The 144179-nt window shown below is 34.7% G+C and overlaps 3 protein-coding genes across 7 annotated transcripts; all 3 read right to left on the reverse strand.

The window, feature by feature from the left end:
- Positions 1-52036: 52036 nt before the first annotated feature.
- LOC110644138 (aspartate aminotransferase, cytoplasmic) lies at positions 52037-56503 on the reverse strand. 2 transcript variants are annotated; one of them, XM_058145795.1, is made up of 12 exons: positions 56332-56497; positions 56062-56133; positions 55766-55827; positions 55604-55687; positions 55320-55419; positions 55093-55213; positions 54298-54461; positions 54045-54182; positions 53704-53825; positions 53154-53248; positions 52454-52574; positions 52037-52297 (listed from the first exon to the last, which is right to left on the reverse strand). In XM_058145795.1, the coding sequence occupies exons 1-12, from the start codon at positions 56404-56406 to the stop codon at positions 52213-52215; spliced, it is 1239 nt and encodes a 412-aa protein (XP_058001778.1). In that variant the 5' UTR covers positions 56407-56497; the 3' UTR covers positions 52037-52212. The 2 variants fall into 2 exon arrangements, 1 of the variants encoding a protein (XP_058001778.1); XR_009148286.1 differs by lacking the exon at positions 52037-52297 and adding an exon at positions 52952-53065 and having other exon boundaries at positions 56332-56503.
- A 15537-nt stretch (positions 56504-72040) lies between these two features.
- Positions 72041-77474, reverse strand: LOC110644139 (tetraspanin-18). Of its 4 annotated transcripts, none has more exons than XM_058145797.1 (8): positions 77333-77474; positions 76243-76314; positions 75148-76145; positions 74818-74999; positions 73916-74015; positions 73521-73601; positions 73086-73145; positions 72041-72416 (listed from the first exon to the last, which is right to left on the reverse strand). In XM_058145797.1, exons 3-8 carry the CDS (start codon positions 75241-75243, stop codon positions 72171-72173), a joined length of 765 nt encoding a protein of 254 aa, XP_058001780.1. In that variant the 5' UTR covers positions 75244-76145; positions 76243-76314; positions 77333-77474; the 3' UTR covers positions 72041-72170. The 4 variants fall into 4 exon arrangements, with proteins under 4 accessions (XP_058001780.1, XP_058001779.1, XP_058001782.1 ...); XM_058145796.1 differs by having other exon boundaries at positions 73041-73145; XM_058145799.1 differs by having other exon boundaries at positions 73041-73145; positions 75095-76145.
- Positions 77475-94897: 17423 nt separating this feature from the next.
- Positions 94898-111385, reverse strand: LOC110644143 (uncharacterized). The gene is made up of 3 exons (XM_021796786.2): positions 110471-111385; positions 109561-109641; positions 94898-95646 (listed from the first exon to the last, which is right to left on the reverse strand). The coding sequence occupies exons 1-3, from the start codon at positions 110844-110846 to the stop codon at positions 95228-95230; spliced, it is 876 nt and encodes a 291-aa protein (XP_021652478.1). The 5' UTR covers positions 110847-111385; the 3' UTR covers positions 94898-95227.
- Positions 111386-144179: the final 32794 nt, after the last annotated feature.

Raw genomic sequence — 144179 nt, forward strand, 5'->3', positions numbered from 1 at the left:
GCAATATCACTATGTTCCTCCTCCATTTATGGGATGAGTATGACTATATTCCTCCCTTTTTGGCTTCCCAGTCAGGAGGTGGGTTTGGATGAGTATTCATTAGCTAGCTAGCCACCTCCCTCATTGATTTCGATTAGTGGGGTGAGTTTGCCTTGTCGTGGTGTACAACACGGCATGTTTGGAAATTTTTTATCATGGCCTAAGTTGTGTTATTGATTGGCAACACTATGATTATTAAATTGTTTGATCAAAGTTGTGTTATATTAAGTTTTGAAATTTGTGAAATGTTTAAATTGTTATTTGTTATAAATGTGATTTGAAACAAAAATTTGTGAAATGTGATTGTGAAATATTTGAACTATGAATTAATAACAAATGTTTTATATTTTATATTTTATATTTATTGTGCACCATTGAGTATTTTTATACTCAGTGATAGCTTTCTTTACTGTCGCAGATAGAGAAAAGGACATAGCAGCAGAGTGCGCTGCTACAATCAGAGATGAGCACAGTTTGGAGATTTTGTACAGGTATTTAGTTATACCCTTATAGCTTATTTTGATGTAATAGTTTAATGTCATATGTATTAATGTAAAGTTGAGCAGTTGTACAGTAAATTGTAATAATGTTATTTTGGATTTTTCCTAATGTAAATTTTTGGAATGATGTATGTAATTTGTTTTAACTTTAATGAAGTATGAATGAAAGTATTTTGTTTTAATTTGTGATTTGTTATAAATGTGATTTGAAACAAAAATTTGTGAAATGTGATTGTGAAATATTTGAACTATGAATTAATAACAAATGTTTTATATTTTACATTTTATATTTATTGTGCACCACTGAGTATTTTTTTACTCAATGATAGCTTTCTTTACTGTCACAGATAGAGAAAAGGACATAGCAGCAGAGTGTGCTGCTACAGTCAGAGATGAGCACAGTTTGGAGATTTTGTACAGGTATTTATTTATACTCTTATAGTTTATTTTGATGTAATAGTTTAATGTCATATGTATTAATGTAAAGTTGAGCAGTTGTACAATAAATTGTAATAATATTTTTTTTTATTTTTCTTAATGTAAATTTTTGGAATGATGTATGTAATTTTTTTAACTTTAATGAAGTATGAATGAAAGTATTTTGTTTTAATTTTAATGAAATTATTTAATATTATTTTGGATGTTATTTGAATTGGAAATTACTGATTTGAATTTTTGGAATTTGAGAAATGATGTTGAGATTGGTTGTGATGGATCTTGATTTGATGAAGTTGATGAGATAAATCATTGGAAGTGTTTTTTTTTTTTTTTTTTAGGTTTTTGAAGAACTGTTTTTCCCAAATACATATGGCACTTTGCCGAAATTTTTATAAAATTTGCGAAAAAATAAAATGGGACAAAAATCTTAACTAGTTTTCAAACTTCAATTAAATGTTTTTATTTCCTACCAAAATGCTCACCACTTCCAAAATGTAAGAAAATGGTTTTAAAATCCATTGTAGGGTACTTAATGAGTTATCGGTAGGTGAAGTTCGGTAATTCATTAGGTATACTACGGGATCATGTTACATCTTACTAAGGGGTAGGGTGTGACATGTTTAGTGGTATCAGAGCAATGGTTTTAAAATGAATTTTGAACTATGAATTTGAAATATTTTTTCGATAAATACAATTGCTCAAATGTTTGATACATATGACATATTTACATCATGAATATACACTAACGGAGGTCAACCTCCTTGTGTTTGTTATCAGAGAGTGGAAAATTTCTGAAAGCGGAATGGAAGAAGGAGATCATTCTGTAGAACAATCTGTCGAGGCTGAGGCCCAAGGAGAAGCCCTAGCACTCCAGATTGTGAGTGGGTCAGCCACTCCAGTTCCTACTCCAGCACTGCAGTTTCCTGCTCAGTTTGCATAGCAGATGGCTGAGTTTTTCCAATAAATGGCAGGAAATGTGCCACCTCAAGCTCAGATGCAAGCACCTGCAACACAACCACAGCCCTTGGCTTGGTAATATGAAAAATTAATAAAATTTGGGGCCACCGAGTTTAAGGGTACTGTGGATCCACTGGAGGTAGAACAGTGGTTAGAAAGAATGGAATAGGTTTTCAGAAAGCTGCAGTGTATAGAAGAGTTGAAGTTCGAATATTCAGTATCACTTCTGCAAGGGGATGCATATGAGTGGTGGAAGACTATCCCCCACAGCCTGGTAGAGCCACCAGTCCTCACATGGGTAGACTTTTTGAGAGAATTTCGGCAAAAGTGGGTCCTCGATACTTATGTAGACATGAAGTTGCAAGAGTTTTTAAGTCTAAAGCAAGGGGACAGAATTGTAGCAGAGTATGAGTAGGATTTCTCTTGACTAAGCCACTATGCTGGAAGCTTGGTCACCACCCCCAGAGACTGGTGTAAGAAGTTTGAGGCTGGGTTGAGACCTAGCTTGAGAATGCAAGTGGTGGGATTTTGACACCAGAATTTTTCTGAATTAATTTCACAAGCCCTAGAACTGGAAAGGATAGAATCAGAATGGGCAGTGAAAAAGAGTACAAAAGAAAAAGAGAAAACTGAAAAGATTACTGGCCAAGCTATTGAGAGTGGCTTTGGGAAAAGAAAATATTTTGGAGGATCTAGTTCGCACGAATCGGGTAGAGGTAGATCTTCTGGATAGAAACCACTCCAATCTGATTAGCAAACTTAATAGACACATAGAAATACGCTGTCGGATCGACTTTGTGAGACTTGTAGTAAACCACATAGTGGAGTATGTTATAGAGCTATAGGAGCATGTTTTAATTGTGGAGGGACTGGTCATTTTGTTAAGGATTGTGTAAGTCCATGTCGTTATGGATCATTTACCACGTCAGAAGGATCAGCCCAAGTTTCTACCCCGAAGAGTTCACCAGCAGTTGGTAGAGGCAGAGGCAGAGGTAGGGGTAGTACACCTAGAAGTGAAAGTACTGTGAATTAACCAGGACAAGTTGATGCTCCAGTGAGAGTATATACTATGTGACAGAGGGACGAGGATGAGACTTCTGACATGGTTGCTGGTATTTTTTCGATTCTTAACTAAGATATATATATGTGTAAAAAAAAAAAATTTTGATATGTTAGTGACTAGTCTTTTTAAAATTAATTTTGGAAGAGTTTGTCAGTGAAAAATATTTGTTAGCATACAAGAAATTGTAAAGTTAATTAGTAAGCCTAATTAGGTAAGGCAAGAGAACCTAAAAGTAAGTTATAGTAATATAGCTACCTTAGATGCAGGTAAAGGTATTATTGCTGATAGATGTCAGTGGGTACCACAATCAAAATAAGTTTAAGATATTAGTGGATTTGAAAGAAATAAGATAAGAGAAAGTTTGATCTATTGGGATGTATCATAGTAACTATACAATATTCTTGATGTTGTGCTGTAAGCTGCAGATTATAGTATAGACTTGGGATTTATTGTGTAGAGCTACGTACTACCCAATAGTATACAAAAATAAAAATAGTTGCAAACGGCATCTGTTTTGATATAGTTATAATAAGATAAAGTTTTCTTATTGAAAATGAGTTTGAAAGTCCTAACTTGGGGTTTAAAACTCTAAAGTTAGAATATTGAAAGGTTATAGTTCAGTACAAAAGAAAGTAATAACTACACATCAGTGCAAAATAAGATATAGAATATCGATAAAAAAAAAATTTATGGAAGTAAAAATTAGAATAGTTGGTGCAAATGTAATAAAAAAATATTATGAATATTAGTTAAAGTGTTGACTAGAATGGTCTGAGGACCAAATCAAAGTAATATTGAAGCATAGCGGAGTTATTAGGGATGATAAGAAGTGCTAAATTATGACTCGACAGTCAAGTTAAGGAAGAGGATAAGATTAAAGAATAAAATAATTAAAGTTAAGTTGTGAAATGAAAAAAAAAAGAGATTATAAAGGAAATTAATTGCTAAAGCAACAGTAAGAAGAGATTATAATTGTACAAACAACTTAAACATTACATGAGATTGTTAGACATCTTACACAGACTCAAAGAAATGAAGATTATAAGATTGTGTAAAAAGGAGAAAGACTAAGTTTTTGTTATCTAAGATCGTACAAGGTCCTTGAAAGAGTGGATCCACTAGCATACAGATTTGCTTACCTCTAAAATTGAAATGAATTTAAATCTAACTTAAGACAGAAGCTCATAAGAAACTGGGCACACGAGGTAAGCAATCGATGAGTAAATAACGTTGGTTAAAGTGCTATGCACCATTATTTCGATTATGAAACTACGCAGAAATGTGAGAAAAACATGAGAAAACAATATGTATGACTATTTGAGGACAGATAGTGGACACAATTTCGAGGATGAAATTATTTTAAGGGTGGGATAATTGTAACACCCCTATTTGCATAGCCTGGTATATTTCACTATTTCGGTGACCGGTGTCGGCCCGGACAATTAAGAGAATTAAAACCATGTCTAAGACACCTAGTTAAGCCCAGAACACAAATAATTAATAATTGTCAATTAGTTAAGTATAAATAAGAAAAACAGAACATAAGAAGTTAAATGAGCCGAGAGTCACAGCGATGGGTGACCTTCTCGGGAAGGACTGCGAGGTCGATTTAAACTCAAATTTCGAACCGTAAAATGTGACGCCGCGATCCTTAGGACTATTGTGAACACAGTGAAAAAGAGAAAATCATGAAAAAGAATTGTTAAGCCGGTCAAATAATTAGGACAGAGATCCAGAAGGAATATTAAATTATTTATAAACCGAGTCGAACCGGCGAGGGGCAATTTGGTCAATTTACCCCTATAGCTGACACCTGACCTAACTGCCCAATAAAATTGGAGAAAAGAAAATTTTGGGATCAAGAGTTAAATTAAAGAACTAATAGAAAAATAAATGAAAAAGAAAATAAAAAATTCAAAAAGTAAAGGCATTATGACATCACTTAAGTGATGTATGCATAACACCAAAATTAATTTAATTTCTAATTTAATTATTTTAAGGATAATTACACTAATAAAAAGACAAAATAAAAAAGGAAATTTTATTTTTCTCTTCTTCCTTGCCGTGACTTCTCTTCCTCCTCACCCTCTCTTCTAATTTCCTCCATTAAAGCTTATTATTAAGCTTTTAAACCCCAAATTACACCATAAATCTTTTGTGAAAAATAGTAAAAACCTCAAATTAAACCTCAAGAGAAAGATTAGAAGGAGAAGAATTGAAAAAAATTGAGAGAAATTAAAGATAAAATTCTGTTCAACAAGTAAGTGCTTCTTTCTAAATTACTTTGAATAAATTGCATAGGAATAAACTTGAATAAGTAGGAATTGCATAGAGTTTAACTTAAAATCAAAAGAAAATATTTGTTGGAGGACCAAACATGAAATTCATCCAGCCTTAGTTAGGGTTTGAAATGGGTGAATTTGATGCATTTGAATGGGTGTTTAAGTTGAATTATGTATGTAAACTATGGATTGGTGATTGGAATGCATTAGATTTGAATTGCATGAAAATTTGGATTTGGCACCTAGGGTTTTGGGAGGAAAAATGTGAGAATTAGTTAAATGATGTGTTTGACCTTGCTTGAGTTGAGGAATGGTCATGTATGACCAATTGTGGTGTGTAGGAAGTGTTGGAATTGAGTTTGAATTCGGATTGGATATGGTAATTCTGCAGGCAGCATGACCAAGGTACCTTTCAAGGACCAAAACTAAAAATTTACCAACCTAATTGGTGTGAGGCCAATTGAGAATGAAACTAGACACAAAATGGCACATTTTTCATTTAGGAATCATGCCCCAAAAGTGACCATAGCATAGTGAACAAATTGATCAAATCCGGAAATAGGTGTTCTGACCTGTACAAAAATTACCAAATGATATGTTCATTTGGCCATATCTTGGGTTAAGCAGGTCCAAATGACCTGAAATTTTACCAGTGAAAATCTGAGATATAAATCTAAAACTTTCATGAAGAACACAAATCCAAATTATGCCCTTAACCAAGTCATTTAGCTACCCAAAGTTAGTGACCTAAAACTGCCAGAACCCAGAATTTGCCCAGAAAATCTGGGTTAGGCCAATCTGGCAACCATGATTCAAATGGCTATAACTTGAGCTAAAAAACTCCAAATGGAGTGATTCAAAAAGGAAAATAAAGTTAAGACAACAAGGAACAATTTCTGTGAAGAAAACTTGGCCAAATTCTGACAGCAACATGACCAATGGAACAGTATAAAATAGGACACCAAAACTGAAAATTTGCAATTTTGCCTAAAAGACTTAAGTTTTGAGAAAATGACCAAAACCAATAAGTTAGGTGACCAAAATGTGGTATGTGGGTATAATTGGATTTCCCATACCTATTAAGCATAAGAAAGTCAATAGTTTGACTTGAATAGTATCATGAATAGTAACTCCGAAATGAAAATTTTCAAAAACATTAGTTTAAGCATATTTGGGCTAGAATTAAGTATTTATGAATGAATTATTAGATTTATTGTGAGATAAGATACTGAAACACTATAAATTGCGTGTTTCAACTGAAAAAGACCTGAAAGGTCTAAAGGACTTAGTCAAGGCCTAGAGGCGACTCACGTTAGGTTTGTGCACAATAAATCTTAATTTATTATTTTCTCATAGAAAATTTGTTCAGTTATACATTGTGAAATTATTATCTTAATTATGGGTTTTGAGAACTACTGTGTTGCCACTTTATGGATGGAAATTTGACTTTGGAAATTTATTGTGTTTTGCATAAAATATTTAAATAACTTGATTTAAATTGTTTTTGATCCACACTTGGCATGGCAATATCACTATGTTCCTCCTCCATTTATGGGATGAGTTTGACTATATTCCTCCCTCTTTGGCTTCCCAGTTAGGAGGTGAGTTTGGATGAGTACTCATTAGTTAGCTAGCCACCTCCCTCATTGATTTCGATTAGTGGGGTGAGTTTGCCTTGTCGTGGTGTACAACACGGCATGTTTGGAAATTTTGTGTCATGGCCTAAGTTGTGTTATTGATTGGCAACACTATGATTATTAAATTGTTTGATCAAAATTGTATTATATTAAGTTTTGAAATTTGTGAAATGTTTAAATTGTGATTTATTATAAATGTGATTTGAAACAAAAATTTATGAAATGTGATTGTGAAATATTTGAACTATGAATTAATGACAAATATTTTATATTTTACATTTTAAATTTATTGTGCACTACTAAGTATTTTTATACTCAGCGATAGCTTTCTTTGCTATCGCAGATAGAGAAAAGGACATAGCAGCAGAGTGAGCTACTACAGTCAGAGAGGAGCACAGTTTAGAGATTTTGTACGGGTATTTAGTTATATCCTTATAGTTTATTTTGATATAAATAGTTTAATGTTATATGTATTAATGTAAAGTTTAGCAGTTGTACAGTAAATTGTAATAATGTTATTTTGGATTTTTCCTAATGTAAATTTTTGGAATGATGTATGTAATTTGTTTTAACTTTAATGAAGTATGAATGAAAGTATTTTGTTTTAATTTGAATGAAATTATTTAATATTATTTTGGATGTTATTTGAATTAGAAATTACTGATTTGAATTTTTGGAATTTGAGAAATGATGTTGAGATTGGTTGTGATGGATCTTGATTTGATGAAGTTGATGCGATAAATCATTGGAAGTGTTTTTTTTTTTTAGGTTTTTGAAGAACTGTTTTTCCCAAATACAGACGGCACTCTGCTGAAATTTTTATAAAATTTGCTGAAAAATAAAATGGGACAAAAATCTTAACTAGTTTTCAAACTTTAATTAAATGTTTTTATTTCCTACCAAAATGCTCACCACTTCCAAAATGTAAGAAAATGGTTTTAAAATCCCTTGTAGGTTACTTAATGAGTTATCGGTAGGTGAAGTTTTGTAATTTATTAGGTATACTATGGGATCATGTTACATCTTACTAAGGGGTAGGGTGTGACACAAAAGGACCTAGAATAAGATGCATAGCATGTATATAGAGTTTTTCAACTTTGAATAACTCTTCAGGGTTCGATATTTATAGGATCAGATTTGAGGAACTCGGTGAGCTAGGGATCCAAGGACAATTATCGTTCATGTTAGGTGGTTGATAGGTTATAAGAGGTGGATAAAACTAGCCCTAATTAATGGAACTTATTTAATTGAAATCATAATCATCCACATGCATCATTTCATTATTTATTAGGATGTATATATCTAGAACACAAAGATGTTGCATTTATGCATAATTACTATTGATGCCAATGGACGTTGGATGATCCACTAGTTTCCCCATATTATAGTTATGTTATATGTTTATGATCATGCATGATATGATATGATATTTTTTAGTAAGACCAGGTGAGGCCTAATAAGCCCCTGACTCATAAATTTTTTAAACAGAAGTCTTGAGGAGCCTCTATATGAGCCGGGCACATTAGATATGAAAAATCACTGGTGACAAGTCCATCTTATATGAAATGTTTGTGATGTGAAAAACTCGTGTGATTGATGCATTGTATATGTATGAAATGAATAATTTGTATTTGTTTAAGTTACTCACTAAGCTCTTTAAAGCTTACCCCATTCCTTTAACCCAGATGCAAAGTTGTAGGGATAGAGGTGCCTTTAAGAAGAGCTAGCATCAGGAGAAGCTTTAGCAAGTTTTATGTGTGTTGAGCTTATAGAATGGACATGTAAATTATAATGGTTAGATACTATACTTGGTTGTAAAGAATTGTACTATGTATTGTTTAAGTTAAGATATGCATTTATGTTTACCTTAATCTATAAGCACACTTATTAACTTTTCATGAATGTATGAAAGGAGTACACTTTAGTAGTTATATATGATATGAAAGGGTTCAAATTTTGAAACATTTTAAAAGAAAATGAATTATGTCCCAATGTAAATTTTAAAGTGTGATTGATTATGAGTTGCTTAAGTTTTAGTATATATATGGAATGAGCTTATGATTAATAGGTTTTAGGCTTATTATGGATTCCAATAGCCTTAAGCTAACCCGATCCTTAGTGCCGGTAATGGCCCCTAGTTGGGTCATCACATTATTCATGTCAAGTGATCGAACAACCATTGGGGTACTCAAAGTGTGCTTTATCCATGTAAAATAGCTTCAAAATCTTTTTTGTATAGGTAGACAACATCTTTATTTCAAATTCTTTCTTCAAATAATCTACTGCCTTTTGCAGCTTTGTTGTTCCAATGAGATTTATATCATCAACATATACAACAATAATAACAAATTCAGATATTGATTTCTTTATGAAAATGCATGGACAAATTGGGTCATTTATATAGCCTTCTTTTACTAGATATGCACTATGGCGATTGTATCACATGCGCTCGGATTGTTTCAAATAGTACAAAGATCTTTGTAACTTAATTGAATATATTTCCTGGGAATTTGACTTATTTATTTTATGTAATTTAAATCCTTCGAGGATTTTCATATAGATGTTACTATCAAGTGAGCCATATAGATAAGCTATAACCACATCTATCAAATGCATTTTAAGGCTTTCTTGTACTGCCAAACTGATGATATATTGAAATGTAATTGCATCCATAACAAGAGAATATGTTTCTTCATAATCAATACTAGGTCTTTGTGAAAAACCGTATGCCACAAGGTGTGCTTTATATCTCATAATTTCATTATGCTCATTTCATTTTTGCTCAAAAACCCATTTGTATCCAACCAGTTTCATGCACTTTGGTGATTGAACTATAGGTCCAAAAACTTCACATTTTGTAATTTAATTCAATTATGATTGAATTGCATCTTTCCATTTTGGCCATCATGTCTTTGTTGACATTCTTCAACATATCGAGGTTCAAGATCCTCATTATCTTTCATAATATCAAGTGCAACGATATAAACAAAAACATCATCAATTATTGTTGCAATTAGATTTAAATTTCTCCCTGCATTGACAAAACTTATTTATTTCTCCTTATTTTCTTGAGGTTCAGATATATGAATTCTTCAGGAATTATTTCCACAGGAGTTTCATGATTAATAAAATCTTGATCCTTTTCATTTGATTCTTCAATAGCTCTATTTATTGTTTTCTTCCTTCTAGGATTTTTATCTTTATAACCTAATGGTCTACCACACTTCAGGTGTACTTTAGAGCAATATAATAAATAGATGGTCCTACAGAGACATTAATTCAAATTGGAATATTTACAGCTAGTATATGTAATTTTCTTATTCTTTTTGAAACTGTAAATACATCTGGCATTTAATTTTCCATTCTATGCAGATGAATAATCTTTTAAACTTCTTGTTCACATATAGCTGTGCGAGGGCCAAGATGATGTAATGATGGAGCCTTTCATTTAATTTCTCTTTCGATTTCCTTCCTCTCTCCCCCTAATTTTCGAAAAATTGTTTCATCAAATTGACAATCAACAAAATGAGTTGTAAATAAATCTCTTGTCAATGGTTCAAGGTAGAGAATAATAGAGGATGATTCATATCCAATATATTTGCCTAAACTTCTTTGAGGACCCATCTTGGTGCGTTGTGGTGGTACTACTAGCACATATATAGCATATACAAAAATTTTTAGATGAGAAATATTTGGTTCATGACCAAGAAGCCAATTGTAATGGGGAGAATTTATGATAATTTGTTAGCCAGAGGTGAACCAGTGCTGTTGCATGGAGAAAAGCATGACCCCAAACAAAAATGGTTAATTTTGTTCTCATAAGTAGTGGTTTTGCTATCAATTGGAGATTTTTAATAAATGACTCTGCTAGGCCATTTTGTGTATGAATATATGCTACAGGATGTTCAACAGTTATTTCAATTGATAAACAATATTTATTAAAAGCACGGGAAAAGAATTCCATAGTATTATCAAGGCGAATAGATTTAATTGGATAATTTGGAAATTATGCCTTTAATCGAATCATCTATGTAAGCAATTTCACAAATGCCAGGTTGCAAGTTGATAATAGACACACATGTGACCATCTTGAAGATGCATATATTAGGACCATAAAATATCTAAACTATCCACTAGATGGGTGTATAGGTCCACATATATCCCCATGGATACGTTCTAAAAATGTAGGGGATTTAATCCCAACCTTTGTTAGTGATGGTCTAATAATCAAATTGCCTTGATAACAAGCAGTACAAGAAAACTCATTAGTTGTAAAAATCTTCTGGTTCTTTAAAGGATGTCCATGTGAATTTTCAATTATTCTTCTCATCATTATAGATTCAGGATGGCCTAATCAATTATGCTAAAGTGTAAAAATGTTGGATTAGTAAACTTTTGGTTTACAATAGAATGTGCTTCAATTATACTTATTTTTGTATAGTACAAGCCAAAAGACAAAGTGGGTAATTTTTCTAATACACATTTCTTCTCTGAGATATTACCAGTAATACAAATATATTCTTTTCATTTTGTGTCTCAATATGGTATCCATTTTGGAGGATATCTTTAAAACTTAATAAATTTTTTTGAGACTTGGAAGAAAACAATGCATTATCTATAATGAATTTTGTTCCCTCAGGTAAAAATATGGTATCTATAATGAGTTTTGTTCTCTCAGGTAGAAATATGGTAGCTCTTCCGGAGCCTTAATTAAATTTACACCAACAGAAAACATTTGCCCTTTTCATTACCAAATGAGAAAAGTATTTTTGAATTTTAAATATGGTATATGTAGTTGCATTGTTAATTAGACACATATCTTCATCATTGAGTTTTAATCCAAATAAAAACTTTGAACTATCCATATCCATATTATCTTCAAAAGAAAAAAAAAATACAATATGAGAAATAAACAAAATAAGACTTTTTAAAAACATCATTACCAAAATAAAGATGACAATATTATTAATATGATATGACAAAAAATACCTTAAACAAAATATGAAAAATAACATATCATGACAATATTAACTAAGATGATCAAGCAAAAATAAAAGCATTTAAATGACTTAACAAATAGTTCTATCACTAATCAAATGATCAATTTTTTTCTTCAGGATGCTTAAAGAAATCTGCTATATTCAGGTGTGTTATATCTGTAACATTCCGAACTTTTGAGCTCTGAATAGTATTATTTTCAGTTAGTGAATAGTACTATTCAAAGCCGATTTGAGGACTAAAAATAAGATGAAAATAAATTGAGATAAACAGAATAAAAATTGAAGTGACCATCGGGTTATGAACTTAATCGGTATTACCGAAAAAGATTGACTATAACCCGATGAGGGGCATTTTGGTCAATTCACTCTAAGAGTTGACTTTTGACCTAAATGTCAATTAAAATGTGTGAGATTAAAATATTGAAAATGAATTAAAAATATGAAGTGTGTATGGAAATCTTAAAAAGGACATGAAGGGAATTAAGGTAATTGTTATAATTATAATTAAAATTTAATTACTATATATATATAAGACATTCTAAACAAGAGACAAAAATTATTAAATGCATAGTTATCATCTTCCTTTCTTCCCTCACCAGCCGAACCACCTTGCTTTTCTTCCTTCCACTATTTTTTATTTTCTAAGCTCCATTTACCTTAATTTCTCTCCATATTTTCCATATTCCCAAACACAAAAACTTGATATTTAACCTTGTTAGAGTGATTGGAAGTAAGAGGATCAAGAAATCTTGAAGTTTTGGCAAGTTAGAAAATTTGTCAAGAGAGGTAAGTGCACACCTAAGCTTAGATTCTTGCAAATTACTTGAGTTTAAGTTTAATTGTGATGGAATTGGATTGAGAAATGAAGAAAAGGATGTATGAAATGATAAAGTGAAATTCGGTCAGCCAAGGGTAGGATAGGGTTTGATGTGTTTGATGAAATTAAATATGCCAACTAGTGTTGATTAATGTGTATATGTGATTTGTATGTTGAATTTGTATGAAATGGTATGATTTTGGAAGATGTGCAATTAGGGTTTTTGGAAGATTTGGGGATTTTGTGCTATGATGTGCAACTAATGTGTTTCAGGTCACATAATGAACTCAAGAAGAAGTATATCAGTCACGTCTATTTGGAGGCCAGACGGAGAGAGTTCCTAGCCCTAAGGCAGAGACAACTGATTGTATCTAAGTACGAGAGAGAGTTTGTATGGCTAAGTAGATATGCCTAGGAGATGATGCCTACAGAGGCAGATAGGTGCCAACGGTTTGAGGATGGGCTCAATGATAATATCAGACTTCTAGTTACAGCACATAGGATTACTGACTTCTCCCAGTTAGTGATAGTAGCTCTGAATGTGGAGAGAGTGAGAGATAGTGAGCAGTCTTGGAGAGATAGGCAGCATAAGAGAAGATCTAGACTGGGGCAGTCTAGTATGTTGGCCTCTCCTAGTAAGAAGCCCAAGAGTTCACAGGGCCAGACACAGGGCCAGAGAGGCTAGTCTGGGGTATCTGTGGCCAAGTCTCCGGGCACAGTAGCAAGGGGATCAGCCCCAGTGCTAGAATGTACACACTGTGGTAGGAGACACAGAGGGGGGTATCGACTGTTGACTGGGGGATGTTTCCATTGTGGAGCTACAGATCATTATCTATGGGATTGTCCACAGAGGAGTGTTCCCACTGCTCCACCACAGACAAAGAGATCTGCTCCAGTAGCCCAAAGGGGTCGAAGACCTGCTAGGACAGAAGCGGCTAATACTTCACAGAAAGTTACTTCTGAGACAGTCGAGAGGCCCGAAGCTACAGTAGCACCACGTGCATACGCCATGAAGGCTCGGGAGGAGCCGAATCTAGACACTGAAGAGGCGACATGGGAGAGCGAAGAAACGATGAGGCAGCAGTTTCCTCGGCTATTTACATCAGGTAAATTTCGAGGATGAAATTTCTATTTAGAGGGGAAGAGTTGTAACATCCTGAACTTTGGAACTCTGAATAGTACCATTTTTAATCAGTGAATAGCACTATTCAAAGCTGATTTGAGGACTAAACATAAGATGAAAATAAATTGAAATAAGTAGAATAAAAATCGAAGTGATCATCGGTTTAAGGACTTAATCGGTATTATTGAAAAAGATTGACTATAACCCGATGAGGGGCATTTTGGTCAATTCACTCTAAGAGTTAACTTTTGACCTAAATGTTAATTAAAATGTGTGAGATTAAAATATTAAAATCAATTAAAAAAATGAAGTGTGTATGGAAATCTTAAAAAGGACATGAAGGGAATTAAGGTAATTGTTATAATTATAATAATTACAATTAAAATTTAATTACTATATATATAAGACATTCTAAACAAGAGACAAAAATTATTAAATGCGTAGTTATCGTCTTCCTTTCTTCCCTCACCAGCCGAACCACCTTGTTTGTCTTCCTTCCACCATTTTTTATTTTCTAAGCTCCATTTACCTTAGTTTCTCTCCATATTTTCCATAGTCCCAAACATAAAAACTTGATATTTAACCTTGTTAGAGTGATTGGAAGAAAGAGGATCAAGAAATCTTGAAGTTTTGGCAAGCTAGAAAATTTGTCAAGAGAGGTAAGTGCACACCTAAGCTTAGATTCTTGCAAATCACTTGAATTTAAGTTTAATTGTGATGGAATTGGATTGAGAAATGAAGAAAAGGATGTATGAAATGATGAAGTGAAATTCAATCAGCCAAGGGTAGGATAAGGTTTGATGTGTTTGATGAAATTAAATATGCCAACTAGTGTTGATTAATGTGTATATGTGATTTGTATGTTGAATTTTTATGAAATGGTATGAATTTGAAAGATGTGCAATTAGGATTTTTGGAAGATTTGGGGATTTTATACTATGATGTGCAATTCACATAATGACCAATTGATGAGTATTGAATGAGAAGTGATGTGATTTAGTGGAAGTACTAATATGAATGACAATGAGGGTTGAGTGGTGAATCTGAATAGCATGGTTCCAGTGTGTTTGAATGCTTATAAGTTGAGCTACATAGCTCCAATTGGTGTGAAACCTGTTAGTAGTATGCCCTAGAGCATATCATTTAGTATGTATCTTGTACATATTTTTATTAATAAAAGGCTTTTCCATTTTTCCGTTTACATAATATATTTATGTGTAATAGAAAAGGTCCATTGATATTTTGTTAGAAATATTATTCTTAAGTTGTTAAGAATATGAGTGACATTATTTCTAGCACAAAGTATTATAAATAGGTTCACAATCGAGGATACTTCATAATAAGGACATGACTTATCCAGAAAGATTGTATTCATGTTTGTTCCCAAGTTATTTATATGAGATATAAATAAGATGGAATGGTGAGTCTCATGCCATATGACAAACATGATAGGTACTTAAAAATGATAAGTAGGTCGAACCAGTGACACTTATGACAAGCACATGGAGTTTACTCTTGTCAATATTTTCTCATAAATCATATCAGTGCATATAATCTTTAGACCTGAGATAGCACAGTTATCTTGTATATTGGGAGTTTGAGTTTGATACTGCTTTTATACTTGTACTGTGTATGGGTATATGGGCATGTGTTAGCTTCTACTAGTTATATATGGAGGTAGGTGTTAATCAAGATGGAATCTGTTCCTCTAAGTAAATAGAGATAAAATCCTATGTTCATTTAATTGCTCTTGATGTTTCAAGTTCCTGGCCAGAACAGATAGATTTATTCAGAAAAGAGTTTCTGATGAGAAAATCTTTTTAATCAAGAACTGGAATTAAAAGAGAATATAATATTCATAGCAAATGGAGTTTGACATAAACCATGACTCCAGCTTGAGTTGGGATTTTGCAATAGAGAGATTCCAGTGCATGAAAACATATGATTATAGTTTCATTTAAGGTAAACCTTATTACTAATTAGGTGGCCATGGCATGCTTTGCTAGGTGTTAACCATGGTCTATGAGGTGCATAAAATGATTTAGAGAAATAATTTATAGTAAGAAAGAGTTCTGATGATATTAAGAGTTGATATCATATCTCATTGCCAATTAGTGATGAGCCTAGTAAGTCACACACATACACAAGTTATCATCTAATTAAATATGATTTAATTAAATTAATTAAAGAGTTTAATTGATTAATTAAATAGGTTTGGTTTGCAATTAGATTGCAAAGTCCATAACATGACTTGAAACTAAATCTAGATTATTGGATGTATAGTATAAGTTAAATTTATATTCAAAGTGTTTAAATATGAATTTAATTAATGAGAAATTAGTTAATAGAGATTAATTAATTAATTTATATTTGATATAAATTAATTAGAAAAAGAGAAATAATTATTTTGGGTTAAGAACTCAAAATTAAGACACAGGGGCATTTTGGTCATTTCGCAGTGTGACACGTGGCACCATGAGATGGTGACACATCACATTACACATAAGCTTGCCAAATGTCTTTTAATCATGTAAGATTATTAAAATTAAGATTAAATATAGGTTTAACACTTAGCATAATATGATTGGGTCACTTAAACCTAGAGCTAATCAAAGGGTGACATGTGGCAAGAGTTTAATGTGTTAACCTAGCTATATAAGTGTTGTTATGAGAAAATAAAAGACAACCAGCAGCCACACTCCTTTGTCACTCCATTTTGAAGCTCTCTCTCTCTTCCTCTTCATCTCTCATCAATTCAAAGAGATTAACCATTAATCTCTTGAATTAAAAATACTAGAAATTGTTTCTAGTGTCCTGTTTACATCTCTAATCTCTTATAAGGCAGAACTTGAATTTCTAATTAATAGAAAAAGCTTTAGAAGCTGTTCAAGGGCTTCCATAGTTGTTCTTGGTGTGGAAAAGCTAGAGGGACAACGTTTGGTGTCTTGAAGACGAATCTCAAAGGCGCAAATACGCTGCAGCGCATCAAGAGGTTAGTGTAATCGTTCTTGATTTAATCTAGGGTTCTAAAATTAATCTGATTAATTTTAAAATCTTAAATGGCAAATACAGATCCAAAAACTTATTAAAAAAGTTTTAATATGTTGTTTATCATTGAAATCAAATAGATAAAAATAAATCTTGCATGATGCATGTGACCCTAGGTGAAATTTTTGAATTTAATGGTATAAACTTGTGTTTTTCATGCTTCCGTTCCTTCAATTGGTATCAGAGCCACTATATTTGCCATTTAGATTGTTGATTATATGATTTAATTGTGTGATTTGATCATGAGATGATTGATCCATTGTTGGTTGCAATGGATGTGTGGCGACACACATGGTGAAGCCACCATAGGTAGCGACAACAAAGGTTCTTCAAGGTGGCGCAAGGTTTGCTTTTTAATTTACAATTGTTGTATGATTTAAAAGCTCATCCTATGTCTAATTAAATTGTTTAATTAAAATTTAAATTACACATTTAAATTATGATTCAAATCAGAATTTTAAAAATTATTTGAATGTGATTCAAATTTGAATTTTAAAAGTTGTTTGAATGTGATTCAAATCTAAATTTTTAAAGTTGTTTGAATAATATTCAGATCTAAATTTTTAAAAATTGTTTGAATGTGATTCAAATCTAATTTTTTAAAAATTGTTTGAATGTGATTCAAATCTGAATTTTTAAGGTTGTTTGAATGTGATTCAAATCTGAATTTTTAAATTTGTTTGAATGAGATTCAAATCTGAATTTTTAAATTTATTTGAATCATATTCAAATCTAGATTTTTAAGTTGAATATGAGATATTCAATTTAATTTAAGTATGTATATTTTATTTAATTGTTAAATAGTGATATGCATGATGGATGATCATGGACTATAAAAGACCAATGTGATTGGATTTATTTCTTTTATATTTCTTTGGGATTGTAAATTAATTAATTTATTTTAATTTATTTTGGGCATGTATTATTAAGTTTGTAATAATTTTTGAGTTGTAATTTCATTTATTTAAGTTCTTGTAAATTCGCCTTGGTATGCCAAGGATTACTATGTAATTGGATTGCAAGAAGTTCAAGGAGGCCAAGAGCATTGGTGGGACCAGTGGGAGGAATTCAAGATCAAGTGTTGATTATGTACTCCTTCAGCAACTCTTGTAAAATGAATGAATGAAATGCACCTAGGAATGCCCTGATTCAATTCTTGCTGGCTCAGAATTGAATCCCTTAGAAAGTCCATGATCATACCATATTTACTGCTTATCCATGAATGCATGAGATGTATGGGAATGTATGCAATTATATGATATATGCATGCTAAATGGATAATGTGCAAAGTGAGACCTAAATAGTAATTAGGATGACCATAAAATCTTCCAAACAAATGATTAAGTTGGAAATGCTATAATTAAAGTAATTATAACATAGGCCCTCCATTGAGGCAATTATTTTATGAAATTTTAAATACTTGCATGAGATGCAATTAATTTAAGAGATTTTCTTAAGAATAATTGTGAAGCATGAGATGTTGTAAATATGTAAATGGTTTGGTGGCCAATATTGGATGTACCTAAGGACATTAAAATTATTTGCATAATTACTGGCTCAATGGGATCAACTTAACTAATGTAAGATAAGTCAATAATAGATATACCTGAGATTTTGAGCATTAGGGGCTAGGTAAAGGATTGAACCTCACATGAGATGTGATGGGTAAGGAGTTGCTCACTTATAGTTTATTGTAATTCCAATAACGGATGTACCTAAGGATGATCAATAGAATTATAAGAATTCAATCACCCACTAGAAATCCATCCAACTAGAATTTCTGTTTTCTACTTTGGAAGTGTAGGATTCGCTAAGTTAGTGGGAGGACCAATTTGATTAAAAGACCATAATCATTTTGGTTAATTACTTAATACATTTACTAATTAATCTGGTTATTTTCTGCAATTAATTTTCTGATAATAATGAGCACAGAACAACCACACCATCCAATATACTTGCAAGCATATTTGATCGCAATAGGTTGACAGGACCTAATCTCTCTGATTGGCTAAGAAATTTGAAACTTGTCCTGAACCTTGAACATATAGGATATGTTCTAGATTCAAATGTTCCTGGTCCCTTACCTCCAGAGGCCATTCAAGAGGAACATGAAACTTTGGACAAGTGGAAGGAGCATGATATGAGAGCTAAGTGTTACATGCTTGCTTCCATAAGTAATGAGTTACAGAAGCAGCATGAGAACATGCAGAGTGCGAGTGAGATCCTCCTTCACCTACAAGAGTTGTATGGTGAGCACAGTAGGAATGCTAGGTATGAGATATCTAGGCAGTTGTTCCTGTAACATCCCAGTTTGCATAGCCTGGTAGATTTCACTGTTCCGGTGACCGGTGTCGGTCCGGACAATTAAGGGATTAGAACCACACTTAAGACAACTAGAGAAGCTATAAACACAAATAATTAGTAATGTCCAATTAGTTAAGTATAAACAAGAAAAATAGAACATAAGAAGTTAAACGAGCCGAGAGTCACAGCGATGGGTGACCTTCTCGGGAATGACTGCGAAATCGTTTTAAACTCAAATTTCGAACCGTAAAAAGTGACGCTGCGGTCCTTAAGACTCTTATGGACACAGTGGAAAAGAGAAAATCATGAAAAAGAACTGTTAAGTCAGTCAAATAATTAGGTCAGGGAACCGAAAGAAATATGGAATTATTTGCAAACCGGGATGAACCGGTGATGGGCAATTTGGTCAATTGACCCCGAAAGCTGACTCCTGACCTAACTGTCAAATAAAATTGAAGAAAAGAAAATTTCGGAATCGAGAATTAAATTAAAGAACTAATAGAAAAATAGAAAAAAAAAAAAAGAAAAATCAAAAAGTAAAAAGGTGATGACATCACGCATGACCTCATGCATGATGCCATAACTAAACTAATTAATTTAATTAATTAATTAGAAATTTTGTGGTCTTCCATAACTAAAATAAATAAAGAAAAAAAAAGTAAAAATCACTTCTTCTTCCTTCCATCTTGCCACCCCATCTTCCCCATATTCCCTCCATGAAAATTTTCTATTAAAGCTTGCACTCAAGCTTTAATTTCTCCACTTGATCCTAATAACCCCCTTAAAATACTCCCTAGAGCTTGTTATTATAATTTGAGAAGAAGACTACAAGAGGAAAGAAGGGCTAAGAGAGAGATTTGAAGCTTTAAGTTGAGGTTAGTATATTAAACTCCTTATTTTTCCATTTAAATGCATAATTAGTGGTTGAAATGAGCTTAGAATTTATGAAATGAAATAAAAATATGGGGGAAGGACCATTGCTAAAATTCGACTAGCTTGAAGAGGGGACATCAATTGTATGGCTTGAGGGTTTTGAATGAGTTAAGAAACCTTACTTAGTTGAATGATTAGCATTAAAACCATTAAATGTAGTTAAATGCATGAGATGAATGAGTTAGGGTTTGGAACCAAATTTTGGAGAAATGCTTAAATGATGACTTTGGTCTATTGTGAGATGAAAAATAGTCAATAATGACCAAAAGAGATGTGTGGAAATTGTGAGAATGAAAGTTAAATTCGTAGGGTAAATGGTCATGCTGCTGGCAGCATGACCAAGCCAACTTTGAAGGACCAAAACGGAAATTTTACAAGTCCAATTGATATGGCACCAATTAGGGATGAAAATAGACATAAAATGACACAATTTTCATTTAGGAACCATGCTCAAAAATTGACCAGAACCTAGTGAACCAATTGACCAAAGTTGGTTAAGAGCAGTCTGCCACTGCACAAACTGACCAAATGAATATCTGTTCATTTGGTCATAACTCGAGTTAGGAAGGTCAAAATGACCTGAAATTTTACCAGTAATTAGATAAGATATAGATATAAAACTTTCATGAAGAACACCAACTCAAATTATGCCATTAACCTAATCAAATTATTGAGCAAAGTTAAGTTATCGAACCTGCAAAACTGCAGAATTGCCATTGAGCAGTAATGTTTGAATGGCTATAACTCTCTCTAGAAAACTCCAATTTAGGTGATTCTTGAACCGATGGAAACTTATGACATAGTAGAACATTTCATATGAAGAAAGTTAGACCAAATTATGGACTTAACTTGATCAAATTACTGAACGAAGTTGGATAAAAAATTAGCCAGAACCAAAATTGCAGCATGAACAGTGCATGTGAACAGTAATTGTATTTTGGCTATAACTTGAGCTACAAAACTCCAATTGGGGTGATTCAAAAATGAGAATACACTTAAGACAATAAAGAACATTTTATATGAAGGAAGGTTTGCCAAATTCCAACAGTAAAAGGACCAATGAAACAGTGCAACTTAGGACTCCAAAACCGAAAATTCGCAATTTTGCCTAAAAGACCTAAGTTTTGAGAAAATGACTAAAATCAACAAATTTAATGACCAAAATGTGGTATGTGGGTGAAGTTGGAGTTCCCATACCTATTAAGCCTTAGAAAGTCAACTATTTGACTTGAATAGTGTAGTGAATAGGAACCCGAAACACAAAAATTTCGAGAACGTCGAATTTAACACGTTAGAACTAGGTAAATGTGAAGCTAAATTTATTTTGGATTTTTGTTAAGTTCTAGTACTGAAACATTGTAAAATTGTGTGTTTCAGTTGAAAAGAATATCGGGAAGGAACCCGAGGAACCGAGTCGAGGCTAAGGGACGACTCGCTTGAGGTTTGTGCACAACATCTCCATGCTTTAAAATTCATTGATAAAGTGAACGAAGTATGTATTTTGCTTGTGATTTGAAATTGTTGAAAGTTTATTTGTGACATTATTTATGATGTTTTGATTTAAAATGTGAAATTTATTGTGTATATTTGAAATAGCAATGTTTAGCAAATCGTTAAGATAAGTTTTGAAACCATAGTGTCATGACCATATATTTGAACACCTCACTAGCACGACTAGTGGGGGTAATTAGTTTCGAATTTTGATTCCTTCTCTGGAGAAGTGTTGAGGTGTGCCAGTAGAAGAGGATGTGAATGGATATTCATATATTTGAGCTAGCTAGCCTTGTGATGTGATTTCTCTTTAGCCTCTGGCTATTGAGATTCTATTTGTTTCGAATGGCATGATTTAACTGTGGGTTTTATGAAATGTGTTTTGATACTTCGAAATGAACGTGGTTTGCATTAAAATCTCATAATTCATGTTTTGTGTTTAATGCTCATGTTTAGTTAGATTTTTGAATAAATGTGATTTTATTTTTGCATAAAGATTATTTTAGTATGTTGTGCACCACTGAGTCCTAGTACTCAGCGATAGCTTTTATTCTTTATGAATCTGAGAGACTAGAGGAGCAGCAGACTGAGCTGCTAAAGATTGAGGATCATTCAGCCTAAAGTCTTTGGGTATAATTTATACCCTAACTGTAAATATTTCTTTTGATGTATATATTGCACATAAATGTATGGACATGTAAAAATGGGTCTTGAGCAGTTGTATAAAATTTGTATAAAGTTGTAATATATATTGTAGTTTGAAATTCTCTTAATGTAAATTTTGTAATGATCTATTTAAATTGTTTTGTTTCTAACGAAATATGAATGGAACTATTTTATTTAATTTGAATGAAATGGATTGTTAGTATTTTGATGATCATTGGATAGTGGATTTGAAATTGAAAGTTCATAAATGTGTTGAGAACTTGATTGAGATTGCGTATGAAATTGAAGCAGTTGTTGAGAAAATTTTTAGAAGTGCTTTTTACAGGTATTTGAAGAACTGTTTTCTCAAAATACAGAGGGAACTCTGTCAAAATTTTTATAAAATTTGCGGAAAAATAAAATGGGCTAAAATTTCCAACTAGCTTTCAACTTAATTACATGTTTAAAATACTTATTAGAAATGCTCACCACTTATCAAAAATAAGAAAATTGTTTTAAAATCCCTTGTAGGGTACTTAATGAGTTATCGGTAGGTGAAGTTTGGTAGTTCATTAGGTATTCTACGGGATCATGTTATACCTTACAGAGGGGTAAGGTGTGACATGTTTTAGTGGTATCAGAGCAAATTTTTGAAGTATGTTTTAACTTATGAATTTGTGTCTTTCTTTGTTAAGTACAACTGCTCAATGTCCATTTTTGTTACATACAGTGCATTACATCATAAATATGAACTAACGGATGGAAATCTCCATGTGTTATTTGTTCAGGAGATACCCTACTTCAGATTGAGATGGAAGAAGGGGATCGCTCAGTTGAGCAGTCTTTTGAAGCTGAGGCACAAGAGGAAGCCCTAGCTTTACCGAATGTCAGTGGGTCAGTAGCACCAGCCCTGCAAATGCCACAGTTCCCTACACACTTTGCACAGCAGATGGCGGCAATGTTTCAACAAATGGCTGGGGGTATGCCTGTTCAAGCTCCACCCCAAACACCTATGGCACAACCACTGCCTCCAGCCAGACAATATGATAAATTATTGAAGTATGGGGCTGCAGAATTTAAGGGTACAGTGGACCCTTTAGAAGCAGAGCAGTGGCTTGAAAGAATGGACAGAGTGTTTAAGAAACTGCACTGCCCAGATGAGCTGAAGTTTGAATATTCTGTGTCGCTACTGCAAGGGGATGCGTATGATTGGTGGAAGACCATCCCCCACAGCTTGGCTGAACCACCAGTGTTGACCTGGGATGACTTCATCAGAGAGTTCAGCTAGAAATACATCCCGGATGCATATGTTGATAAGAAGTTACAAGAGTTTCTGAGTCTAAAACAAGGCAACAGAGCAGTAGCAGAGTATGAGAGGGAGTTCTCCCTCCTGAGTCACTATGTGGGGAGTCTCCTTACCACCAGCAAGGCAAGGTGCAAGAGATTTGAGACGGGTTTGAAGCCCAGTATAAGGATGCAAGTTGTGGGATTCCGATACAGTAACTTCTCAGAGCTTATGTCTCAAGCACTTGAACTGGAGAGAATTGAATCAGAAGCAACCCCAGTGAAAGAAAAATCAGAAAAAGCTGAGAAATCAGAAAAAGACAAGGGGGAAAAATCAGTTGAACAGAGTTCTGGTGCTACCTCTGGAAAGAGAAAGAAGTTTAGTGGACCCGGAGTCGAGGTGGAAAGATTTGGTAGGCAGATTTTCGGACAGAGACCCCTAGGTGCAGTCGTGATCGGCGAGTTCACATTACGTCCGCCTGTGAGACTTGTGGCAAGATTCATGGGGAGTGTTATTGGGCCATTGGGGCTGCTTTAGTCGGAGGCAAGGGTCATTTAGCAAGAGGCGCACTAGTGCTCGTCTTGAGATATGGTCCAGCTCCTACTCGCCGAGGATCTATTGAGTCCTGCTCCTAGAGGTTCACGATCGGTTAGCGGAAGAAGCGGTAGAGGCAGCCTTTGCCGGCGATCGAGAACGCGATTGGTCGATCGGAGACAAGGAAGTGCTTCAACCAAAATCTACACAATGAGGCAGCGAGAAGAGGCTGAGACTTCTGATGTGGTAGCTGGTACATTCTCTATCTCTAGTCAAGATGTATTTGTATTGTTTGATCCGGGTTCAACCCATTCATATGTTAGTGCTAGCATAGTCAGTTCACTGGTCGTTCCGTGTGTGCAAATGGGTTTTGAAGTGCTAGTAACTAGTCTGTTAGGACAAGAGGTCCGAGTCAACAGAATCTATAGAGACTGTCCTTTGGTGATCCAAGGACATGTTTTCCTGTCAGACTTGATTGAAATGCCCTTCAGAGAGTATGATATTATTTTGGGCATGGATTGGTTAGCCAGGCATCACGCCATGATTGACTGTAGACTAAAGACAGTCACTTTTGGTCTCCCTTTGTACAGTGATGTGCTAATACATGGGGAGAGGCATTTACTGCTATCAAACATCATTTCGGCTACACTAGCCAGAAGAATGATCAGAAAGGGGTGTGAAGCATACTTGGCACATGTAATAGACACCCAAGTGGGGAGTCCAACACTGAAAGACATCCCTACTGTATGTGACTTTCCGGATGTATAGCAGACTAAAAGAATGCAATGCCATGATGAAAATCAACTCAAAATTCAAAATATATTTGGCACTTAAGATTAAGTCATGTTGCAGAAGATGGGATTGCAAAATTGGAGAAAATGGGGATTTTATCCTCATTAGGCTCTGAGCCTACTCCAATTTGTGAATCTTGCCTTCAGGGCAAAATGACTAGATCAACCTTTGTTGGACAAGGGTTAAGGGCTAAAAATATTTTGGAGCTAATACATAGTGATGTATGTGGTCCATTTAAAGAAATGGCTAGAGGGGGCTTTCATTATTTTATTACCTTTACTGATGATAAATCAAGGTTTGGGTATTTGTATTTGATGAAATACAAACATGAATCCTTTGAAAAGTTCAAAGAATTTAAATCTGAAGTAGAAAATCAAACAAGAAAGAGTATTAAAGCTCTTCGATCAGATCGTGGAGGTAAATATTTGAGTACTGAATTTGATGAATACTTGAGAGAGCACGGCATTGTTTCCCAGCTGACTCCTCCAGGATCGCCACGACTAAATGGTATATCTGAAAGGAAAAATAGTACCTTATTGGATATGGTACGTAGTATGATGAGCTATACTGATATGCCAATCTCTTTTTGGGGATTTGCATTAGAATCAGCTTTGTATATTCTGAATAGGATTCCATCAAAATCAGTTTCTTCCACACCTTATGAGATATGGCATGGAAGAAAACCAAGTCTTAAGCATGTTAAGATTTGGGGTTGTCCAGCTTATATTAAAAAGCTGAACACTGATAAATTGGAAACCAGATCAGAGAAGGGTCGATTTGTTGGATATCCAAAAGATAGTTTTGAATATTATTTTTATTTGCCTACTTCACAAAAGGTTGTGATAAGTAGAGATGTCACATTTCTTGAACAGCAGTTTGTTCAAGAAGGTGGCAAAAGAAGGCAAATAGAGTTGGAATTGGAGAATTCTGACCAACCAACAGATCATATGGATATAGATCTATCTAGTCAACCTACACCCATTGATGAAACATCTACAACTGTTCCTCGTAGAACAACTAGGGTATCTCACCCACCAGTGAGATATGGTTTCCTTCATGAAGAAGAACAAGAATTGTCTACTCATGAAGAAGTAGATCATGGAGATGATCCACTTACCTATGAAGAAGCTATATCAGATAAAGATTCTTCAAAATGGATTGATGCTATGAAATCTGAAATTGATTCCATGTATAAGAATCAAGTTTGGGATCTTGTTGACCCATTTGAAGGTATTGTACCTATAGGAAACAAATGGGTTTTCAAGAAGAAAAGTGGTTCTAATGGAAAGATAGAAACCTATAAGGCAAGGCTAGTAGCGAAAAGGTTTCGCCAAAGGCAAGGAATCGACTATAAGGAGACATTCTCGCCCGTTGCCATGCTTAAATCAAATAGGATTCTATTAGCAATAACTGCATACTATGATTATGAGATTTGGCAAATGGATGTCAAAACAGCTTTTCTCAATGGATACATTGAAGAAAACATTTTCATGGAACAACCTAGGGGTTTTGAATCCCAAGATGGTTCTAAGGTATGCAAGCTAAAGCGATCCATTTATGGGTTGAAACAAGCTTCGAGGAGTTGGAACATCCATTTTGATGAAGCCATTAAATCCTTTGGTTTTATAAAAAATGAGGATGAGCCATGTGTATATAAGAAGGTTAGTGACAGTGCTATCACTTTCCTTGTCTTATATGTGGATGACATACTGTTGATGGGTAATGACACAAGTATGTTAACAAATGTAAAGGTATGGTTGTCAAATACATTCTCCATGAAAGACTTAGGGGAGGCAACCTATATTCTTGGGATTCGCATTTATAGAGATAGAGCGAAAAGAATAATTGGTTTATCCCAAAGTCTATACTTGGAAAAGGTGTTAAAGAGGTTTAACATGCTTGATTCCAAGAGAGGATTGTTACCAGTGGGACATGGTATCCATCTTTCTAAAGAGATGTCTCCAAAGACATCTGAAGAAAGAGATAAGATGGCCAGGATTCCATATGCTTCGGCTATTGAAAGTTTAATGTATGCAATGTTGAGTACTAGGCTGGATATCGCATATGCTGTTAGTTTGACTAGCATGTATCAATCCAATCCAGGTTTGGAACACTGGATAGCTGTCAAGAATATCCTTAAGTACTTGAGAAGAACTAAGGATTTATTCTTGATCTATGGAGGTGGAGACTTGCAATTGGATGGTTATACTGATTCTGATTTCCAATCAGATATCGATGATAGAAAGTCTACATCTGGATATGTGTTCATTTGTAATGGAGGTGCAGTCAGTTGGAAGAGTTCCAAGCGAGCACGATTGCAGATTCCACTCTGAGTGAGTATATTCTTTGAATCGGAATCTTTGCAAAGGAAGTTTGTTTGGATAAAGAAGTTTATGACTGAAATTTCAGTATTTCCTTCCATTGAGTCGATGGTTCCACTACACCTTGTGACAACAATGGAGCGATCATCTGAGCTAAGGAACCAAGGTCTCACCAAAAATCCAAACACATAGAAAGGCGCTACCACATTATCAGAGAAATAGTTGGGCAAGGCAATGTAGCCATGCAGAAAATAGCATAAGCTAAAAATCCAGCTGATCCATTCACTAAGCCTATGTCACAGACTCAGCTAGACCGACATCTTGAGAAGATAGGTCTAAGATATTGTAATGAATGGCTCTAGTGCTAGTGGGAGATTGTTAGTAGTATGCCCTAGAGCATATCATTTAGTATGTATCTTGTACATATTTTTATTAATAAAAGGCTTTTCCACTTTTCCGTTTACATAATATATTTATATGTAATAGAAAAGGTCCATTGATATTTTATTAGAAATATTATTCTTAAGTTGTTAAGAATATGAGTGACATTATTTCTAGCACAAAGTATCATAAATAGGTTCACAATCGAGGATACTTCATAATAAGGACATGACTTATCCAGAAAGATTGTATTCATATTTGTTCCCAAGTTATTTATATGAGATATAAATAAGATGGAATGGTGAGTCTCATGCCATATGACAAACATGATAGGTACTTATAAATGATAAGTAGGCCGAACCAATGACACTTATGACAAGCACATGGAGTTTACTCTTGTCAATGTTTTGTCATAAATCATATTAGTGCATATAATTTTTAGACCTGAGATAGCACAGTTATCTTGTATATTGAGAGTTTGAGTTTGATACTGCTTTCATACTTGTACTGTGTATGGGTATATGGGCATGTGTTGGCTCCTACTAGTTATATATGGAGGTAGGTGTTAATCAAGATGGAATCTATTCCTCTAAGTAAATAGAGATAAAATTCTATGTTCATTTAATTATTCTTGATGTTTCAAGTTCCTAGCCAGGACAGATAGATTTATTCAGAAAAGAGTTTCTGATGAGAAAATATTTTTAATCAAGAACTGGAATTAAAAGAGAACATAATATTCATAGCAAATGGAGTTTGACATAAACTATGACTCCAGCTTAAGTTGGGATTTTGTAACAGAGAGATTCCAATGCATGGTAACATATGATTATAGGTTCATTTAAGGTAAAACTTATTGCTAATTGGGTGGCCATAGCATGCTATGCTAGGTGTTAACCATGGTCTATGAGGTGCATAAAATGATTTAGAGAAATAATTTATGGTAAGAAAGAGTTCTGATGATATTAAGAGTTGATATCATATCTCATTGCCAATTAGTAATGAGCCTAGTAAGTCACACACATACACAAGTTATCACCTAATTAAATATGATTTAATTAAATTAATTAAAGAGTTTAATTGATTAATTAAATAGGTTTGGTTTGCAATTAGATTGCAAAGTCCCTAGCATGACTTGAAACCAAATCTAGATTATTGGATGTATAGTATAAGTTAAATTTATATTTAAAGTGTTTAAATATGAATTTAATTAATGAGAAATTAGTTAATAGAGATTAATTAATTAATTTATATTTAATATAAATTAATTAGAAGAAGAGAAATAATTATTTTGGGTTAAGAACTCAAAATTAAGACACAAGGGCATTTTGGTCATTTCGCAGTGTGACACGTGGCACCATGAGATGGTGACACATCGCATTACATATAAGCTTGCCAAATGTCTTTTAATCATATAAGATGATTAAAATTAAGATTAAATATAGGTTTGACACTTGGCACAATGTGATTGGGTCACTTAAACCTAGAGCTAATCAAAGGGTGACATGTGGCAAGGGTTTAATGTGTTAACCTAGCTATATAAGTGTTTTTATGAGAAAATAAAAGACAACCAGCAGCCACACTCCTTTGTCACGCCATTTTGAAGCTCTCCTTCTCTTCCTCTTCATCTCTCATCAATTCAAAGAGATTAGCTATCAATCTTTTGAATTAAAAATACTAGAAATTATTTCTAGTGTCCTGTTTACATCTCTAATCTCTTATAAGGCAGAACTTAAATTTCTAATTAATAGAAAAAGCTTTAGAAGCTGTTCAAGGGCTGCCATAGGTGTTCTTGGTATGGACAAGCTAGAGGGACAACGTTTGGTGTCTTGAAGATGAATTTCAAAGGCGCAAATATGCTGCAGCGCATTAAGAGGTTAGTGTAATCATTCTTGATTTAATCTAGGGTTCTAAAATTAATCTGATTAATTTTAAAATCTTAAATGGCAAATACAGATCCAAAAACATATTAAAAGAGTTTTAATATGATATTTATCATTGAAATCAAATAGATAAAAATAAATCTTGCATGATGCATGTGACCCTAGGTGAAATTTTTGAATTCAATGGTATAAACTTGTGTTTTTCATGCTTCCGTTCCTTCAAAACAAATTAGAGATGAAACCTAAGACATAATGCTACAATTTCCATGAAGAGAGCCTGCTCAGAAAATGACCATAAGTTACTCTAATTAAGCCTTGAATCCGGAATGGCAATTCTGGATCTAGGCAAAATGACCATATGAACAGTACTTAGTAAATTAGTCATAATTTACACTAAAAAACTCTAATTTAGGTGATTTTTGAACCTATGGAATTGAGACTGTCACACCTTACCCCTCTGTAAGGCATAACATGTTCCCGTAGAATACCTAATGAACTACTGAACTTCACCTACCGATAATTCATTAAATACACTACAAGGGATTTTAAAACCATTTTCTTACATTTTAGAAGTGGTGAGCATTTTGGTAGGAATTAAAATCATTTATTCAAAGCTTAAAAACTAGTTAAAACTTTTGCCCATTTTGTTTTTCTGCAAATTTTATAAAAATTTCAGCAGAGTGCCGTTTGTATTTTGAGAAAACAGTTCTTCAAAAACCTGTAAAAACACTTCCAATAATTGTTTCCACAACTCCCAACCACCAAAATTACTCAGTTCAACATAACTCAAATCAATTCCACAATTCAATCAAAGTTTGTCATCTCAAAATATTTCGTCATTTCATTTGCATTGCATTTAAAATTTAATTTATATATACAGGTTTTAATTTCCAAAAAGAAAATCTAAAACACCATTATTATAAGTTACTGTACAACTGCTCAACTTTACATTGATATATAAAACATTACAATATTTACATCAAATAATTACAAGGGTATAAATAAATACCCATACAGTGATCAAAAAAGTTCTTGCCAATCTAATAGCTCACTCTGCTGCTTTTTTCTTACCCTTATCTGCGACAGCAAAATAAGCTATCGCTAAGTATAAAAATACTCAGTGGTGCATAATAAAAATTGAAATGCAATACATAAAACATTCCTTGACAAATTCACAATTTGAATATTTCATAATCACATTTCACAATTTATAAAAACTCATTATAGCATAATTTTGGTCAAATAATTTAATAAACACAGTGTTGCCAATTCATACACAACTTAAGCCATGACACAAAATTTCCGATCAATGCTGTGTTGTACACTACGACAAAGCAATCTACGACCCCACTAATCGAAATCAATGAGGGAGGTGGTTAGCTAGCTAATGAGTACTCATTTGATCTACAACCTCAACTGGTAAACCAGAGAGGGAGGAAAATAATCGATCTCAACCCCATAAATGGGGGAATAATATGGCACTGTCATGCTAAGTGTGGATCCAAAATCAATTTAAAACAATTTATTCAAATATTGCATACAAAAATTAAATCAATTTCTGAAGTTATATTTTCATTCACAAAGTGGCAACACAAAAGTTCTTAAACTCATAATGCGTACTAAATCAATTTTTCAAGGATAAAATGCTTAAATAGGGTTTATTGTGCACAAACTTGACGTGAGTCACCTCTAGGCCTTAACTCAGTCTCTCAGACTTTCCGAGTCTTTTTCAGCTGAAACACAAAATTTATAGTGTCTCAGTATCTTTACTTCATAACAATTCCAATAACTAATTCCAATATGTTTAAACTTACCTTCTTGCAAATTTCATGTTGAGGTTACTATTCATGGTACTATTCAAGTCAAAATATTGACTTTCTTATACTTAAAAGGTATGGGAACTCTAACTATACTCACATACCACATTTTGGTCACCAATTTTGTTGGTTTTGGTTGTTTTCTCAAAACTTAGGTCTTTTAGGCAAAATTACAAATTTTCAGTTTTGGTGTCTTATGTTGTACTGTTCCATTGGTCATTTTGCCGTTAGAATTGGGCTAAGTTTTCTTCATAGAAATTGTCCCTTAATGTCTTAACTTTATTCTCCTTTTTGAATCACTCCATTTGGAGTTTTGTAACTCAAGTTATAGCCATTTGAATCATAGCTGCCGGATTGGACTTAACCCAGATTTCTGGGCACCAAACTGGTTCTGGCAGTTTTAGGTTACCAACTTTAGGTGGCTAAATGACTTGGTTAAGGGTATAATTTGGGTTGGTATTCTTCATGAAATTGTATTACTATGTCATACCTTTCTAATGCCACAAAAATCAGGTCATTTGGACTTGCCTAGCTCAAGTTATGGCTAAATGAACAAACACTGTTCATTTGGTCATTTTTGTACAGGTCAGATTACCAATTCCGGATTTGGTCAATTTTTTCACTAGGTTTTGGTCACTTTTTGGGCATGATTCCTAAATGAAAAAGGTTCCATTTTGTGTCTAGTTTCATTCCCAATTGGCCTCACACCAATTGGACTTGTAAATTTTCAGTTTTGGTCCCTGAAAGGGACCTTGGTCCTGCTGCTTGCATGCTGCCCACAACCAATCCGAATTCAAGCCTAATTCTAACACTTCCAACATACCTCAATTGGTCACAAATAATAATTTTTCATCTCAAACAAGGTTAAACATATCATTTGACCATTTCTCCAAATTTTTATCTTCCAAACCCTAGGTCCAAACCCTAATTCACCAATTTGTTACACTTAATTAATTCTAAGCATACCAACATCACTTCCACACTCATACAAACTTACCTATACTTTTAATTCAATCAAAACACATGTATACACCCATCAAACCCTAGCTGGCTGAAATTTAACTTTGTCCCCCAACACTTGTTTTCATTTCATTTTAAGTTTATTTCCAAGTTCATTCAATCATAAACACTAGAATTAAACTAAAAATACAAAGTTTAGTTTACTCACCTTTCTTTAAATTTTCACCTCTTCAAAAACCTCTTCCTTTCTTCTTCTTTTTATTGTTAAGTTCTCTATCAAAGCTTGAAATCAAGTTTTAATGATGGAAGTTTAAATTTCTATGGTGGGATTTAGGGTTTGATCAAGCTCAAAATGAGCTTCCATGGGGTTTTGGTGAGGGAGAGGGAGAGAGAGAGAGATGGACGGCTTGAAGAAGATGACTTTCTTTTTTTTATCTTTTTTTTTCTTTTTTTTTATGTCTTTAGGAAGACCACAAATTATATAAAATTTAATTTTTAATTATAATATTTATGGCATCATGCATGATGTCATGCATGATGTCATCTCTTTTCACTTTTTTCATTTTTCTTTTTTTTTTTCTATTTATTTTTTCATTAATTCTTTAATTTAATTTTCAATTCCGAAATTTTCTTTTCTCTGATTTTATTTGACAGTTAGGTCAGGAGTCAGCTCTCGGGGTCAATTGACCGAATTGCTCCTTGCCGGTTCGACCCGATTTGCAAATAATTCAATATTTCTTCCAGATCTCTAACCTAATTATTTGACTGGCTTAACAATTCCTTTTTGTGATTTTCTCTTTTCCACTGTGTTCGTAATAGTCCTAAGGATCGCAGCGTCACATTTTACGATTCAAAATTTGAGATTAAATTGACTTCGCAGTCCTTCCCGAGAAGGTCACCCATCGTTATGACTCTCGGCTCATTTAACTTCTTGTGTTATGTTTTTCTTATTTATACTTAACTAATTAAAAATTACTAAGTATTTGTGTTTAGGGCTTATCTAGTTGTCTTAAGTGTGGTCCTAATCCCCTCAATTGTCAGGACTGACACCGGTCACCGGAATAGTGAAATATACCAGGCTATGCAAATAGGAGTGTTACAGAGACATAGGAAAACAATTCATATGAAGGACATAAAGCCAAATTATGACCCTAACTCAACTAAATTGCTAGACAAATTTGGTCTAAAAAACCTGTCTTGGTTCTGGATTAAACCTGAAATCCTGAACCATTATGTATCTGACTAGTTTTGGCAAAAATGTCATAACTCAAGCTATAAAACTGTAAATATAGTAACTCCAAATCCAAAATGCTCATAAGATATAGAACTAAAACTTTTCTCTTTGGACTAAAACCCAGTTCTTAGAGCAAAGTAGGGGAATTGTTAAGATAAGTCAGGAATGCCAAATCTGGAATTCCTGCACCTGAAGCATTTTGTCTTATAATCTCTGAATGGTCATTAGGCCATAACTTTCTCTACAAAAATCCAATTAAAGTAATTCAAAATGATTTGAAAACCTAATATAAAGGCCTAAAACTTTGTTTTAGGAATCTGAAACCAACGTGCTCGGATATTAGTTGCAACATTGGGTGAAATTCTGGAAAACAAGGAAAGAGCAGGGTTTAGTACCCTAGAACAATACTTAGTAATTTGACTATAACTAGAACTCCAAAACTTCAAATTGAATGATCTAAAAAGGGAATTAAAGTTAAAACATAGGGGAACAACTTTCATGAAGAAAGTGAGGCCAAACTGATTCTACATCTTAGCCAAATTGCTAGGGAAAGTTAAAGCATCAATTCTGAAATTTATTAAACTTTCATAAAATGACTTGAAATGTGATAGATACTTAACATAAATGGTTTGATGAACACATATATCATATGAATATGTAATTGGGACTTATGTTCCCATCATGAATGGAATGAAAATGCTATGAGCATGAATGACACATGAATGAAATAATGAGACTTATGAATACATAATGATACTAAATTACCCATGTATGCCTAGACATTAGTGTATGGGTTGGATTGATTGGCATGCCAATTAGGGACCACAGATGTAGTACTGCCCATGGCTTTCAAGCCTACTTCATAGATGATTATTGATAGATAATGTATGTCTGATATGGTTACTTTTCTGGCTTTTTGCATGCCCGCTGGCTTTATGCCTAACATGTTTTACTGGCTTTTATGCCTGCCCGCTGGCTTTATGCCTGACAGATATATACTTGATAGGCACATGGGGTGTCTAACTAGTATACTCTCGTGTATCCAGTCTTAATAGTCTGTTATAGGTTACTTAGGCATTGTAATGAATTAAGAAGATTGGATGTCCAACAAATGAATGGAAAAGATCCAAATGAACTATATTGCTCCTAAAGATCAACAAAAATATTCAATGACTCATAATTAATGAAAATGCATTTCTTTTATGACACTACACACATGAAAACATGTACTTTCATTTATTTAGTTTATTTTCATTTTATTATTGTACCACTAAGCAATATGCTTAGCACGATGGATTTTCCCTCGTGTAGGTACTAGAGACAATGTCCAGTAGAGGCATTGGACTGAGAGTGGAGATCTGATATGCAGAAGTGTTGTGTCACCTCATCACTACGTTTTGGTAGGGCCCATGAGTTACAGAAATTTTGTCATTGTATATTGTACTTAATTATTAAGTATGTAATGTAAATTATGAAGTTGTATAATAAATTTTGTACATTATGTAAAGCAAAGGATTTAGTTATTTCATGTATGAAATGAGTTTGCAAATTTGATATGGAATAAGATGGAAATGTTACGAATGAAGATGATATATTATTTGAATTTATTGAAAATGATGATGGAAATTGAGGTTGATATGGAATTATTTAAACAGGTAATTGATTTTAATAGGTCAAATGTTAAATAAACAGGGGAAACTTTTGCAGTTTTCCATTTAAATATTATGATTTAATTAATAATGGAATTAAAATTACTAATGAATAAACCAAGAGAAGATAAGGTACTTTGGCATAGAATGTGGTGTTTCTTGCTCGGCTACACTATAGTTCGGGTAAGGGCTGTTACAATATCAATATCAACATCATCACTTTTTGAAATAAAATTTACTTCTGTATTTTAATCTTTCCTTTTTAGTGATGCTTGACAAAGATCAATGAGATGTTTTGGCATACGACAGGTATGTGATAGCATACTTCTTCTGAATTTTTATATTGTACTATTTTTTGTTTCTTATCATTCTTTTTCCACTTTTGGTGGTGAGATGTATTCTTATAATCTGAAGAATTACAAATATAATCACCACAATTGATATTTCTTCCTCGACCACGGCCATGACTCCTTCCACATCTAAAATATTAAGTAGAAGCCCCATTCACTTCAGGGAATGGGGTAGAACCAGTTGGTCGACTCTCATGATTTTTCATTAACAATTCATTATTTTGTTCAGTCACAAGAAGGCATAAAATTAATTCAGAATATTTTTGAAAACCCTTCTCTTGAAATTGCTATTGCGGGAGCATATTCGAGGCATGAAAGATTGAGAATGTTTTTTCTAACTTATCCTTATCAGTAGTAGTTTCTCCACGTACTTTGAATTGAGAAGTTATTCTAAACATAACAGAATTATACTCACTAATTGATTTAAAATCTTGTAACTTTAAATGCATCCATTCATTCCTTACTTTTGGAAGAACAATCATTTTCTGGTGATCATACCTTTTTTTAAGATTATTCCACAGGTGGAGAATTTTTTTTTCTAACATATCATTATTAGTAATAGTTTCTCCACATACTTTTAACTAAGAAGTTATTATGAACATGACAGAATTATACTCACTAATTGATTTAAAATCTTGTAGCCTTAAATGCATCCAATCATTCATTACTTTTGGAATAACAATCATTTTCTAGTGATCATACCTTTCTTTAAGATTATTCCACAGGACAAGAGGATCCTTCATAGTTAGATATTCAACTTTCAATCATTTATCAAGGTGACAGTGAAGGAAAATCATTGCTTTGGCACGGTCTTATTTTGATGCTTTATTTTTGTCCTTGATTATGTCCCTAAGACCTATTGCATCTAGGTGGATTTCATCATATAAAATCCATGACAGATAATTCTTGTTTGCAATATCAAGGGCCACAAATTCAAGTTTTGCAATGTTTACCATAGTGAAAAAAGAAGAAAGTACCTTCAGTCTATTTCAAAACAGGCGCTTAGAATGGTAGAATCTCATGTTGATAATGTATTATAAAAATAACATTAATAAAATATAAAAACATATGGAGAGAGAATTGGGAGAATTTTATTATATGAACAGAAGATAAGTCCAAAGAATGATTATCGTTATAGGGTTAAAAAAATCCTATTTATAGCATACAAATTACATCCGAAGAGATATAATATTAAATGAGATATTAAATAAACTTATGGAGAAAATAAATGAATTCATCAAAAATCTAAAAGAACATCCATCATAAATATAGATCTATAACAATTTAGAGTTATTATTATTATTATTATTATTATTATTATTATTATTATTATTATTATTATTATTATTATTAGTTTAAAAAATTAAATTAAATGAGTTAACTAGAGGTGGACTAAGAGTATTAGGGACCTAATTAAAAAACTTTGAAAAGTTCAAGAGTTTTAATGAAATCAAAAGTTTTTTTTAAAAAAAAAAAATTAGTTTTAATTTTTTGAAACAGAAACCCTCCTCCTTTTTCTTCCTTTCCCCTTTCCCCCATCACTCTCTTCCCCCTCCTGTTCTTGTTCCAGCTAGCAACCTAGGCATTGGGGAGACTCTAGGTAGCATCAATAATGTCTGACAACCTCTAATAACCCTGAATAGTGACAGAGTAGAAAACTAGAGAGAGAGAGAGAGAGAGAGAGTGTGTGTGTGTGTGTGTGTTTTTTTTTTTCTGGTTGTTTTGCCATTCAACTGGCCACTCACCTGCTAGGCTCGATGCCCCTTGGCCAAGTAAAGATTTTTAACCAACAGTAACTCCAGTGGCCTCTCAGTTCATGTAAAATGAGGAGAGAGAGAAATGGGTTAGGTAGTAACTTTCGGCTTGGATAGCGGATGATCTGGTTGTCAGATCGGCAATCGAATACCATTATTGAACTTAGTGCATTGAAACCTTTGAGATGGGATCAACCCAACTTCGATCAGACATCGTTTGGGAAAAGCAATCATCAGATGACCTAGATAGATTGGTGAAATTTTTGAGTGTTTTCAATTCCCATAAATTAAACATATTTATATGATAATTATTAACACATTACGAGTTTCATTTAGGCGTGATAGGATTGATGATAGCTCATTGGCACCGAGATCAAGTTTTTAACCTTATTCAATGCCTGATTTGCTGTCTTGGAAAGCAGTTTTGTTTACAATTGATTCCAATATTTTTAGACATTTCGAATGCATTCCAGGTAGCAAAGTTGACAAAGGTAAGTTTGAACTCAAGTTGTACAGTTTTTATCTGGGTTTAAGCTAACTATTAATGTGTAAAATATTTCTAGGTTAGTGAAATTAGTAAAATGGATATAATTAATACAAGGCCGATGTAAAAGGACCTCCAAGTATATTTTCATAATTTTTGGAGCACTAGGAATAACATTTAGACTGTAGAAGAATTAGAGGCCTGAGCTAGAGATTTGAGATCTAAACTTAGATTAGGGTTCTTGTAGGCCCCGATAGACATTGTAATTGTTGTTGTGGGCCTGAGGCTCTAAGTTTTGTTGTTGTTAAAGTTTTCTTGCATGGGGGTTAGGTTTTGTTACAGAGAAGACTGTATCAAAATTTTAGCAAAACCCTAGAATTAAATTTTTTGCTTCTGTAGTTTAATTTAATTATTTTATCAGTCAACCGATAGAGGGCAATGTGTCTGTACAGGTGATTGGGGCTGGCCATTTTTTTTCCTCCCAGTTGGACTAGCTACAATCGATTGTCAGCTCTATGAGTTGGTTATTAATTATTTTTATAATTTCAATATTATTTATATTTTCTGGCATATTCATGCATTCATTTACATGTATACGTAATTAGTTATTATATTAGGAGCATCCTATCTATTGCATTGAAATTTTTTGTGTTGTGTTGCATTAGAGATAAGTTAGAACTTATATGTATGTATTATGGATGTGGAATCCCTAGGTAGGTACGACATGAGTAATTCGCTAAATCTCGTGGATATGAATGCGGATATGGATGAGTAAGGTAAGTATGGTGGCTATATGGATTGTTAACTCTTGCCACTACAATGTGTCAAGGTAGGAAGTTTGGGTAGTAAAATATAATTTTTAGGGACTAAAGGGGATATTTTGTATTTATTTCTATTTATGTAATTCTAAGGGTGTAATGGCTCATGCTGTAACCCCCTTACATGCATAGTCCTATACATTCCATTGTTCCGGTGACCGGTGTTAGTTCGGATAGTTAAGGGATTTAGAACTATAATTAAGTCATCGAGAGAAGCCATAAATGAAAATAAATAGCTAGTACATGAAGATGAAATGAAAATTAAGAAAACAAGGCATAATGGGTTAAATAAGCCGAGGCCACAGCGATAGGTAACCAAAATGGGAAGTGATTGCGAGGTCAGTCGCTGTCCTATTTTTGAGTGGGACATTGTGACACCGTTGGCCTAAGAATTATTGTGAAGGTAGGGGAAATGTGAAAACCACACAAAAGAGTTGAGAATAAGGTCAAATAATTGAATCAGACTTCCGAAAGTAATCTAGCATTATTGGTAAAACGGATCAGACCGGTAAGGGGCAATTCGATCAGTTCACCCTTAGAGGTGACTTTTGACCTAAATGTTTAATAAAATGTAGGAAATTAAAGTATTGAAAATTAAATTCAAAGTGAAGAGATTATGGAAAGAAAAGAAAAAGAAAAGAGAAGAAAATGAAAATTAAAAGTTTTATGACATTAGCAATGTGTAAGCATGATGTCATAAATATAATTATAATTTAATTAAGTCATTTTGTGGATAAGTATATAAAGGATTAAAAAAAAAATGAAAAATTCCTCTTCTTCAAGAGTTGGCCGCCCCACTCTCTCTTACTTCTCTCCTTCATTTCTTCCTTTCCTCCATTAAAGCTCACTTGGAGCTTTTGTAAACCCTAAAATTAGACATAATTTCCCTAAGCCCCAATACTAAAATTTACCCTTAGAGCTTGCTTACCATTTTGGGACACAAAAGAAGTGAAGTTATGAAGGTTTTGGAAAGCCCACCAAAGAGGTTAGTAGTAGTTCTTCATCTCTCTCTTTATAATTATGCTTAGGCACCTTAAACAAGTTAGAAATTGTTGAAAAGTGAAAGAAAATAACATGTTAGGGAGCTTCATAAAATTCGGCCAGCCTTGGGATATTGGAGAAATGATGTGTTTTATTTCAATTGATCATGCATATAGGTTCAATTAAGTGAATAAATGTTATTAGAATACTTGAATTTCATGAATTAAACAATTTGCATAATTAGGATTCTTGAACCAAGGAAAAATTTGGGAAAAATTGGTAATTTGATTTAATTAGACCAAATTGAGGTTTTAAGTGACCAATTGGTATGTTTGGGAGTGCATGGGAATGCATGGAATGGAATTGAAATTGTGTAGGTGAAATAACCAATTCTAGCAGTTTGACCTTGGTCAACTCAAATGGCCACAACTGAAAATTGGTTGCTCCAATTGGTGTGAGGCCAATTGGAGATGAAAATTAAGACCCAAAATTGGAGATGAAAATTAAGACCCAAAATTACATTTTTTATGTAGAAACCGAACCCTAAAACTAAACACAAATTGGTGAAAAGTTAGGTCAAATCTGGATTTAGGCACACTACCCTGTACAAAACTGACCATATGAACAATACTTGTTCAAATGGTCATAACTTGGACTAGGAAGGTCCAAATGATCTTAATTTTATACCAATGGAAAGCTTAGATATAGCACTACAACTTTCATGAAGAACACAAATACAAATTCTGACCATAACCCATCCAAAAAGTGAGCCGCAATCAGGGTGCCAAAGCTGCCGAACTAAATTCTGCCCAGAATTTCTAGGTTTGGAACCAATCCAGCCACCTTAGAATTAATGTAACTTGAGCTACAAAACTCCAAATGGAGTGATTCGAAAAGATAATTAAATCCAAGACATTAAAAAAACAACTTTGATGAAGGAAAGTTGGCCAAATTCCCACTGTAAAAAGACCAATAGAACAGTATAAACAAGTGACCCAAAACTGAATTTTTGAAGTTTCCCTTAAGGAGATTAGAAATTCAATTGGTAATCAATGCCAACATAATTATGACCCAAAATGTGGTATGTGGGTGTAATTAGAGTTAATAAACCTATTTAGTATGAAAAAGTCAACATTTTGACCAATTAGTCAAATGAATAGTAATCATCAACATACCACATACAACGAGCTCAAAACTTAGGGGAAAATTATAAGAGAAATTTAGTATGCATGTAATTAGTGTTGAATTAATTGTGGAAAATGGTTTAGATGAGTATTGAGACGTTTCCAATTTTGTGTTTCAGTAGAAGATGAGACCAGAAAGGATAAAGAAAAAGTGAGTCAAGGTCTAGAGGTGACTCATACGAGGTTTGTGTACAATAAATTTTGATTTATTATTTTCTACTTGAAAACTTATTTAGATGTGCATTGTGAACTATTTGTGTTAATTATGGGTTTTGAGAAATATTGTGTTGCCTAATTGTGAATTGAAATTCGAAATGAAATTTTGCTTAATGTTTGAATGAAATGTTTGAATAACTTGATTTTGAATTGGTTTTGGATTCACACTTAGCATGACAGTATCATTGTATTCCTCCTCCGTTTATGGGGTTGAGATAGACTATTTTCCTCCCCCTCTAGCTTGCTAGTTGAGATTAAGATCGGATGAATACTCATATAGCTAGCTAGCCACCTCCCTCATTGATTTCAATGAGTAGGGTTGACATTGCTTTGTCATGGTGTATAACATGGCATTGAACGGAAATTTTGTGTCATGACCTAAGTTGTGTATGGATTGGCAATACTGTAATTTATAAATTATTTTGACAAAATGGTATTATAAAAGTTGACTTCAATCTCATGAATTATAATTGTGAAATGGTTTAAATATGTGCTTGTTGATATATGTTTTGATATTCAACATCTTTAAATTTTTATTGTGCATCATTGAGTAAAAGTTACTCAACGATAGCTTTTATTTGTTGTCGCAAATAAGGGAAACGACAGAGCAATAGAACGAGCTGCATTAGTAACAGGAGAACACTATTTTGGAGGTCCTTTTTTACGAGTATAATATTTTATATCCTTGTAATTTCTGTTGATGTAAATTATGTTCATATGTATTTATGGAATAAATTGAGCAATTGTAATAAAAAACTTGTAATAATATTATTTGTGATTTTCTTTTTGTAAATTGATACTTGTATATGTAAATTAAATTAAATGCCATGATGATGAGTTTTATTGAACTGTGTTGAGATTATGTTGAAATGAGAAATGTTGGAGTTGGGTTTGAGAAAAATACATTAGAAGTGTTTTCTTTTCAGGTTTTGAAGAACTGTTTTTTCAAATTACAGCTGGCACTTTGCGAAATTTTTATAAAATTTGTGAAAAATCATAATTACAAAATATTTGTTTATGACATAAACTCCAACTAAAGGCTTTTAAATAATGCTTTAACATTACTTTACAATTTTAAAATGAATTGAATTTGTTTAAAATCCCTTGTAGTGTATTTCATGAGTTATCGGTAGGTGAAATTCGGTAATTCATTAGATATACTACGGGATCATGTTGCACCTTACGGAAGGGTAAGGTGTGACATGTTTTAGTGGTATCAGAGCTGTGTTTTGAATGAGTTTTGAACTATGTATTTGAATTATTTACTTGATTAGTACAACTGCTCAATGTCATTTATTGATACATATGATGCATTTACATCATGAATATGAACTAATAGAGATAATCCTCCTTGTGTTTGTTATTAGGAAATAGATAATCTCTTTGAATTGAAATGGAATAAGGGGATCATTCGGTTGAACAGTTTGTTGAGGCTGAGGCACAGGAAGAAGCCCCAGCTTTCCAGAATATGAGTGGGTCAGTCACTTCAGCTCCTCAAATGCCACAATTTCCTACCCAGTTTGCTCAGCAGATGGCTACACTGTTTCAGCAAATGGCTAGAGATATACCCACCCAAGCCCTAATTCAAACTCCATCAGTATAACCACAGCCTCCAGCTAGGCAGTATGACAAACTAATGAAGTTTGGGGCTATTGAATTCAAAGGGATTGTGGATCCACTGGAAGCCAAGCAATGGATTGAAAGGATGGAGAGAGTATTCAAGAAGTTGCATTATACAGAAGAACTGAAATTTGAGTACTCCATTTCCTTACTGCAAGGAGATGCTTATGAATGGTGGAAAACCATCCCCCACAGCTTAGTTGAGCCTCTAATCCTCACATGGTCTGATTTTCTCAGGAATTTCGATAGAAATGGGTCCCCAACACTTATGTTGATATGAAATTGCTAGAGTTCCTAAGCTTGAAACAAGGGGATAGAATAGTAGCAGAGTATGAGAGAGACTTCTCCAGGCTGAGTCATTATGCTGGAAGCCTGCTTACCACTACCCAAGATCGGTGTAAACATTTTGAGGCCGGGTTAAGGCCTAATTTGAGAATGCACGTAGTGGGGTTCCGACACTAAAATTTCTCAGAACTAATCTCACAAGCCCTGGAATTAGAGAGGATTGAAAAGGAAGGAACAGTTAAAAAGGGTTCTGAAGAGAAAGAGAAAAGTGGAAAGGTTATTGGTTAAGCTCCTGATAGTGGATCAGGAAAAAGGAAATATTTTGGAGGATCCAGTTCACGCAAGTCGGGTAGAGGCAAATCTTTTGGACAGAGACCACCCCGATCTGGTTAGCAGACCTAGCAGACACCCAGAGGTGCACTATCGGTCCGTCTATGTGAGACATGTGGCAGAACACACGGTGGAGTATGCTATAAAGCCACAGGAGCATATTTTAACTGTGGAGGGACAGGTCATTTTGCTAAGGACTGTACAAGTGCACGCCGTTCTAGACCATCTGCTACATCTGAGGGATCAGCTCAAGTTTCTACCTCGAGGAGTTCACCATTAGTTAGTAGAGGCAGAGGCAGAGGTAAGGGTAGTACACCTAGAAGTCAGAGTACTGTGAGTCAACCAGAACAAGGTGATACTTCAGCTAGAGTGTACACAATGAAACAGAGAGAAGAGGCTGAGACATCAGATGTTGTAGCTGGTACTTTTTCTATCCTTGACCAAAATGCATATGTATTATTCGATCCCGGCTCCACACATTCCTATGTCAGTGCTAGTGTTACCTGTTCTACTGTTACGCCATGTGTAAAAATGGACTTTTATGTGCTAGTAACTAGTCCATTAGGCCAGAAAGTCAGGGTAAATAGGTTGTATAAGGATTTTCCTTTGGTGATCCAACGACATACTTTTCTATCTGATTTGATAGAAATGCCCTTCAGAGATTATGATATTATCTTGGGCATAGATTGGTTAGCCAGGCATCACGCCATTATTAACTGTAGACTGAAGACAGTCACTTTTAGTCTCCCTCAGTATAATGATGTGGTAATACATGGGGAGAGGCAGTTATTTCCATCAAACCTTATTTCTGTTGCACTTGCCAGGAAAATGATCTGAAAGGGGTGTGAAGCTTACTTGGCCCATGTGACAGACACCCAAGTAGAGAGTCCCGCAATGAGGGATATTCCTATAGTATGCGACTTTCCGAATGTGTTTCCTGAAAAATTATTAGGTTACCTTCGAAAAGGGAAGTATAGTTTGAAATAGAGGTTATGCCTAGAATGGACCCAATCTCCATTACTCCATACAGAATGGCACCTACTGAACTAAAGGAGTTGAAGATGCAGTTGCAAAACTTGCTTGATAAGGGCTTCATTCGCCCCAGTGTGCCACCATTGGAAGTACCAGTATTGTTTGTTAAGAAGATAGATGGTACTCTCCATCTATGTATTAACTACAGACAGCTAAATAAGGTGACAATAAAGAACAGATATTCGTTGCCCTGTATAGATGATTTGTTTGATATATTGAAGGGTGCAGCTGTGTTTTCTAAAATTGATTTGAGATCGGGCTATTATCAGTTAAAGGTGCAAGAGCAGAGCATTCCAAAAACAGCTTTTAGAACTCGATATGGCCATTATGAGTTTCTGTTCGGGCTAACCAATGCTCCAACTACTTTTATAGACCTAATGAACACTATCTTCAGGCCATATTTAGATCAGTTTGTGGTGGTATTCATTGATGACATTTTGGTATATTCGAGGAATGCAGAGGAGCATGATAGGCACCTGAGTATTGTGCTACAGACCCTAAGGGAAAAATAACTATATGCCAAATTGTCAAAATGTAAATTTTGGCTGAAGGAAATCTCTTTCTTAGGGCATATTGTGTCAGCTGAAGGGATTAAGGTAGATCCCAGCAATGTAAAAGCTATCCTTAATTGGAAGCCGCCCAGGAATGTTACAGAAGATCACAGTTTTTTGAGTTTAGCTGGCTACTAGTGCCGTTTTGTTAAGGGCTTTTATATGTTGGCATCTCCACTGACAAAGCTACTTCAAAAAGATGTAAAATTTCAGTGGACTGATAAATGTCAACAGAGTTTTGATGAATTGAAGAGATATTTGACTGAAGCTTCAGTCTTGACTTTACCTACTCCGAGCATAGAATATATTATTTATAGCAATGCTTTTCACGATGGGTTAGGCTGTGTACTGATGCAAGATCAAAATGTTATTACTTATGCATCACGCAAGCTGAAACCACATGAGAGAAACTACCCTACACATGACTTAGAGCTTACTACCATTGTCTTTGCTCTGAAGATCTAGAGACACTATCTATATGGGGAAAACTCTTACATCTACACATATCACAAGAGCCTGAAGTATTTAGGCACCCAGAAAGAGCTGAATTTGAGGCAGAGAAGGTGGTTAGAGTTGATTAAAGATTATGACTGCCTAATAGACTACCAGCCCAGGAAAGCAAATGTGGTAGCTGATGCCTTGAGCCGTAAAACTATGGCAAGTTTGAAGATTTCTCCTTTGTTTATGGTGCATGAATTGAGAGCACTATATGCTAGTTTGGAGATTAATGGTGAAGGACAGATGGTAGCTGCATGGTATGTACAGCCAGTGTTGATTGATCATATTAAAATGGCTGCACAAACTAATGAGAAATATCAGAAACTGATGAAGGAAGCTCGGGATGATAAGAAATCTGAGTTTTCTATAAATGATGATGGCCTACTGCTACACCAGAGTAGAATGTGTGTTCCTAATGATGTAAAATTGTGACAACTAATTATGAAGGAAGCACATGAGTCTCCTTTTGCTATGCACCCTAGTGGGACTAAAATGTACAGAACAGTAAAGGAGCACTATTGGTGGAATGGGATGAAGAAAGAAATAGCAGAGTTTGTATTCAAATGCTTAACTTGTCAGCAAGTAATGGCAGAGCACCAAGTACCAGTAGGGTTGTTACACCCATTGCCAGTACCTGAGTGGAAATGCGAAAGAATAACAGTGGACTTTGTGATAGGACTTCTGAGAACACAGAAGAATCATGATGCAGTGTGGGTTATAATGGACAGATTAACCAAGTCTACTCACTTTCTACCCGTGAGGATGCACTACAGTCTAGACAGATTGGCTAAACTGTACATTGATAAGATTGTGAGACTTCATTGAGTGCCAGTTTTAATTGTGTCACACAGAGACCCTAGGTTCACTTCTAGATTCTGGGGTAGTTTTCAAAAAGCCCTAGGAACTAGATTGAACTTCAGTACAGCATTCCATCCACAGACAGATGGCCAGTCTGAGAGGGTGATTCAGATATTGGAGGATATGCTACGGGCTTGTGTAATTGAGTTTGAAGGTAGCTGGGATACACACTTGCCTTTGATTGAGTTTGCCTACAACAACAGCTAGCAATCAAGCATTGGGATGCCTCCATATGAAGCTTTGTATGGCAGGAAGTGCATAACTCCTCTGTATTGGGATGAAGTAGGTGAAAGGAAGCTGATAGGCCCAGAGATTGTTCAGCTGACAGAGGAGAAGATTAAGCTTATCAGAGATCGACTCAAGGCTGCGTCAGACAGACAAAAGTCCTATGTTGATCTGAAGAGGAGAGATATTGAGTATACAGTGGGTGATAAGATATTCCTCAAGGTTTCTCCTTGGAAGAAAATCATGAGATTTGGCAAAAAGGGGAAACTGGGTCCTCACTTTATTGGACCATATGAGGTTCTGGAGAGAGTGGGTCCTTTGGCATATAGATTGGCACTATCTCCAAAGTTAGAAAAGATACATAATATTTTCCATGTATCTAAGTTAAGGAGGTACAAATCAAACTCCTCTCATGTGCTACCTGTTGAAGAGATTGAGGTGAATCCAAACCTCACTTATGAGGAAGAGCCTATTGAGATTCTGGCATATGAGGTGAAGCAGCTGAGGAACAAGCAGATACCACTGGTGAAATTGTTGTGGAACCATCATTCAGGCCAGGAAGCTACTTGGAAGCGCGAGGAGGATATGAGAAGACAGCACCCACAGCTGTTCAGAGACTGACACCAGATAAAATTTCGAGACGAAATTTATTTTAAGGTGGGGAGAATTGTAACACCCCTACATGCATAGTCCTATACATTCCACTGTTTCGGTAACCAGTGTCGGTTCGAACAGTCAAGGGGTTTAGAATCAAAATTAAGTCATCTAGAAAAGCCATAAATGAAAATAAATAGCCAGTACATGAAGATGAAATGAAAATTAAGAAAATAAGGCATAATAGGTTAAATGAGTCGAGGCCACGGCGATGGGTGATCAAAACGAGAAGTGATTGCGAGGTCAGTCGCTGTCCTATTTTTGAGTGGGACATTGTGACACCGTAGGCCTAAGAATTATTGCAAAGCTAGGAAAAATGTGAAAACCACGGAAAAGAGTTGAGAACAAGGTCAAATAATTGAATCAGACTTCCGGAAGCAATCTAGCATTATTGGTAATATGGATCAGACCAGTAAGGGGCAATTCGATCAATTCACTCTTAGATGTGACCTTTGACCTAAATATTTAATAAAATGTAGGAAATTAAAACATTGAAAATTAAATTCAAAGTGAAGAGATTATGGAAAGAAAAGAAAAAGAAAAGAGAAGAAAATGAAAATTAAAAGTTTTATTACATTAGCAATATGTAAGCATGATGTCATAAATATAATTATAATTTAATTAAGTCATTTTGTGGATAAGTATATAAAGGATTAAAAAAAGGAAAAAGTCTTCTTCTTCAAGAGTTGGCCGCCCTACTCTCTCTTACTTCTCTCCTTCATTTCTTCCTTTCCTCCATTAAAGCTCACTTGGAGCTTTTGTAAACCCTAAAATTAGCCATAATTTCCCTAAGCCCCAATACTAAAATTCACCCTTAGAGCTTGCTTACCATTTTGGGACATAAAATAAGTGAAGTTGTGAAGGTTTTGGAAAGCCCACCAAAGAGGTTAGTAGTAGTTCTTCATCTCTCTCTTTATAATTATGCTTAGGCACCTTAAACAAGTTAGAAATTATTGAAAAGTGAAAGAAAATAACATGTTAGGGAGCTTCATAAAATTCAGCCAGCCTTGGGATATTGGGGAAATGATATGTTTTATTTCAATTGATCATGCATATAGGTTCAATTAAGTGAATAAATGTTATTAGAATACTTGAATTTAATGAATTGAACAATTTGCGTAATTAGGATTCTTGAACAAAGGGAAAATTGGGGAAAATTCGGGGGAAATTGGTCATTTGATTTAATTAGACCTAATTGAGGTTTTAAGTGACCAATTGGTATGTTTGGGAGTGCATGGGAATGCATGGAATGGAATTGAAATTGTGTAGGTGAAATAGCCAATTCTGGTAGTTTGACCTTGGTCAACTCAAATGGCCATAACTGAAAATTGCTTGCTCCAATTAGTGTGAGGCCAATTGGAGATGAAAAGTAAGACCAAAGCTACAATTTTTATGCAGAAACCCAACCCTAAAACTGAACACAAATTGGTGAAAAGTTAGATTAAATCCAGATTTAGGCACACTGCCCTGTACAAAACTGACTATATGAATAGTACTTGTTCATATGGTCATAACTTGGTCTAGGAAGGTCCAAATGACCTGAGTTTTATACCGATGGAAAGCTTAGACATAGCACTACAGCTTTCGTGAAGAACAAAAACCCAAATTCTGATAATAACCCATCTGAAAAGTGATCCGCAGTCAGGGCACCAAAGCTGCCGAACTAAATTCTGCTCACAATTTATGGGTTTGGAACCAATCAGGCCAGCCACATTAGAATTAACATAACTTGAGCTACAAAACTCCAAATGGAGTGATTCAAAAAAGGAATTAAAGCTAATACATTAAGGAACAACTTTTATGAAGGAAAGTTGGATAAATTTTTTTTGTAAAAAGACCAATAGAACAGTAAAAGCAAGTAACTCAAAACTGAATTTTTGAAGTTTCCCTTAAGGAGATTAGAAATTCAATTGGCAATCAATGCCAACATAATTGTGACCCAAAATGTGATATGTGGGTGTAATTAGAGTTAATAAACCTATTTAGTATGAAAAAGTCAATATTTTGATCAATTAGTCAAATGAATAGTGATCATCAATATACCATATACAAAGAGCTCAAAACTTAGGGGAAAATTATAAGAGAAATTTAGTATGCATATAATTAGTGTTGAATTAATTGTGGGAAATGGTTTAGATAAGTATTAAGACGTTTCTAATTTTGTGTTTCAGTAGAAGAAGAGACCAAAAAGGATAAAGAAAAAGTGAGTCAAGGCCTAGAGGCGACTCATACGAGATTTATGCACAATAAATTTTGATTTATTGTTTTCTACTTGAAAACTTATTTAGATGTGCATTGTGAACTATTTTTGTTAATTATGGGTTTCGAGAAATGCTGTGTTGCCTAATTGTGAATTGAAATTCAAAATGAAAATTTGTTTAATGTTTGAATGAAATGTTTGAATAACTTGATTTTGAATTGGTTTTGGATTCACACTAAGCATGGCAGTATCATTGTATTCCTTCTCCATTTATGGGGTTGAGATAGATTATTTTCCTCCCTCTTTGGCTTGCCAGTTGAGGTTGAGATCGGATGAGTACTCATATAGCTAGTTAGCCACCTCCCTTATTAATTTCGATTAGTGGGGTTGAGATTGCTTTGTCGTGGTATACAATATGGCATTGATTGAAAATTTTATGTCATGACCTAAGTTGTGTATGGATTGGCAACACTGTGATTTATAAATTATTTTGACAAAATGGTATTATAAAAGTTGACTCCAATCTCATGAATTATAATTGTGAAATGGTTTAAATATGTGCTTATTGATATATGTTTTGATATTCAACATCTTTAAATTTTTATTGTGCACCACTGAGTAAAAGTTACTCAGCGATAGCTTTTATTTGCTGTCACAGATAAGGGAAAAGACAAAGCAGCAAAGTGAGCTGCATTAGTGATAGGAGAACACTATTTTTGAGGTCCTTTTTACGGGTATAATATTTTATCCCCTTGTAATTTCTGTTGATATAAATTATGTTCATATGTATTTATGGAATAAATTGAGCAGTTGTATTGAAAAACTTGTAATAATATTATTTGTGATTTTCTTTTTGTAAACTGAAACTTGTATAAGTAAATTAAATTAAATGTCATGATAATGAGTTTTATTGAATTGTGTTGAGATTGTGTTGAAATGAGAAATATTGGAGTTGGGTTTGAGAAAAATACATTGGAAGTGCTTTATTTTCAGGTTTTGAAAAACTGTTTTCTTAAATTTCGGCCGGCACTCAGCTAAAATTTTTATAAAATTTACAGAAAATCATAATTACAAAATATTTATTTATGATATAAACTCCAACTAAAGGCTTTTAAATAATGCTTTAACATTATTTTACAATTTTAAAATGAATTAAATTTGTTTAAAATCTCTTGTAGTGTATTTCATGAGTTATCGGTAAGTGAAGTTCAGTAATTCATTAGGTATACTACGGGATCATGTTGCGCCTTACGGAAGGGTAAGGTGACACAGGCATAATGATGTTTAGATAATTCTAGGGGTGTGATGGCTCAAGCATAATGATGTCTCATTCTGCCACACCTCATTGTATCTCCAATGCTCTTTAAGGAAGAGTGACTAGTTAACTACCATGGAGCGACAAGTGTAACTACCATTGACATAATGAGTCTCTGTCTTGCTATTCCTTGTAGGTTTCCTCCTTGCTTATAAGTGATGTAAGGATAGCCAATTTAATTGTATTAATTATGATATATGAATGAAAGAAATAGTTCGTTCTTGATATATTTATGCCTCGTTATTAATTATACTTGAGATGTTTGCTCATATATACTGATTGTGATGTTTTCCCAATTAGCTTGCCAAGCCAAGCTAATATACTCATCTTGTTGAACAAATTATTATTAGATTCTCTTAGTTGGCTTGTCTTGAAAGAGTTCAAGTCAAGTACTACATGATCCCAATGATATTCTTACACTAGGCTCGTGACACAAGGTAGGTACAGCGGCTATATGGATTGCTGACTTTCGCATAAAAGAATTAAGAGAACATATTGGATTTTAGAAAATCAGGACATTGAGTTAACTCCCAATATGTATTAGGTGTGCGTGTGTAACTCCAATTTATACTCCCATGTGAGGTTTGGGAGATTTAATTGTTTGGTGCATTTTCATTTATAGATTTGCATTAGAATAGATAATTATAAAAATTATAACTATAATCAATATATAAACTTTTTTTAGTCGAATGCTCATTTTTATTTAATATTTTTCTCAAGTTACAGGACGGGTATTTTTCTTTTAGAAGTCTTAACTTGCATATTTCTCTGCAAGTCGTGAAACTGTTTAATAGTTTTTATTGTGTTTAATTGTGTATTTAATTATTTGTTTATTTGTTCTAATTTTAAAACTCCGCTATAATATTAGTCTATAAATATATCATTTTAATTAATAAAAATTAGTATTAAATGAATATTGGCCATCAAAGTTAAACTTGGCAACCCAAATTATGGTGATATATATCAAACTGAGTTCTACTTCCCAATTTGTTATATAATATTTTATTTTTTTATGTTAAGTCTTGAGTTTTAGCCTAGCATTAGATTTGCGAACAATAAGACTTACTATAGATTTTGAGAGTTTTATACTAACCAAAATCCTAATTCCGATCAAACCCATATAATTGGGTTGTGAAACTTATTAAATTTATGATCATATTATTATCACTAATCACTAATAAATAGGATAGGCTTTTGATTTCCTAATACTTCTCTCTCTCTCTCTCTCTCTCTCTCTCTCTCTCTCTCTCTCTCTCTCTATATATATATATATATATATATGTGTGTGTATTATAAAATTGATTTATAAAATAAACTCACAAGAAAAATTAAAAATAATTAATAAACATAACGTGCCGTATAAAAAGTCACAAATATATAATTATGAATACCAAGCAAAACTATTATTGAAAAAATAACTCAGTGGTAGGGGAAAATAAATAACTATGCATAAATCTAAAACCATTACAAACCTCTCTCTTCACATCTTTATAATTATAGTAAAAAATATATATATATACTTCAAAATTTTAGTAAAACAAAATTCGGAAATAATTAACAAAATTTTCCATAAATATCTATAATGTATATTCTCATTATTTGTTCCATTAATAACTTAAAAAATTAAAAATATCCACAAGTAAATGTCTACTTCTTGATAATCGCATAACATAGCAGCATTACAACTCGAAATTGGCAAATATGAATGAATCACAGTTGGAAATGGTCTACCGCATGCAGGTAACAGCTGCATGTATTGCACCTGCAAGATAAGGGACTGTTTTTTCACTCAGGCCTGCCACGTTAATCCTCCTGTGCCATGGAAAGATTCCAAGTTAAAAAGATGACTAAACCTAGTCCTAAATCCTAATCCTTTTCAAGAACGCATTGCATTCTTGAAAAGTTTTCTTGTTCAACTGCTAATTGTTAAACCAAAAAAAATTCTAGCACAGGGATGGATTTAGGTACCCATCGGATGACATGTAGATGTGGTATTCTTTCATCATTAAGGCAACTTGCTCCTCATTTAATCCAGAGAAAGTGTACAATCCAACCTGCCTAGTAATGTGGCTCCAGTCCCCAGGTGTCCCTGATAAAGTTCACCTCCATGAGAATCCACAGCGAAACAGTTTATTTATATTGCTTTTCTTGAAACACATTAAGTTTCTAGTTGATTTAATAAAATCCAACAAGGTTCAACCATTAACATGCATGCCCCAATTGAGACTAATACAATATCTAACACCACCTCACATAGCATTGAAATTGAGACACAAATCAATTTGAGAACTACTTTATTTTCAGATGCAGAACAAAGCCAGCTTGTGTACAGTCTCATGCAGCAATAAAGCTCCTCAAAAATTTCTTTGAATCAAAACTCTGAACCAAATACCAATAAAAATGCTTGTTCTCAGCAGTAAGACAAAAACAGAACACATAAATGGAAGACCATATTGCTAGAATTACCATTTCTCATTTCTTACTGATTGATTGTTTTGTTCCAGGTGCCAGTAGCTCCAGCATTCCACTGCTGGTGCCCTTTGAAACGTTGATGGGCTCAAATGGCATTAAACTTGGGTTCTTAGCAATTAATAATGTCAATTCAATAACTACTAAACATTGCAACCCCGATCATCCAACACAGACATTGCAAATCTAGTAGGGTTACCTCTGTCATGTAAAGCATCATAGAGTTGCTGGCGCAGCTTAATAATGCGATCAACCATTGCCTTCAACTCAACAGTCCATTCAGTGACCATTTCCCTACAAACATAGAATTGAAAGACTTAAAAGGGGAAGAGAGATTCAAATATCAGCTTTTCATTTCTCTCTTTCTTTTTTTTTTCCCTAATTAAGTTGTATCTCACAACTCATAAGCTTTTCTTTGATTTATCCATGGCATAATGATTATTTTTCTAATTGGTTACCTTCATTTGGTTAATTTGGCATTGCCAATATTTCCTATAATGACTATTCTCTAACTCTCACAAAATGGAGAGTGGTCACACCCTTTTTTATCTATATTTCATACACAAACGTATATCACATTCTTATGCATCCTATATTACTTCTATTTAGTTGCTACAAATAAAAGTGTGCTTCTACACATTTCATTTACCTACTCTCAGCTGAGAATAAAAATAAAGCTAGTAAGTTACAATTTTAAAATATTACGGGTTAACTTGAACAAGAAGATGAATAAATGGGTATTAAAATACCTATCCTTTAGGATGGTAGCCACAATGGCTGCCCCATGGATGGGTGGGCTTGAATGCATGGGTCTGATCACAAGTTTTAGCTGGCTATTAACCCGGCTTGCCACATCTGCTGTCTTGCACACCTAGAAAATATAAACGTCTCGAACACCCAATCAAGCAATAGCCATAAAAGTGGATTATCAGTAGATATACAATACAGAAAAAAAAAAAGAAAAAAAAAAGAAAATTGCATCTGATATTGCTGATAAAAATGCCATGATTATAAGAAGATATGGAACTGTTCCGTGGACAGCATTATTTGAACACAGGCACAAACTGGTTTATAATAAATGCTGCCTTACAATGCTAAGTGCACCAACACGCTCCGCATAAATTCCCATTATTTTGGAATAAGATTGAGCTACAAGGCATTCACCACCATCTGCTACAAATATTCGAATAGATTGTGCATCCATATCCAAATTTCCACTCACAAAACCCTGGATGGAGCAGAATGCATCATTGAAATAAACAGAAAAAATAGAAAGGAGATGAAGGTTATCATGCATTCAGGGAACTGCTGAAGGTTATAACTTTATTCCAATAGTTGTCTACCTGATACGCACAATCGAAAAAAGGTAACAGTCCTTTTAACCTTATCAGCTGCCTGATCTGCTCCCATTGCTCAAAAGTTGGATCAACACCAGTAGGGTTGTGGCCACATGCTTGGAGAAGCACAATGGCTCCTGATGATGCGCAACTAAGGTCCTCCAACAGTCCTAACACCAACAGAATAATCAAATGACAACATCAATGTCACATACCAGAGAATGAGGTTCAAGAAGAAGTGAAGGAAAAGAACTGTAATAGCGCAAAGTGTTAGTAGTGCAGCTAAGGTGTACAGGAACAGTTAGATGGATGAGCTGGAGTTCTTAAAAAGAAGTGAGGTTGGCAGGAACAATTATAACTGAAACAATAAGCTGTATAAATAACAGCTCAGTAGCTGGGAGAAAGGCATTCAAGAAAATAACAAAATTCTGTTCATTCTCTCAATATTTCTCTGTTTCTCTTTTTCCTATCTCTTTTTTTTCTTCCTCTATTTCTCTCTATTTTCTTCTGCTTCTTCTTAGTTCTTCCATAAAAGAGCTAACCCTAACAATTTGAAGCCACAAAGAAGGAATGTGATAACCACATCCTACACCAATATCTTTGGAAGGGACTCAAGGCTTTGCTCCAGAATGCACCATTCTTTCTTGTAAGGCAAAAGATCATTAAATGAGAACTGGTAGCAACCAAATATGGGAAAGATATAAAATCAATCACACTTTAGATGTATATAATAGATGGCATCATTTAGAAATGACAAACTAATGGAAATCCAGTAAACAAGGTAGAATATAAATTGCAAACCTTGAAAGTCCAGCCCATGTGTTGTTGGATCATAATATCGGTAAGTCTTCAACGTATGACCTGCTGCTAAGAAAAAATTTGGATGATTTCCATATGTTGGCTGGGGAAGGTATACTATATGCTGGACAACAAAGTAAACAAAAAGGTCAAATAACATCTGATCATGACAATGTACAAATGAAATTGAAGAATAGTAAAGCAACAGGTAATTAAAGTAAATGTTTTACTTGGTGGTAATGTTTTGCTAAAAACTCAGCTCCAATCCTCAGTGAGCCACAACCAGACACACACTGGACGGTAGTCACTCTGTTCTCTGTGATAGCAGGGCTATTTCCAATAAAGAAATATGCAATCAGCAAAGAAAGGGATCTTTCTCTATAAAGCAAAGTCTTAGAGAAAACAAATTCAAGCATAAGCACAATCCAGTACGCATAATACCCAATTTAGAGACTTTCATTCCTTACTAAAGAATGTAATATATAATATCTGTATGCAGTTAAAGCCACTGTACCTATCAGCACCAAAGACAAGCTTTGCACTCAATTTATTAAATTCTGCCAACCCAGCAATGGGGAGATATTCTTTATTGGCAGACCTGGACATCAAGTAAATTAGACTTAGTTTAATAATGATAGCAAGTTAAACTTCAATGGACGCTGATAAAGCACTTTACATGTTTTCAATTAGTAGTCGCTCCGCTCGTCTAACAACATTCAAGACATGAGGCTTTCCATCCTGTTATATCATGAGTAAGCCCAGTACAAAATTAACAATGGAAAACCCATTAGTGCAAGTGAGTGAATGCATTGATAATATAAGATCCATAAAATGGGAAGCACGAAATCATAAAAACAGATAAATAGAAATCCATCCATTCTCGTATTGAAATTATAAGCTGTGGATTGTGTTTCCGTTGTACAATACTCTACTACAAGAGAGAGAGAGAGAGAGAGAGAGAGAGAGACCCACCTCTGCTCGGTAAACACCAAACACCAAATTGAGCTTTACTGGACTAGGATCTTTGCTAAAAGCAGCCATCACCTGTTCAATTACGCATTTTTAACAGCAAAATTGGTCCAAAGAACACTAATAGAAGCTAGTATCATCTATAGGAACCAGTTCTGAGCCTAGGAAAAACATATTTCATGATATACCCACCAAAAGTAACCTATCAAAGAAGTATTCACCAAGTCTTGTATTGTTAAATGAACAATGATTTTTTCTTTAGGAAGAACTCACCGCATAAACCGGAACTTCGGCAGCTCCAGGAACGTCCTCGAAAGCAGAAACCCCATTAGGATTAGAAGATGCCATTGTTACAGAGGGAGGGAGAGAGGAATGCTTGTGTGTTGTGTGTGTGCGCGTGTGATCGGTGCACTCTGCCAGTGTCTACACAAAGACAAAAAGTCTGTCGTCTCATTGACCGTTTGGATTTTTTGAATTTTTATCCCACTTTCTTCCTTAATTTGAAAAAAAATTTAAATATTTTTATAGAATTATTAAATTTTTTTGAACTTAAATTATTAATAATTTTTTTACATAAATTGTTAATTAAAATATAAAAAATTAAACGATTTTAAATTTTTTTAATAACAATAATAAGATTTGGACTTTTAATAGGATTTAGACGAGATGTTAATTTTTTTTATGTAATATTTACAAAAATAACTACTTTAAAAATAAAAATTTTAAATAAAATTATTATTATATATATAGTATTGGATTATATTGGATAGCCGATTTTTTAATATTATTAATTATGCTAAAAAATTGGTATATAATAATATTCAATAAATGTTATTTTAAATCAAATAGAAGGAAATGTAGCGGTTGCTAAAACTTTTTATAGCATTTTCTAAAAACATTATTAAAATGTCACTTTTTTATGTAACATTTACAAAAATAATTACTTTAAAAATATTACTAAAGACTTTTCTTTTGTAGTGATTATTTAGTAACCGTTAATATCAATTATAAACTCAAATTTATTTTTTTTTAAAAATCAAAAAAATTTGAAATTTAGAAATTCACATGTAATATGTATATATTAATGGTTTAATAATTATTAAACATTCATTTTTTATTTTCAGTTAAGTGTTTGTGTCAGACTTTTTTTAATATATTATTTATTCAATATTATATTTACATATATTAAAAAATGTCACAATTTGAATACTTGATAAATATAATTTTCAATCATATTAATTAATCTTATATGTAATATCTATAAAATAAATTATTAATTTTTTTCATAAAATATAAAATTCTTGAACTCTATACATATATATGATTGAAATAAACTGAAATTATATTTATATTAAATATATTCTTTTCATTTTATCTTATATTTCAAATTTAAATAATTATATATTTTAAGATAAAATTATCAAGGTAAGTATTATCTAATACCAATAATTAAATTTATAATTAAAAAAATTAATTAAAATAAAATTTAAAATTATTATTTTCTCATTATGTCAAATAATGATGGATACAAGTATCAAATTTTGGTTAATAATTTTTAATTATATCTTATATATATGTCTATAAAATAAGTTTTATATATATATATATATATATATATATATATATAAACTAAAATTATATTTATATTAAATATATTCTCTTTCATTTCTTCCTATAACCCATTTTATTTTATATTTAAATTTAAATAATTATGTATTTTAAGATAAAATTATTAAGTAAAGAATTATTTAATATCAATAATTTTACTTATAATTAGAAAAAGATAAATTGAAATAAAATATTATTTTTTTAAATGACATATATTCATTAATGATGAAGATAAATGCCGATTTTTTCTTAATTAATTTTTAGTCTTTAATTTTCATATACATATATTAGATTCACGAAGTGACTTACGTCAGAAATTATAAATCAATAACAATTTAATTTCTGAGATTGTTTTGTGATTTTTCATATTTTTTAGTATTTAGAAAACTTAAAATTAAATTAATAAAAAATATTTTTTATCAAATAAAAAATAAATTACTTTTATGAAAAATGATTTTCAAAGAGTTTTATTTTTTAAATTTTAATAATTTTATTAAAATGTAAAAATATTTACAAATATAAGAGATAAATATATAATATTAATTTAATATTATAACTAAATAATTAAAAATATTTTCATAAAAAATAATTTTTATGAAAAATATTTTTTATATATAAGTTTTTTTTTTAATGGAGCTTTTATTTCTCCAACAAACTAACTTTCGCGGTCTGAATTAATGATTAACTTTGTCCATTAACTTCTTTTCAATTTGAAATATTTTAGTCTTCAAAATTTTATTTTATTAACAAAATAATATTTATATTTAAGTAATTATTTATTTTATATTTAAACAATATATATTTTATAAAAATTAGTAAATGTTTTTTATAATTATAATAATTTAAAAATAAATTAATAAAATAATTAATTGGATATTAATATGTTTTTTAAATAATAAAAAATAGTTAATAAAAAGTAATATGTTTTACTAAATTTTATAGTATATAATTTTATAAAAAATTCTTTTATTTAAAATAGTAATTTTCAATAAATAAATTATTTTTCAAACTTTACTAATGAAATAGTAAGTTGAGTAAAGATAATAATTTCTTTTCATTAATATTTTAGAGAAAAGTGTACCTTTTATACGAAAAATACTAATTTATTAATGTATTTCAAATATATAAAAATAGCTCATTTATTAAAATTTCATAAAATAAAGTGTACTTTTAATTTAAATATTATTAATTTCCAAAGTATAATGAGGAATTTATACTCTTTATAATGACTAAAGCATTGATTTTTTAATAAATTATATCATAAAAGATAAAATTTGAGGATAATTTTGAATAATTTATGAAAAGCAAACTTCTGCTGCGATTTTTATCAATGGAATATACATATATAATTCAATTTCGAATAAGGCTTCAATTCAAATCGTATAACTTTGATAAAAATAAATAAATATTATTAAACTAAAATTTATTAATATATCAATTAATTCAACTTCAAAAAAGGCTTCATTTCATATCGTATAACTTTGGTAAAAAAAATCAAATATTATTAAACTAAAATTAATTAATATATTAATATTAATATAAGAAAGATAAATTATTATTTAATTTTTTATATTTTGACATTGATATTGCCATGACTCTCTGGGTCCTAGATGGATGTTGGGTTTCTAGGTTGCCTGAAACCATAGAGTAAAGCGAAGCTTCGTGGATATCAGATAGCCACTCCAACGCTTAAGTTGGTAATTGAGTTCTTTCTCAGAGATTATGAAATGAAAGCTTTTCGATCAATCTAAAGACATACCTGGGTCAACACTTCAAGGGTGTCAATTTTTTATTTACCATTGTATTTTACTTTGACCTTGTAATGATAACCTTATTGTCTGGAATCGTCTCTAACACCCCCCCCCCCCCTTTCTCCTATTACTCTGTTCTGATACATGGAAGCTCAGGATTAGGCTCGGTTGACCTAATCCGTAGAACCCCTCCTATTACTTGGTTCTAATCCATGAAAGCTCGAGATTAGGCTCAATTGACTTGATCAGTAGAGTTTGGTTTTTGGGGCTAGAATATATCATTAGTCCCCTCCCTCCTCTCCCCCTCAAATCTTTAGGTTTGAGTGGTGATGATGATGTCTTGAAACTTGTAACGTTATTGGCTGTAAATTTATGGTGACATTAATTGCACGCAAAGTTGTACCTTAGGAGATCAAAACGTCACTTGGTGTATTTGGTGTTCGAGGTAAAAGTGTGGCAATGATTTGAATTTTTGGCACCAAATGATACCCCTGTATATGCCTAGCTCCTGTAAGGGATTTCACTTTACTTCCCTAGACACTTTAAGCGTGTTGCCATTCCTTACAGCCGTCCACCATTATTTTCTTTTGACAAGGCTTTACTACTAAACTTCAATGTAAAACACCATATTTGATCTTCTTTTACCCTTATCTTTTTGTTTTCTGTTTTGTTCTTGCAAAATGAGTGATAGAGATAGTCAAGAGACAGCGAGTACTCTGTCTATCCAATATTCATGGAATTGTGGGTAGGAGGGAGGGGAGAAGAGCTCTAGAAATGAATCTAATGCGACAGAGACTAGAACTAGTGGTGGTCTCGGGTTGACTGAGGTGCCAATGACACAAGACAATCTAGTTAAATTGGCTAAGTCAAGCAAGAAAAAATCCAAAAGACTAACAAAGGAAGCTCTGCCAATGGAAAATGTGCCTTTTATCTTGAATCATTCGATCTCCACTACATAGGGAAAGAATTCCATCTGTCGGACGATAGATTTCAGCTAATCAGGTGCCATGGAGATTTTTGAGCCGACCACGACTTTGAAGAGGGAGACCATATTATTATGTATGAAGAGTGGTTAAAAGTCGATCTCTGATTTCCTTTATATCAGTTTTATGTGGAGGTGCTTAACTATCATTAGATCTGCGTGGCATAGCTTCATCCAAACTCTTAGAGAACATTAGTGGCCTTCCTGGGGCTGTGCCGAGATAAGGTTCTGTTACCATTGGTTAGAGTTTTTGCTACCCTTCACCATCTTGGGAGAAAAAAAAATAAAGAGTACTGGTTTTTCAAGCAAAGTCAAACTGTGGGTTCTTTACTAAGCTTCCCTCCTCACTAAAGAAGTGGGAAAACAAATTTTTCATCCTTCGGTGCAAAGATCCTCATGGCTTTGAGGGGGTTCCTAAGAGCTAGAACTACTTTGCAGATAGACGACCAATAGGGACCCCCTTGATCAGCAAGAGGACATGGTGGTGACTGGTTGAAAAACCAAGCGAACACCTGGCACTATCTGAGTGTTGATGTTGTGAATTCCAAGCTAAAGTGGTGGCTCACTAATGTAGTCGCTGGGGAGAATTTTACTTTGCAATTGGCCAATCTTAGACCCGAAAAGGGTAATATCATTAATTTTTCTTATTGATCTTATGTTTCTCACTAACTTTTTTCTTTGTGCAGAAATGGCTAGAATCGAGGCAGAGAGAGCAGAGAAGAAAAGGAAAAGAGAGCTTGCTAAATGAGTTCTCTAGAGGAAAGAAGTGGCGTCTCAAGTTATCACTGACTCACTGCTGCTAAGACTAGAGAGCAACCTCTAGCGAAAAGATCTCGAGCCGTTGACCCGATCTCTCTTCCTATTATCCAAAATAAGCTAGTAAACTTGGGATCTCCTTCATTTCTAGTTCAGTAACCTTCTCAGCCTCCTGTCTCTACTATTTCTGAAGGTGGGTCTTCTACCCAGCTAACATCGAGAGGGGCTCAAATACTGAGCTGATCTCTTTAGAGGAACTGGTTAGTTAAAGAAAACATCGATCTAGCAAAAGTCACTGTAGCTTCCCTATGTCTACCGGAAGACCACCTTTGGATGGGTCCAAAGAGTGTAGAGGACCTTCTACACCATGCAATGAGACTGCATTTAGAATTGGCTGCTATTCAGCACATGGTCAAGGAAAAGATGAACTTCCTGAGGTGAAAGATGTTAAAAGTTATAGGTGAACTTGTGACCTTGAAAGGTCACCTAGCAAACGCGGGTGCTAGAGTACATGAGCTGGAAGCAAAAGTGAAGTCTTACGAAGATCTTGTTACCCAACTACTGAAGGAGATCGAAGATGTGAAGGTGGGTCATGCCTTGGAAGTGGCGATGCTTAAAGAAGAACTCAAGGCCAAGGATGATGAAGTGATTGAAAAGAAGGCCAGTAATCTCACAGTGATCTCCTTGCTAAGATGGTTAAATGGTATCCAAATGATGACTTTACCTAGCTGGAGAAACTGGTACTTAGTGCTAGGGTTGAGAGTGACAGTGAGGGTGATGAGGCTAGGGGGAAAGTAGCAAATCAAACAGTGGAAGATCCTCTTGCCACATAAAACCTATAAAAAAATTTCTCAATGAAATTTATTTTTATTAGTGTTTTGATTTCTTATTTTTGAACTCTTATTTTCGATCTTAGAGATTAATTTTTTGAACTTAATAGATGGATTGTTTTATCACCTCCAGGCTAATCATCGATCTCTTATGATAATTGAATCATAACCGATGTTGGAAGTATTAATTGGATCAATGTTCGATCTTCGAAATAACTAAATAGAAAATGGTCCTTAAGTATAATCAAATAGATGTATGATTTAAGCAGAATCTAGTCTTAAAAAGGCCATAAGCAGATAACTATCCTATCTAAATAAATTTCAATCTTTTTCAAATAAATCTTTGATTTGAACAAAATTTTATTTTTTTAAAAGTTTTCTTTAAGTTCATGATTTTAATAATCTTGTGCTCATTATGCCTTAGGTGACCCAAGCTCTTAGTTGCCTTTGTTAGATCAGGCGCCTTAGAGAGGTCTTTGGTGCCTTTGAGAGGTTTTTGGTGCCTCAAAGAGGTCTTTAGTGCCTCATTGAGGTCTTTGGTGCCTCAATGAGCCTTAATGAGGTCTTAGTTGCCTGTCAAGTCTTTGGTGTCTCAGGGAGATCTTTAGTTCAGTCAGATCGCTAAAATGTGAACTGATGCAATTCTTATTGATAACACTTCTTGAGATTACAAATATTCCATGCTCATGGAAGATCACCACATTTAGATAAGCAATTTCATATGATTCAAGGCGGATGACTTTAGAAACAACATATGGGCCCTCCAAATTACTGCTGAGCTTACTAGCTCCGGCTACACCACCTGAGACATCGATTCTTTTTATAACTAAATCTCCCACTATGAAAGATCGGTGTTTGACATTTTGGTTATACATCCTCACCATCCTTTAGTGATTTTTATCCATTTCTGATGAAAGCATGATCTCGTAAGGTTTATGCCTGGTCCAATTTGAATATGAGATCTTCATCATTTATAATGGCCTCTGGATTTTTGGTTTGAGCACTTAATACACTGATTTTGGCTGGAATCACAGCCTCTGAACTATAGGCTAGTGAAAACGCGATTTTGCCTATTACTGATCTTAGGGTGGTTCAGAATGCCCAAAGGGCACGTGGGAGTTCATCCAACCATTTGCTTTTGGCTTTGTCCAGCCGAATCTTCAACCTGTTAAGAATAGTTTGATTTGTTACCTCAGTCATGCCATTGGTCTGAGGATGGTATGTCGACACAAATTTGAGATCGATGCCCTATTCAAGACAAAAAGCATTGAACTTATGTCTTTCGAATTGAGTACCATTATTAATTATAATAAATTTGGGTATGTTGCTCCAACAAAAAATGTTCTATTTGACAAAAGAGATCGCTTTGTTGACGTGATGAGCTGTGTGACTTCAGCTTCAAGCCATTTTGTAAAGTGATTGATAGCTAATATAACATATTGCTTGGATCCCAAAGCTTTAAGGAATGGACCTAATATGTCGATTCCCCACTGATAGAATGGCCATGGGCTTCCAATGGCTGAGAGTTTTTTTGCTGGAGTTCGGGAAATGAAACCATGTTCCTGGCACTTCTTACATTTTGCACTAAACCTTTGGTGTCATCCACTGCCGTGGGCCAAAAATAGCCTTGTCTAAAGGCTTTCTTGGCAATTATCCGAGCTCCTTCATGGCTTCCACATAGGCCTTCATGAATGTCGATTAGAATTGTCATGCCTTCCTCAGAAGAGATGCATTTAAGCTATGGTCTCATCAAAGACTTTCTGTAGAGCCACCCATTGAGAACACAATGTCTTGAAGACTTCTGCACAATTGTTTTTGCCTCAAAAAGGTCGTCAGGGAGTGTTCCATCTTCCAAGTAATAAAAGATGGGAGACATCCATGTAGAGCCGATGTCTATAGGTAAAACTTCTTCTTAATTAGCTATTGGTTGGTTGATCTCTTCTAGACGAATGGACTGAGATAGGTGTTGTTTTCTTACTATTGCCATCTTTGCCAAAGCATTAGATTACCATTCTCAACCTTAGAAATTAAAGAATTATGTTCTCTCCCAAGTTAGATATTACTCAAGTTTTGGTCTCGTACTTGGAAGTTACCCTAGCATTGATTAACCACTAATTATGAGTTAGAGTATATGGTAGCGTTCAGAGTTCTTACCTCTCTAATAATGAATAGAGCCATCATTAAAACTTCATACACAGCTATATTATTTGTGGTTCTAAAAGTCAAGCAAGCAACATACTTAGACTTGATGTTGTGAGGCCCTTCCAAAATGATGCCCACTCTAGAACCAATGGACCCTGCCGCTCCATCGACCCATACGTTCCAAGTCACCTTCAGCTCATCCTCTAACTCTAGAGTTGGGGTTAACTTAGCAATAAAATTAGCTAAGACTTAGGCCTCCAATGCTATTCTGGGAACATACCTAATGTCATAAGCTCCCAAGATAACTGAAAAAGTGGCAAGACTACCTGATGTGTCTAGCCTCTACAAGATCTTCCTTAAGGGATAGTTTGTTCATACCTTAATAGTATAAGACTCGAAATATAGCCTAAGCTTGGTTACTGAAGATAGAACCACAAAGGCTAACATCTCTAAGACTAGATAATTGATCTTGGCGGGCTTAAATACTTGGCTGGTGTAGTAAATTGGACTAAGTTTGCCCTTTTCTTCCCGTACTAAAGCTGAGCTTACTATTTCTTTAGTTATTGCAAGATAAAGAGAGAGTATCTTGCCTTATCTGAGCAATTCAAGTAAAGGTGGGTTAATTAAAAATATTTTAAGTTCATTAAATGCTACCTGGCAATCCTCTTCCCATTTGAAGCTCTTTTAAGCTTTGAGTGCTTAATAGAAGGGTCAACACTTTTGTGCCAAACAGTACATAAACTTGCCAAGAGCTGTGACTCTACCATTCAACCTTTGGATTTTCTTTATGTTTCTTGGCAATTGCATTTCTAAGATGGCACAGATTTTTTTTTTTTTGGATTAGCCTCTATTCCTCTTTCTAAGACCATGTACCCCAAAAACTTACCTGCTTTAACTCCAAAGGTGCATTTGTCCGGATTAAGCTTCATTCCCACTTTATCCAGAATGTCAAAGGCCTCTAAAATGTCTTTTGCATGATGTTTTGATCTCTTATTCTTGATGATCATATTGTGATGTATACCTCCACAGTTTTTCCCATTAAAGTTGTGAACATCTTATTGATGAGCTGCTGATAGGTGGCTCCTGCGTTCTTTAATCTGAACAGCATCACATTATAATAGTAAACCCTAGAGTCAATAATAAAATTCATTTTCTATGCATCAGCTAGATTCATTTTTATTAGATGGTATCCAGAGATAACATTGACCAGATAGCACATTGCATGACCTGCTATCGCATCAACCAATTTATCAATGGTCGGCAATGGATAGTGGTCTTCTAGATAGGCTCTATTGAGATCGATGAAATCCACATACATCCTTCATTTTCCACTTGATTTTTTTTACCAAAACTACATTTGTTAACCATGTGGGGTACCTTACTTCCCAAATAAGGCTTGCACTTAGCAATTTTTGGACTTTGTCAGTGACTATCTGCTATCTATCTACAGCGATCCTCCTTTTATTTTGTTAAATTGTCTTTATGTTCAGGTCGACATTTAAGCTGTGTACCATAAATGCTGGATCAACTCCAGTGACATACCCTGGACTCCAAGCGAAAGTAGATGATCTGTCTTTTTAGGACCTTGATTATCTTTTCTCTGTCCAATCCCTAGAGTGCCGTACTGATCTTGACTTTCTTTCCTTCAAAAAGCTCAACTTCTTCTATCTGATCTGTTGGCTCGGGAGAAATGTGGCTTTCTGGGTTCTCTAAGAGGTTGATTGGGGGTGTTACTTTGGTGACTGCTTTTATAGACTATTTATAGCATTCCTAGGCCGACTTTTGACTCCCTCTCACTATAGCAATCCCACCTGGAGTTATAAGTTTCCTACACAAAAAATCCATATTAATTAAGATGTTATTACCATTTAAGATTGGCCTTCTCAGAATTACATTGTATGATAATGGAATATCCACTATAACAAACTCTACATAGATAGATCGCTTAAACACTTCATCGCCAAGTACTACTGTCTAGTTGGTGTTTCCAGTTATGGGCATTATTTTGTCACCCAACTCGACCAAAGGAAACATCACCTTGGTTAGGCCATTTCTTTTCAATTTAAGCTTCTCATAAACTTCCAAGGTAACCAAGTTTATCGAGCTTCCAGTATTGACGAGGACCCTATGAACCATGTACCTGCTTAATAAAATGTTAACAACTAAATGGTCAAAATGTGGAATTTTAACCTTATCGTAATCTGTGGGTCCGAAGGGGATCGAATCTTTGCATAAGTTCTCTTTTTCAATGAAGAGCACATTTTCCGAACAACTCGATTTTGCTACCCTTTTGCCATTGGCTTTATGGTTATTAGGCCCTCCTGCAATAATTTTGATGATCCCAATTGGTTCTTCTAAGTCAGCTCTTCCTTGGTCCCTATTTCCTGAGCTCTCTTCTTTCTGCCTATTGTTTGGTCAATTATCTCTACTAAACCTCTCAGATTCCCATCCTAAATGTGTATCTCATTTTCATTTTTAAGCTACCTGCACTCATTCGTTGTATGACCATGATCATTATGGAATCAGTAATTCTTTTTCCTGTCTCATTAGCCAGCAATCTTTAGCTTCATCTATCTTGGCCACCTAATTTCCTGACTTTTCTTCTATATCCACATCAATACCAAAGCTCTGAACTCATTCAAGGGTGTGTAAATACTATATCGATCTCTCCTCACTGCTTCTTGATCTTGCCCATAAGGTCTCTGATCGTTATGCTTCCTTTTGGATTTCTTATTCGAATTTTGATCAATCCTTCTTTCATCTTTTAAAGCTGCCCTTTTATCATCTAGCTTGATGTACTTTTGAGCTCTCTCTATCAACTGTTCATAATGCCATGCAGGGTTTTTAATAAGAGAATCCATGAACTTAGTATTTCTAGAGCCCTTTTTCATCATCTAACACACAGTCTTATGGTTGAGATTCTCAATCTGTATGACTTATGCATTAAATTTGGACACGTAATCCTTAAGGGATTCCCCCCTCTGTTTATCAAAGTTTTCCAAGATCAGATGACAACTTCCTTAGTGGGATGCAACTGATGAACTCCTGCTTAAATGAGCTCACTAGCTGCTCAAAATTCTCTATTAAACTGACTAGTAGCATTTTTGTGCCAGTTTGGTAGTCATTGGGAAACCCCTGATAGGATGAAATTTTTAGTAGTGTAGAAATTCACTAGATGGCTCCTGGGATTGGTAGTTCCATCATATTTAACTAGGGGGATAGAATCTCATCTCCTAGTGGTGATCCATCACCTATCCTGTAGTCATCATCCCAAGGGTGCTTTTGATACTTTTTTTTTTTGCTCTAGCAATCTTTCGGCTTAATGCACTTTCTTTAGAGTTAGATTGCTTTTTACTTGGGTGTTCTCTCTTTGCTTTGCCTTTGGTACTGTTAGATTTGGCCTCCTTAAGGGTTCCCAAAATGGTGTTATAACCACTGGTGGTAGCATTACTAGGGTGGTCAGCATGCTGCTTTTAGTGCTTTATTCACACTCTTTTTTCAATGATTTCAACATGTCCTCCATTTCTTTAATCTTTAAGAACACTGGGTCTTGTGAGGGGTCAGATGTTCCTATCGGCTGGATCCCTTGGGTTGGGGTAATAATTTACAAGTCTCCTGCCCCCTTGAGTGTGCCTATATTGTTACCCGAGATATCTAAAGGGATTTTACCTATATTTGAACATGTTTCAACCATTAAAGATAATGGAAAATAAGAAATAAGAACCTAGAAAAACACAGGAACAAAAACTTTAAAAAGAGAGAAAATATCAAAGAAACAGTCGATGGTGTTTCCCACAGATGGCGCCAACTGATGTTGTTGTGACTCCTTGGGTCCTAGATAGAAGTTGGGTTCCTAGGTTGTTTGAAACCAAAGAGAAAAGTGAGGCCCGGTGGCTATCAAATAGCCACTCCAACGCTCAAGTCAATAATTGAGTTCCTTATCAGAGATTATGAAGGGAAACCTTTTCAATCAATTTAACGACATGCTTGAGTCAACCCTTGAAACTTATTTATGCAAGGATGAGGGACAATCACCATAAATTCCGGTTGAAGCTTTTTCCTTTGTCTAATTTGTATGTAATGGCATGCACCTTGATTAGAGTGCTTGATTGCAGGCACGATCTTCAGCATGATCTTTGGTCATTCCGATCTTGAATCAAGGGTGTCGATTTCCCAATTACTGTTGTATTTTACTCCAAACATATAGAGAGAACCTTCCTGCCTGGGATCTTCTCTAGCCCCTCTTGTTATTCAGTTCTGATCCATGGAAGCTTGGGACTGTGCTTGGTTGACTCAACCCGTAGAGTTCAATTTTTAAGACTAGACTAAATTAGACATTATTGCTTATTTTATTTATTTATTTATTTTTAAAAAATATATTTAATCTTTAAAATTTGATAAAATTTATATATTAAACCTTTCATTTAATTTAAATAAAATATTATGCTAGTAAAACTTTTTATATCATGTCTCTCTTTTTTTTCTCTCTCTATATATAGCTTTCTCTCTCAATTTTTTTTTCTTTGTTCCACGCTCTCTGTGTTTTTGTTTCTCCCTGCATCTCTTTATTTTTATTTAAATATTTCTAATATAAAATCAAATAAGAATAACCTTAACAACTATTAAATTAAATATTTGTATCGAGTTATATATATAAATAACAATATCTAAATACAAATATTTATTCCTACCTTTATTTAAACTTATTCTCATATAAGCTAAGTTCATAATAGCCAAACCCTTTTTATATCTCTCTCTCTCTCTTTGTTTCTCTCTCTCCCAATTTCCCTCACTCTCCTCCTTGTCTCTTATCTATCCCAAGTCTATTAAACTTTTGCAGAATCATAACCATGAGATTGAGGATGAGAGGGAAGAGATGAGTGGTTGCCATCTCAGCATCAAAATTGGAGAATTCCGTTTTGATCTCAACTCTTTTGACTTCTTCATGCTCAGTTTTGAATTCTGAAATGGATTCTTTTATTGAATTGTTGCCATTAAGGATGAAAAGAGAGTTATTGTGTTGAAGATTGAAAAAGTTACTGCTATTTTGTTCAAAAGATGATGCAAGTGCTAGGATATTTTGTTACATTTTAATGCTTGTAATTTTTCATATCTTAGTTAAGTTATTAAGTTGTTATAAAGGTATGGAGGAGCTTATTTTGAGCTGGAGTTTGGAAGACAAACTTTCTTAAATCATGGAAGTTTGGTAAACAAACTTTAGTTTAATTTATTGTATAAATATGTTAAAGCTAGTAATGAATATTAGATCTTCCTTTCAAAAAAAATTGCAAATATTCTGTTTTCTTCTCAGAAAAAAGCTCTTTTCTCCAATAAGTGGTATCAGAGCAATCTTGATCTTGAGGGACTATATGAGTGTTTGAGAGAAGACTAGTGAGAAAACCACCAAACTAACCACAAAACACTTAGTTTTTTATTATTATTCTTCACTTCCAATGGCTTCCAGTAGTACCTCTCTGTCACTACCTCACTTCAATGGTGAAAATTACCATTTTTGGGCTGTCAAAATGAGAGCTTGTGTCAAAATTCTTGGACTGTGGCAGTATGTAGAGGAAAACAGAACACCTCCTCCACTACGACAGAATCCAACTTTGAATTAGATAAGGCAAAATGAAGAAGAAGTTGCTAAAGCTCCAAAGGCCCTATCTTATATCCATGTAGCTATTGCAGATCCTATCTTTACCATGATCATGGCATGTGAGACAACACATGAAGCTTGGAAGGAGTTAAAGATAGAGTTTCAAGGATCTAACAAAACAAGACAGATGCAAGTGTTTAATTTGAGAAAAGAGTTTGAGCTATTAAGGATGAAGGACACTAAGAAGGTGAAGGATTATGTTGACAGAGTTATGAAGGTAGTAAATCAAATCAGGTTGTTGGGAGAAGAGTTGGAAGAGAAAAGGATTGTGGAAAATGTTACACTAACTCTTCCTGAAAAATATGAAGTAAAACTTTCTTCTCTTGAAGACTCTTGGAACACATCTCAAATATCCTTAACTGAGCTTTCAAATGCTTTACAAGTTGTTGAGAAGAGAAGAGCATTTAGAGAAGAAGAGAGTATTGGAGAGCAAGCACTTGTTGTGGCTCAAAAATCAAGATCACATGAAGGAGGATCAAAGAACCAATAAGCTAATAAGAAGGACAGTAACAACAAGAATGCCAGAAGGAAAGGCAAAAACTTTTCACAAGATAAATATCCACCTTGTCCTTGCTTTAAAAAAAAAAAAAAAAAAAAACACCATAGTGAGAATTATTATTGGTATAGGCATGAAGCTTAGTGTAAGACCTGCAGATAATTTGGTCACATTGAGAAGGTGTGCACAGTAAATCAAAACCTGCATCCACAAGCTCAGCCTGCACAAGCCACTGAAAACTCAGAAAGTCATGAAGAGTTGTTTGCTGCTGCAAAAATTAAAAAATATGATGTTTCAATTAAAGCTGAAGATGTGTGGCTAATTGACAGTGGCTGCACTCATCACATGACAGCAAGCTTTAAGAGTTTTGAGGGCCTGGACACTAGTTACTCTTCAAAAGTCAAAATTGGAGATGGAAGACTTGTTGATGTCAAAGGCAAAGGAGTTGTAGCTGTGTAAACTTCTTCAAGTACAAAGATTATTTCAGATGTTCTTTATGTTTCTGAGATCAATCAAAGTATACTTTCAATTGGTCAACTGTTAGATAAAAATTGGACACTAGTGTTTAAAGATAGGACCTTTGAAATCAATGATCCTACTGGTATGAAGATGTTCTCAATCAAAATAAAGAGAATAAGCTTTCCTTTAGATTGGAAAACAACTGAGATTGAAACCTATCTCATTATTAAAGAAGACAGATTGGAAAACAACTGAGATTGAAACCCATCTCAGTATTAAAGAAGACATTTGTTTGTGGCACAAGAGATTTGGTCATACAAATCTCAAATCATTGAAATCACTTCAAAGCAAAGATCTAGATGTTGGTTTGCCACTTGTAGTTGTGAACACCAGTGTTTGTGAGGCTTGTCAATTTGGTAAACTTAGTCAATCACCTTTTCCAACTTAGAGAGCGTCTGCAAAATTAGAATTCATCCATATTGATGTATGTGGTTCAATGAGCATTTGGCAGCAAATATTTTCTTCTGTTTCTTGATGACTTTACTAGATGCCATTGGATCCATTTCCTCAAGCAAAAATCAGAAGCTTTTAGCATGTTCTTGAAGTTCAAAGCCACAATTGAGACTTAATCTGACAATGGAAATGAACTCACTTGAAATCAGTTCAAGGAATATCTTCAAAGGCAGGCATTCATTAGTTTACTGTCACTTACACACCCCAGCAAATGGTGTGATTGAATGGAAAAAAAGGTCTATGAAGAATATGGCCAGATGTGTCATGTTTAAGAAGAATTTGCTAAAGATCTTGTGGGCAGAAGCTGTGAATACTGCAGTGCTGAAGATCAAGCTGCAGAAATATTTACTAAGGCACTTCAAAAACAGATATTTGAATTCTTGAGATCAAGCGTTGGTGTTTGTGGCCACACTTGCATCAAGGAGGAGTGTTGAAGATTGAAAAAGCTACTACTCCTATTTTGTTCAGAAGATGATGCAAGTGCTACGATATTTTGTTACATTTTAATGCTTGTAATCTTTCATATCTTAGTTAAGTTATGAAGTTGTTATAAAGGTATGGAGGAGCTTATTTTGAGCTGGAGTTACCTCCTTAAATCATGGAAGTTTGGTAAACAAACTTTAGTTTAATTTGTTGTATAAATATGTTAAAGCTAGTTATGAAAATCAGATCTTCCTTTCAAAAAAAAATTCAGATATTCTGCTTTCTTCTTCGAAAAAAGCTCTTTTCTCCAACATATTGTAAATAATTTAGTCATTTACTAACCACATCCTGATTGATTGCACTTGATTAGTACTTCAATTGTGCTTGTTTGAAGTAAAAAATTATTCAAGGTTTTTTCTTCAGCCTCTCAAACATCTATTCTAAGTTCTAACATTACAGACTCATTCTGCATACACACTAGAGAGAGAGAGAGAGATTAATGGGTATTGTTTCTTCTTTGAAATCGCTCTCTTATTTTACGAATATATGACAATAGAGCTCCTTGTTCAATCTGTTGTGGTAAAATTTCATATCTTGTAAAGGATTGTCTTGAGGTTTCTGATTCAGGGAAGTTAGGCACCAAAAAGGATTGAGTGAAACGAGTTGCATTTGATTGATTGAAATCTATTCTCGACTCCATTCGTGCTGCCCAAAAAATCACAGAAAGAGCAACAGCATTCATCTGCAAAATGGTTTAGCACCAAAATATAAGTTTTCTTTTTTCCTGAATAGAAAACAAACCCAGAAAACATCTTTAAAACGTTGATTAAAACCAATTTAAAATGATTCTTAAGGTAAATTTGACATGTTGGTCATAAATTTGTCATATTTTTGTGAAGATATCTGAAAGGTGTTTTATAAGTATGTCAAAAAGAATGAAAGAAAGTAAAAAGTCATCCACTAATATCTAGTGCCAAAACACAAACCATAACCAATAAGGGGTGACCCTATGCACAAAATATCTCACACCTATGGGTTCTAGAGAGGATTCATGCACTTAGCCTTATCCCTGCTTTGCAGAGAGAATGTTTCTGTAGCTCGAACTCGTGACCTCTAAGTCACAAATGTTTCTGTAGCCTTATCCCTCAAACCATAACCTATAGGGTGTCTTTATTTCTAGCAAAACTGTATACCAGCATGGCAGAAATTCCACCATGCACAGAAAATTAACCACGGGCCAAAGCATAAACAGAAAGCTAATATCAACTTCTTTATACCTTTGTTCCAATTTCTTAATAGAGAAACTGTGACAGTATTGATATATCTATGCCTTCTTATATCTTATAAGAAATTAAAATTAAATAACCTGTGCTGCTGAAATCAACAATACAATCACGCGACTTAGCCTCACATGGAATCTCAGGAAACTCTCAATCTTTTTATGGCACTCATCAATACTTGAAGCAATTTGCTGTTACAGGAGGAAACAAAATAGAGAAGCAATGGTTAAGAATTGAGGTTAAATTGAAAAGTAATTTCACAAAATAAGCAACTTACAGTGATCAGCTGGGAATCTTGAGATATAAAAATGGGTTCAGGACCCCATATAGATTATTCATAAGAAAATTTGAAAAAAGAAAGTATAATTGGACAATTCTTAACTGCTTGTGGAAGATTGGCCTAAAAGATCAAGCAAATTATATGTTTCTTTTACTGATTACTTAATTATATGAAGAAAAACTTCTGGTTATTGTAAAAGATTAATTTCAAGTTAATTTTTCTGATGATTTTTATTGCTAAAAGAATCCCAAATACCCATGCATTGGACAATGTCAAGCAAGCGTACCGCTAACAGATCCATCTTGAAGAAAACTATGACAATAACAGCCACTTCAAGGAAAAGAAGGCAGCAGCCAATGAAAATATACTGGAAAGTAAAAACTAGGTCAAGGAATATTTCATTTGATGAATGATCAAATGGTGAAACAGGTATATATATATATATATATATATATAAATTCCAAAAGAAAAGTAATTTAGGCTCCATTATACATTTCTTTTGATGTATTTTCTCGAGAAAACAATTACAAGCATATTCCTTTTATTGCAGACAAAAATGAGAAAAGCAGCTTCATTGAAAATTATAGGATTTAAAAAAGCACTCTTTTATTTTGTACTTTTCTATTAAAAAAATGTAGATATATTAATGAGATATATTAGGCTCAGTACTGGAAAGGATACAGAACAAATAGTGTAATTGCTGATAGAATTAACTGCCATATAACCACATAGGGTGCTCAAGCAGACAGCAATTCCCACACCTGAACATGTATATATAAACCTGCAATGTAAAAGAGAAGCAATAATATGCACTGATATTTAGGGTTAAGCAGATTTTGGTTTAAACCAAAAAACACCAACCAAACCTATTTAGTTCGGAAATTCGGTTTAATTAATTGTTGTTAGGTCTAAAATTAAGTCTGAAATGAGTCCAAAATAAACCAAGTTGAAGCTCAAATCGATAAATCAAACTGAACCGATTTAGTATGGTTCAATTCGATTTTTCTCTAATTCAGTTCAGTTTTGTCTGCTATAAATTTTGGTTTGTTTTGTTTTCCAGACCAGCAAGGGAACTAAATATCAATAACAAGAAAATTGCAAGGTATTAGGCTATCGAAGCATCTGTGTATGAAAATTTCATGTGCAATTTCTAATTGTACTTCTGTGAGGAAACTGAGTTATGGAAGCTATCTAACATACAAGAAAATGGACCACCAAATTCAAGAGTGGGACAAAGACATGAAGAAATAAAATAATATAATCCTATGATTGACAAAGACAGCATTTGACACCTTCATACTACACATGCGTAATACATACACTATGGTATTATTTAATCATATATTACAAGCAGAAATACCAGACTGAAACTACCACCTAAAAGAATTGTAATAAAAATGAAAACTAAAAACCATATATTAGATTATGCATACAAATAGCAGAAGAAAACATGGGACTTAGAGCAAAAGATTATATTTGCATACACAGGTTAGAAAGAGAGAAATGATCCTAGGTGATGTCATATATGCTTCAAGAAATGGGTGTGTTCAGTGAGTAATAATAAGCAGAGATGGAAAATTTACCAAGGTTTTGGCGGAGGTGAGGCAGGATGTAGCTCAGAAAAAAATTGATGCCACTTCTTGTCAAGCCAGAGGGAGTAGATGATTATTCCAATTGCAAAGAAGACCATTATCAGGTTCAATAACTTTATTGAGTTGTGCAAGCTACATCTCGGGCACCTGACCATTGCTAATCTTGGTGTAACCTGTGTTGAGGTACGGAAGTCAATGTTAGTATGCATATAAATAATCTCCCTCCAAGCTTACACTCCATTTGAAATGAAGTGCCAGTGTGCTTTACTGCTTTAGTGTGGGGTTTCGGTGGTAGGGTTGTGTGTGCTGAGAGAGAGATACCAATTCTAGTGGAGATGCTCCTGAGGTGTGCTGAGAGACAGGACGACCCCTACATGCGTTGAAAGACAGATGCAAAAAAGCAGAAAACGTGTACATAACGCCAAAAGCCTAAGAAGACCTAACATTCAAAGTACAAAACACCAAATGATTGACGTCTGATTGCCCAAGGACCATTAACATCAACATCAATAAATATTTTCTTTTTAATTAAGACTTCATTTTTCACATGATTAGTATTCTATTCAGTACAAATTAACAGTTTGACAAAATAATAAAACGGTAACATATGGATGGAAGCAGACTCTCGCAAGATTTCCTATCCAAAAATTCCAGTATTTGAAAGCCAAAATGTTAAAACCATTCATCACACAATTAGTTCCCGTAGGATGGCCTGGAGGACGTTTGCTTTTAAACCTCAGCAACAAGCTCCTGCTAACGTTCAGGGTTGGTTCTTGATGCAGACAGATAACAGCAGAATCCCAACCTCATAAGAACATTATCCATTCTATTGTTCAAAACTAGTCAAGGAGCAAAGCATAACAATCAAGAGCCAGCAAAGAATAAATGTATCCCCAACATTATCTTAGTCTCGGTTGGCACACCCCTAGTTCAGGATTAGGGCTTAATTGTTGTTGTAGTCTCGGTTGGTACACCCACCAGTCATAATGCATGCGTGCACTTGAGCACTCTGCCAAATCAATCTGCGATTTTAAAAAATACAAAAGTGGATGATTTTTTTTTAATTTATATATATTGTTACAATAACTTTTCTTTTCAGCACAAAGCCTAGCATACAGCATTCCAAATACATTACTATCTCTATCAGCAGAGTACAAGAAAATTACATTTCAAAGCTAACCAAGTTGCTCTAATTCAAAAATAATATGCAGGAAAATGATGATATAAAACAAAATTCCTGCCAAGGGGGTCAACTTCTAGAAAGTTAAAAGGCCTCAGTCCAGCTTTATCCGATCCATATCATTTATCATCCCTTCAAGCTGTACCAAAATGGGAAAAGGAAACCATGTAACATCTTTTCTACATATTTAGCAAGTGTGACAAAGTAGAAAGTCTTTTGAAAAAGAAAATGAATACCTTGACAATTTGCCACAAAAAGTAATTACCATACAGCTTCGATGGTTTTGATTCAATTACATGAATCATGTCCTGAAGAAAAAAGAAATGGTCACTACAAGACAGATCCTGCAAGGATCTAAACTAGTAAACACACTATGCCATCAATTTCTCGAAAGTAACCTATCTTATATTTTATTTGGATGTATTATTCTTAATCCGTATATTTCCAACATTAAGACCAGTATAAGTACAGAATCACACATAGCATGATCATACACCCAGAAAAAGAAAAAAAAAAAAGGAAAAAAAAAAAGGGAAAAGAAGAGGAAGAGGAAGAAGAAGAAGAAGAAGAGCAACTCACCATATTTTTGTAGCTCACTAAAATACTATCTTAAAAACACGGGCATATCATGCAAGATAAAGGACTCGGCCAATCAAACTATCAAAAACTACCATTTTCTCAGTAGATACTGCAATGCTGTGGGTTTTGTATGCTAATGTTGATTAGACACATGAACAAGTCAATCAACTTGACAGAGTCTAAAGAGTCGCAGATATATACCCATTTAACACAGACACAAGAACTGCAACTGAACCTTAAGCAAGTTTTCCAAAAACAATATGGTAAACATTAATGCATAATTGTTAGAATTAAACAATCAATGATTCTGATCACATGATTCAATTCAATTTAATTCAGACATCAAATGACACAAATCAGGTGCGTTAATCAAAATTACCAAAACTGTGGACAAATCATACAATTGACAACTTGAATGTGCAATATATGAATTTTTCAAATAGAATCTTTAAATTTAGAAAAGAAAAGAAAAGCAAAGAAACTATGCATAAATGTTTGGCATAATGTGAATTCTCAAATAAAATCTAAAGCAAGTCTTCCATAAACAAGATAGCAACTAATAACCCAGAAAATAACATACATCATGAATGTAGAAATCCACATCAGCATTAGAGAGGATCTTTCCCTCAAAATAAATAGCATGAGTCTTGTGTTTGTACACCATCAAGATAGTCCTATAATAAAACAGCACATTAAAATATCATACAGTAAACAAATTATCTAAGAGAAAAAAGTAAAAGTTCTCACCTTAGAGTGGGTTCATCTGCCTCCATGTAATTGGCAAGCTTTGCAATGGATATGGTTGAATACACCTTCAAGAAGGTCCGGACACCTGATAACAACTGTTGCTGCTTCACTTCATAGAGAAATAGCTTCAACTGTAATCGGTAAGCATCCTGTGAAAAATAAACAGCATTAGTACATCATATTCATGCATGCATATAGGGATGAAAAGGGATGGAGAAAGCTGGCCAATATCAAATAATCATGTCAGAATGGGTTAGTTTAGCACCCGCATCATTAAAGAGGAAAGGTAAAAACTAAAAAGAACAGAGGAATTTCATTCCCCTAATAAGCTCAAGAGCAAACACAAACTTGATACTGAGGATATAATGAACTTAGGGCATGCATATGAGAAAAGCTCATCATAAATAACAAATGCTTCATCATCATATCTTTGCATTCTAATCATCTTTCCCCATACTTCTCCCTCAGTTGAGAATACACAGTTTCCTCAACAAGCTTTACTTGGGGGCAAAGCGAAAGACAAAATGCTAGCAAGGCATACATCTGTTCATTCTTCTTTAGTATCTGCTCATATTGTGGATATTTCTGATGATATTGCTTAGCCTTGTTAAATATACAACAGAATTTTATTGAACTCACAAATAGCATCCGCATATTTTAAAAAAATTAAGAAGGTTTGACAAGCTCATTAGACAAGGTGAAAAGATCACGTTCTGAGATTCATAGGTTAATCCAAGACAACATTTAAAGCAAACAAAACATACAAAGAAAAAATGAGCATAGCATAAAGATTGGTCTCTTTCTTCTCAGGCTGGAAGAGGAAGGGGCAGGGGGTGGGAATAGAGTGTGGATTCATAGAGTCAAAGTGAAATAGACTTTATTATTGTCAATGATTACTCTGTATCCTCAATTTCACCTGAGCACCTTATTTATACTTTCAATAAACCTTCCAAACATAGCATGTGTCCATGGCTTTTCTAGAGAATTCAGATAACAAGATTATTAACATAAGGGAATCAACTCTTGATTGAAGAACTCTAAGACGAAAGGGAACTAGGGATGGAAAATTAAATAAGACCTTAAATAATTATTAAAAGGGGAAAGTGATAAAGGAAACATATGCCATTAAACAAATAATAGTAAAGACATGCCATTGCAACATAAGATAAGTGTTGTGCACTGCGAAAGCGTGTAAACTGCAAAGAAATAAAATAAACATACAAAACATCAATATTTACGTGGTTCACCCTATCTACAAAAAACTACATCCACGGGCAAGCCATCTTCCACTATCAACAATAATAAAGCATCAATTACAAGCTCAAAACTATACTACCTATAAACCCAATTACACCCAAGAGAACCCATACTACATAACTGCTCATAGTAAATATATTAGTTAGTCCTCTCAGTCTCCTCTAGACATAATCCAATATACTTACTATTTTAATTACTTCACTAGAAAGGGTGTTTTCAACTACATAGGCAAGAACCTTCTCAATAAAGGACTAGAATTTCATCCTCTTAAATTTTGTCCTTTCTCCACCTTAAGCCGAAGCCTCTCTCCACTGCAATGGGTAAGTATCCCTCATCAATAGGTAGAGTCAAATTCTCAACAATTGGCAAAACCCCTCTTTACAATGGGCCACAGACTCACTCCATAAGCTGAAAACCAAATAACTTTTTCCGTCATTCTCCTATTTATACTGTTAATTCCCTCAATTCTAATATGATTTGGAGTCCCACTCAAATTAGGAATAATACTAAAATAAGAGTTCTACTCTATATAGGAAATATTCATCTATCTTGTTGAGAAATATTTTTCCCACTCAAATTAAGAAAATGTCAATTTAAATTTCACTAGGATTTTGAATCATAATTCTAACAATATCCACCTTGACTCAAAATCTATAAACCATTGCATACCTCAAATTCTTGGGCGACTTCAATCATCACATCTCCATGCTTGAGCTTGAACCCTTCAAATTATCAATCTCTCCAATCTTAATCTTGGATGTAACTTGCTTCTTTCTTCAAAAGATTTTTGCGCTATCAACAATCTTGATTTCGCATCAAGGGCTCAACCTTAATTTCATCTCTCCACCATCACCATTGCTGCATGTGCGACTTTCCGCATGTCGCAGTAGCTCCACCTTCAACCAAACTCACCAAGATCATACTCATGCTTTGATACCAATTTGTTATGTACTGCGGAAACGTGTAAACTGTAAATAAATAAAGTAAACATATAAAACATCAATAATATTTACATGGTTCACCCTCTCCACATAAAGCTACATCCACGGGCAAGCCATCTTCCACTATCAACAATAATAAATCATCAATTACAAGCTCAAAATTATACTACCCATAAACCCAATTACACCCAAAAGAACCCATACTACATAACTGCTCATAATAAATATATTAATTAGTCCTCTTAGTCTCCTCCAGACATAACCCAATATACTTACTAATTTAACTACTACACCACAAAGGGTGTCTTAGAGCCCTCTCATTAATGGACAAGAATTCCTTCCTCTCGAATTCTATGTCCTTTTTGCACCTTAGGTTGAAGTCTCTCCCCACTGCAATGGGTAAGTGCCCCTCGTCAATGGGTAGAGCCAAATCTTCAACAATTGACAAAATCCCTCTCTACAATGGGCCACAGCCTCACTCCATGAGCTGAAAACAAAATAACCTTTTTTGTCATTCTCCTATTTATACTTTCTCCTATTTATACTGATAATTCCCTCAATTCTAATATGATTTAGAGTTCCACTCAATTTAGAAATAATACTAAAATAAGAGTTCTACTCTATATAGAAAATGTGCCTCTATCATGTTGAGGAATGTCTCTCACTCAAATTAGAAAAAGGTCTTTTCAATTTTCACTAAGATTTTGAGTCATAATTCTAACAATTGGCAAAACCATAATAATACATCATAGTTATATGGCTTCCAATAACACTGATGTAGACACCTTGTTGACTAATGTCAATGGGAAGTAAGCACTTTAGGCCAGTATGATAGTCGCCCAAAAGGCATTGAACTAGCAGCAACCCAGCCATGCTGAAATATGAATGATCATTGCAAGAAGTTGAGAGGATACGCTTTCCAAAACTGTCATATACCAATTCTGTAATTCTATTACCAAATTTAAAAAACCATGAATTGATAAAGAAAAGCAGGCACAAACACGAGAATACCATGTATGTATGCGATTGTCTGCATGTGCCATTTTTATCATACTACTACAACCATCTGCTAAAAGTTAACAATTTTACTTTGCTTTCCTCTCAAATACTTCCCCAACAACCATATAATGTATTCAATCAAATCAACAACATATTTATAATAATAGAAAAAAAAAATCTACTTAAAGATACCTGATCATGTTGCCTTAAAAGCACAATCTCTTGCTCGGTCTTGTTCTTCATCTTAGCTCTATACAGGAAAAAACTCTAAAACTGGTACACAACCTCAATCCACCATGTCCCACAGCCACTGGTTCGGCAACTGCATATTCAGTTAAGCCGTGCAACACCACCTACTCCGGCGAACAAACACATAAATACTACTCATACGAGATTCAGAAACCCATGGGAAACCTGAAATTAACTACAAATTAGAGAATATATCAGGAAGAGTAGGCGAGAGACAAGCGTATAAGTGAAGAAACCACATCTCACGATAGAAAACGTGATCATTGTCGACGTAGCGAGTGACGGCGTCAACAGAAGGCCAAGGAGTTTCCTTGAAGAGGCGCTCAGATAAAGGTCTGGAAGGGATCTCGTATCCTTTCTAGAGCCTAGGATTCAGAGGATGTTTGACCTACCATATCGAATATGAGAAGAAATAAAATAAAACGAAAAATAACGAGCAAGACAAAAATGCCAAATAGTAAAATAGCACTTTTACAGCTTAATTTAGAATTTAATTAGATTTTATTTAATTATAAGAATATAATTTTATTTAAGTATAAGAATATATTTAAATAATATTATTTTTATGTAAATATTAAATAAATTTAATTTAATGAAAAACAAAAAAAAGTAAAATTAAAATAATAAAAAAGCAAGTAAAAAAGATGAATCTTTTTTATGTAAATGTTGAATAATTTTAGTCCTATATAAAACATTTAAAAAAACTAAAAAGAAAGAAATTAAAAAAAAGGCAAGGTAAAAGGCTAAGAAGTAAAATAATACTTACACTGTTGAATTTATAATTTAATTAAATTTTATTTAAATTATGTCGAGATATTTAAATATGTTGAAATATACAAATGTATATATAAGTGATAAAAATTTATAAATTCATTGCTTTAAAGTTTTGAACTGGAAATTCATCAAGAAGCATTCTCTTTAAGTGCTCTCTAAATTTTTAATAAAATAATATTATTTAATAAAAAAATAAAAAAGAAATAAATAAAAAATAAAAAAGCAAAAGAAAAAAGAGCAATAAAAAAGCTATAAAAAAAATTTAAGGTCAATTTTTAATATTGAAAATTTATTAATATTATTTTATTATTAATAATATCTAAAGTGTCATTCAATTAGCCTATAGATTTTTTTTTCGGTGGACCAATTAGCCTATAGATTTTGTAGTCCTTAAGCTTACTCTCAAGCTATTTTCGAATAATAATGAATAAATTTTTGTAATAAAAAATAAATAAATTTGTAATTTATATGTATTTTTTTTGGTACATTATATGAAATCACTTTTAATGGATAAATTTTAATAATTATTCCTGAACTTATATGGTTGTAATACTACAGTCTTTTAATTTTAAAATGTAACATAAAACTCCCTAAACTTTCAAATTTTTACACAGTAAAATCTTTTTAACTTTTAATTACTGATTTTTCAGTTAGAAACTGATGTGAACACCTCTCACATGGCGCTTAGTCAACATTTCTCTCTCATCTCTTATGCAAAGTGTAAAATTATTTTCTCTATATGTGAAAATTTATTCTGTCTACAGAGAGCAAAAAAGATTCTATTTACACATGGCTTGAGAGAGAAAAGAGAAATACTGACTAAACTCCATACTGAAACTACCCAGGTCAGCGTCTAACTGAAAAATCTGTAATTAAAGGTTAGAGGGATTTTAGTGTGTAAAATTTAAAAGTTGATGGGATTTTATGTTATATTTTTATTTAAAGTACTATAATATTACAACTAGATAACTTTAGGGATAATTATCAAAATTTATCCCACTTTTAATTGTGAAAGTGGTATAGGAGTCCTTTATGCCGCCTATTCACCCACGTCAAAGCAAATAAAGCGATGTCGTCTATAGACCACCAAGTGGTGGAAATTTGCCACGTCAACTTCTTTCCCATATTTGTTCTTTTATGCCAGAAATACCCCACACGTTACCTGCTCTAGATTACCGTACTAACCAGCAATAAAGAGGACATTTTAGTAATTGAGCTTTACCTTAAGTCACTGTTTCTCTAAGCGGTGACTTGGGATTTAGTTTTAATGTATATATAATTTATATTTAAGGGAAATCATATATTTTAAAAAAATTTTAATTATTTAATTTTTATATAACATTTCTAATTTTTAAATAATTATTTTATATATAAATATTTTATTCTAAACTTGGTATTGTGAACTTCGCATATGTACTTTTGTTTCGTGAAAATTCGATTGTCGCCTAAATCTGCAATTTCGGGCCAAGCAGATAAGCTGCTGAAACCATTTCGGAAATAGGTCAAAGTTGTAGGCTACCCCACCATTTGCAGATGCCCCGGACGCGTTTCAAGCGTTAGAATTGACATAGGTAAACTCGAACCCAAACTTTCTTCAGTTATTTAGTGTCAGGTTTAGAATAAAAACCCATAAAATATTCGAGGGTTATTTTTAAATTATAATTCTTTTTGCAATAGCTTTATAATATTATTGAGGACCACAGGGCAAAGTTTTAGAATTTTTAGAGTTTATTTGAGTGATTTTTGCAAAATATCCGTTTTAGGGGCTAAAATGTACTTTTTCAAGTTTATGACTATTGCCTAGTTTGGAGGACTCAGGAGGGGCCATATGATATTGATAAGATATAGGATGAGATGTGTGATTCTAAAAGTGTTATTTGAACCATTGTGCAGGTTGGATAGGTCCTAGGTGCAGGAGAAATTCTGTCAAAATTTTGACAAGATCTTAGAAACTATTTTGATTTTATGGTTTAAGTCAATTATTTAGTTTTGTTAGTCTTTTGATAAAAGTCAGTGTATATGTTTAGATAATCAGTACCGGTTGTCTTCTCCTTTCAGCCGAACTAGCTGCAATCTAGTCGACTAATTTGTGAGTAGATATTTATTTTATTTACAATTTTAATATTATTATATTTATGCATTCTCATACATCACTTATATTTATGTAGTTAAATATTAGGCACACCCTGTTTTGCATTTATACTTAATCAAATTACTTTGGTTGTTGTGTTTTGATAATTTGAAGCTGTGTGTGTGAGTTGGTGTGTATGTGGAGTATATGGATATGGGTAGGACGAGTAGACACAGCTGGAGCTTGACTCGCTGGGACCCTATCCTTATTATAGATAAGTCGGGATAGGCATGACTTTGAGTTGATTTCGCTGGCCCCCAACTCAGCGAGTTGGTCTCGCTGATAGGCCTTGGATTAAGAGAGTTGGGTAGGAGGATCAGCTCTCCATATATGTATGTGTGAGTATGAATATATCTTGGGTGCGTGAGTGCTCTAGATTATCTTTGATGTGACATGACTTGTTTGCATGACTTGTATGAAGATGATTCATTTCATTTTTAAGGATGCATTAGAATTAGATAGTTATAGAAATTATAGGTAAAATAAATATTTACTCTCTGAGTCGAACGCTCACTCCTGTTCACTATTTTTCTAAGATACAGGAGAGCTTTGTTGTAAATGACTTGTTCCTTTCCTCACAGGTCCACTTATATTCATTTTATATAATTTATATGATCAAGTGAAGTTTTAGAACTCTGCATGTGTAGGGGTTATTTAATTTGATTTGGGCTGTAAAAGATTATGTCTCTTTTCTTTTGAAAATTTGTAAACTTCTTATGATGCATGTGATGTTGAATGGACTGGGTATATGGCTTTGTTTGAGGGAGTTGAGCTCCTATTTGATTTTATTGTGATTTGTGGATGATTGTGAAGGTGAGCTGAGCTCCCAAATGGATTGGATTTTTGTGTTTACAGGTTGGGTGAGCCAAAAACTCCCTGTTGGATGGTCCATATTATGGTCGAACTCTGTTCGGTTGTTTTCTTGAATTAGGCCAATAATGGGTTTATGCTTAGGTTGAAAGATAATTGGGCTTACTACAGACTTCAGTGGCCTTATGCTGACCCAAGTTCTAGTAGCGGTCTGGCCCTCGAGTTTGGGTCGTGACAACGTTGGTATCAAAGCTAGGCCCCCTCTAGTAGATGTGTGGTTCGGGGACGAACCAGGCAAAAGCTGGTGGGCCTATAACATCCCGTGTAGAAAGGGAAGGTCTAGGCTAGAGCGGTCCTCTGGGAGGGCAAGGCTCGCTGGTGCCCTTGTCCAAATGGAGGGCACAAATGAACCAACTCATATATTGAAATGGGGAAAACTAATCACTAGAGGCTCTTTTTAGTGGAATTGCGTGGAGAGTTGGAAGAACTCTGGGGTTAGGCATGCTCACTTAAGAGAAATCCTAGGATGGGTGACCTCCTGAAAAGTTCTCCATTTTACCTATGGGACAAAACCGTGAGGCTCAGGATAGGGTGGGCCAAAGCAAATAATACCTCTAATGTTTGGAGTCGGGTGTTACAGTTGGTATCAGAGCTTAGGCTTTAGGTTCATGGGAAAGTTTATACCTACAGTTGTCACATGCGGAGTATAGGATTTTGTTTCGTCTTCTTTTATAATTCCTTGATTCTAGATTCTGCGTTATTCCACAGTTAGTATAAGAGTGCTTCAATTTAGCACCTCGGTTTTGTGAAGTACATGGTGACGTGAAATAAAATTAGCAGACGTGTTGAGGTCTGCCATGAAAATACGTACTCCAAGAAATGCTATGTTTCTGTCAGTATGGGTCTAAGTGGTGTGCCTATCTGGTGCTAGGCACGAGTACATAAAAGTGAGTCTTGAAAATACAGTTGCTCTAGATAAGGCTGAGGATGCCACTACTGGCAATCGTCAGTGGATGACCCAGTCAGAGTAAGTTTATGATATTAGTAGATTCAAGAGAGATAAAAGATTGGGAGATCTAGTCTGTCGGGGTGTATCGTAGTAACTATACAATATTCTCAATGTTCGCTCTGTAAGCTGCAGATTATAGTACTGACATGGGATTATTGTGTAGAGCTGCGCGTGTAACACCCCTCACCCGACTACGGTGTAGCTGAGCAAGGCGTGCTACAATCGGTGCCAGAGCACCCTAACTTATCTTACTTTATTTTTTTAATAATTTTGAATTCATTTAATTTAATATCAATTATTTTTCAACGGAGAAATCAGCGGAGTTTCCCCTATTTTATTATCGTTTGGCATATTTCAATATTCACCTATTTGAAATTCAACAATATTTTCAAAATAAAATCTTATCCATGCTAATCATAATTATCTCATCAATCATTTTCATAATTTTCTCATATTTCAAATCTCATCGATACATTTCAATTTCATAATCATTTCCATACATTTGCATTCCTACTCAATTCATATGTAAACATTCTCAAATTACATAAGCAAAATTTTCAAATTTCCTTAATTTATATAATTTACAAAATAATTACAAAATTTCATAATTTACATGATATTTAAATTAATTACATATGAAAAAGCTAATTTATTAATTTACATCGCTTTCCTATTAATTACCTGTTCATAATATACATTACAATGTAATATCTAAGCATTTTATACAAAATATAAAATATGATCTATATGGGCCCTATCTACATGCATTGCTGAGGAGGTGACAACCTTGAATACTTCAGGCACTTCTACAGATCAGAACTCCAAAATCTCTGTTTAATATTTTTATCTAGGCTTTACCTTCAGTACATGCGTGAGGAAACAATTCTATCGCGCTAAGCATTGCTACTTAGTGGTGTAATAATATAACAAGGAAATAATATACAAATAAAGATAGAAATAAAACATAATTCAAATAATTAAGATTTATTTATACTTCACATGCGGTTTCTAAAATTTAATATGTTTTATCCTAATTTAGTCTTCTTTGGAAGTGTTTATTTCGCCAATGTACAGTAATAATGTACATAGAAAAATGATCTAAAAATAATAAATTTATGCTTATATTATTATGTAAGTCACATTTGCAATATTTATGTATGTTACAATTTTCTTTGCTAATCTTTTAGCATTTTTCTCAATACTTTCTAGGTTGTCTCAGATTATTTCATAATAAGTAAATTTTAATATCGGTCCAGTTCATTTCAATTCTTTCTAATAAATAACTATTCTAATTTATTTTAGGTCATCTTACTTATTTATTTAATTTTTAATATTTTTAATTACTAATATTATTAACTTATTTCAATAAATTTCACTGCCCAAGTAACCTATGACAGGTTTACTAAACTAGATAACGGGTCGTTGGCATTGGACACTGTGGTGTCTCAGGCCGTCATACTATGGGACGTAGAACGTCAACCACATATGCAGTCAGTATAGCTAAAAAGCCATGATAACACATAATCGAGCATAAAAGCCATGAATGTTGGCATAAAGCCATGAATGCGGGCATAAAGCCACGAATACAAGTATAAAGCCATGAATACAGGCATAAAGCCTTTCGCAGTACTGCTAAAATAATACCCTATTGGCATGCCAAACTATCCAATCTGACACACATGTCTAGGCAATACAAGGGCACATAATATCATTAATATTAATATATTGTGTTTTATGACTTCATTATTTCATGATAAATTTCATAATTTATACATTCATCATAATATTCATACATTCCTTACATCATTCATATTGATCACAATTCACAATAATGGTATTCATATACTATTGTACTCAAAATATTCTTCCTTTCTCTTATAAAGAGAACTAATGTTTTATTCATATTTTCATGTGATTCATTTATTCATTGCAATATTTATATGAATTCATAACTCATACAAGGTGTTATTATCTTATTTGTAATGGAAACATAAATCCTTATGTAAATCTCATCCCATTTATACTCAACAATCCATCTAGGTTAATTTCATTTCATATTTAAGTGGTATCACTCATTTTTTATTAGACCTACTAGTAATGGGAATACAAATCTTAACTATATACTCACATAACTTAAATGTTCATTAAGTCATTAGGTGAATTACTATTTCTATTCCAAGTAATCCATGAATGTTTTATAGATTCCAAATTTCATATCTTAATATCCTCTACCAATTTAGTTATTATACTTTATGTTTTTGTATTACTATTCACATTACTATTCACTCAAATTGTTGACTTTTTAATACATAATAAATTTATTGAACCTAAGTTCTCCAAGATACCACATTTTGCATTTTATTTTTGTTGGTATTGATTTCCAATACCATTTCAAAGCTTATCTTATGTTATTCAAAATTTTCAGATTTCATACCCTAGGTTTACTGTTCCATTGATCATTTGTACAGTAGGAATTTGACAAAATTGTCTTCATGAAAGTTGTTCCTTATTGTGTCTAGTTACATTTCTTTCTTTAAATCACTCCATTTGGAGTTTTTTAGCTCAAGTTATGGCCTAAAAACCATAACTGGCTGGATTGGACAGAATCCAGAATTCTGGGCAAAACTGGTTCTGGCAGATTTGGTGACTTAAGTTTAGTTGGCAATTTGAATTGGTTAGGTTCAGAATTTGAGTTTGTGTTCTTCATGAAAGTTGTATGGCTATGTCTCAGTTTTTTCTGGTAAAATTTCAGGTCAATTGGACCTTTCTACACTGAGTTATGACCAAATGAATAAACACTGTTCATTTGGTCATTTTGCTCAGGCAGAATGCAAGTCACCGTGATTAGGGCAATTTTTAGGTCAACTTAGTTTGATTTTCTGGGCAGGGTTTCTTCACTAAAGTTGTGCCATTATGTGTCTAGTTTCATGTCCAATTAGCCTTGCACTAATTGAACCTATGCAACTCCATTTATGGCTACTCAAACCTGCTAGACTCACAACTAGTCCTGGAGGTCACCAAGGGCAGCATGCCTAAGCTCAACTCCAACATCCTTACTCACTTCAATTCCTCCTCACACACATTCAAATGGTCACTAATTGACCATTATAAGGTTAATATATCATTTCATGAGCAAACCCTAATTTTTTTTCACAAACCGTAATTTCCAAGTGTCCATTTCATGCTATCATGCCATCTAACACATCCAACACACATAATCCAACATCTAACTCAAGTTTTCCCCAAATGTGAATTTGAGGTAAAGTATCTTTCCCTTATGATATGCCTAAATGGATAATGATGGATTCGAAAAGACTAAATAGTACCATATATATATATAAAAAGTAGACAGAGGGAGTAATAGAAAGGTAAAGGAATTATCTCAGATACCTACACCCGGTAAATTTCGAGGATAAAATTTTTGTTAGAGAGGAAGAAAGTAAAGTTTTTAAGCTTTGGAAAGTGCCTAAGTCAAGGTTAGTGCCAATTTATTCTAAAAATTTTGTGTATGACTGTCATTGAACATGATGTTGGTGTTGTAAACTATGGATTGTATGTGTATGAAAATTTTAGTGGTTGGAGCTCGATCATTACAGCGTGCTTTCCCGTGGTGCTCCATGATGAGGATATTTGCAGATGGCCTCTGTTTGGTATAGTTATGCCAGACTAGAGTTCTATATCTACAGAAGAGTTAGGAAAAACTCCTAGTTAGGGTTTAAGACCCTAGAGATAGAATATCAAGGTCACAGTCGGGTGATAACTAGAGTCAGTGACTCGGTCATCTGAACTTGAGCGTAGAGTTATAGCATAAGTAGCACGAGACTAGAGGTTTTTAATATGGTTGCAGTGTAATGATGACACCTACTTAGTGAGATCATCTAGTCGCCAGTATGAAATCGTTGGTAGTATTGGCATTATGGCGGACGTATTGCCTAAAGTTTAATAAAGATAACATCTTCTTTGTGTGACAATGGAGCATAAGTATGATTCTACTCCCTCAAGGAGACTGGAGATTATGAATAATATATGTAGCCTGTGAAATGGCATTCTAGGAAAGTTTATAATATAAAAGAGAGCAGATAGCCTTATACAATTGTGATAATACAGTAGATGTGGTACCTCTCTTGTAGTCAGTGATGCTGTAGAGTTTAGTGATGTCTTCTCAGGGGAAATAAAAGAGTACCACTAATATAATGATCTGTAGAATGATGTCCTAAACAAGACTAGGGAGTGTGGTAGAGAACAGTTGTCTAGGGTATATTGGACAAGGTATAAATTTCATTATAGGAAAACCATAGGTGATTAGATTTTGATGGATGAAAATCATGTGAATTGAATGACAGGTTATGGTGTTCAATATCTTAAGTTTTGACTAATTGAGTGGTCGAAGGACCAATTCTGAGTAGTATAGAGGTGAAGATGACCTAGCAGAGATACTAAAGGCATAGTTACCTAGCATAACTGTCAGGTCAAGAAGAATAAAACTAAGGAATAAAGTAATAAAGGGTTCATTTTGGGATAAGATTAAAGAGTGGTTGGTTTGAGGTATGAGTTTCACTATAAAATGATGATGATAGCTAGGATACTACAGCAAGCAAAGGAGCTATGCGGATCCTAAGCGAAAAAATGTAGAGTTAGCAGTGAGTGATTATATATTCCTAAAGGTCTCCCCAATGAAAGGAGTCATGAGGTTTGGGAAGGAAGGTAAGCTGCCACTTAGAAACATATGACCTTTTGAGGTTACTGATAGAGTTGGAACAGTAGATGACCAGTTGGGAGTTACCACCAAGCCTTTCTCATGTCCACCCAATATTCCACATCTCCATGCTGAGGAAGTATGTTCCTGACCCTTCACATGTGCTACAACAAGATGTAGTAGAGTTGAATGACAACCTGACTTTCGAGGAGCAGCCTGTAATCATAGTGGACTATCAGATGAGGCAACTAAGTTCAAAGCAGATCCTGTGGTTAAGGTTTTATGGAGGAGCCAATCAGTGAAAGAATGTACCTGGGAGTTAGAGCGGAATATGCACAGCAAGTACTCGTATTTGTTCAATATGTAATCCTGTAATTTTATTCTGCCTTGTATAAAATTCGAGAATGAATTTTCTATAAGGGGAGAAGAATGTAATATCTCTAATTTTTAAATAATTATTTTATATGTAAATATTTTATTTTAACCCTAGTATTGTAGACTTCGCGCAGGTACTTTTGTTTTATGAAAACTCAATCGTTGCCTAGATCTGCAATTTCGGGCCGAGTAGATAAGCTGCTGAAACCATTTCAGAAATAGGTCAAAGTTATAGGCTACCCCACCATTTACAGATGCCCCGAACGCATTTCAAGCGTTAGAATTGGCATAGGTAAACTCGAACCCAAACTTTCTTCAGTTATTTAGTGTCACATTTAGAATAAAAATCCATAAAATATTCGAGGGTTATTATTAAATTATAATTCTTTTTGCAATTGCTTTATAATATTGTTGAGGACCGCGGGACAAAGTTTTAAAATTTTTAGAGTTTATTTGAGTGATTTTTGCAGAATATTCGTTTTAGGGGCTAAAATGTACTTTTACAAGTTTGTGACTATTGCCTTGTTTGGAGGGTTCAAGAGGGGTCATATGATAATGATGAGATATGGGTTGAGATGTGTAATTCTAAAAGTGTTATTTGAACCATTGTGCAGGTTGGGTGGATCCTAGGTGCAGGAGAAATTCTGATGAAATTTTGGCAAGATCTTAGAAACTATTTTGATTTTATAGTTTTAATTTTGTCAGTCTTTTGATAGAAGTCAGTGTTTATATTTAGGTAATCAATACCGGCAGTCTTCTCCTTTCAGCCAAACTAGCTGCAGTCCAGTCGACTTATCCGTGAGTAGATATTTATTTTATTTACAATTTCAATATTATTATATTTCTGGCATGCTCATACATCACTTATACTTATATTTATGTAGTTAAATATTAGGCACACCCTGTTTTGCATTTATACTTGATGATATTACTTTGGTTGCTATGTTTTGATAATTTGGAGCTGAGTGTGTGAGTTGATGTGTATGTGGAGTATATGGATATGGGTATGACAGGTAGACGCGGCTGGAGTTTGACTCGCTAGGACCCGATCCTTATTATGGATAATCCGATTCGAGTTGATCTCGCTGACAGATCTTGGATTAAGAGAGCTAGGTAGGAGGATCAGCTCCCCATATATGTATGCATGAGTATGAATATATCTTGGGTGCGTGAGAGCTCCAGATTATCTTTGATGTGACATAACTTGTTTGTATGACTTGTATGAAGATTATGCATTTCATTTTTAAGGATGCATTAGAATTAGATAGTTATAAAAATTATAGGTAAAATAAATATTTACTCTCTGAGTCGAACGCTCATTCCTGTTCACTATTTTTCTAAGATACAGGAGAGCCTTATTGTAAATGACTTGCTCCTTTCCTCACAGGTCCACTTATATTCATTTTGTATAATTTAAGTAATCAAGTGAAGTTTTAGAACTCTGCATGTGCAGGGGTTATTTAATTTAATTTGGGCTGTAAAAGATTATGTCTCTTTTCTTTTAAAAATTTGTAAACTTCTTATGATGCCTGTGATGTTGAATGGACTGGGTATATGGCTTTGTTTGAGGGAGCTGAGCTCTCATTTGATCTTATTATGATTTGTGGATGATTGTGAGAGTGAGCTGAGCTCTCAAATGGATTGGATTTTTATGTTTACAGGTCGAGTGAGCAAAAAACTCTCCGTTGGATGGTCTATATTATAGCCGGACTCTGTTTGGTTGTTTCCTTGAAATTGGGCCAAATATGGGTTTATGCTTGGGTTGAAAGATAATTGGGCTTACTACGGGCTTCGGTGGCCTTATGCTGACTCAAGTCTTAGTACCGGTCCGGCCCCCGAGTTCGGGTCGTGATATTTTAAATTTTAAAAAAATATATTATTTTGTCATTATATTTTGTCTTCGTTAAATTATTTAGTCCTCTTCAAATTTTCTGTTAGTCAATGCCTATCAAACTACTATTTAGCCATTTATTTTGGTGAAAGAAATTAGTTAGTCTATATATTTTAAAATACTACTATTTATTTTTTTTTATTTTAATAAAATTAATTAATTAGTCTATATATTTTGAAAACACAATATTTTTTAAAAAAACATTTTCAGATGAAAATGAAAATTTTATTGTATTGAGACTATATTTAAATTTACATTTTTTTTTAATTATTCAAGTATTTTCATTTAATTCTCTACGCATCATTTTTATATTTTCTCTACTGAAAATAATTTTTCTAGATTATTGCCTTAATTATTAGAGATTTATAAGAATTTATTAATCTTTTTATGCATATAGCTTGTATAAGTTTCTATTAAAAGAAAAAAATAGAGAGAGAATGAAAGAGAGAAAGGAGTAGATGCAAAAGAGAGAAATATGGGAGAGAGAAATAAAAGACGTAAAAGGGAATTGCGGTAAAAAAAAAAAAGTTGAGACTAAAAAGTTAACGAAACTAAATTATAGGGACTAACTAATGTATTTTTTAAAATATAGAAATCAACTAATTAATTTCACTAAAATAAATAGACTAAATAGTAGTTTAATTAACACTAAAATTCTTTGATTAATGGAAAATTTGATAGATAGACTATATAATTTAACGAAAATAAAAATATAAGAAATAAATAATATATATTTCAAAATATAAAGATTAAATAGTTAATTTTGTTAAAATATAAAGACTAAATAATAATTTTTCCTAATTTTAATGTAATCTTTTGCTTTTGTTTTAGATTTTTTTAAAGTTTATAAACAATTATGAAAAAAAAAGCTCGAGACTTTTTTTTATTTTAGTTCTTATAAATTAATTTGATTAAGTGTTTAACTATATTACCATATTTAATTTTTATAATTAAATTATATACTTAATTGTATTTATTCTCATATTCACAATAAAAATTTATTTTTATTGTAATAATTTAAATAAATTATTTACACTAATTTTAATAAACTTAAAATGATTTTTTATTAATTTTAATAAAATATTTGTATATAAATATTTGTTTATTTAATTTAAAACTAAATTGTATTGTAATATTGTTGGAATATATTTTAAGAGTATTATAATAAAATATTGAGTTAATATAATTTATTAGTTAAAGAAAATAATATAATATTTTTTTTAATTATTTTAATAATAAATATATTTATAACTATTTTTTTACTAAATCAATTACTTATAACCCCTTATAAATATTTTAATCAAATATATAATTACTTAAAATTTTAAATAATTATAAGCTCAAATATTTATAAACTAATTTTCATATATTAAAACAAATATTCTCATAGTGAAGATAAAGCAGTTTAAGTTATGATGTAACGGGCCATTTGATTTTTTTTTTTTTATTGAACTCAAGTTTAACAATCGTAAATTAAAAATTTACCTATAGATTTGTTTCATTATACACATTTTAATCAAATTTATATATAAATATTTAATGAAAAAATTACAATTTAGTTTTATATTTTAACAAGACTAATTATTTAATCTTTTTATTTTTAATTTGTTAAATTATTTAATTTTTCATTAATTTTTTCATTAGAAATTTTAATCCTAATTAAATTACTATTTATTTTATCTATTTAGTAAAATTAATTAATCTTTATATTTGAAAAAATATTATTAATTAGTCTAGTTTTATAAAACTAATTAGTTGGTCTTATATTTTAAAAAATATATTTCTAAATAAAAAAATATAAATTTTGTTGTGGAGAATAAATCTGAAATTTTTTTAAATTGTCTAAGTATTTTAATTTAATTTTTTAAACATTTTAGAATTTTTTTTATTGAGAAACAATACTTAATTAAGTATTACTTGATTTAGATCTCTAAATAATCAAAGTGAAAATTTAGGAAAATTAATTCCTTATAAAGAAAACACAAAAATGATTTTTAGGGAATTGAATGAAATTATATTTAAATAATTTTAAATAATATAAATTCAAATATAATTTCACGCAATAAAATTTTTATTTTTCATTTAGGAATGTTTTCTAAAATTATAAATAAATAAATTAATTTCACTAAAAAATCTTTGAGAAAATAAAATTAAAAATTTAAGAGTTTTCAAAATTAGAATCAAATTGAAGTAAACTTTTAATAAAATCAAAGGTTATTTTATTTTGAAGCGAATAGTAATTACTCCTAGTTAGATTATCCTCACCCAAAAAAAAATATATATAAATATAAACAATTGTCTAACTTGTTTTCTTTTTTAATCATAAAATGATGGATTGACTATCAAACTCCGAAGTCAAATTCTTAACCTTTAGTTCCACTCAACCTATGAACCTTTCATTATTGGAACAATTACAAAACTTTAAACAGGATCTGTTAGAAGCGCAGCATACTGACAATTATCATTCACTCGAGTTATAAATGCTTTCTTTCCAGAGCCTTTGGGTTACAACACAAAAAGATATTGTTGTGAAATTATTTACACCCTATGATGATTACCTAAAGGAAGAAGTGCAGCAAAGCATTACAGTGAAATGGACATCATCCAAGTCCTAATATCAGTCGTTCATCTCACATATAGCATCAGCAAAAGCAGTAACAAATTGGGCTTTTTGATGATCCAAAATTGAGATCCATTCATTGTAGACTTTGCCCCTTACGAAACCCGAGGCTGTCTACGTACCAGAGTTGCTTGATCTCAATATCATACCTTCTGCCTGCTAGAAGTAGTTCGGCTCGGATAAGGCGTTTCCAAGTAATTGTCTGGTTCATCTTCATCGTCAGATGATAGAAGGGATGATCCCATCCATGCCTTGAAACCTTCATTAACACGTCTTTCGACCTCTGGTGTGACTTCCAAAGTGTTTGCTTCCAACATTTCCAGACCAAGATTTTGGCCACTAAAATCACTCTCATCAAGAATTACAGCAGCTTTCCTTCTCAAAAAGAAGGCAGTTCCCGCGTATAAAATGACTAGTCCCCATGTGGCAATCTCATAGCACCAAAACAAAGGTAAGGAACAACTACTCCCTAGTGTCAGGAGGCTTGAACCAAGAAAGAGTGCAAGAAGACCAAAGATGACAGCGAAGACAATATTCAAAATTGACAGACAACGTGCTCCACCTATATAATCAGAAAAAGAAAGAAGATACTTAAATTAGTACAACTAGCTTAGCAACCATTACAACAGAGCACCATCATGATTGCAATGCAAGGCAAGATCAAGATCAAGAAAGTCTATTTCCTAACTTCTCAGCAGGACAAAGAATTAACTCATAACAAAAAGACACAGAATATCAGGCCATGTACCAGGATTAGCCAACACGCACGTTGCAGAGCTAATATTCCACGATCAAAAAACAGTTAAGGAAGACCAAATGCCAAAACGTGAAACACATTCCGGCGCTTTTTTTTTCCAGCTTTTAAGGTAAAAGCAATTATAATCAAGGTGTTAATTTGTTTTTAATTTACTATGTTATTCTCACCATTTGATTAGATCTTACAGATTCATCTAATGGTAATTATTATCCTTTTATCCTTCTGCTATGATATTTTTTGCTTTCTTGTCAAGAAGCCAAAGTTGATTAGATGAGAGTTTGCTTCCGTAACTTTATCACCTCACCAACAATCTATCAACTAATAGTTCGTCACTCTTTCTCTAACCTCATCAAGATCTCTGATTGTACTGATCAGTTTAAATGCCACTTTGTCATTTTGGTTTTATATGTTGCTATTCATTTGGTTAAGATTTCATGAAAGTGAAATAGTCTACATCTCCTTACCAAGCACCCATATAAATAGGGCAAAAACAATGAGAAAGAAGAAAGAAAGAAAGAAGAAGAAAAAGAATCTCCATTCAACCCTCTCTCTTCCAAAGGACCAATGAATCAAATATCATGAACTTGGGTGAGGATGGAGAGCATGTCGGTAGATATGAGCCTCAAGAGACTACTTGGCTAAAAGAAGCACCAGGCAAAAACATTAAAAATCAGAGAAAGGATTCACTGATCCTAAGAGACACTAGTTCATTGGTTGCATCTCACCGAGTCTTAATCTTTATAACCACAAAATTTCCTAATCATCATTTGCTGCTTGTCCCCTTGACAACTCTTTGGTGCAGGACAACCAACCAGATAATAAAAGGCATAGTAAAGCCACAAAGGAAAGTAGAAACCACATCACCAATGATTCCAACAAAACATATAAACATAGCTACTAGTAATGCAAACAATACAAGTGGTAATTTCCTTAGGGTAAATGTTATGAATCAGGGACAATCTACTGCTGGAGATAATGGTCCATGTCAGCTCAGAGTCTACTACAAAAGAAAGAAAAATGAGAGGGAAAGGTCCAACCAATCAGTTGTGGATGGGAAGGCTAAGGATGATTTAAAAGGCATCCAAATCCATTAGTTAGAAAAAGATGAACTTCAGTTGGTTAGAGAGGATTGGAAAAGGGATAACAACTGATAGTTTCAAGAGATGACGGCAGACAGCAGAATGCCTGAAAATAGGACAGAGTTGGAAGCAATAGGTTATCCAAAAGGGGTTTCATTGTATTCTGGCTGGAATGCCTGGTAGCACTGACTTTGGTCTTGCTATCTTATTGTAATTGAGTTTTATGAGCTCTAGTCTCCTCTTTTATTCTTATTCTCTTTTCTGGAATTGTTTATTTGGTTTCAATTGTTTGTCATGATCTTATTCCAGTCAAAATAAAGAATGTCCGCAATTTATCTCATTTGTCTTTGATTCTTGAATTCCTAACTCTATCAACTTGGTCCAACCTGCAATTTTTCTGTGAAGGCCAAAAACTCATAGGCAATCACAGGTGGATCTGATAGAAAGGTATTTAGCTGCTGTGGAAGAAGTCCTTCTCCAACTCAAGGGAGATTGAGAGCATTAATGATAGACAAATCAATGGGTTATGGGAGGAAATGGCAGAGGCAAGGAAACATCTAGATAAATTGGAAACCATCAAAGGATTACTCAACTCTTTGGTAAAAGGTAAGTCCACTACTAACGACTTGAAAGCTGGCACTGTTGCACAACTGTTAAGGGCCCTCGCGTAGGATCGAGTTAATGGACGATGAATAGGGTAATCCTCCTCAGATCGAGAAGACATTCCCTTGCTGATGTTCCTGCCTTTCCCTGAAGAACCTATTGTGATTGAAGGGAGAGCTCATTTGAGGGAGCTCTAAACCTCTAGATAATTTGTAAATAATTCTGCTTGCCTTGATTCATGAAATTGTTCTCTTTAAATAGAGATTACATATCAGCATTTTCCAAGATAGGAACCTATAATTAAGGAGCCTATAATCAAGGATTTTTATTTGAAATAAAAGACTTCTAAAAATATACATCTTAATCAAGACACCATTGAAAAATTATTTGCTGCCATCTTTGATGTTTTCCTTATTCAGTGCCTCGCGTCTCTTATATGCCTTTCCAATGAAAGCATCTGTAACATTACTCCCCTCCTGGAGAAAGAGCGTGTCCTCAAGCTCAAAGTGTGGATAAGCTTCTTTAAAATGTGTTACTGTCTCCCAAGTGGCGTCAGTTGAAGGCAGACCACACCACTGAACTAATATTTCCCATGTGCCACGATTCAGACGTGAACGGATAATATGGCAAGGAACAAGGATGACACGACCATCTTCTAAAGGTGGTAAGGATGGAGGAGTACTTGGTAGCTCCCCTTTAAATGCTTTTAGAAGTGAGACATGGAAAATATTATGAAGTTTACAATCAGATGGCAACTCCAATTGATAGGCAACTTGGCCGACCTTACGCAACACCTTAAAGGGTCCATAGAACTTTGGCCCATGCTTGTGGCGCAACTTGCCAGCAAGTGATTTCTGGCGATATGGATGTAAACGTAACCAGACTAGGCACTCAAGTGCAAACTCCAAATCACGATGCCCTTTGTCATTGTATGTTTTCATTCAATGTTGAGCTTGTTGCAATCGATGACAAATATCTTGTAAGACCATATCTCTATCCATCAAGGCTTGATCTACTGCTTCAACACAAGAGGAACCAACATCATAGTACAATAAACGGGGAGGGTCACACCCGTATACCACCTTAAAAGGAGAGGTCAAAAGAGAGGTTTGGAAGGAGGTGTTGTAACAGTACTCAGCCCATGGAATCCATTCCACCCATTTCTTTGGTTTATCACCAACAAAACAATGCAAGTAAATTTCAATGGTTCAATTAACCACCTCTGTTTGACTGTCCGTTTGTGGATGGTAAGCGGAAGAGAAAGCAAGCTTGGTACCACATAACCAAAAGAGCTCCTTCCAAAAAATACTCGTGAAAACAGCGTCCCTATCACATACTATAGATTCTGGTAGGCCATGCAACCGAACCACTTGCTCAAAAGAAATGTGAGCCACACTAATAGCTGTATAAGGGTGAGCCATTGGAATGAAATAAACATATTTTGAAAACCGATCAACAATAACAAATAACACAGATTTTCCCCATGACTTTGGCAAGCCATCAATGAAATCCATTAGAGATGTCAGCCCAAATCTGTGTAGGAATGTCGAGAGGTTGGAGTAAACCGGCAGGACTCAAATGCTCGGTTTTATTACGCTGACATATAGGGCATGCTACAACGTAATCCCTTATCTTTGATTTCATACCCTTCCAATAAAAATCATGGCATAGTCACTGCAATGTCTTATTGACTCCTTCATGGGTGGTATCATGAAAATTAGATAATAGCGGTGCAATTAATGGAGAAGATGGTAAAAGATAAACTCTGTTTTTATAGAGGATTAAGCCATCTTGCAAGGTCCACGAAGTGCCCAATTCTCCTGCTGCCACCTTAGTTCACAAATCCTGAAGCGATTTCTGATTCAGCAATTTCCTTTCGAATCTCATCAAAAAATAGAACCTGTAGTTGAAGAATGGCACACAACATCCCTTCTTCCTCAGTTCGGCGGGATAGTCCATCTGCGGCTCTATTTAAGTGACCTGCTTTATATTCGACTCTAAAATAAAAACCCATTAGTTTGCTCACCCAATGCTGTTGGGGCGAGGTGGAGAGCCTTTGATCGAACAAATATTTTATACTATAGTGATCTGTGAAGATAAGGAATGATCTCACCCATAAATATGGACGCCAATGTTGGACTGCCTTGGCTAACCCGATTAATTCTCTTTCATAGGTTGGTAGTTTAAAATGCCTTGCTACCAATTTTCTACTAAGAAATGCAATGGGATGGCCATGTTGTTGAAGAACTACCCCAATTCCTCCACCGGAGGCTTCACATTCCACAATGAATTCATCGGCAAAATTTGATAGCTGTAAAACTCGTACAGCCGCAAGGGCGTGCTTAAGGTTGGTAAAGGAAGCCAAAGCTGATTCGGTCCAGTGGAAGGAGTTGCGTTTCAGCATACTGGTCAAGGGAGCTGCAATCTGGCCATAATTGTGAATGAATTTCTGGTAGTACCCAGCCAACCTAAGAAAACCACGAAGAGCAGTTGTGGATTGTGGTTGTGGCCATTCGATGACAGCCTAAATTTTGCTAGAATCGACTGATACACCTGTACTAGAAATAACATGTCCGAGGTATGCTACTTGCATCTCCCCAAAGGAGCATTTGGACCTTTTAAGAAATAAATAGTGAGCTCACAATAAGTCAATAACCATCCAAATGTGAATCAAGTGTTCATCCCATGTTTTACTGTAAATTAAGATATCTTCGAAGAAAACTAGAACAAATTGACGAAGGTGCTTACGGAATACCTCATTCATGAGAGCTTGAAAAGTTGAGGGGGGGCGTTAGTTAGCCCGAAGGGCATTACCAAGAACTCGAAGTGCCCATGATGAGTGCGAAAAGCTATTTTCTGAATGTCAACAGGATCCATTTGAATTTGGTGGTAGCTGGATCGAAGATCAAATTTAGTGAAATATTGCGCCCCATGAAGCTCATCAAGCAATTCTTCCACTACCGGAATGGGAAATTTGTCCTTGACCATCCAAGCATTGAGCTCTTTGTAATCCACACAAAAGCACCATGTCCCATCTTGCTTGCGAACCAACAATACAGGTGAAGAGAACGGAGATCTACTGGGACGGATGATGCCTTGTTGAAGCATTTGGTCACATTGTTTCTCGATTTCATCTTTCTGCAAGTGGGGATAGCGATAAGGCCACACCACCACAAGACCTGATCCGGGCTGTAAACAGATGCGATGGTCATAAACTCGAAGTGGCAGAAGCCCTATTGGTTCAAAAAACAAATCACTTAAGTGTTCCAGTAACTAGTCTAGCCTGTTATTGAGGTTCTTTTCCCCCTGTAACAAGTGCACTCGATGCCCCATTTTATTCTATTGATCTTCGAGAGTGATGGATTTTCCTTGAAGCTCAAAACTCATAGTGAGAGAAGTGAAATTCTAGAGAATTGGTCCCAAAATTTGGAGCCATTTGACACCTAAGACAACATCAAATCCATCCAAAGGAATAACAAAGAAGTAGGCCATAAAATGATTATTAGCAACATAAAATGATAACGATTGACAAATGCCTTTGCTGGGCACTTTTTCTCCATTAGCAACTGAGACACTTAGCTCGAGGATGGATAGTTAGGCTGAGGCGTTTGGCTGCTGAGCAACTTATGAAATTATGGGTGCTACCCGAGCCTACCAAACCCAGTAGGGAATGACCCTTCATTACGGCTTGTAGTTGCATGGTCCGCATATTTTGTATTCCTATAATTGCATGCAAGGAAATTTCCGGCTCTCCTATCTCAGCTTGATGGTGATCTAGTGCATCCTCGTCAGGGTCGGCTACTTCCAACCAAAATAATTTTTTGCATTGATGCCCGAATGTATATTGTTCATCACAATTATAGCATACGCCTTTGGCTCGCCTCTCTGCCAATTCTGCTCTGCTTAGCTTTTTAACAAAAGGGGTTGTAACACTTCCAACACTGCCGGTACCTGACGGTGCTAGTTGTGATGTGTTTTTGGAGGTGCGACCCAATGACAAAGGTGGTGATGATTGCTGGTTTGTAATTATGGTAGTCCCTCGCTTGTTGGTTTCGAACCGATCAAGTTGTTGTCGCCTCTCACATGCCCTTGCTAAATTCAATGCAGTTACCAAGTGGGTGGTGGTTGTAGTTCTACATCCATTCTAATGGTCTCAAGTAATCTAGCCGTGAAGAGGTCTACCAGTTTGATCTGATCAAACAGTGGATGCTCTGGCTAATAAAGACTAGAATTGACGTTGATACTCTTCCACGGTACCTATTTGTTTCAAATTCACGAGCTCACCTAGAGGGTTGCTTTGCAAAGGTGGTCCAAAGCGCAGGTTGTAGTAATCCTTAAAGGTGTTCCATGTTAATCCCAGCTCCTCCTGCTCTAGTTTATAGAACCATAATTGAGCTTCTCCTATCATATGAAATGCTGCTAGTCCCACCTTGTTTGCCTCCAAAGTTTGTTGATTGTAAAAAAATTGTTCACATCGATGGGGCCACACCAAGGGATCATCGGACCCATTGAAGGAAGGAAAATCTAGTTTTGCATATCAGGGTACTATCAACCCTCCTTGTCGTACTTTTGATCTTTCCCCTCTTGGCTATGGGAAGGGAACATGGTTGTTACTACCAAACATACCATCTTCTTCCTGTGTTGTTTTCTTGCTCGAAGATTTGAAGAATTCCAATAGCTGTCATGACAACTCATCAATGCGGGATTCTACTCGTGCGTGGGATTCCTGCATTTTCTGAACACAAGTACTGGTTTCCTGCATAAATGTTTCAACTTTATCATGCCACTTAGGATCACCCATTTTGTTCGACCCTGATACCAAGTTGTTAAGGGCCCTCGCGTAGGATAGAGTTAATGGACAATGAACATGGTAGTCCTCCTCACATCGAGAAGACGTTCCCTTGCTGATGTTTCTGCCTTTCCTTGAAGAACCTATTGTGATCGAAGGGAGAGCTCGTTTAAGGGAGCTTTAAACCTATAGATAATTTGTAAATAATTCTACTTGCCTTGATTCATGAAATTGTTCTCTTTAAATAGAGATTACATAACAACATTTTCCAAGATAGGAACCTATAATTAAAGAGCCTATAATCAAGGATTTTTATTTGAAATAAAATACTTCTAAAAATAAACATCTTAATCAGGAAACCATTGAAAAATTATTTGCTGCCATCTTTAATGTTTTCCTTATTCAGTGCCTCGCGTCTCTTATATGCCTTTCCAATGAAAGCATCTGTAACAACAACCTTCATTTATTCTCCAAGGTAAATCCTCTACCTATCATCCACACTTGCAGCAACCGCCAGCTGAAGCTCTAAAGTTATCTGCAAAGCATGTTGAATTGCCAAGTTTTGATGGCCAAGACCCTATTTGATGGTACTTCATAACACATCACACTCAGGACACTGCCAAAAGCACCCATGGCTATGGTTTGCATGGAGGGTGCCACATTGCATTGGATTTGGATGTGATGGCCCAATAACGGCCTCCTAAAATGACTTGGTAACAGATGTCTGTACAATTGTTGATCAAGTGACATGTTACGATACCATTGCAAGAAAACTTGTGTCCCACATTAAAAGTATGGGATTTCAATGTGAAGTACATATAGACTTAGGTTCTCCAACCTCAATAACTAGCTTTTAAGATGTGATTCTCCTAAGTTCGTATCAATGGTATCAGAGCCGACTGTCATGGATGATACAAATTCAAGAGAAGACTTGAGGGCACTATTCCAAGAAGTACAAGCATTGACTGAAGCAAGAGTAGCACAGGCTGAATCAAGGATGAAAGATCGAATCAAGCAATCAAAGTCAAAACTGGAATCTCAATTGCAAAACTTGTCTCATCAATTACAAGAGTTCATTTAGGGAACCTACAAGAGCCGAGGCAAGAAAACAGACAGCAACTCAGGTAGTAGTAACAACTATGAAGGTAGCAACAATAGGATTGATGGGAAAACAAAAGCGAGACCCAAGGCAAGGGTAGTACCAAGGTATAAGAAGTTGGATTTTCCAACATTTGATGGATCCGAAGATCCGTTGATTTGGTTACACCAATGTGGACAATTTTTTTCAAACCAATGGACGCCAGAAATAGATAAGGTAAACCTCGCAACATTCCATATGGCAGGAAAGGCACAACTTTAGTTCTACATATTAGAACAAGAAGAACCTAAACTATCATAGAACACATTCAAAGAATATTTCAATTTGAGATTCCAGCCTCCACTTAGTAGCAATCCTTCAGGCAAATTGGCAAACTTGAAGCAGATAGGAATGGTTGAAGAGTACCAACGTCAGTTCCAGAACCTTCTAGCTCATGCAAACAGTTCGAGCATATCAACAAGTTGATTTGTTTACTGCAAGATTGACAGATTCAATCCAGATTGATGTAGAGATACAAAATCCCACGAGCTAGGTGGCAACTATGAACCTAGCAAGAGCTTTTGAAAGGAAATGGCAGCTAAAAGAAAATTGGACAAATTCATGGTCCAATACAAGAACACCACCTACTTCATCAATTCTACCTGTAACCAAAGCTACTGCCAACAAGGCCATTAGCACATTACAGAATTTCAGTTTAGGAAGTGTTTTATCTCCCTTTATTAAAAGATTGAACCATCAAGAGATGCCTAAGCAAAGAACAAAGGGGCTTTGTTATAATTGTGATGAACCATATTCCTCCGGACATCAATGCAAGAAGTTATTTTGGTTGAAGATGGATAATTCAGAGGAAGCAACGGGACAAAGGGACTATGAATGATCCATAGTCTTATCCTACTGTTGAGCTTAAGGACAAACTCTTTCTCCAGAAAGGAGAGTAATTTTATGAATGCATTTGTGGATAAGACTTATGCAAAACGTGATCCACAAGAGATTCCAGTCAATGGTGATAAGAATGGCAACAAATAAATTAGCATCAAAGATGGATTCAGCAACAACAATAACTAATTATTAGTAGAAATAAATATTCCAATTAAGTTATTACTCTAATTATCAGAGCCGTCCACTATGACTCCCAGTTGCAATCGTGCGGCACAGGTGGCGACGCCGGAATTGCAGTGTTCGCCTGGGGCTAAATTAAACTAGCGCAAAGCCAACTTGTGTGGATGCTAGGGCTACAGAACGTAGTGGAATGTTATAATCCCTTTACAAGAAAACTTCTATCCCACATTAAAAGAATGGGATTTCAATATGGGGTATAAGGCTTGGGCTCTCCAACCTCGATAGCTCGCTTTTGGGGTGTAATTCTCCTAAGTTCATATCAATATGATGGCAAATCCTTAAGAACGGTTAGCCACAGTACAACAATAAGGCTCTGTCGATGATTTCATCGACATTTTTGTAGCTCAACCTGCTCAAGTTCCTAGATTGTCTAATTAAAAAAAATACTTGAGATATTTTTTAAATGGATTAAAGGATTTCTTAAATAGATTAAAGGATTAGTTTCGGACTAGGAATCGCACACAAGATTCAACGAACATCTTTCATACATGACCCTTGCCCGTGAAATTGAAAGAGAGTTGCAATTTAATTCGGGAATCAGAAGAGGAATGAAGATGACGATAGAAGGTTCCTCTAAATGGGCTTCGGTTCATGGGTTAGGCCCATGGACTTTGACTTCCACCTACCGTAAGCCTTATATTTCTCAACCCAGGCCTTTACTTCCAACTCTCGCCCTCAATGCAATAATAAAACCCAAGACAGACAACCCACAACAAACCAACACCTCACCAATCCTTCTTCCTCGCTGATTCAATCCAGACCTCTTTAAATTACACTTCGCACCAAGGGAACTAGCCAATATTCACATCAAGAATTTCTGGACCCATGTGCCAAAGGTCTTTGCTATGAATGTAAGGAACCCTTCAACCCTCTCCATGAATGTCCAAACAAAACCTTACTTGCCTTAATCCTAGGCAATGATGAACCATTGATCGTCGAGGGGGAGCATGGTTTGATAGAAATAGAGGAACTGGTGGTACTAGTAAAGATTTCGAATAAGGCTCACTTTACATAACTTAAACTTCCTTTCCACTTCGTTGGTGGTATTTCCTGTCCAAAAACTATAAAGTTGAAAGAGATAATCAAAGGAGTACCAGCGGTGTTGATGATAGATAGCAGAGTAAGTCATAATTTTGTCTTTGTTGATATGGTAAAACAATTGAATTTGCAAGTAGAACCAACACAGACCTTCTAAGTAAGATTGAGAGATGGACATTGTGCCTCATCAACGAGCATTTGCAAAACATTTCACTAGAGTTGCAATCTCTCAAATTGCATATTGAGAGCTATGTCTTTCCACTTGGAGGCAAGGATATTCTTCTAGGAGTGGTTTGGCTCAAGAATTTGGGGGATGTCAGAAGTAATGGGGCTACAATGCCTATGTCATTTTAGAATAGCGGTAATCTTATTACTTTAGATCCTTCTTTAACTAAAGCAACGGTCTTTGTATCTACCTTTCAGAAATTGACAGACTTGGTGTCATATGCATTGATGTGGGAATATACTTATACGCTAAATATGTTCCCTACAACAAAATTAAATCTTATGCAACAATATGGTATCCAACAACTCGATAAATTTTCTTTCATTTTTTGGTGATGCCACTTCTTTACCACCACACTAAACAACAGACCATGTAATAACGTAGTATCCAAGGTCTACTCCAATAAGTGTCCATCCTTATAGATTCCAATAATCCATGAGATGCTAGATGAGTTTTTTGGCTCAGCGTATTTCTCTAAACTCAATCTAAAGTCTAGTGATCACTAGATTCAGATTTCCTCTGCCGACGTGCCAAAAACAACTTTCAAAACTCACTCTAAACACTAGGAGTACTTGTTCCACCTTCATCTATGTCGCTTTGTTCTCATCTTTTTTTATGATATTCTACTCTACAACAAAAGTTGGAAAGACCACTTGAAACATATGGAATTGGTGTTGCAATTGTTAAAAGATAATCAGTTCATGATAAATAAGAAGACATGTTCTCTAGGCCGCACCACGTTCAATTATTTAGGCCAAATTATTTCATCCCATGAAGTGAGATGGATCCAAAAAAAATAGTGCAATTGTTAACTAGCCTAGGCCCAAATCACTTATAGCAGTCCATAACTTTCTTAGGCTCATAGGTTATTATCACCAGTTCATCAAAGGGTGCCTGTCGATAGCTCAACCTTTAAACCATCTAATAAAGAAAGATGTCTAGGGTAGATTGGCCAAGAATCCTCAAGCCAAACAATCTTTTGAGGCTCTTAAGATAGCTCTTACTTCCTCCCATTTTCTCATGTTGCTTGACTTCTCAAAGCTATTTGTTTTGGGATGTGACACTTCTTAAAATGGCATTGGAGCAGCCCTCATGCAAAATCGACATCCAATTGCTTATTTTAGCGAGGCCTTGTCTCCTTGCACCCTTGCTAAATCTACGTATGATAAAGAACTAATGGCATTGGTTCTAGCCGTTCATCAATGGAGACCATACTTGGACAACAATTCCTTGTCCCCACAAATCATAGGAGTCTTCGACACCTCCTACAACAACAGGTGACCACACCAACACAACAACATTGGGTTGCTAAGTTATTAGGGTGTGATCTTCAATTTCAATACAAAACAAGGGTGTCTGATAAAGTGGCAAATGCTCTTTCCCACCAAGATGAAGACATGGAATGCTATACCATTTCTAAAACTCTATGGTTGAAGTTGGATGAAATTGATATGGAAATTCAACAGGACCCTCACTGGCGAAAGGTGTTTGTTGAACTACAATAGGATCCTTCTTCACATGGCAATTTTTCCCTCGTTTACAACCGCTTGTACTACAAAAGCAGGTTAGTAATTCTAGAAAATTCTCAATGGGTTTCTAAGTTGATTACTGAGTTCCATTCTATACCAATTGTGGCCACTCTAGCGTTTATCAAACTTATAGATATTTAGCACTAAATCTTTATTGTCAAGGGATGATGAAATTAGTATGTCACTTTGTGGCTTCTTGTTAGACTTGTCAAAAGGTTAAATACGAAACTCTCCCAACCTTAGGGTTGTTGCAGCCATTGCCTATACCAAGATGATTTGGGAAGACATACAATGGATTTTATGATCGGACTACCATGGTCTCAAGGACGGGACTGTATTGTGGTTGTGATTGACAGGCTATCAAATATGGGAATTTTTTTGAGTTTGAAGCATCTTTATAATGCAAAAACTGTGGCTGAATTATTTATTAGTAATGTGGTGAAATTACATGGTATTCCAAGGTCAATAGTCAATGACAGGTACCCTCTGTTCCTTATTAATTTTTGGGTTGAATTGTTAAGATCGCAAGGCACTGAGCTCAAGATAAATAGACGGCCAAACCAATGTCCTTAATAGAGCCCTTGAAACCTACTTGAGGTGTTATTGCATTAGAACAACCAACAAGCACAAATGGCTACTGTGGGCAAAAATTTTCGTATAACACAAGTTATCATATAGCGGCTGGTATGACTTCATTTCAAGTAGTTTATGGCAAACACCCTCCTACAATTATCGATATTTACCCAATGAAACGAGGGTGGAAGAAGTAGCACAGGCTTTGGTGGACTGCGATAAGATTCAACAACAATTAAAATTTAATTTACAACAAGCATAGACTAAAATGATTCAATAAGCAAACAAGCACCGTCGAGATGTTTAATATAACATTGGGGACACTGTTTCTCAAGCGACGTCCTCACCGCTAGCACTCTCTCCATACTAGGGTCAATCAAAAGCTCTCAGCCCGCTATTATGGACCTTACAAAGTAATACAGAAAGTGGGGTCTGCCACCTACCACTTGCTGCTTCCTAAAGGGACTTGTATTCATCCCACCTTCTATGTTTCACTATTAAAACATTAGTGAATTGCCCATTGACATGGCAAGTGAATACACCTAAGGAAAATTTGCAATGAAAGGCAATGCAGCTAGATGGCAAGAAAAATGAGCATGTTTTCGTTAAGTGGAAAGGCAGGCCAATGGAGGATGTGACATGGATGGATGACGTGGATCTTCGAAACCAGTTTCTTGGCTTCAGCCTCGAGAACAAGGTGGTTGTTCAAGAGGGTGGCAAGATTTTGAATCAGGGACAAAGTACTGCTCGAGATAATGGTCCAGGTCAGCTAAGAGTCTACTACAAAAGGAAGAAAAATGATAGGGAAAGGTCCAGCCAATCAGTTGCATATGGGAAGGCTAAGGTAAGGATGATTTGACACGCATCCAAATCCATTAGTTAGAGAAGATGAACTTCAGTTGGTTAGAGAGGATTGGAAAGGGGATAAAAACTGATAGTTTCAAGAGACAAGGGCAGACAGGAGAAGCCTACAAATAGGGGAGAGTTGGAAGTAATAGGGGATCAAAAGGGTTTTCGTTGTATTCTGGCTGGAGTGCCTGGAAGCAGTGACTTTGGTCCTGCTATCTTAGTGTAATTGAGTTTTGTGAGCTGAAGTCTCCTATTTTATTCTTATTCTCTTTTCTTGAATTGTTTATTGGCATTCGATTATTTGTTTATGATCTTATTCCAGTTGAAATAAAGATTTTCTGCAATTTATCTCATTTGTCTTTGATTCTTGAAACCCTAAATCTATCATTATATCCGAGCAGCGCTTGCTAATTTTTCTTCCTGTTTCTCTCAAACTTCACAGACTATTTTGAGCTGGGGTGTCACATAATTACAGGTGTAACTAAAATGATGTATTTACCACCATAATGTGACAAATAAATGTCTCTATTTACCACCATACTGTGACAAATAAATGTCTTTATTTACCAGCATACTGTGATAAATACATGTCTGACACTGTAAAGAGCAATAGCAACAGCCAACAATTCCAACAGCAAGAAAATAGCAAAAGTGCCCACATATTTGAGATCTTTCCTTCTTTCTTTTTATTTAACAACTAATAATGCTAAAACAATGCTAAAATCTAATTTCTTTTTATTTCAGATCTAGCATGCCAAGCCTATGGTAAAATGATGTTAGCAATTTAGCATTGAGTCAAAACAGTTAGAACATACCCCTTTTTGAAGCACAGTAATTATTTTCAACCACCTTTAAGCATCCATGTCTTGCTGGAGCAGAATATGCAACAGTTATCCCTACATCATGAACATAACCATGAGATAATGAAAAATAGACAACATTAGACCAACAAGCTGCCAACCTAGATTTAAAATTCTTCCACCCCAAACGCCAAGCAAAGGGCATTCATAGATCAAGTCAAACCACAAGTGCCCTCCACTTACAGAATATGTGTGTTCATATCATTGGGATGATATAATTGGGATCTTTCATTGACATCGACAACACAACCAACAAACACCCCCCCCCCCCCCCCCCCCCAACCCCCTTTTCCGTTGTTCAACAAAAAGGAATGCATTTATGCTTCTGCATCTCAGTTATTTGCCAATTAGCTCCAAGATCAGCCATAATTAAATTATTAAAACCATATCCTACACAAAAATAACGAAGATTGAGACCTAAAACAAGCAAGAAAGTTAAGGCCACTTTTTCAACCTTTGCTTGGGTCACAAAAACGTGTCTTCATATTTGAAAAGAACATCTTGATATCACATCAGGCAACACCATGAACTACCATTTTCCTTTTGACAATTAAGACATTTTTTTAAACAACATCTGAGTTTCATGATGCATGAAAAAATCTAGAATAAGCCATTTTTGTATTTAATACAAATTTGGGAAACAAGTTACCAGATTCATCAAGGATGACAAATATTACTTGGTAATCGTTAATTTATCAACAATGGGGCGCTAACAGAAATAAAACCCTTAAAGCTATCACAAGTTTCTAATTTAGGTTCTCTTCAATTTCAACAAGGCAAACAGAAGCTAAACATAAAACCCTCAGCTTTATGAGCAGCTGAACAGAATAACTTTAAGCAAAGAAAATAAAAAAGAATCCCATACCAGCTCCAAGATAGGTAACTGATGCCAAGAAAATAATCATCGAGGGAACAAACACAACCATCCAGTAATAATCAACGGTCTCCTGATCTGTGAGATAAAACGCACCAGGAAACAGATCGGAATCACCTCCCTTCACATTTATAGGAAGAGGCTGGAGTCTCCGGTCACTGCAAAAAGGCCTCTTCCCACTGTCACCAGGAAACACAATCTTCAAGCTCACAACAGCGCATATGAGAATCATCAAGCAAATGACAGCCACAATTCCCATTAACACTGGCCTTTGAAGCTTAACCCATGCTTTGTCTTCCTCGCGAAGGCTCTCGTACTCGTGCTTAGGCATGAAAGCTTGACGCAAAGCGTCACCCAGAATCGCCATTGGATCTAGCAGGAGAGAAAATTTAATAGGATTCCAAGGTGAATGAAAACAAAAGGCAGGCACGTGATTGTATTCTGTTTATTTATAAGTTGGGTAAAAATTAAAATCCAGATAGGGTTTTTCTTGTAGTGTTGCGCACGAATATACGACACTGAAAATTGGTCGCTTCGAGAATCGAAATATGCTTCGTGGAACCAAGAACCAGCTCTAATCTGAGGAAACCCTAGGATCCATGAAGTAGCTGATCCTCGTTGAGCCGGAAATGGGTACAAATGCGAAGCCTTTGGTTTTGGAATTTGAGAAATTTGGAGGAATGGTGGAGTTTTTGTTGGAATCAGATGATTTAAGGGGGGAAAGGTGAAGTAGAGAGAGGAGTTTCGTGTGATGTTGGGCCGTTGCTTTCCCCCTTGGTTGGGTGCACTACTTTGCCAACTTATGCTGCGGTATTTGGCAGGTTTTCCTGAGCGGCGGCGCGTAGTGAAGTAATGCAGTGTTCGTGGTTTTCCGAATCGAAAAAATTTTAACAAAAATAATTAATTAAAATTAAAAAAATAGTACTATAATAATCATACTATATATTTTTAAATATATTGATTTTTGTAAACGTACATTATAAATTTTTTACACTCATTATATATTAATTATTATCATGATATTATAATAATTTTTCATTTTTGATATATATATATATATTATAATATTTATTATTTTTAGATTAAAATAAAAATAAAAGTGTATAATTGTAAATAAAAAATTTTAGCGATAAAATTTATTATTATAATATAATAAAATTCTAAGTGTTAAATATAATATAATTCTAAGTGTTCTATAAATATATAAATTAAGCTATTTATTATTTTATTGTTCATGTATTTTGATATTAAATTCTTTCAATAACAAAATATTGAGTTTATCAATATTAATTAGCTTTTAATATTTTATAATTTTTATAAAATATATATAATTAACATGAAAAATTTGAAATTTTCTAACATTATTTATGAGTTTTTACGTATAATAGTAAAATAAATTCAATATTAATCATTTTTTGTTCCTTGTTATTTTTTATTCAATTTTTTAATTTTATTTGATAAAATTAACTATGTATACTTATATCAATAAAGTATCAATATTATTATTTTTTATTTGATATATAATATTTTATATAATTTCATATTTTCTTATGATATGGAGAGAAAAACTTTAAAAATAAGATTGAAAAATATAGTAATAATAACAGTATAGCGGGCAATGGAAAAAGCATCTAAAGATCCTAAAGCATTTATTCATATATAGGTACATTTGAAGAGCATAGCAAGATAGACATAAGCTCAAGGAGGCAATAAAGTAATTGTGCTAAGACATATTTGAATGAATAAGCCACAGTTTCTTAAGATTGTTAGCATACCATACATAACATTTGCTAAAACCAGTGCATTTTACCTATAAGATTGCAAAAAAACATGTCAAAAACAACCTTACTTAGTCATATACCAGTCTCAATTATACAAGAAGCTCATAAAGGCAATTTTAACAGCTTGAAATTTAAGAGATAAAGTCCCAACTTATGTGTATATAAATATATGTATATGTGCATAAAACAGTTGAAGACCAACCATAAATTAAAGCAGGCTAAAACAATATATTGTAAAACACTAGAGAATACATTTTGCAAATTTATAGCCGTTAACAAAAAAAAAAATTAGCAAAACACTAGAGAATATATTTTGCAAATTTATAGCAGTTAACAAAAAAAAAATTTACTCAATAGAGAAATTTCAGTTGTGGATAGCCAATTCAGTGATGATTAAAATACATTGTAACCTACTAAAACATAGGCAAAAACATAGTATTAAACTTGACTTAGACAAGCATATCACCCTCAATAAGAGAATCCAACTAGCATTTCAAAAAATAATAAAAAAAATTCAATCTATATACGAAACCTACCATACACATGATTCAAAAATATATATATTTCCCAAGCATCAACTAATATCAGTTAAAAATAATGTCCAAGACTAATAACAAGCCCAAAAACTTACCAAAAAAAAAGCACGAAAAATTAGGAAAAAGAATCCAAAAACCAAAAAGCGAGCAACCCACAATCAAAAAGCAAAAGCTAGCAAATTTACATAATAAAATACGAACAATAAGTATAAAAACTAGTTAAAAATAAGTAATTTTAAAAATAAAGAGGAAGAGAAATAGAAAATATCTAATTTCACAAGAAAATCCAAATGTAAAACTCTAAAAAGTTGTAAAGGGCTTCAAAATCCGATGTGAATGTAAGATTTGGTATATAAAAGAAGGATTTTGGAGGAAATTTGGTGCAAAGAGTGATTCAGGAGAGAGAGATGAAAGACGAAATGGCGGGCAAAGAAGAAAAGAGGGATTTTGGGTTTTTAAAAACTCCATGTTCGATAGCCGAAATTAAGGTTTTCGACTGCCGCTCTTGGTTTTGCCAAATTTTAAAAAACTAAAATTTAGGATGTTCGGCTGTCGAAACTTGAAATTTTAACTGCCACTTTGCTTACTGTCCAATTTTTAAAAAGATGATTTTTGAAGGTTCGTCAGCCGAAGTACAAGTCGATTCTGCACATTTTGAATTAATTATACAACAGAAATATATAATTTCAGTTGCCGAATTTGCTATCACCTAAAATTTTAAATATACACTTTCAAGGCTAAAAAAACTTAAAAAGACTTTTAAATTTTATAATTTTCAAAAAAAAATGTGTATACTATTAAAATTATATTTCAAACTTATATTTCTACTCTCTAATTTATTTTTTAATAAATAAATTTATATTATATAGAAATAAATTGAAATAAAAAAATTTTAAAAAAAATCCCAATGGGGAAACGCACCCCATCCCGCTTTCTAGTGGGGTAATTTTTGCGCCGACCCTGATTTTCCACAGGACGAGAATGGGAAAGGTAATCCCCGACCCACTCTCTTGCCATTCCTAACCAAAGATTGGCAGCTTTGAGCCTTTGTGTGACCCATGTGACCAATTAACTAATTAGTTATCTTTTGCCTTATTAACCTTGTAATTTTCTTCTAGATAAATTAATTAATTAATTTAATTTTAATTGGATTATAAAAATTTTTATTAGAATAAAATTTGAATTTAAATAGATAGCCAATCTAATCAATTAAATTAAAATTTTTTAAATAATAATAAATTTATACATTATTTTTTAGCCAATCAAAATGGAGGATGATTTGTGATTATTAAAATTAACCATGGATATTTTTGAAAATCAATTCATTCCCACTACATATATATATATATATATATATATATATATATATATATATATATATATATATATATATATATATATGAAAATAACAAGTAGCATGAAATTGATTTTTCTTGTTCAAAAAACTCGATTAGGCTTGGGAGACCTTCTTGATATTGAAACTGAAGATAATGTTGTTCAACCAAAAGATCTCTCAAAGGTTAAAAGAACCCTTAAGAGAAAGAATATTATGTTAGAGTTCAAGTCCAATTGGAATTAGTAGAATTTAAATTATAAAGTTTAATAATTAGAGTCCTAAAAATACTAGATTTTAGTGGCTTATATATATGTATAGTTAGTTGGCCATTATATGGGATGTATTGTAGAGAGCTCATGAAGTGGAGAGGTATTTTGAATTTCATGAGTTTTATTTGAGTAATTTTGAGGGTGAGAAAAATAATTAGTGATTGTAATTATTTTTCCTTGATAGTGAATTTGTTTGGTGGAGTAAGCTTATGATGAATCGCGTTAAATTTTGTGTTTTTTATTTTGTGTAGGTATAATTTTCACAACAAGTTGTATCAGAGCTTTGGTTTAAGATACCAAAAATGGCAAGCACAAAATTTGAGGTGGAGTCGTTCGATGGGAAAAATAATTTCAGTCGGTGGTAAAGCACGGTGAAGGATATTCTTGTATAACAAGGATTAATTAAAGCATTGAATGAGAAGCAACTGGTAACCATAAAAAGATTATGATTGGGAGGAGTTTCAATAAAGGGCTATAAGTATGATTAGATTGATGTTAGCCCTATATGTGAAGTACAATATCTTGAAAAAGACTTTGCCAGTTATTTTATCGAAGAAATTGGAGAGCCTATACATATCAGAGTTACTCACAAATCACTTGTACTTGAAAAAGGAGTTGTACCAACTCAGAATGGATGAAGGTACTGATGTGAGGAATCATCTTAATATTTTAATAAATTAATTACTCAATTGGCTAGTATTAGTGTGAAAGTAGATGATGAAGATAAAGCCCTCTTGCTTTTAACTCCTCTCCCACGATCTTATAAAAACTTGGTGACAGCATTAATAGTTGGAAATGAGACTTTAAAAGTAGAGGAGGTTACTGTAGTTATCTTGGATGATGAGAAGTTCAAGAAAATAAGTAGTAGCAATGAAGGTGGAAACAATTGGAGAAGCAATAGTAGATCAAGCTTGAGACCACGAGTAGACTATCAAGATAGAGAATGCTATTACTGTCATGAGAAGGGTCACATTCAATACCATTGTATGAAGATAAAGGAAGATCTTGCAGAATTTAAATAAATCAAGAAGAGTCATGAAAAAAAAAAAAAAAAGAAAGAACGACTGCAATTACAATGGATGATGGCATTGATGGCGAATGTTTGAATGTGAATGATGATAAGAAAAAGGCAAACTGTGACACCCATTACTCGTCTACAGTGTAGCCGAGCAAGTTATGCCACTCAGTGTGCCGGAGCACCAATATATATTTCTATTTACAATTTATCCCTTTTTAATTCATTTATTTACAATTTTGATAAATCTGAATTTTTTCGCAAATTTTATAGGAAATCCGGCAAAGTGTCGGCTGTAAATTGAAAAAACAGTTCTTCTGAACCTGTTTAAAAACACTTCCAATATAATTTCTAAATCCAAACTCCATTATACACATTTCAAGTCAATATCAAAATCTCAATCTCAAATCACAATACTATTTTTAAAACTTTTCTGTTCACTTCATCACTTGAAGCATATTCATAAATATTTCTCAACATTTCATTTATCAACATACATTATGTAGAAAATTTCAATAATATAAAATTTTATATATTTACATTAATACATAATTACAAGAGTTTATAGTTACAATCCAAACTAATACAAAATGCCAAAATACAAAATGCTCCCAAAATCCTATGTCCTACCATATGCACTGCAGGTGTGAGGTGACTCGGGACTCCGGATGCAAATCTGAAGGCTCACCCTATCTAATGTCTGCTGGGCTCACCAGCTAGGTCTCTAGTACCTGCGCGTGGCAAAAGCGACGCGCTAAGCAATTCTGCTTAGTGGTAACAATATAAAATAAAATAAAATAAAATAAATATGTAGAATGTGTGTTTACATTTTTGGTAGACTTAACTTCTGATATTATTTGCAGTATTATTCAATTAAAATTTAGTAAGATTTATTATCATTGCCTGAGTAACCCATACTAGTCGACTGGACTGGATAAATGGGTAAACTGGTACTGGGTACTAAGTACCTCAGACCATTATACCATCAGTCATATTGTATCTCCCGGTGTGCAACAGAATAGCTAATAAGCTGTAATAATTGTCAGGATTAAAACCCAAGAATATCAACTCAAATAACATAGCCAAAGGCTATTATGTCACAGAATGGCATGGGAAGCCATGAAATACAGAATGACATGAAGCCATATGCAGTACTACTAACAGAACCCTATTGGCATGCCAAGCTATCCAAACTAATCTTGTTAGGTATACTAGGGCATTTTACACTTTTAAGTTTCACAATTTTTGAAATTTAAGTTTTAGTGTTACTATTCCATTCATTGGTCAACAAAAATGTTGACTTTTGTATAGGCAATAGGTACATTGATTCTAATATCATCAACATACCACATTTTCCATTCAAAATTTGTTGGTATTGGTTGCTAATACCATTTCTAAGCTTAATGTTAGTTGGGCAGAATTTTCAGTTTTTATGCTTTGTTTTTACTATTCAATTGGTCAAATTTGCAGTGGGAATTTGGCAAATTGATCAACATGAAAGTTGCTCCTTATTTTGTCTAGTTGCATTTCCTTTTTTGAATCACTCCATTTGGAGTTTTGTAGCTCAAGTTATGGTCCAAAAACCACAACTAGCTGGATTGAAATTTTGTCCAGAATTTCTGGACTGACCATATCTACAATGTAATGAACAGTGACTGCAACTTACCTTTTGAATATGTTTCTGGTCATAATTTGAGTTAGGTTTCTTCATAAAAGTTGTTGGTCTATATCTCAGCTTATTACTGGTAAAATTTTAGGTCAATTTGACCTTTCTACACTGATTTATGACCAAATGACCAAACACTGTTCATTTGGTAATTTTGCCCAGGCAGACTACAGGTCACCCGGATTAGGGCAAGCTTTTGGTCCACTTGGTTTGGTTTTATGGGCATGGTTTCTTCACCAAAGTTATGTCATTATGTGTCTAGTTTCATGTCCAATTGGCCTTGCACCAATTGAACCTCTACAATTCAAGTTATGGCTGCCCAAACCTGCTGGACTCATGTCTAATTCTGCAGGTCACCTAGGGCAGCCACACCAAACCCAAATCCCATCACTCAGCACACTTCATTTTTGGTTTAAATAGAATTAAATGGTCACTAATTGACTATTAATACCTATTTTCATCATCACATGGTCAAAGTCCCATTTCTCCACCCCAAACCCTAACTCACACATTACCATTCATGCAATTTCATTGTATTTCTTCAATCCACTTACAAGATGCACATTAAAGGCAACTATAATAACCTTTTAACTTCATTAAACTCATCACAAACAAACCCTAACCATGGCTACCAAAAATTTAGGGTTTACATACAAATGGTGCTCCATCAATATCCTTATCATTTGCACTCATTCATAAGTATTAAATATGAATTTAAAGTGAAATTTAAGTTTAAGTCACTAACCTCTTAGGGAGCTAATCCAAAGCTTGTAAGAACTCTTTCTTTTTAATTCTTTTTACTCCCAAAAGCTTCACCAAGATGAAAAAGCAAGTTTTTGTGTTGACAATTAGGGTTTTTGGTGGAAGAAATCTAGGGAAAATCAAGCTTGAAAAAGCTTGTTCATGGTGGCCATGGAGGAATGGTTGACGTCAAGGAGAAGAAGAAGGAAGATGTTCTGATTTTTTTTTTTCATTTTCAGCTCATTTAGTCTCTTTTATATAAATTTATGCCAAATGTCAAGGCAAGATTGGTTGGAAGATTTTTAATGACATCATTATGATGTCATAAGTCCATTTTCCTTCATTTACTCTTCATTTCTTGTCTATTTAATTGCAATTAAATTTTTAACAACATTTATTCATATTTATGTTATATAAATTATTTATTTAACTGAAAAAGTTGGCAAAAAATCATCTCTGAAGATGAAATGACCAAAATGCCCTCCATTTAGCTTAACGGGCCAAAATTGTCTGCAACGATTGAAAAAGTTTTTCTAAGTATTTTCTTGGCATTCTAATGCCATAAGAACCTCAATAACCCTTCTCTAGAGTCTCAAAAATTATTTTATAAATTTTCCCCCGGGTCTAGGGCTCCTAGTTGCGAGAACCGCAACTTCTCACTAGGTTACCCATTGCTAGGGCACCGGCTCATTTAACTTGGTTGTATTTTATTTCTAAAATTTTTCCTAAATTTTTCTTATTAATATTTGAGTTAATTTTGGTTCCTCACTTTAGTTTAAATATTGTTTCGGGCGTTCTAGCTGTCCGAATCGACATTGGTTACTGGAACAATAGACTTTACGGACTAGCTAAAGTGAGGATGTTACAACTCTTCCCCTCTAAGAAAAAATTTGGTCCTCGAAATTTACCTGATGCAAACAGTTGAGAGAACTGTTGCCTCATCGTCTCTTCACTTTCCCAAGTTGCCTCTTCAGTGTTGTGGTGCCTCCAAAGTACTTTCACCAATGGAATTTGTTTATTTCTCAGTTCCTTCACTTCCCGAGCTAGGATCTGTATAGGTTCTTCTGTGTATGTCAAGTCCGATTGGATTTCAATCTCTTCCATGGAAATGACATGTGAAGGATCTGAGCGATATCTTCTCAGCATAGAAACATGGAATACATTATGAATTTTATACAGTTTTGGTGGTAAAACTAGCCGATAGGCCACTAGTCCCACACGTTCAATGACTTCATATGGGCCAATGAATCTAGGGCTTAACTTACCCTTTCTTCCAAATCTCAGTACTTGCTTCCACAGTGAGACTTTGAGAAACACTTTATCACTAACTGCATACTCTATCTCTTTTCTCTTCAAGTCGGCATATGATTTTTGTCTATCTGAAGCAACCTTCAGGTTAGCTTTGATTATCTTCACTTTTTCCTCAGTCTGTTTTATCAGGTCTGGTTCTACCAGCCTATCTTCACCCATTTCAGTCTAACACACTGGGGTTCTACATTTCCTCCCATACAGTGCTTCATACGGAGCCATTTGAATTCTAGCTTGGTAGCTATTGTTGTATGCAAATTCTGCCAGTGGGAGGTATCTATCCCAACTCCCCTCAAACTCAATGACACAACTCCTTAGCATATCCTCCAGGATCTATCACATAATTCACATTATTACTATCATTTCAATTTATTAACTATGGAAATTTAATTAGTTCTTAGGTTTACCTAGATTACTCGTTCTGACTGTCCATCCATCTGATGATGAAAAGCCGTGCTAAAATGGAGTTGTGTGCCCAAGGCTCCTTGCAACTTTTTTCAGAATCTTGATGTAAACCTTGGGTCTCGATCAGATATGATGAAAAGTGGGATTCCATACAGTCTAACTATCTCACTGATATACAATTCTGCTAGCTTCTCCAGTGAGTAGTCAGTCCTAACTTGCAGAAAATGTGCTGACTCGTTAATCTATCCACTATCACCCACACTGCATCATGCTTCCTTTGGGTGAGAGGTAGACCACCAACAAAATCCATAGTGACCCGATCCCATTTTCATTCAGGTATGCTTATAAGCTGTAGCAATCCTGATGGAACTTGATGTTCTACTTTAACTTGCTGACATGTCAAACATTTAGTCACATAGTCAGCTATATCCCTCTTCATACTAGGCCACCAATAATAAGGCTTCAAATCATTATACATTTTCATGCTTCCCGGGTGCATAGCATAAACACTAGTATGTACTTCTTTCAGAATACTAGTCTTCAGTTCTCCATCATCTGGTACACACACTCTTCCTCTGTAGTACAGACACCCATCTGCTTTCACCTCATATTCAGTTTCCTTTCCCTCTGAAATGTTACCCACAATGGCTATTAATTTTTCATCTGCCCTCTGTCCATTTTGTATCTGTTGTAGCAGGGTTGGCCTCACTTGCAACTCAGCCAAAATAGCTCCATCTTGAGCTAAGGACAGACAGGTATTTAGTAATCTTAAAGCTGTGATGGACTTCCTACTTAAAGCATTAGTAACTACATTTGCCTTCCCAGGATGATAATCTATCACGCAATCATAGTCCTTTAGGAACTCAATCCATCACCTCTGTCTAAGATTGAGCTCCTTCTGGGTTGGCAAATATTTTAGACTCTTATGGTCTATATAGATGTAGCATTTTTCACCATATAAATAATGCCTCCATATCTTCAGTGCGAAGATAATTGCTGCTAACTTTAGGTCATGAGTAGGGTAATTTTGTTCATATGGCCTTAATTGCCTGGAAGCATAGGCAACCACTTTCCCCTTTCGCATCAATACACACCCTAGCCCATTATGTGAGGCATCACTGTAGACCACAAAATCTTTTCCTGACACTAGCTGTGTTAACACTGGTGCTTCTGTCAACATAGCCTTCAGCCTCTCAAAACTGGCTTGGCACTTATCGTTCTAGCCAAATTTCACATTCTTGTGCAACAACTTGGTCATTGGAGCAGCTATAAGAGAGAACCCCTTCACAAACCTTCTGTAATACCCAGCTAGCCCCAAGAAACTTCTGACCTCAGTTGTATTTCTAGGAGGCTTCCATTCCATTACTGCTTCTATCTTTTTGGGATCCACTCTAATCCCCTTAGCTGATACTATGTGTCCAAGAAAGGAGATTTCACTCATCCAGAAGTCACACTTGGACAGCTTAGCATATAGCTTCTTTTCTCGCAGGGTTTGCAGAACAATCCTCAAATGTTCATCATGTTCTTCCCTGGTCTTGGAATACACCAGAATATCATCAATAAAGACCACTACAAACCGATCTAAGTATGGATGGAAGATACAGTTCATAAGGTCCATAAATGCTACTGGTGCATTTATTAACCCAAATGACATCACTAGAGATTCATAGTGCCCATACCGGGTTCTGAATGCAGTTTTTGACACATCTGCATCCTTTACCCTTAACTGATGATACCCTGATCTGAGATCAATTTTAAAAAATACACCGGCTCCCTTCAACTGATCAAACAGATCGTCAATTCTGGGCAATGGATATTTATTCTTCACAGTTACTTTGTTCAACTGCCGGTAATCAATACACAATCTTAAGGTTCCATCCTTCTTCTTCACAAATAGCACCGGAGCTCTCCATGGTGACACACTGGGGCGTATGAGCCCCTTATCAAGCAACTCTTGCAACTGAGTTTTCAACTCCCTCAATTCAGTGGGTGCCATCCTATAAGGAGTAATAAAAATGGGTGTTGTACCCGGCATTACCTCAATAGCAAACTCGACTTCCCTTTTTGGTGGTAAACTAGGCAACTCTTCAGGAAATACATCTGGAAAATCTTTCACTGTGGGTATATCACACAGGTTCGGCTTAGCCTGCCTAGTATCAACCACATGTGCTAGGTAAGCTTCACAGCCTTTTCTCATCAATCTTCTTGCAACTGTGGCTGAGATAACATTGGACAGGAAATCTGTCCTTTCACCCACAACAGTGATCTCATTACCCTCAGAAGTTCTCAGAGAAATCGTCTTCAATTTGCAATCAACTATTGCCTGATGACGTGACAACCAGTCCATCCCCAAAATTACGTCAAACTCGTAGAAGGGCAATTCAATTAGGTCTGCCGAGAATTCATACCCTTGAATCCTTAACAGGCAACCTTTATACACCTTATTCACTACCACACTGTGGCCTAGTGGATTTGTGACCAGAATGTCTTGATCACTCTCCTCTACTGGAACTCCCCTCTCTATGGATAGTTTGATGCAAATGTACGAATGAGTGGATCCTGGATCCACCAATGCATGCACAAGAGTGTTGTAAAGGGAAAACGTACCCTTGATAACATCTGGGGCATCTTGCTCCTCCTGAGCTCTAATGGCATAGGCCCTGGCAGGTACTCTAGTATCTGGCCTCTCAGCTGACTCGAATGCAGGCCTCAGTGATGGACCAGCTGCCTTAGGTTTACCAGGTTTCCTACCCCTTTGTGGTGCAGGAGCAGGTCTGTCAGTTTGTGTTGGAGCAACTGTAGTAGTCCTCTTCGGACAATTCTTGATCTGATGTTTTGTCGATCCACACAGTAAGCATGCACCGGTTACTCGCCAACAATCCCCCTTATGCCACTTCGACAAGATCGATAAGCAAAGATGCCGGGCTGGTCCCTAAACACCGCCCCTCGAGAGCCGCCACCGATGGTGTGGGTGGCCTCTCCTAGGTGTGAACGTGGTCCGGACCCACGAGATCGACCACGACTCGTGGTGGTCTTGAACTCTGAGCAGGAGGACCCTTACTCTTCTTACTGGGAGCAAAAAATGTACTGGACTGACCCGGACCCCTCTTCTGCTGTCTTTCCCTTCTATTTTGTTCATTGATTCTGACCCTTTCCACTTTTGATGCAGCATCTACTAGCTTAGCAAAATCAGTGATCTCCAATGCTGTGATCATGACTTTGATGTTGTCATTGAGCCCTTCTTCAAACCTTCTGCACCTCTCTGCCTCTGTAGGGACTATCTCCCTCCCATATCTGCTCAGTCTGACAAACTCACGCTCATATTCTACCACTGACAATTGCCTCTGTCTCAGACTGATAAACTCTCTTCTTCGCTCTTCCAAATATACTTTGCTAACATATTTCTTCCTAAACTGTGTGAGGAAGAATTCCCAGGTGATCTATTCAGGTTGCAGCTCACTGGTTACTGTGTCCCACCACTGATTTGCATCATCCTGAAGTAGGAACATAGCACCCACTAGGTTCTGCTCGGGGGTACAGTTTAGCTGTTTCAACACTCTGATGGTTCGATCCAACCAGTTTTCTGTGGTCATGGGATCATCCTCCCTCTTCCTAAAGAAGTCTACAGCCCCATGCTTTCTCAATTTCTCCAGATGGGACTTCTGTGGTACTGGTGGAGGTTGTGGCTGTCGTTGGAGTGGTGGAATTGCCCCCATCATTTACCGATAGAATTCAGTCATTTGTTGAAATAGAGCAAACTGAGGTTTGGCAGGTGCCTCAGCTATTGGTGGAGTAGATTCTCCCCTACCCCCAGATTCAGCCCTGGGTGGAGCACGACTCTCCACCTCTTCCTCAACTGCTCTTTGTGAAGCAGGATCCATATCCTATTCAAAATAAGAAAACAAACAGATCTGCATCAGTGTCACCTCAACATTTACAAATGCAATGCAATGGTATGCACTCTATCTAGGCCTAGAAATGCCTAAATTGATGCTCTGATACCACTACATGTGACACCCCTTACCCGTCTACAGTGTAACCGAGTAAGTTATGCCACTCAGTGTGCCGAAGCACCAATTTATGTTTTTATTTACAATTTATCCCTTTTTAATTCATTTATTTATAATTTTGATAAATCTGAATTTTTCCGCAAATTTTATAGGAAATCCGGCAGAGTGCCGGCTATAAATTGGAAAAACAGTTCTTCTGAACCTGTTTAAAAACACTTCCAATATAATTTCCAAATCCAAACTCCATTATACACATTTCAAGTCAATCTCAAAATCTCAATCTCAAATCACAATACTATTATTAAAACTTTTCTGTTCACTTCATCACTTGAAGCATATTCATAAATATTTCTCAATATTTCATTTATCAACATACATTATGCAGAAAATTTTAATAATATGAAATTTCATATATTTACATTAATACATAATTACAAGAGTTTATAGTTACAATCCAAACTAATACAAAATGCCAAAATACAAAATGCTCTCAAAATCCTATGTCCTACCATATGCATTGCAGGTGTGAGGTGACTCGGGACTCCGGATGCAAATCTGAAGGCTCACCCAGTTTGATATCTGCTAGGCCCACTAGCTAGGTCTCCAGTGCCAGCGCGTGGCAAAAGCAACACGCTAAGCAATTCTGCTTAGTGGTGACAATATAAAATAAATAAAATAAAATAAAATAAAATAAAACGAATATATAGAATGTGTGTTTACATTTTTGGTAGACTTAACATCTGATATTATTTGTAGTATTATTCAATTAAAATTTAGTAAGATTTATTATCATTGCCCGAGTAACCCATACTAGTCGACTGGACTGGATAAACGGGTAAACTAGCACTGGGTACTAAGTACCTCGGACCATCACACCATCGGTCACATTGTGTCTCCCGGTGTGCAACAGAATAGCTAATAAGCTGTAATAATTGTCAGGGTTAAAACACAAGTATATCAACTCAAATAACATAGCCAAAGGCTATTATATCACAGAATAGCATAGGAAGCCATGAAATACAGAATGGTATGAGGCCATATGCAGTACTGCTAACAGAATCCTATTGGCATGCCAAGCTATCCAAACCTATCTTATTAGGTATACTAGGGCATTTTACACTTTTAAGTTTCACAATTTTTAAAATTTAAGTTTTAGTGTTACTATTCTATTCATTGGTCAACAAAAATGTTGACTTTTGCATAGGCAATAGGTACATTGGTTCTAATATCATCAACATACCACATTTTGCATTCAAAATTTGTTGGTATTGGTTGCCAATACCATTTCTAAGCTTAATGTTAGTTGGGCAGAATTTTTAGTTTTTATGCTTTGTCTTTACTGTTCCATTGGTCAATTTTGCAGTGGTCAATTTGTAGTGGGAATTTGGTAAACTGATCAACATGAAAGTTGTTCCTTATTTTGTCTAGTTGCATTTCCTTTTTTGAATCACTCCATTTGGAGTTTTGTAACTCAAGCTATGGTCCAAAAGCCATAACTGGCTGGATTGAAATTTTGTCCAGAATTTCTGGACTGATCATATCTATAGTGCAATGAACAGTGATTGCAACTCACCTTTTGAATATGTTCTAGTCATAATTTGGGTTAGGTTTCTTCATGAAAGTTGTTGGTCTATATCTCAGATTATTTTTGGTAAAATTTCAGGTCAATTGGACCTTTCTACGCTGATTTATGACCAAATGACCAAATACTATTCATTTGGTCATTTTGCCCAGGCAAACTGCAGGTCACCCGGATTAGGGCAAGCTTTTGGTCCACTTGGTTTGGTTTTATGGGCATGATTTCTTCACCAAAGTTATGCCATTATGTGTCTAGTTTCATGTCCAATTGGCCTTGCACCAATTGAACCTCTACAATTCAAGTTATGGCTGCCCAAACCTGCTGGACTCATGTCCAATTCTGTAGGTCACCTAGGGCAGCCACACCAAACCCAAATCCCATCACTCAACACACTTCATTTTTGGTTTAAACAGAATTAAATGGTTACTAATTGACCATTAATACCTATTTTCATCATCACATAGTCAAAGTCCCATTTCTCCACCCCAAACCCTAACTCACACATTACCATTCATGCATTTTCATTGCATTTCTTCAATCCACTTACAAGATGCACATTAAGGGCAGCCATAATAACCTTTTAACTTCATTAAACTCATCACAAACAAACCCTAATCATGGCTGCCAAAAATTTAGGGTTTACATACAAATGGTACTCCATCAATTTCCTTATCATTTGCACTCATTCATAAGTATTAAATATGAATTTAAAGTGAAATTTAAGTTTAAGTCACTAACCTTTTAGGGAGCTAATCCAAAGCTTGTAAGAACTCTTTCTTTTTAATTCTTTTTGCTCTCAAAAGCTTCACCAAGATGAAAGAGCAAGTTTTTGTGTTGACAATTAGGGTTTTTGGTGGAAGAAATCTAGGGAAAATCAAGCTTGAAAAAGCTTGTTCATGGTGGCCATGGAGGAATGGTTGACGTCAAGGAGAAGAAGAAGGAAGAGGTTCTGATTTTTTTTTTTTTCATTTTCAGCTCATTTAGTCTCTTTTATATAAAGTTATGCCATGTGTCAAGACAAGATTGGTTGGAAGATTTTTAATGACATCATTATGATGTCACAAGTCCATTTTCCTTCATTTACTTTTCATTTCTTGTCTATTTAATTGCAATTAAATTTTTAACAACATTTATTTATATTTTATATTATATAAATTATTTATTTAACTGGACAAATTGGCCAAAAATCATCTCTGAAGACGAAATGATCAAAATACCCTCTGTTTGGCTTAACGGGCCAAAATTATCTGTACCGATTGAAAAAAAAATTTCTAAGTATTTTCTTGGCATTCTAATGCCATAAGAACCTCAATAACCCTTATTTGGTATCCCAGAAATTATTTTATAATTTTTCCCCCGGGTCTAGAGCTCCTAGTTACGAGAACCGTAACTTCTCACTAGGTTACCCATTGCTAGGGCACTGACTCATTTAACTTGGTTGTATTTTATTTCTCAAATTTTTCCTAAATTTTTCTTATTAATATTTGAGTTAATTTTGGTTCTTTACTTTAGTTTAAATATTTTGTCGGGCGTTCTAGCTGTCCGGACCGACATTGGTCATCAGAACAGTAGACTGTACGGACTAGCTAAAGTGAGGATGTTACACAAATGATCTATTACAAGAGGAGTGATTAATAGATTCTACTTGCCATTCCATATTTACTCAAAGAATGAGTGATTTGATGTGATTGAAGAAAAGAAAGGAGAAAAAGTGAAGCTAGCCAATAGGAACAAGATGAAAGTTAAAGGTGTTAGAAGAGTGAAGATCAAACTGCATGATGATTGTGTAAAAGTGTTCGATGAAGTGAGATACGTTCCTAAATTTGAAAAGAACTTAATTTTCATAGGTAAGTCAAATTCTTTAGGTTATGGGTGTTTGATTCATGGTAGAGTCATGAGAATTAGCCGATGTGCTCTTGTGATCATAAAGGATGAGAAGATAGGTATAAAGAATCTCTATAAATTGAAAGGAAGCATATTGATTGGAAGAATGCAAGTAAAAGTAAGAGGCAACATCAACAATCAAGAGTGCAAGAAAGTACTCAAGAGAAAATTAATTTTTGTAAAAATTATGAAGGCTAATTCCATTTAACATGAAGGTGAAGATTGTTAGAGTCCAAGTCCAATTTGAATTAATAGAACTTAAATTATGAAGTTTGATAATTAGAGTCCTAAAAGGACTAAGTTTTAGTGGCCTATATATATGTGTAGTTGGTTGGCCATTATATGGGATGTGTTGTAGAGAGCTCATGAAGTGGAGATGTGTATTGAATTCATTGAGTTTTGTTTGAGTGATTCTGAGGCTGAGAAAAATAATTAGTAGTTGTAATTTTTTTTCTTGATAGTGGATTTATTTGGTAGAGTAGGCTTATGCCGAATTATGTTAAATTTTGTATTTTTTATTTTGTGTGGGTGTGATTTTCATAACATATCACTTAAAGGTTAAACTATAGTTTTTAAATATTGTAAAACTTTGACATGACCGCAAAATATTGTTATTATTTCCCGCCTAAAATATTGTTATTATTTCCGGCCTAAATATTAAATCCCCTTTTGAAAAATAAATAAATAATTCGAAAAAATAATAATTATATGTGTCCTATTAAAATAATAATAATAATGTATTATTATAATTAATATTTAATATATTTCAAAAATGTAACCAAGCATATGCTTAAAAAATAACTTCAAGTGATTAAGCATAATCAACTTTAAAAATACAAATGAGATAATAAATAGGCTTTACCCACAACATTGAGTTATTAACATTGGGGTTATTATATTGAATTCACTTAAAATCATGAGTTAACTCCCTCTTAAGTTTGAGGGAAATAGAGGGTAAAGAGAGGGAATTTGAAGGGTGTTATTTTGGAAGCGTTGTTGTTGTTTGGTTTAGAGTTTGGATGCCTAATGCTATGCTATTATTTGTTATGCCGTTATTTTTGGGGGAATTGGATGCATAGTTGCTTATTGTTTTACTCACGGGCTAATCAAGGGCTTTAAATATTGGATGGCTTTTATTAGAGCTTGATATCGCATTATCTATATTAATAGAATAAAGTTCAAATTTGCTCTAAATTTTTGAGATGCTTAAAAAAAAATTATTTTTTTTATCCAATAAAATCAAAATTTTTTTTACTTAAGTTCAAAAATACGCAATTTTTGACAGAAAATTAAAATAATGTTTTCTTTATTTTTTATTAATAAATATTAATTTTATATGTTTAATTATTAAAACCATTTAATATATCTAATAAAATTGAAATTAAAATTTATATATAATTAAAATTATAATTTAAACTTGGTACAACTTAATCTATAGTTTTTTTAGATATAATACATTTAATTAATAAGAAATTAAAAATTTATATTTATAAGTAGGTCCTATCATATTTTTTAATAGAATCGTATAATTTTAAATGATGTAATAATTTTTTATTAAATTTATGTATACACACTTGAGTAAATTTTTTAAAAAATATTTTTCTTATTTAAATTTGATCAATTTTCCATGTATACATCTAAGTAAATTTTTATAAAATATCTATATTATTTAATTTAGATTAATTAACTTTTAAACTATTATATATATTAATATTATAATTTATATATGTAGATATCATATTTTGGCCGACCTTCGAAGGCAAGGATCTTTTAAAATTGAAACTTTATTATCCGTTTTCGACCGATGTCCCAATCACAGTTAGCTTTTCCGAACATACTAATCGCTCGTCCCTGGAACAAATTGATCTCACACTCAAGTTAGATTGCTTTCCGATCTCTTGGTATTTATCAGATGAGTTCGAGTCAATATTGGGTCTCCGGACCATCCAATCCTGCATGCTGTTGTTCTCCGATCTCTCTATGTACAAATATCGCAGAATTTCATTTGACTAATGTTGTGATCGGGCTTCTCGCTCGAATTGCCTAGATATTCCTCAAAATGAAGTCAAGGTTTTTATCCGGTCTAATAATGGTTCTGACCTTAAAAGTTCAAGTCAGTGTCAAATCTTTGTAATTCTAATATTCTAAAGTCTTATTCAATATTTGGTCATGGCTCCTTTCGGTCTCATGTTTGCGTGTAACGTTTTTTCGATCTCTCAGGGTAATTTGATGTCTTTTGATTAATAGTCGCTCTCAGGTTTAATGTTCAACTGCATTCCATCAATTAAGTACTCAGACAGTTTGGTTTTGATGCTTTTCGATCTCATCAAGAAATTGAATATAAAAGACTTCAATTTATTTCAAAAATAAAATATATACAAGTCAATTAGCAAGGGGGGTCTTCTCTGCCCTATGCCCCTGTTACATTCCTCTATCCCTACTCACCCTCGTACTCCTCATCGCTATCCTCTTCGGCCTCTAGGATGAGCTTATCCATCCCGGAGAAGTCCTCCTCAAGATAACACTTCTTTAGTTTGGACAGGAGGTCGTTATGGGCGTTCACATATGCCCTAGCCTCTTTTGTAGTGCTCTCCTCCTCCTTTGGTTGGAGCTCCTCCTCCTTCGCTCGAAGTTCCTCAAAAAAACGAGCGAGATCGATAGATCGACCAGCCTGGGAGACTTTAAGTTCCCGCTCCACTTCAACTATCCTCTTTTCACAATACTTCACCCGATCTTCTAGTTTGACGATGTAATCATTGGCAGTGAAGAGCTGAGCCTTTGTAGCTAATGCATCCTGGACCGCCTTAAGAATCTCCTTCCTTAAGGCATGGGCTTTTTCTCTGATCACGTGTTGGTTTACAATAGCCTCCAAGCCCAAACTCATTGTTTGAGTTAGAATATCGTTAATACTCTCCCCAGCCAACTGATTCCTATCTTCTTGGAAGCAGATGGAAGCGCCCATGACCTTAGCTAGACCAGGATTCCCTCGGGTAGAACAATTTCTTTCCAGCGATTGGATAATGAGTTGAGCTCCTCGGGAGAGCGTTCTAACAGTAGGGCCAGAAGACTCCCCTTCTACAGTGGAAGAGATCGGTGGAGGCGGACATTCAATCTGCTGAGGTGGAGAGACGATGACCTCTACTTCTGAGACCGGCTGCTCCTAAGGTCGAGGAGGGGAGCTCGGTACTTCTACCAAGTCTCGTCGAGGTGTCTGAGCAGCGGTGGCAGTAGCCTCTTTCATTGCTCGTACCTTTTAGGAAACCTCCCTCTTTCTCTTGCAGCTCTCTTTGGAAGCGTCACCACCCGCCATACCTGCACATAGAAAAAGGTAGTGAGTTTGCTAAGATTGAGAAACTAGAGATCTAGATTGTACCGGTAGCAGGACCGATGTCAGAAAGCTAAAGCTCGTAATCTTCGTGGGAGATCAGCCGCATCATCTACTATTGCAATTTGGCCATGACCGCATCTAAGCATGAATATTTATGGGTGATCGCCTGAGTTTTTAATTCCTTCACCATGGTGTCTTCGTCTTTATTTAAAGTAAGCCTCTTAAGGACTTGGGGGACTAAATAATTCTAATTACGTGGAATGGCCTCAAAGCCGTTTCGATCCTTGCTCCTAAGAATGAAAAACTGATCCTTCCAATTCTTTAGCGAAGAAGGGAGATTGGTGAAAAGCACGCAGTTCGACTTTGCTTGAAAGAACTAGAATTAGTCATCCTTTCTTCGGGTAAGCCTATGCAGCTTGACAAAGACCTTAACCATGGGCTCTAGCCTCTTAGCTCGGTAGAGGCCTCTGAAGGCTACTAAAGTCTGCCAGGAGTTCGGATGCACTTGAGCTACCGAGACGTGGTGGAATTTTAGGACGGCCTTGTAAAATCCATCCAAGGGAAAACAGAGACCGGACTTCAGCTGCTCCTCATACACTATGATAAGATCGCCTTCTTCAAAAAAGTGATCGGCCTGAAGATCGCTATGGCATCTGATCAGTTCAAAAGAGTTGATCCACAGATTGTGTTCTTGACTTATGGATTAGAGATCAATTTCTCTAAGGACTGACGATAGTTCATCAACTGGCAGGTTCTCCTTTCTCGAAGACATTCCTCGCTTCAGTCTGGTAGCCGGACCAGTAACCGAAATGATGGCTGTGCTGGATCGTCTACCTGGCCTAATCACGTTGCCTTCTTCCAAGGTCCATGAAATATGGACAAAAGGCCGGCTCGCAGCTCTTTGACCCTTGGTACCACTCATTTTCACAAAATAAAAAGGAAAATTAACCGAGAAAAGATCAAAACTCTTATCGGAGTGTGAATCGGTGCCTGAAAACTTTAGAAAGCGAGAGGAAGTGTTGAAATCGCTAGGGGAATGTCTGAAAATGAACTACATTTCGAGATTCATCTCCAATCTCACTGCTAAATCTAAGCCCATTTTTAAACTACTCAAGAAGAATAACACCGTCCAATGGGTTCAAGTTTATCAAGAGGCTTTTAAAAAGATTAAACAGTACCTGTCAAATCCGTCAATATTGGTTCCTCCAGTGACGGGAAGGCCGTTGATTTTATATATAGCAGTTTAACAAAGTTCGATGGGATGTGTGCTCGGACAGCATGATGACAAGGGGAGAAAGTAAAGAGCCATTTACTATTTAAGCAAAAAATTCAATGAATGCGAGTCAAGATACTCATTCCTAGAGAAAACTTGTTGCGCATTGGCATGGATGGCAAATCGACTCAAGCACGATATGTTGAATCATAAAACATGGCTCATCTCCAGAATGGACCCAATCAAGTATGTATTTGAAAGCCCGTTCGTGCCAGGGAGGATAGCAAAATGACAGGTCATACTTTCTCAATATGACATTGTCTACATGACCAGAAAGGCAGTGAAAGGAAGTGTGATTGCTGATCTCCTAGCAAAAAACCCGATCCAGGATTATGAAGCCCTGGATTTCGAATTCCACGATGAGTATGTTAATGAAGTCAGCAGCGATGATAAAGAATCGAATGACGTATGGGAAATATATTTCGACGGAGCGTTCAATTTGTCCGGTAATGGGATTGGAATAGTTTTGATATCCCCAGATGGAAAACACTTCCCAATAGCTATCAAGCTAAGGTTTGATTGCACCAACAACGTTGCAGAGTATGAAGCCTGTGTGATGGGTTTACAGGCTGCCATCAAAATGAAGATCAAGAAATTAGAGGTGTACGGAGATTCAGCCTTGATCATTTACCAAGTCAAAGGGGAATGGCAAACTAAAGACCCGAAATTGATCCCGTATCAAAAGTATCTCCTAGAATTGATCAAGAAATTTGAAGAGATTTACTTCACTCACCTTAACCGTGACAAGAACCAATTCGCCAATGCTTTAGCCACTCTAGCTATCATGACTCAGATGGAAGAGGGACAGACAACACAGGTGTTACAAATCAAAGTAAGGAGTGAGCCGGCATACTGCTTCATGATCAAAGAAGAAACAGATGGTAAACCTGGTATCATGACATCCAGGTCTATATCAAAAACTAGGGAATACCCTCCCAGGGCAAGCAGAAATGAAAGAAGAATGATTAGAAGATTAGCACTTGGATACTTTCCCAGTGGTGAAATTTTGTACAAAAGGAGCTCCAATGGCAAATTGTTGAGGTGCGTGGATGCAAAAGAAGCAAGGAGGATCCTTTTTAAAACTCATGAGGAGAATTGAGCTACTCACGCCAATGGGCATATGATGGCCAAGCAAATCATGAGACGGGGATACTTCTGGACTACTTTAAAAAAAGACTGCATTGAGTACTTTTGGAAGGGTCATAAATGTCAAATTTATGCTGATCTGATAAATGTCTTGCCTCATCAGCTTTTTAATCTTTTCTCACCTTGGCCTTTTGTAATGTGGGGCATCGATGTAATCGGTCCTATTAATCCCAAAGCATCCAATGGGCACAGGTTCATCTTGGTGGCTATTGATTACTTTTCCAAATGGGTTGAGGCAACGTCATACACTCATATCACGCAAAATACATTCCTCAAAATTTTCAAGAATAATGTTATCTGTCGATATGGCCTTCCTAACAAAATTGTCACAGACAATGCTAAGAATTTGAATGGCCCAAAGATCCGAAATTTATGTAACCAGTACAAAATCTGGCATCTCAATTCATCACCATACCATCCCCAAATGAACGGAGCGGTGGAAGCCGCTAACAAAAATCTTAAGAGAATAATCAGGAAAATGGCCGTCACTTATAAAGATTGGCATGACATGCTTCCCTTTGCCTTTCATGCTTATCGAACCTCCATAAAGACATTAACTGGGGCAACTCCATATTCATTGGTCAACGGAATGGAAGCTGTTTTACCTATAGAGGTGGAAATTCCCTCCCTAAGAATTCTAAAAGAGTCAGGAATCGACGAGTCGGAATGGATTCAATCAAGGTTAGATCAGCTGAATCTAATAGATGAGAAAAGACTAGCAGCAGTGTGTCATGGTCAATTATACCAAAGGAGAATGGCTAAAGCATTTAATAAAGACGTTCGCCCGTGCGAATTCCAATTGGAAGATCTGGTTTTTAAAAAGATCCTCCCAAATCAAAATGATCCTCGGGGCAAATGGTCACCAACTTACGAGGGACCCTATGTGGTTAAAAAGACATTTTTTCTGACGGTGCACTGATCTTAACTCATATGGACGGCAAAGAATTTCCAAAACTCGTGAATGCAGATGCTGTAAAAAGATATTATGCCTGAGCAAAAAAAAAAAAAAATGTAGGAGTGAAAACCCGAAAGGGCACTTCTAGCAAAATGTATGAAAAAGGGCGAAAACCCACAAGGGCGCTTTCTGCAAAATGAGTAAGGGGTGAAAACCTGAAAGGGCATCCTAAAAAAGGTGAGCAAAGAAAAAAAGGGTGAAAACCAGAAAGGGCGCTTCTAAGACTAGAAAATGGAGAAATAAGGAAGGGGGCCCAAGACCAGAAGAGGCAATAACTCACCACGGCACGAACGTTCGCTGGAAGATTACTTGAAATAGTGGTAGTTAAGGGAGTTCAAAGTTAGCTACCAGGAATTTGTGAGATCTATTCTTGTACCCTTTTCCTTTGAAATTGTACCTTTGTTTTTAAGCCATAATAAAATTATTCCTTCCCTCTAATTTATTTTTCTTATATACATTGATTTATGCACTATTAATTCGTTAAAACTTTATTATAAGATTACGATTCGAATATTGGTAACCTCATATACTTTGCTATGAGATTTGCAGGGGATAAACGATGGCGGGGCGATTGGTGTAAAAAAAAAAAAATGTAAGAGTGAAAACCCAAAAGGGTGCTCCTAGCAAAATGTATGAAAGATGGTGAAAACCCGAAGAGGCGCTCTTAGCAAAATGTGTGAAAGAGGGCGAAAACTCACAAGGGTGCTTTCTGCAAAATGAGTAAGGAGCAAAAACCAGAAAGGGCATCCTGGAAAAAAAACGAGTAAAAGGAGGAAATTGTAGGCTAAGCCTTAGGACTAGTTCTGACCCTCTCCATTAATCATTTATCTTTGGGACCTTGTTAAGTACACTTTGATCAGAGGAACATCTTGTGTCAAGTTTGCTTTATGATCATTAAAGGTACAAACACAACATTTCATACCCTCAACCTCTTAGTTGATTTATTTTCCTGTTATCAACCTCTAGATTCTAGATCTAAGTTGATTTTAATTTTCAGCATTTATTTTCCTGCCATCAACCTCTGGATTCAAGATCTAAGTTGATTTTAACTTTTAGCTTTTATTTTCCTGCCATCAACCTCTGGATTCAAGATCTAAGTTAATTTTAACTTTCAGTATTTAATTTCCCATTATCAACCTCTGGGTTCAAGATCCAAGTTGATTTTAATTTTTAGCATTTAATTTCCTGTTATCAACCTCTGCGTTCAAGATCCAAATTGATTTTAATTTTCAGCATTTAATTTCCTAGTATTAACCTCTGGATTCAAGATCTAAGTTAATTTTAATTTTCAGCATTTATTTTCCTGCCATCAACCTCTGGATTCAATATCCAAGTTGATTTTAATTTTCAACATTTATTTTCCTGCCATCAACCTCTGGATTCAAGATCCAAGTTGATTTTAACTTTCGGCATTTAATTTCCCGTTATCAATCTCTGGGTTCAAGATCCAAGTTGATTTTAATTTTTAGCATTTAATTTCCTGTTATCAACCTCTAGGTTTAAGATCCAAGTTAATTTTAATTTTCAGCATTTTAATTTTTTGTCATCAACCTCTGAATTCAAGATTCAAGTTGATTTTAACTTTCAGGATTTATTTTCCTACCATCAACCTCTAGATTCAAGATCCAAGTTGATTTTAATTTTCAGCATTTAATTTCCCTTTATCAACCTCTGGGTTCAAGATCCAAGTTGATTTTAATTTTTAGCATTTAATTTCCCGTTATCAACCTCTGGATTCAAGATCCAAGTTGATTTTAATTTTCAGTATTTATTTTCCTGCCATCAATCTCTGGATTCAAGATCCAAGTTGAATTTAATTTTCAGCATTCATTTTCCTGTCATCAACCTTTGGATTCAAGATCCAAGTTGATTTTAACTTTCAGCATTTAATTTCCCATTATCAACCTCTGGGTTCAAGATCCAAGTTGATTTTAATTTTCAGCATTTAATTTCCTGTTATTAACCTCTGGGTTCAAGATCCAAGTTGATTTTAATTTTCAGCCTTTTAATTTCCTGTCATCAACCTCTGGGTTCAAGATCCAAGTTGATTTTAATTTTCAGCATTTTAATTTTCTGTCATCAACATCTGGATTCAAGATCCAAGTTGATTTCTAATTTTCAGCATTTTAATTTCTTACCATCAACCTCTGGGTTCAAGATCCAAGTTGATTTTAATTTTTAAGCATTTAATTTTCTGTTATCAACCTCTGGATTCAAGCTCCAAGTTGATTTTAATTTTCAGCATTTAATTTCTTGTTGATCTTTGGTTCTAATATCCCAGCCGCTAAAAATATGGTTTCGAATCTTTACATGATTTCTATACAAGAGAATTTCATTCTCTTTAATAGAAATTATGTAAAGAGAGGCAGCTGTAGACACCATATTTTGGCCGACCTTCAAAGGCAAGGATCTTTTAAAATTAAAACTTTATTATCCGTTCTCGATTGATGTCCCAATCACAGTTAGCTTTTCCAAACTTACTGATCGCTCGTCCCTGGAACAAATTGATCTCACACTCAAGTTAGATTGCTTTCCAATCTCATGGTCTTAATCAGATGAGTTCGAGTCAATATTGGGTCTTCGGACCATCCAATCCTACCTGCTGTTGTTCTCTGATCTCTGTATGTACAAATATCATAGAATTTCATTTGACTAATGTTGTGACCAGGCTTATCGCTCGAATTGCCCAGATATTCCTCAAAATGAAGTTAAGGTTTTTATCCGGTCTAATAATGGTTCCGACCTTAAAAGTTCAAGTCAATATCAAATCTTTGCAATTCTAATATTCTAAAGTTCCATTCGATATTTGGTCATGGCTCCTTTTGGTCTCATGTTTGTGTGTAACATTTTTTCGATCTCTTGGGGTAATTTGATGTCTTTTGATTAATAGTCGCTCTCAGGTTTAATGTTCAACTGCATTCAATCAATTAAGTACTCAGACCATTTGGTTTGGATGCTTTCCAATCTCATCAAGAAATTGAATATAAAAGACTTCAATTCATTTCAAAAATAAAATATATACAAGTCAATTAGCAAGGGGATCTTCTCCGCCCTGTGCCCCTGTTACATTCCTCTCTCCCTCCTCACCCTCGTGCTCCTCATTGCTATACTCTTCGGCCTCTAAGATGAGCTTATCCATCCAGGAGAAGTCCTCCTCAGGATAACGCTTCTTTAGTTCAGACAGGAGGTCATTATGGGCATTCACATATGCCCCAGCCTCTTTTGTAGTGCTCTCCTTCTCTTTTGCTTGGAGCTCCTCCTCCTTCACCCGAAGTTCCTCAGAAAAACGAGCGAGATTGGCAGATCGACCAGCCAAGGAGACTTTAAGTTCCCACTCCACTTTAGCTATCCTCTCTTCGTAATACTTCACCTGATCTTCCAGTTTGACGATGTAATAATTGGCAGTGGAGAGCTGAGCCTTTGCAGCTGATGCATCTTGGACTGCCTTAATAATGTCCTTCCTTAAGGCATAGGCTTTTTTTCTGATCACGTGTTGGTTTGCAATAGCCTCCAAGCCCAAACTCATTGTTTGAGTTAGAATATCGTCAATACTCTCCTCAGCCAACCGGTTCTAATCTTCTTAGAAGCAGATGGAAGCACTCATGACCTTAGCTAAACCAGGATTCCCTCGGGTGGAACGATTTCTTTCCGGCGATTGGATAAAGAGTTGAGCTCCTCGGGAGAGCGTTCTAATAGTAGGGACAAAAGACTCCCCTTCTACATTGGAAGAGATCGGTAGAGGCGGACATTCAATCTGCTGAGGTGGAGAGACGATGACCTCTATTTTCGAGACCAGCTGTTCCTGAGGTCGAAGAGGGGAGCTCGGTATTTCTACCAAGTCTCATCAAGGTGTTTGAGCAGCGGTGGTAGTAGCCTCTTTCATTGCTCGTACCTTTTGAGAAACGTCCCTCTTTCGCTTGCGGCTCTCTTTGGAAGCGTCACCACCCGCCATACCTGCACAGAGAAGAAGTCAGTGAGTTCACTAAGATTGAGAGACTAGAGATCTAGATTGTGCCAGTAGCAGGACTGAGGTCAGAAAGTTGAAGCTCGTAATCTTTATGGGAGATCAGCTGCATCATCCACAATTTCTGTTCAGCCATGACCGCATCTAAGCATGAATATTTATGGGTGGCCGCTTGAGTTTTTAATTCCTTTACCATGGTGTTTTCGTCTTTATTTGAAGTAAGCCTCTTAGGGACTGAGGGGACCAAATAATTCCAATTATGTGGGATCCCCTCAAAGCCGTTTCGATCCTTGCTCCTAAGGATGAAAAACCGATCCTTCCAGTTCTTCAGCGAAGAAGGGAGATCGGTGAAAAGCTTGTAGTTCAGCTTTGCTTGAAAGAACCAGAATTTGTCATCCTTTCTTCGGGCAAGCCTATGCAGCTCGGCAAAGACCTTAACCATGGGCTCCAGCCTCTTGGCTCGAAAGAGGCCTCTGAAGGTTACTAAAGTCCGCTAGGAGTTCGGATGCACTTGAGCTACCGAGACATGCTAGAATTGTGACACTCCTCACCCGTCTACAGTGTAGCCGAGCAAGATATGCAACACAGTGTGCCGGAGCACCAAATCATATTTCCATTACAATTTACCCTTTTTAATTCATTTATTTATAATTTTGATTAATTTGAATTTTTCACAAATTTTATAGAAAATTCGGTAGAGTGCCGGCTGTAAATTGGAAAAACAGTTCTTCTGAATCTGTTAAAAACACTTCCAATATAATCATAATATCAATCTCAATCAACCACCAACATATTTTCAACAATTTCTCAAATGACTTCATTATCTCAAATTTCAATTCATTTCATATCATAAGAAATACTCAAATTTATTACTGAACATGGTTCACAAATAATTACATTAAAAAAATAATTACATGAGTTTATAATATACATTACAAAAGTTTACAAAATACAAAAGATCAAAAGTAGCCTAATGTCCTACCAATGCACTGGAAATGTGAGGTGACTCTGGACTCTGTGTGTAGATCTAAAAGTTCACCCGGTATGAGGTCTGCTAGACTCCCCAGCTATGTCTCTAGTACCTGCGCGTGGCAAAAGAGACGCGATAAGCAATTCTGCTTAGTGGTGACAATATAAAATAAAATAACTAAAATAAAGTAAATATGCAGAATGTATGTTTACATCTTTGGTAGACTTAATTTCGGGCATTTATTGCAGTATTATTCGATTAAAATTTGGTAAGATTTATTATCATTGCCCGAGTAACCCATACTAGTCTATTGGACTGGATAAATGGGTAAACTGGCACTGGGTACTAAGTACCTCGGACCATCATGCCATTGGTCACATTGTGTCTCCCGGTGTGCAACAGAACAGCTAATAAGCTGTAATAATCATCAGGGATAAAATTTAAGTATAATAACTCAATTAACATAGCCAAAGGCTATTTTATCACAGAATGGCACGTGAGGCCATAAAACACAAAATGACATGAAGCCATATGCAGTACTGCTAACAGAACCCTATTGGCATGCCAACCTATCCAAACCAATCTTTTTAGGTGTACTAGGGCATGTTACACTCTTAAATTGTACAATTCTTGAAATTTAAGTTTAGGTATTGCTATTCATTCCATTAGTTAACAAAAATGTTGACTTTTGCATAGACAATAGGTACATTGATTTTAATACTCCCAACATACCACATTTTGCATTCTAAACTTGTTGGTATTGGTTGCTAATACCATTTCTAAGCTTAATGTTAATTGTTCAAAATTTTCAAATTTCAAGCTTTGTATTTACTATTCCATTAATCATTTTTGCAGTGGGAATTTGGCAAAGTTGTCAACATGAAAGTTGTTCCTTATTGTGTCTAGTTGCATTTCTTTTTTTGAATCACTCTATTTGGAGTTTTGTAACTCAAGTTATGGCCTAAATACCATGATTGGCCGGATTGCCAACTTTCCAGATTTTCTGGACTGACCAAATCTATAGTGTTTTGTGCAGTGATTATAGGTCACCTTTTGAACATGTTATGGTCAAAATTTGAGTTAGGTTTCTGCATGAAATTTGTAGCTCTATGTCTCAGCTATTTTCTGGTAAAGTTTTAGGTCAATTGGACCTTTCTACACTAATTTATGACCAAATGAATAAACACTATTCATTTGGTCATTTTGCCCAGGCAGAATGCAAGTCACCCGGATTAGGGCAATCTTTAGGTCAACTTGGTTTGGTTTTCTGGGCATGGTTTCTTCACCAAAGTTGTGCCATTATGTTTCTAGTTTCATTTCCAATTGGCCTTGCACAAATAGAACCTCTATAACTCCAGTTATTACTGCTCAAACCTGCTGGACTCATGCCCAGTCCTGCAGGTCACCAAGGGCAGCAATACTAACTTCAATTCCCACTAAACAAACCACTTCAATTCTCATTCACACATAACCAAATGGTCACTAATTGACCATTAAAACTTACTTTCACCATTGCATGATTAAAGTCTTAATTTCATACCCAAACCCTAGCTCAACCATCTCAAAACTTGCATTCACTTACCTTTCACTATCCTAAATAATAGATTAATGTTAAGGGCAGCCACAATACCATTTTAATTCTAAGAAATCTTCAAAACCCTACTAAATTCAAGGCTGCTGGAATTTTAAGACATACACATGATATTTACTCAATTTTCTTGCTAATTTGCATTAAATACCACTTCTTCAACATGAATTGAAAGAGATAAAACAAGTTTGGTCACTAACCTTTAATGGAGCTAATCTCAAACTTATAAGAACTCTTCTTTTACACTTCCTTTTGCTCCCAAGAGCTTCACCAAGATGAAATATCAAGGTTTTGTGTTGACACTTAGGGTTTGTGTTGAAAGAAAACTGGGGAAATGAAGGTTTAGAAAGTTTGTTAATGGAGGAGTGAGGGAGAAGGTGTGGGACGTTTTGAAGAAGAAGAGAATGGCTACTGATTTTTTCTAGAATTCTGCCCCCTTTTCTCTATTTTTAATGTATTTTAATTATGCTTCTTTATTTTGATTGGCCATAAACTTTAATTACCTCATGCTTACATAAGCATTAGGTAATAAATCCCATTTATTTCCATTTTCTTTCCTCTCTCTTGCTATTCATTTTTAAATAATTTTTCATCAATATTTATTCATATTTTATGTCATATAATTCACTTACATAAATGAACAAGTTGGTCAAAAATCATCTCTGGAGACGAAATGACCAAAATGCCCTCCGTTTGGCTTAACGAGCTAAAATTATGTGTACCGATAGAAAAATTTGTCTAAGCCTTTTCTTGGCATTCTAATGCTATAGAATCCTCAATGACTCTTCTCTTGAGTCCCAAAAATTATTTTATAAATTTTCTCCTGGGTTTAGGGTTGTTAACGGCCTTCACCGTCACTTCCCCTTCGAGTTACTCATCACTGGGGTTTCGGCTCTTTTAACCTTAGTGTATTTCATTCCTAAAAGTTTTTCTTGATTTTTATGAGCATTATTTGGTTTCTTTATAACTCCCTACTCTAGTCTAATTATAATTTCAAACATTCTAGCTGCCCAGACCGACATTGGTCACCGGAATAGTAGACAGTATGGACTAGCTAAAGTGAAGATATTACAGGAATTTTAGGACGGCCTTGTAAAATCCATCCAAGGAAAAACGGAGCCTGGACTTCAGCTGCTCCTCATACACTATGATAAGATCTCCTTTTTCAAAGAAGTGATAGGCCCGAATATCGCCATGGCATCTGATCAGTTCAAAAGAGTCAATTCGTAGATTGTATTCTTGACTTATGGATTGGAGATCAGTTTCTCTAAGGACTGACGGTAGTTCATCAACTGGCAGGTTCTTTTTTCCTGAAGACATTCCTCACTTCAATCTGGTAGCTGGACCAGTAACCAGAATGATGGATGTGCTGGATCGTCTGCCTAGTCTAATCGCGTCGCCTTCTTCCGAGGTCCACGAAATATGGACGGAAGGCGGGCTTGTAGCTCTCTGATCCTTGGTACCACTCATTTTCACAAAATAAAAAGGAAAATTAACCGAGAAAAGATCAAAACCCTTACCGGAGTGTGAATCGGTGCCTGAAAACTTTAGAAAGCGAGAGGAAGTGTTGAAATCGCTAGGGGAAGGTCTGAAAATGACATAAGGAAACAAATGACTCACCTTTCCCCTATTTATACCTGTTTGAGCATTAAATGCTCACGAAGTCCCAAGTGATGCATCGGTTAGTGGGACCGGGCTGTCTTTTTGACATGTCACAAGAAAGTTCTAGAAACATAGTAAAAAAATCGGATAAATGAGATTGGTCAACTAAGGTCATCGAATTGAACAAATTTCCAAACCCACAGATCGGTGAATGGCGATTCGTCTAGGGATCAGATTGAGTACACTTATCGGAGATCGGAAAAATAACCAATGCAATAACAAAACAAAAACATTCAAGTAAAAATTTCATTTCATTTTCAAAAGATCAAATTACATCATTTGGGTGATCTCAAAAGATCAGATTACATCATTTGGGCGATCTCAAAAGATCTGATTACATCAGTTGGGCGATCTCAAAAGATCAGATTACATCATCTGAGCAATCTCAAAAGATCTGATTATATCATTTGGGCGATCTCTCAAAATCAACACTACATTCTACCTAGCTTAAGACTACTCCGAAGCCTAGAATGCTAGTCTATGTCAAAGCCTAGTCTTGTGGCTAAATCAAAAGATTGTGTTTGATCAGAAAGCCAACGATAAATACTGGGTAGATGTACAGCTCAGGAGGGGTGACTATGACTCTCATGATATTGGGCGGCATTATTATTGATGTCATCGACCAGAACCAAGCTGTAACCGAGACCTTCGAGATGGTAAGGAACCAAGTGAACTTCAAGAGGCAGTCATCGATATTAAGATTGAAATTAGCAGTTCTCTTGTCAGAGATCAGTCTACTAGCTATGCCAATGGGCTGATCCGAGATCGGTGCGTTAGTTAGTTTTGACCTTGATCGGTTAATTAGTCCAGTTCCCTTGCCATCATCGGATGACACCCTTATAAACCTCTGATCACCAGAGTTGCTCATTTTTGGGAAATGAATAAAGAAGCATTCGGAAAAAGATTAAAGTGGTTGTCATGGGAAGTATTCTTGCCGGAAAAGCTAGGAACTGAAGAATGAAACATTGAAGGTTCACCAGAGAAGGTTGTGAATATGCAAAGGAAAATCCCTCGGCATATATATAGAGCCTCGGCATTTATTGCATATAGAACCCGAAGTGAACGCATCTGTAACTGAAGAATTTATTGCTTTGACCAATGCAAGTTAGATAGAGAGGAAAGATCAGGAATGAGAGAGATCGGGAAATAAGAGAGAACCCGATGCAAGAGATAAAGATCAGAATAATGACCTTAAAAGAGGATGGTCATAATGGGAAGATCGGAAAAGCAAGGAACAACCCATAAGATAGAAGAACTCAGAGAGTTGAATAACTACCGATCATGGCTTTTAATTAGCTTCCCCCACCGTTAGATCTGAGTTAGTTAAAGCATTGCAGGCATGATCAGATCCTCACCACACATCTCATTCGCAAGGACACCCTCCTAGCCACCAGATGCCAAAACGGTTAAATCAGCCCTGTACATCCCGATTTACACCATTGATTATAATTGTAAGGATGGATCTGGAGCCCTCAGATCAAAAGCAAATGACAGATTCGACGCTTTTTATTCCTAGCCTTTGGATCCATTTCGTAAAGCAAGACCCTTGACCATTGGATTAAGGGGAGATAGGACAGATATTCTGAATGGAATCCCGACCCTCCATTTTGATTCTCTTTAATTCTCAGACATCAGATTATGTCCTTTTGAATCTAAGCCTTCTATCTCCCCCTAATAAAATCCTAACCCTTCATTTTGGACACCCATTCCCTATAAATACCTGCATGCAACACTGTAGAAAGGAGAAAGGTGGTGTTTATCATGGAAAGACTCTAGGCTTTCATTAAGTCTTACTCTTGTCATTCGGAGCTTTGGAAGTGTTAAGAAACTTTAGAAACTAGTTTTCTGAGGTATTTCATCAAAAGGAGCTCTAAATCCTGAGATTTTCATTTTTAGTAACTGTGCACTACTCTGTGAAACCATCTTCACTTGGCCTCATTCCCACTGCCCTAGTATCTATGCATTACCCTCTGAGCTCAACTTCATTCCGATCTGTTCCCATTACCTCGGGTAAGCCCAAGTCCTCAGGCCGTCAGCTTTCACCTCTCCAAGATTTGTGGATACCGAAGTCAGCTCGCCTGTCTCCTCAACTTTCCGCAGGTAAGCGTCTAAACTGTCATTTTGTTGAATATCCTTGGTTTGTTTTCTCCAGTTTTCTTTTAAAGCTTCTTTTATATTCAGTCATACTAAATCTCAGAATAGGTTATTTAGGCCCGTAGTTATTTCCTATGTCTTCTTTTTATTCATTCGTAAACTCCATTTATTGTCACCTAGTTTTCATTCC

The sequence above is a fragment of the Hevea brasiliensis genome, chromosome 4 (assembly GCF_030052815.1).
Source record: "Hevea brasiliensis isolate MT/VB/25A 57/8 chromosome 4, ASM3005281v1, whole genome shotgun sequence".
Classification (NCBI taxonomy): Eukaryota; Viridiplantae; Streptophyta; class Magnoliopsida; order Malpighiales; family Euphorbiaceae; genus Hevea; species Hevea brasiliensis.

What these genes read in the sequence shown, in the direction of transcription:
- LOC110644138 (XM_058145795.1), bottom strand. Translation starts at nt 56,406, where the DNA reads ATGGCATCTTCTAATCCTAATGGGGTTTCTGCTTTCGAGGACGTTCCT. An exon ending in TAGCAAAACATTACCACCAA is followed by an intron (nt 55,214 to 55,319) that starts GTAAAACATTTA and finishes TTTGTTGTCCAG; the next exon opens with CATATAGTATACCTTCCCCA. An exon ending in ACATGGGCTGGACTTTCAAG is followed by an intron (nt 54,462 to 55,092) that starts GTTTGCAATTTA and finishes TGTTGGTGTTAG; the next exon opens with GACTGTTGGAGGACCTTAGT.
- LOC110644139 (XM_058145796.1), bottom strand. Translation starts at nt 75,243, where the DNA reads ATGTACACGTTTTCTGCTTTTTTGCATCTGTCTTTCAACGCATGTAGG. An exon ending in TCACCTCCGCCAAAACCTTG is followed by an intron (nt 74,016 to 74,817) that starts GTAAATTTTCCA and finishes TTTACATTGCAG; the next exon opens with GTTTATATATACATGTTCAG. An exon ending in TGTTGATTTCAGCAGCACAG is followed by an intron (nt 72,417 to 73,040) that starts GTTATTTAATTT and finishes ACCATTTTGCAG; the next exon opens with ATGAATGCTGTTGCTCTTTC.
- LOC110644143 (XM_021796786.2), bottom strand. Translation starts at nt 110,846, where the DNA reads ATGGCGATTCTGGGTGACGCTTTGCGTCAAGCTTTCATGCCTAAGCAC. An exon ending in AGTTACCTATCTTGGAGCTG is followed by an intron (nt 109,642 to 110,470) that starts GTATGGGATTCT and finishes TTCATGATGTAG; the next exon opens with GGATAACTGTTGCATATTCT. An exon ending in TTACTGTGCTTCAAAAAGGG is followed by an intron (nt 95,647 to 109,560) that starts GTATGTTCTAAC and finishes CTGATTATATAG; the next exon opens with GTGGAGCACGTTGTCTGTCA.